The 144,179-nt window shown below is 41.2% G+C and overlaps 3 protein-coding genes across 3 annotated transcripts in view; 1 reads left to right on the top strand and 2 right to left on the bottom strand.

Annotated features, from left to right (window-relative positions):
• The window catches only part of LOC139453840 (uncharacterized), a 3,470-nt gene extending 3,173 nt beyond the window's left edge, over nucleotides 1–297 (top strand). The window contains exon 4 of the mRNA XM_071235292.1: nucleotides 142–297. Within this exon, the coding sequence (XP_071091393.1) occupies nucleotides 142–297 (156 nt within the window). The remainder of the gene's footprint in view (nucleotides 1–141) is intronic.
• A 7,709-nt stretch (nucleotides 298–8,006) lies between these two features.
• Nucleotides 8,007–8,645, bottom strand: LOC139453167 (uncharacterized). Its single transcript, XM_071234802.1, has one exon. It carries the CDS (start codon nucleotides 8,643–8,645, stop codon nucleotides 8,007–8,009), a length of 639 nt encoding a protein of 212 aa, XP_071090903.1.
• A 16,550-nt stretch (nucleotides 8,646–25,195) lies between these two features.
• LOC139453839 (thyrotropin-releasing hormone receptor-like) lies at nucleotides 25,196–110,293 on the bottom strand. The gene is made up of 4 exons (XM_071235291.1): nucleotides 109,430–110,293; nucleotides 61,712–61,934; nucleotides 31,886–31,983; nucleotides 25,196–28,530 (listed from the first exon to the last, which is right to left on the bottom strand). The coding sequence occupies exons 1-4, from the start codon at nucleotides 110,291–110,293 to the stop codon at nucleotides 28,510–28,512; spliced, it is 1,206 nt and encodes a 401-aa protein (XP_071091392.1). The 3' UTR covers nucleotides 25,196–28,509.
• Between the last annotated feature and the right edge of the window lie 33,886 nt (nucleotides 110,294–144,179).

The following is a 144,179-nucleotide window of genomic DNA, read 5'->3' as shown; positions in this document are numbered from 1 at the left end:
TTTCCAGACTCTGTTATCTACAGACCGTCGTCATATAGCTGGAATATTGCTGAGTGCGGCGTTAAACAAACTTCACTCACCCTTAATCGGTATTAATATCCCAGTATCTCTACCAGAACTACTGTTTATTTTCCTATCCAGCACCTACACAAGACCAACACGTGGACAATCCAAGTCAGGATTCAGCACGTGGACAAGATCCTGACGGCACAGGATAAAGAGTACTACCTTACTTGTGTATACGACGCTTACAGAAACGTTAGCCGATACAAGGGTAGCAGGGACCTGAGACCCTGAAATATTTCAAATTGAGTGGGGTTCTTGTAGCACTTATAATAAACTTCAGGAACACTTGAGTTCTCATCGTTGTTTTAACACTGTACACGGTTCGAAATCCCAGTGTTGCCCTCCTTATGATTCTTTGTCAGTTGCAAGCTAGAGCGGGCGGGTGTTTCATTGTAGTTTGCATCATTTGCATCATTTGCATCGCTTCCATCTTTCAAAAGGGGCGGTCGGGTAGCCTGGTGGTTAAAGCATTAGCTCGCCATGTCGAAGACCCGGGTTCGATTCCCGACATCGGTACAATGTGTGCGCCGTGATATTGCTGGAATATTGCTATAAGCGGCGTAAAACCAGTCTCACTCCAACTCAATCTTTCAAGCTGACATGTGTGATACACCTCTCATTCTGCCAAAAAGCCACATCGCACCCGTGAAGATCAGTTCAGCAACCCATGCTTGTCGTAAGATGCGACTAACGGGCTCGGTTGGTCGGGCTTCCTGACTTATTTGATGCATGTCATCGTATCCCAGTTGCGTAGATGTAGATCACTGGATTGTCTGGTTCAGATTTAAATATTTGCAAACCTCCATCGTATAGCTGGAATATTGCGGCGATAAACAACAAACAAATCAAAGCTGCATTCAACCAAACTCGCTCGTCCCAACAGTCAAGCGTCTCCGTGGTCTTGACAAGGTTTACCAATATTTGCCATATTTCAATATTCCTCTTAAACCTATAGTCATACACACTGGGCCATTGTGTCGCATCTTTCCGAGGCAAGTGAGTTAACTGACTATTAAAGCTAAAACTGGACTGTTAGTCAGTTAACGCCCTTGTCCCGGGAAGATGTTCAGTAACTCTTGCTAATGACCACATCTATACCAATATTGGCGTCCTGGATCTGGGTTGCACTATATGCACAATATAATTTGTTTGTTTTACACCGCACTCAGCAATATCCCAGCTATATGACGGCGGTCTGTAAATAATCAAGTCGGGACCAGACAATCCAGTGATTGATGTCATGAACATCGATACACGCAATTGGGATCGATGTCATGCATCAACCAAGTCAGTGAGCCTGACCACCCGATCCCGTTAGTCGCCTTTTACGGCAAGCATAGGGTTGCTGAAGACCTATTCTTCTCCGGATCTTCATGGGTCACTTTTAAATGAATGTGTATTGATTTTGATATTACTCTGCAAGGTGATACACAACCCGATACACAACGCTCCGCAAGCATCACACGGAACCCGATACACAACGCTCCGCAAGCATCACACGGAACCCGATACACAACGCACAGCAAACATCACACGGAACCCGATACACAACGCACCGCAAGATACAGCAATGCCATATACAATTTACTGTATGAAACAATCAGCAGCCGCTTCGCTGGGGAGCATGGGGACTTGCGGAGTCTCAGCTCTGTGCAGGATCACTTTAGCCACTGATGGTTGTGCACACTGCAAGCCAATATTTAATAATGCTCAGCAATGAATTTGCTTGAAAAGCTGGTTGATTGTTTCATTAGTTATGAAAGGAATCCATCACACCAAATTTAAAAACAAGCCTTTATTTCTTCAGATACATATTTATAACTTTCATTATAACTAGAGAAGACAGTTTTCGAAACGCACACTGTCGACATTTGACCCACACGATAAAACAATGTGATAGTTCGGAAGTCAAGCGATTGTTTCCATTTACACAGCGAAAGATTTTTACGGTCAAAAATGCATTTTCAATTGAAAATAATAATGATAATAATTGCGTATTATTGATCATTAATGCATAATGAATAGTAATGACAATAATTAATGACAACTATATATATAATATAATAATTATTATTATTATTATTATTATCATTATCTATAGCAGAAACAATCTACTACCGACGGCGTCGATCGTTGTTCACAATATCAATCACTGGATCACTTAGTTGAAGCATGTCATCGGTCCCAATTGCGTGGATCGATGCTCATATCAATCACTGTATTGTCTGGTCCAGACTTGATTATTTACAGGCAGCCGCCATATACGTAGCTGGAATATTGCTGAGTGCGGCGTTGAACAAGCAAACAAAATTGAACCACATCCCCCCAAAGGGCCGGGTCTTCGTTGTTGACGTCTACAAAGTCGTTCTGATATTCTACTCAGGGCTGCATGAAGCTTTGAAGTGAAAATCGTTGTTACGTAGAACTATTAGCCGATTGTGTTTCCTTGTCGTAAATTATCGTATATAAGAAATATTAACCAATTTGTATTATGGGACAAAATACATATTTTGTATTCCTAATGTATGATATTTACGATACGGAAACACACGAGGGTTATACTCTTTGTCATGTAATGTTATTCTTAATACTATGGATGTTAAAGACGTAATTTCAGTAGCTTAATAAACCGCTAATGAATATTACAAAGTGCAAAATGACACGGTGGCACATTGGGCAAACCCTATCTAGTTGAACAAGCACCATATGTAACCCCTGACAAAACGCTTCGCAAGCATCACACGTAACCCGATACACAACGCACGGTAAGCATCACACGTAACCCGGGACACAACGCTCCGCAAGCATCACGAAACCCAATATACAACGCTCCGCAAACATCGCACGTAACCCGATACACAACGCACGGTAGGCATCACACGTAACCCGGGACACAACGCTCCGCAAGCATCACACGTAACCCGGGACACAACGCACCGCAAGCATCACACGTAACCCGATACACAACGCACCGCAAGCATCACACTAACCCCGATACACAACGCACGGTAAGCATCACACATAACCCGGGACATAACGCACGATACAACGCACCGCAAGCATCACACGTAACCCATGACAAAACGCTCCGCAAGCATCACATGTAATCCGATACACAACGCACCGCAAGCATCACACGAAACCCGATACACAACGCTCCGCAAGCATCACACGTAACCCAGGACACAACGCACCGCAAGCATCACATGTAATCCGATACACAACGCACCGCAAGCATCACACGAAACCCGATACACAACGCTCCGCAAGCATCACACGTAACCCGATACACAACGCACAGTAAGCATCACACGTAACCCGGGACACAACGCACCGCAAGCATCATACGTAACCCGATACACAACGCACGGTAAGCATCACACGAAACCCGATACACAACGCACGGTAAGCATCACACATAACCCGGTACATAACGCACGACACAACGCACCGCAAGCATCACACGTAACCCATGACAAAACGCTCCGCAAGCACCATTCTAACCCCGATACACAACGCACGGTAAGCATCACACGTAACCCGATACACAACGCTCCGCAAGCATCACACGTAACCCAGGACACAACGCACTGCAAGCATCACATGTAATCCGATACACAACGCACCGCAAGCATCACACGAAACCCGATACACAACGCTCCGCAAGCATCACACGTAACCCGATACACAACGCACGGTAAGCATCACACGTAACCCGGGACACAACGCACCGCAAGCATCACACGTAACCCGTTACCAAACGTACCACAAGCATCACACGTAACCCGGGACACAACGCACCGCAAGCATCACACGTAACCCGTTACCAAACGTACCACAAGCATCACACGTAACCCGGAACACAACGCTCAGCTAGCATCACACGTAACCCGATACACAACGCTCCGCAAGCATCACACGTAACCCAGGACACAACGCACCGCAAGCATCACATGTAACCCGATACACAACGCACCGCAAGCATCACACGAAACCCGATACACAACGCCCCGCAAGCATCACACGTAACCCGATACACAACGCACGGTAAGCATCACACGTAACCCGGGACACAACGCACCGCAAGCATCACACGTAACCCGATACCCAACGTACAACAAGCATCACACGAAACCCGACACAAAACGCACGGTAAGAATCACACGAAACCCGACACACAACGCACGGTAAGCATCACACGAAACCCGGTACACAACGCTCCGCAAGCATCACACGTAACCCGATACCCAACGTACCACAAGCATCACACGAAACTCGACACACAACGCACGGTAAGCATCACACGAAACCCGGAACACAACGTTCAGCAAGCATCACACGTAACCCGATACACAACGCACGGTAAGCATCACATGTAACCCGGGACACAACGCTCCGCAAGCATCACACGAAACCCGATACACAACGCACGGTAAACATCACTAGTAATCCCACACACAACGCTCCGCAAGCATCACACGTAACCCAGGACACAAAGCTCCGCAAGCATCACCTGTAACCCGACACACAACGCTCCGCAAGCATCACATGTAACCCGATACACAACGCACCGCAAGCATCACACGAAACCCGGGACACAACGCTCCGCAAGCGTCACACGTAACCCGGGACACAACGCACCGTAGGCATCATACGTAATCCGACACACAACGCACCGCAAGCATCACTTGTAACCCGATACAAAACACACGGCAAGCATCACACGTAACCCGATACACACCATACCGCAAGCATCACATGTAACCCGACACACAACGCACCGCAAGCATCACACGTAGCCCGACACACAACATACCGCAATCATCACACGTAGCCCGACACACAACATACCGCAAGCATCACACGTAGCCCGACACACAACATACCGCAAGCATCACACGTAGCCCGACACACAACGCACCGCAAGCATCACACGTAGCCCGACACACAACATACCGCAAGCATCACACGTAGCCCGACACACAACATACCGCAAGCATCACACGTAGCCCGACACACAACGCACCGCAAGCATTACACGTAGCCCGACACACAACATACCGCAAGCATCACATGTAACACGACACACAACATACCGCAAGCATCACACGTAACCCGATACACAACATACCGCAAGCATCACACGTAACCTGATAAACAACGCACGGCAAGCATCACACGTGACGCGATACACAACGCACCGCAAGCATCACACGTAACCTGATACACAACGCACGGCAAGCATCACATGTAACCTGATACACAACGCACCGCAAGCATCACACGTAACCCGTCACACAACGCTGAGCGAATTACGGCGCCTTAGACGAATGGGCCACCCGTGTCCCGATAGCTACAAACACAGACAGAAAGTGAGTGAGTGAATTGGGTGTAACGCCGCTTTTAACAGTATTCCAGTTATACAACGGCGTGTCAGCTTAATGTAGGGGGAAAGCCCGAAGTGATGCAGGTCTCAGACGTTTATCACTTCGGTGAAACCCACGAGCACGGGTATGGTGCTGCCAAACCTAGAAACATAATCGGGGCGAACCAGGATTCAAACCCAGGATCATAGGTTTCTGGCGTGCCCAAGGGACGCAACTTTGCTCAGAGAATTGCGGCGCCTTAGACGAATGGGCCACCCGTGTCCCGATAGATAGCACTTTTAAACATTTTAACCTCCAATAGTTTTGTCCGGCCATTGTTGTGTTTGCGCGCACTTAACGGCGACTTTGTTTTAAGTTGGATATGGTCCATATCATACACATATTGCGTAAAGCGGCGTTAAACCATACTCATTCACTCCCCCCCCCCCCCCCCCCCCTACACACACACACACACACACACACACACACACACACACACATATTAAGATGACACGCCGTAATATAACTAGAATACTGTTAAAGGCGGCGTTAAACCCAACTCACTCACTCTTATGCGACAGGTAGGCACGGGTGGCACAGCGATATAAGGCGTAGCAAGCTTTGAGTAATGGCAGTGGCCCCGCGCCAGTTTACATGGTATCTTACAAGTATTATGGACCGTGATCACCTTTACTTTGATTCACACTAGTGAACGCAGCTCACCGTGTACCGTCCGCTTGGCTCCAAACGAGTAGTTGTACGATGCAATGCAAAATAACTTAAAATTGCGCTGTTCCTCCTACCGTTGTGCCCCCCTCCGTGTCAACTTGTACACATAACAACATGATAGTTTCTTAAACAACTTTTTCCAGGGATGGAAACAGCAGATCTTGTTGGCAACAGGATATTCATTGCCGTGTACCGCATTGACAGTTAATAGGCTATATCGGATTTTGAGTTATTTTGATATTCATCGTTCTCATTTGGAGCCTGAGCGACTGTAAGTCCAAGAATCTTGAAACCCCATTTCACCTCACCTCATGACACACAGAGCTTCAGATGTGCCTGTCTTGCGCTTTGTAATACACGTGGGACTTGTTTAATTTCAGTTTACAGGTATATGTTCACAATCCGTAATTCATGTCTTGACCTTAGAGCAGAGTAGGTTAACTTAACAGACTTATAAGAACAAAAAACGGCACTGAAAGTGTCGCTATATGCAGAGAACCAGGAGCGTTGACATTCCTGAGTGACAAATTAAAGCACTATGAGCCGGCATAGCCACTTCAGAGGCAGATGCTGGGAACACTGACCTGTCTATGGCTGCTCCAAGATGCTGAGACCCGTGAAGATTCCGGGGTAGAACAGGTCTTTGCTTGTCGTAAAATGCGACTAACGGGATCGGGTGGTCAGGCTCGCTGACTTGGTTGATGCATGTCATCGATCCCAATTGCGTGGACCGATGCTCATGATATCAATCACTGGATTGTCTGGTCCAGACTCGATTATTTACAGACCGCCGTCATATAGCTGGAATATTGCCGAGTGCGGCGTTAAACAACAAACCAACCAACCAAATCCAAGATGCTGCATTGTGTGGATCGATGCTCGTGATATTAATCACTGGATTGTCAGGTCCAGACTCGATTATTTACAGACCGCCGTCAAATAGCTGGAATATTGCTGAGTGCGGCGTTAAACAGCCAACCAAGATGCAGCATGTCTCGCGGCGATCTTGAACATTGTGTTCAAATGGGTGAGTGGTATGTTAAAGCAACACAGACGAGACATTATACGGCAAGCACTATACCTCATGTGTGAAGCACCCCTACCTACAAAAGACCGGCTCTGTGGTCTGGTGGTAGAGCGTCCGCCCGGAGAGCAACATGGGAGAGGGAGTGAGTTTGTTGTTTAACGCCACACCCAGCAGTATTCCACCTATGCGTCGGCGGTCTGTAAATAATCGAGTCGGGACAAGACAATCCAGTGTTTGACATCATGAGCATCGATCAACCAAGTCAGCGAGCCTGACCACCCGATCCTGCTTGTCGCCTCTTACGACAGGCATAGTCGTATATCGCCTTTTACGGCAAGCATGGGTTGCTGAAGACCTATTCGACTCCGATCTTCACGGGTCTCAACATGGGAGAAGTTAATGCTGTCGGCGAACGAATATTGGAATATTGCTGAATGCGGCGTCAAACAACAAACAAACAAACCAACCAACCAACTATCAACATGGATTGCCTGTTTGTTGTTAAACGCTGCACTCAGCAATATCCCGTCTACATGATGGCGGTATGTAAATAATCGAGTCTGGACCACACAGTCCTGTGATAGACATCATGAACATAGATATACCTAATTGGGATACGATAACATGCATCAACCAAGTCAGCGAGCATGACCACCCGATCCCGTTGGTCGCCTCTTACCATAAGTATGGGTTATTACCGACTGCGCCGTTACAAGACCCAGTATTCACTCACTCTCGATTAAAAAAAAGTAATTGAACGATCAGTGCCAACAATCTTCAAAGCGTTCAGTATAAAGCATTTATTTCACGCTTGTGAGTTATAATGACGTAACTGGGCCATCAGACTCGGGAATTGTCTCTTCCGGCCCATCGTTCTTGGGACTCTCCTGCATGACTGGGTTCTTGTTAGGAAGGGTGCGACGCACAGGTTTGACTGGTTTTGCTTTCGGGACATGCTGCCGGAAGCTGTGCGCTGCGCTTGTATATGACATCAGTTTAGGTTCTGCGGTATCACGTGACTTTCGAATATCACTCAGACCTGGCAGGCTGTCACAGGTCTGATCGTAATCAACATGGGAGAAGTTAATGCTGTCTGCGAATGAGACAGTTTTAAGTCGACGAGACATATCCAAGGACGCCTCTCCGAACGGCGATTGGACGGATGCTGAGCCTCCAGATGAGGCCGACCATTGGTACACATCGCCGCTGCTCGGGGTCGTATCCGCCTCGTCTATCCCCGAATCCGGAGTCGTGCGAACAATAGGAGCTCTCGGCACGTAGATCCCGCGTCGGAATTCGTCAAATTCTGCCTGGTTTCTGATCATGCGAAATCCAACATGGCGCTGGGAACGCTGCCGGTGGTTTCTTTGAAGGAGTTCCCGGATAATGAGAAAGATGACGATGAAGAGGATGATGAGGAGGACGAGGATGGCGCCGATCAGAAGCAGATACTGCATGATGTCCGCACGATCTTGACAGCGTCACACGGTACATGGACTTTTCTGAAAACAACAGACTCGGGTTAGTCAAAGTAACGACACTATTTTGTTATAATCCTTGTACAAATCATACCTGTACATACTGGTTTCACAAAAGTAGTAAACCTCAAAGACCTGAATCACTTCAGCGTTGAAGCAAAACTCACGAACACTTTTGTCAATAGTCCATCTTCCCGAGGCAAGCGTGTCCACAAGCCTATATCAAAGCCTGGTTTCTTCTTCGTTTGTTGTTTAACGCCACACTCAGCAATATTCCAGCTATATGATGGCGGTCTGTAAGTAATCGAGTCTGGACCAGACAAACCAGTGATTAACATCATGAGCATCGATCCATGCCATTGGTATACGATGACATGCACCAACCAAGTCATAGAGCCTGACCAACCGATCCCATTAGTAGCGTAGTCGTTTTTTACGGCAAGCATGGGTTGCCCGGATCTTCACGGATGGCCTAGTTTCTACCCTTGCCACATCAAGGCCACTTTTCTTGGCTCGACCCTGGCGCCACCACGCGTAGATCACGAGTTGTGCCCCTTGAAATGAAAACGCGATATCCAATCTGATTGCTGTTCTTATCTCGTATGGATTCACAGCGATGGCGACAACGACGAACTTGTCGGTCAGATAAGAAAAACATTCGCGACTTCATCCCTGACAAACAAGCACAGGCACTCGCTGAGATGAAAAAGACATATTCGTGTCAACAAAGACAGGTAGCGGTAAATCAATATCGTATACGAATATGAACCAGTCGTGGATGTTGATTTTGTGAAACGTTCGACATGTGGACGATCGACATGTGCGATAGTCCAATCATATTTAGCACAGGAAAGTGGACTTGATGTGGCAAGGGTGGAAACAAGACTTTGATAAAAAGCCTAGTGGGCGCTCTTTCCTCGGGAAGATGATAGTTATCGTATAACAACTAGTTCATCGTAACATTATGTGTGTATATATATAAATGTGTGAAAAACAATTCTAGGTGTATGTGTGTGCGCTTGCGTGCGTGCGTGCGTGGGTGCGTGGGTGGGTGCGTGCGTGCGTGCGTGCGTGCTGTTTAACCCTTTGGTGTAACCATCGAGCACGAGGATGGTGCCGGCAAACCAAGAAACAAGCCCGAAGTGATGAAACGAAGTGGGTGAGTGAGTTGGGTTTAAAGCCGCTTTCAATGGCGTGTCAGCTTTATGTGGGAAGAAAGAAGATTTCAGATTTTTATCACTTTGGTAAAACCCACGAGCACGGGGATGTTGCTGACAACCCAAGATACATAATCAGGGCGAACCGAGATTCGAACCCACGATCATAGGTTTCTAGTTTCTTGCACTCTAAGGGACGCAACTCTGCACAGCAAAGCGCGGCAACGGAAACGACTGGGCCCAGTCCTCCCCTGAGGATTGTATGCTTATAAGCATGGCGGCGTTTATCAGGACGAGTGAGTGGGTATGATTTTACGCCGCTTTTAGCAATATTCCAGCAATATCACGGCGGGGGACACCAGAAATGGGCTTCACACATTGTACCCATATCGGGAATCGAACCCGGGTCTTCGGCGTGACGAGCGAACGCATTAACCACTAGGCTACCCGACCGCCCATTATCAGGACCAAGTCAGGTGATGCGAGTTGGAGGCCGCACTGATAAATACATTTTATCAATGTTGTACTTATCTTTGATGGCATGGATATTCCTATTATTCTAGGCGAGAACTGAATACTTGGATATATTGTAAAAGTATTCTTCCATAAGTTGATATATTCAGTTTCGTACAATATCGACCCGGAAAAATCCGGAATAGGTCTTCAGCAACCCATCCTTGCCGTAAAAGGTGACCCGTGAAGATCCGGAGTAGAATAGGTCTTCAGCAACCCCTGCTTGCCGTAAAAGGCGACTATGCTTGTCGTAAGAGACGACTAACGGGATCGGGCGGTCAGACTCGCTGACTTGGTTGAAGTATGTCATCGATCCCAATTGCGTGGATCGTTTCTCATGATATCAATCACTGGATTGTCTGGTCCAGACTCGATTACTTACAGACCGCCGTCATATAGCCGGAATATTGCTGAGTGCGGCGTAAAACAAAAAAACCAACCAACCAGCCGTAAAATGCAACTATGCTTGTCATAAGAGGTGACTGACGGGATAGGGTGATCAAGACTTGGTTGATGCATGTCATCGTATTCCAACTGCATACATAGATCGATCCTCATATCAATCACTGGATTGTCTGGTCCAGATTCGATTATTTATATACCGTCGCTATATAGCTGTAATATTGCTGAGTGAGGCGTTAAACAACAAACAAACAAACAAACAAATCGTATAGTATCTACGGATACATGTACAAAATTCGTCATGTATGAAGCAAACGGTCCAGCGTGAGGATGTTGTATTTAAATCATCACCTTGATATACGATGTAACTGACCTAAGGAGAAACCATTTGAATATTCAGTGGGGGCGTGGCCTGGTGTTTGAAACTGAGATGAAAATCAAATGATTGCTCCCTTATCTGGGGTTGGCAGGGTGTATTCAATTGCAATCCATTTATATTTTGCGTTCTTACATTGAACGCACTAATTCCAACTCACTGAAATGGAAGAAATGACTTCTTCAAGAACCAAAAAGTTAACAACAAAATGAAATCAATGACAGGCTCACCCAAGTCCGCGGCCAACAAGACATGCTCAGTGAGCGCACGTGCTACTCTTGTTGTGTATCGTGCATGTCGATCAAGATACAACGGCTAGAAGCACACTTCCACGGGAACTTGCTGCAATCTCGTGGACTTTGTTTCTCACAGCGATCTCCAGCGCCATGACCGTCGTGACTTCACTTTGACACCGACCACGACAGTGGTAGGACTCACCATCACTTTTGTTTGTTGTTTAATGCCGCACCCAGCAATATCCCAGCTATATGACGACGGACTGTAAATAACTGAGTCTGGATCAGAAAATCCAGTGATTGACATCATGAGCATCGATCCACGCAAATATGACTTCCTTTGGCCTGAGTCCGCTCTTAATCGATACTGCTACTGCTACCTTTGCTGCAGCTACTGCTGCTGCTACTACACACAACTACTTCCACCCATAATGTTTTTGAACGGTCCAGCCTCGATTATTTGAAGACCGCCGTCATTTTTCTGTACTATTCCGGCGTTAAACAACAAACAAACATGTGAACGGCGTAGTAGACTATAGATTTTACTGACGCTTCTTATACCTTTTCTTTACAACATTGGACTTCACATTGGCATTCGATCAATTCGGCATATAATACATAACACCCGGAAACGATGGGTATCTGAAGTAACAGTACTCTGTGTACAGACAGAACCACCGTTCACACAACAGCATGGCCGTGTTTGACAAAATCTTGTGTTCAAGGAAATAAATTAGGTATTCTAATTAAGGTTTATCCTGTTTGACACCAACTGCAGGGATTAACAGTTTCTGGCTTTATACTCGCGCATGTGTAATGCCAAAAGCGCTCACAGTAGCTGGTGCTGACAAACCTGGAAACATAATAGGGACGACCCGGGATTCGAACCACGATCATAAGTTTCTGGCGTTCCCAAGGGGCGTAACTCTGCACAGATACTAGACATGTTGGGCATCAATCAAGGCAATTGGGATTCGCTGACATGCATCAACCAAGTCAACGAGTCTGGCCACCCGATCCCGTTAGTCGCCTTTTACGACAAGCATATTTGCCTTTTACGGCAAGAATGGGTTGCTGAAGACCCATGTTGTTGTGAAGACCCATGTTGTGAAGACCCATGTTGTTGTGATGACCCATGTTGTTGTGAAGACCCATGTTGTTGTGAAGACCCATGTTGTGAAGACCGATGCTGTTGTGAAGACCCATGTTGTTGTGAAGACTCATGTTGTTGTGAAGACCCATGTTGTTGTGAAGACCCATGTTGTTGTGAAGACCCATGTTGTGAAGACCGATGCTGTTGTGAAGACCCATGTTGTTGTGAAGACCGATGCTGTTGTGAAGACCCATGTTGTTGTGAAGACTCATGTTGTTGTGAAGACCCATGTTGTGAAAACCCATGTTGTTGTGAAGACCGATGCTGTTGTGAAGACCGATGCTTTTGTGAAGACCCATGTTGTTGTGAAGACCCATGTTGTTGTGAAGACCGATGCTGTTGTGAAGACCCATGTTGTTGTGAAGACCCATGTTGTTGTGAAGTCCGATGCTGTTGTGAAGACCCATGTTGTTGTGAAGACCCATGTTGTTGTGAAGACCGATGTTGTTGTGAAGACCCATGTTGTTGTGAAGACCAATGTTGTTGTGAAGACCGATGCTGTTGTGAAGACCCATGTTGTTGTGAAGACCCATGTTGTTGTGAAGACCCACGTTGTTGTAAACAACAAACAACCATGGTGTGATGTCGAGAATATGTTAGGATATCTTTGTCACATCTCTGTTTTAGATATAATGTACTAGATTGTCTGTGTTTCGCCTTTGTTATAAACGTTGTATTATTTGTTTTAGAAAACAATGTACTGCAACACTTTTGCACATACTATTAATGTATTTTAATTTCCCCGCGCTGCGACTGTCTGTGTTTATGGGAGCCCTATTCTGACCGAATTTCCCCAAGGGCTAGAATAGTGTTCTCTTAAATTTCTTCGTTGACATATTGCCAATTTTATATTGGCAAGTATGTAAAATGTTTTTAATATGTACTACCGATGTCCTCTCAGTGAAACTGAAAAAAATATATGAATAGAATTCGCTATAAAGGCTCAACGGTATCTGGACGCTCAACGTTTCCTTGGTGCACAAGCCGTGTCGCGTTTACTTTCAGCAGTTATCTCCCTTGTACCATCATCCCTCGGCGTGTTTTCGCAAGTCGGTAACCTGTTATTTGTACCGGAGTTAAAAAAAGACTCGGCGTAGGTTATACTCCATATTGAAACACACACATATACATATCGTCCTTGTAAAATACAATGGAGCGTTGCCATTGTGACACACCTCGACTGCGCTCCCTCGAGTCTAATCTGCGGTATTAATTTGTAGACAGGTGCCTTGTCTAAGGGAGAGCCTCACACGCTTGGGCAACTTTGTCAGGTTTTTATAATCTTTTTATTGGTACAACACTTCAAAGGGAAGCGATTAACTTATTTTATCGGACTGGCATAACGGAGGATGTATGTCCTGTTCCGATGGAAGAGTTTGTGCATATTACAGTAATTTAGCACTTTGGACCATCAACGAAGCCGCTGCTCCATAAACCAAAGACAATGTCTGTACTATGTTTGTTACTTTGTTGTTTACGCCGCACTGAGCAATATTCCAGCTGTATGGCGGCTGTCTGTAAATAATCGAGTCTGGGTCAGAGAATGCAGTGACTGACACCATGCATGAGCATCGATCAACGCAGTTGGGATACCATGACATGCATCAACTAAGTCAGCGAGCCTGACCACCCGATCCCTTTAGTGGACAAGCATGGGTTTATGAACATCACTGCTAGCACGATCTTCACGGAGCTCTATGTACTGTTAACGTAAGACCAACATTGCTTCTGATACATATTATCAACTTTATACCTGATACATTAAAAACGTCATTTGCAAATTGTCATTAATAAGGCAATGTGGCCATTTTTTAAGATCTTATATTTCGATTTGTAATGAATTAAAAGTAATTTCATACATACGAGGGTAATTGTTGTTTTGTAATTAAATATTTGTGTGTCAGTGAGGGTTCACTCCCAAAACTTCTACATGCCAAAACGTCTACATGCCGAAACATCTACAGAGAGTTGTCATGGCTGATTGAGTTTACCTATTGTTATAATGGCATAGTCCTCCTGTAATTAAGAAGACTCATCAGCTTCTTTAAGATGTTGTTTTAGAAAGATTAAATAGTTACAAATGTACCTAATGAAAACAACTTATTTGGAGATAAAGAAGATTATAATAAAAAGACCCGTCACTTACAATAAAATTAGTTCCTTGATGCTGTTGGTCATCTTCTCAAACTTGGTTAAGAGACTTGAAATATAGTAATTTTAGTGCTGTATGTGACAGAGTGAGGCCAGTTAAATTAGTGTGTGTACTATTTATTTATTTATACCAGTGCTTACATTAAATTAGTAAGTAGTCTAGTGCGAAAAGTGTGTGTACTATTTATTTATACCAGTGCTATATGAGTAAATTGTCTTCATTGTCTTCAAATTGTTTTGTTTTGTTGTATGTTGTACACTTAATTAATTGGGCTGTTCCAATCAATGCCCAACAGGTAATAGCCAGGAGATTAGTGGTGCAGTGGACCATAAACTTTATTGTTTTAAGCTGTAGAAGTTTTGGCATGTAGAAGTTTTGGGAGGACACCTCAGTGAGCTGTGTTTAACGCCGATATGATAATATTTCAGTGATATTACAGCGTGTCGGCTTGATGTGGGAGGGATGTAGAGAGATGCAGAAGCTGGTGCTGATACACCAAGCACAAGGTATCATCATTAAGGAGAATCTAGGACTAGACCCACGAAAAGCTGATTTTTACATATTAAGAAATATACAAACATAACAACGACAAAACCTTAGTTTTTTATTCTCCAAGATGTGGAAGGATGTACGTTGCTTCTCGTGACGTATACCTGGAAGCAATGTGTTATGTTGTTTTTTCTTGAAGAAAATATTTGTTTTTTTGAGGCCATGATTAATTGTGGTTTGTGAAGGCTGAAATTACCTGCGGAAGTCGGTCAAATAAAGCCGACAAGATTACTACTACTACTACGACTACTACTACTACTACTACTACTACTACTACTACTACTACTACTACTACAGGAAAGTCAATTCTTTACCTGAAAAAGGTAATGATTGAGGTTTTTAATGATAAACATATTGAAGATGTATCACGCAGGTGCGACTCCTGCAGTGTTCTCACAGTTCATCGCAGAGTTCACACTTGTTTATATTATATGTTTGAGCATGATTATCAAACCTATGCAGTGTTGATGTTTCATGAATACTTTTCATGGTTTTAGTAGTTTGAGCGCCCCGACCAAAGTATGTACGTGTGGAAAGCGTAAATGTTTATTGGGGCAAAGTAAACAAACACAAGACCAGATACCTGCAGGTATGTACCAAACACAAACACATGATGAGGGTGATGTGTATGCCATCGGTAAGTATGTGAATATAATTTTATGCCTTTAACAATACTCCAGTAATATCACGGCGAAGTACACCATGTGCATCACGTATTGTACCCCTTTGGGAAAGCGAACCCGGCTCTTCGGCGTGACAAGCTAACACGTTAACCCTTATGGCCAAGTAGGTTGTAATGGAGGCAACAGTTGATGAGTGAGTGAGTTGGGTTTAACGCCGCTTTTAACAGTATTCCAGTTATATCACGGCGTGTCAGCTTAATGTGGGAGGAAAGCCCGAAGTGATGCAGGTCTCAGACGTTTACCACTGCGGTGAAACCCACGAGCACGGTGCTGACAAGCCTAGGAACATAATAGGGTTGAACCGGGATTCGAACCCACAATCATATGTTTCTAGTTTGCCCACGGGACGCAACTCTGTACAGCTAATTGTGGCGCCTTAGACGACTGGGCCACCCGTGCCCCCTGTCAACCACCTGTTGATGCATGACATTGTATCCCAATTGCGTGGCTCGATGCTGATGTTATCAATCATTGGAATGTCTGGTCCAGACTCGATTATTTACAGACCTCCGTCATGTAGCTGGAATATTGCATTGCTGAGTGCGGCGTTAAACAACTAACAAACATAATCCTGTCATATATGGAGATATCTCAGCGTTTACCATAAACCTTTTGTCTTAGTTCCAATAACACTGCACGATGACGTAGTTTTCCCCTTATGCACTGCTAATGCCTCTCACATTGCAAAGAACACATGGAAATCCTCAAGAAAGAAACCCAGTGATCACCAACAGAATATGTAGAGAATGAAATGTTTCGCCGTCGCGTGATGGTGTTTCGCCTTCAGGCGGCAAAGATGATTATCTGTGCCCCAAAAAACTAACATATTCTAAATATTATATGAAACCTTACAACAGTGCCCTGGTTTCGTTTTGTATGTGTTAAAAACGAGAAAGCATTGCAAGGTCATTCGTCAGTCATTTTGTGACATCTTCCCGAGGCAAGGGAGTTAATTGACTTTAAAAGTCCGGTTTTAAAGTCAGTTGACTCCCTTGCCTCGGGGAGATGTTGTACGAGAATTAAGATACGTAGCAGTTGAGGTGTTGGAGCAGATTGTATCGGAAGCTCGTTGTTGATAGTTCTACACAGCAGCGTATGACATGAGGGAGTTCTGCACATGAGTGAGTGAGTATAGTTTTACGCCGCTTTTAGCAATATTCTATCAATATCACGGCGGGGGACACCAGAAATGGGCTTCACACATTGTACCCATGTCGGGAATCGAGCCCCGGTCTTCGGCGTGACCACTAGGCTACCCGACCGCCCCCTCTGCACAGCAACATGGATTGAACAGTTTTGCACTACATCATGGACTGAACAGTTTTACAAAACAACAGGGACTGAACAGTTTTGCACTACAGCACTTCAGCATGGACTGAACAATATTACACAACAGCATGGACTGAACAGTTTTGCACTACAGCATGGACTGAACAGTTTTACACAACAGCATGGACTGAACAGTTTTGCACTACAGCATGGACTGAACAGTTTTACACAGCAACATGGATTGAACAGTTTTACACAACAGCATGGACTGAACAGTTTTGCACTACAGCATGGACTGAACAGTTTTGCACTACAGCATGGACTGAACAGTTTTACACAGCAACATGGATTGAACAGTTTTACACAACAGCATGGACTGAACAGTTTTGCACTACAGCATGGACTGAACAGTTTTACACAGCAACATGGACTGAACAGTTTTGCACTACAGCATGGACTGAACAGTTTTGCACTACAGCATGGCCTGAACAGTTTTACACAGCAACATGGACTGAACAGTTTTACACGACAGCATGGACTGAACAGTTTTACACAACAGCATGGACTGAACAGTTTTACACAACAGTATGGACTGAACAGTTTTACACAACAGCATGGGCTGAACAGTTCCAAATATCAGCAAGGACTGAACAGCTCTACACAACAGTATGGACTGAACAGTTCTTCACAACAGCATGGACTGAACAGTTCCAATTATCAGCATGGACTGAACAGCTCTACACAACAGCATGGACTGAACAGTTCTTCACAACAGCATTGACTGAACAATTTTACACATTAGCATGGACTGAACAGTTCTGTACTGAGATGCTAAAAACAATCGCTCACTTTATTCCTCTGTCAAACGTTTTGGAAACAATTGTTATGTCATCCTCTAAAATCGAGCTCAGTTGGACGAGAACTATCTTGACTAACCAATTTAAATGTTAGACATTTCTTGGTACTCGTGGCAATCTATGTTTGTATCGGTCAATTTCATGGGACTTCCCTCATAAGAACACCGGTCGCTTTTCAGAATCTCCAGCGAACGTACCTTCACACTTAGAATAATACATTGCCCATGGGGATGAAGTGACGAAGTGAGGTGTTGTTAACTCCATACTAAATCCTGACCTAATATAATTTGATTTGACTGGATGACCTTGACCCTCGCTCAGATCAATTCACTGATACCGGCACTGCTTTCTTTGATTTTCCACAATCACATATATGGTGAGGTGAAATGGGGTTGAACGTCGCGTCCAAGAGTTTTGCACTTACATAGCGACGTGCGTGCACGTTTGTGTGTGGCTGCTTGTACTAGCCTGAACTAATGCCGGGTTAAAGTGCCCACTAACATACCATGCCGCAGATTAAAATGGATATCCCACTCAGAGACAGTATTCTCCGAGCCGACCTGTCCGTCTTTTGTGCCCTTAATGCTGAGCGCCAGGCAGGGTAACATCAAATATTTTTTTCAATTTGAAGTTTACACGATATGCGGCTTGTCACATGACCGCGAAACTTACATTCGATAGGCGTTCATACGTTTTTCAAGAGACTGTATTCTTGAATTGACGTCAACACTGACAGACTATTTCCACATTCCTGGGGATACCCCCGGGAATTCCCTTGCACGAATACATACAAAACGTTTTTTTTCTGATCATTTAGACCCTTTAATCTTGAACTGAGCGTTTCAGCATACATTGAAAAACGTCAGAGTGTTTGAATGCATGATCGTTCACGAATATCCTCGCTACGACCAATCCTAGTGAACAAAACGGTGAAATCCTTTATCGTAGTATTGACTCGATCCGTGTCTAGACTGACAGTGACAGTCTACAGCAATCTATTGAATATATTGACATATTTTTATAATCACCTTTCAATGGTCGGCCAACTGATCAATGATGACTAACACACGTAACCGCCACAGGTTCATTAACAACTTCGGCAATCTCTCCCGTCACGTGTAATGTGTCGGCCATTTTGATGTCTTGAACTTGATGCAAATGTATGACGACGAGCTGTCATTGTGACTTCCCGCGGTAGTCCTTAACAGACCTCTCTCACCCAATGATGATATTATTTGGATACATTTCATGCAAACAAACTACAACAGATGTTCCTGTAAAGCAAGTTGAGCAAACCCCGACCTTAATACAGTGTGGCCCTCACTCTACGAAGGTTCATACTCCAATGAGCTCACACAAAGTGAAAGCCAATTCTTAAGTACCATCTTTTGACGTCTTTTGGTATGACGCTACCAGAGATCGAACCACCAACCTTCCGCTCTCCAGGCAGAAGCTCTACCAAGCAGACCTTTGAGGCTATCAGAAAATACATTGACAATCATATGATTATCCTAAGCAAAATGAACAAATCAAACAGAATGTTTTGAATGAATAAGGATATACAAAATATGCTGTGCATTTCAACGACTTCTTTATTGCATACAAATTTGAACGTTGAACGCATAATACCCAGCAGGCATCATTTTGGTTCGGCGTGGTGTTCATACATTTGAATACATATTCACTCCTGAAATAACTCGAATATCACACTCGTTCACGATACCACTCGTTTAGAAAGCATCCATTTAGATATTTAAGCGGAGTAGAATAGGTCTTCATCAACCCATGCTTGCCGTAAAAGGCGACTATGCTTGTCGTAAAAGGCGACTAACGGGATCGGGTGGTCAGGCTCGCTGACTTGGTTGATGCATGTTATTGATCCCAATTGCCTGGATCGATGCTCATGATATTAATCACTGGATTGTCTGGTCCAGACTCGATTATTTACAGACCGCCGTCATATAGCTGGAATATTGCTGAGTGCGGCGTTAAACAACAAACCAAACCAACTAACGAAAGATATTTAAGCTCACTCGTTTCGTGTAAATAAATGAGTATGGTTTAACGGCACTTTCAGAATTACTCCAGCATTGTTACTGCAGGACCCAATCTAGGAAATCGAAGCTTAATCTTCCACTTTCACCACCAGGTGTCCGCATCGCCATTCACATAAATATTAACAGAGAAGACGTGTTGTACTATTGTAGCTGAATCATTTATACAATTTAATCAGTGGTTGCTATAATTGTATTCATCAAATTATATATATTTGAATCGGGAGCATGGAGATAACCTTTCGTCTGAGGTACCGCAATTATCTTTACAGAGTTGCGTCCCTTAGGGGTGGCCGAATCCTATGAATGTGTGATTAACCCTAATTCTGATTCTTTATATGTCATCACCTACCCGTTCTAGTGGGTTTCACCAAAGTGGCATGGTAAACGCCATAGACCCCTCTCACTTTTAGCTGACAATGACCTTTCACAGCAGCATTAAACCGTACTCTGAATACTCGCTCAATCTGCTGTTCCATTTTGAAATCTTGAGGAATGAACATTTATTTCCCAGCACGTCTTCAGAACACTTCACCGTTAGTTTGCTAGGCCTATAAATTTGCTGATTACCAGCAGCCGGAAGGGGCCCTATTTAGCATGCATTGCCCATATTGCCGATGATATAGATGCTGTTGGCGACCATTGTCGACTGATTGGATGAACGAGTGACTGCGTTCTGTATAGATACCTCATCAGGTGCCTGTTTAAACATCGTATCATGATGTTGTTTCCAGACGTTAATTATTTCCTGAGAAGACAGCGACGCCGACCCCGGAAACAGATAAAAAAGGCGCAAAACCACCTCCATAATCCTAAAACATTCTTATGTGTCTTTTCTTTGTTCATGTTGATGTTTGAAAAAACATCGTAGTGAAATAAAGTTAATTGGAGATGTAATGAGAAGCTGTTTTACTATATTTTGAAATAATATATGTTCTGACGTTTCAATTATAACGTAAAGAAAAGCAACTTAACCTTTTTCCATAACCATAAACAAATGTACTATTCCGACTGTGTCAACGCATGTGTTTGTGAATCACTCTAAATGAGCGATCGTACAATGTTTTCGCGAAAAGGTGAGCTTATTCTGCCCCAACGCTGGCATTTGTCACAAATACATGCAAAGGCAAGTGAAGTGTTCACCTGAACAAACCCGGAAATTGCATCGGCATCATTTTGTCACTGATGCATGGAACTTGCAAAAATCATCCACATGTCTACCAAAAAAACTTTTGAAAAACTTACCTATGCTTGGAAAGCTACAATCCAGATCAAAGAACTTTTGACAAATCGCCGCATGACACTCCAAAGTTGGTAATGTGGAGCTGCAGGAACGTTGGCTATTGGAAAGTTGTAGTATGCATTCTTATGGATAGTCACTCTGAATCTTTATCAATCTCATTAAAATCAGATCTTAGTTCTCGCTTCCGTTAAACAATGATCTTAGGACATCCACTTAGGGGTCACGTCAGAACGACCTTTCATCCGACCAGTAAGAGCGTCGCTTACCAGATTATGAAAGTGACAGTCGGAATGTGTTTTCTATCTATTCTTTTGTTCAGGTTTGAAATGTTTAAAGGAGAATTTGTCAAAAAATGTTTCGAAGCGTAGTCGCCAATTTGAAATTAGTGCAGTAAAGGACGAGAATGCTTCCTTCTGATTGGCTACTGTCATTCCATTGGTCGGTCAAACTTCGCGAAAGGCCGGTCTGACGTGACCCGTAATGGGGTGTGCTCAGATCTTTGGTCAGCGGTATAGCGAGAACTAAGATCTGATTTAAATGAGATTGAATCTTCATGCACAGATCTAAATATAAAACAGACCTCATAGTTTCACTGGTCTCTTTTACCTCTAGTTCAGATGGTTAAAGTTTTTGACTATCATTTATACGATAAGATTGTTGCACTTATATTGCAACGTGCATGTACGTGTGTGTGTTTGTGTGGCTGCTTGTACTAGTCCGGACTGAGGCCGATTTATACTGCTAGCTCACTGAGATACCATGCCGCAGTTTAACATGAATATCCCACTCAGTCACAGTAAACTGACTCCGAGCCGAACAGTCCTTGTTTTATCCCCTTAATGCCTAGCGCCAGACAGGGTAATAACAAGTACCATCTTTTAACGTCTTTTGGTATGACGCGGCCGGGGAACACCGGACCTTCCGCTCTCCGGGCGGACGCTCTACCACTAAGACCACGGAAAAGGTCGCACGTCTATGTCCCTTTGCTTGTGTTAGTATCATATCAAGAACACTTTATGATAATCAAATCACAGCCTGGGCTGTATGTATAATTAAAACAAAATATCAAACAAGAATATCATATGCTTTATTTGTGTGCAACGAAATCCGGTTTTTGTTATATTACACGATATGGGACGAAAACTCACAAGTGGATGTTCAACTAACATATGATCATGGCTGAGAAAATAACGCCTTTTATTAGATCGACAGCCATGACTACTTTGAGCCACAATAGATAGTAAACTTATAACAGCCTCTTCAAAGTATTAAATATATTTCTAATATTTTTCGGGGGGCACGGGTAGCCACATGAAGCTGACACGCCGTGATATAACTGGAATACTGTTAAACTTGTAAACAACTCACTCACTCACCCATTCTAATAGTTTTCATTTAAAATGACATGAGAAATATGGCTGCTTTATTCATATCCATGTTTTAAGTTTGATAGTACTAACTCAAAGTCTTAAACGAAGTGAGTGAGTGTGTTGGGTTAACGCCGCTTTGAACAGTATTCCAGTTATATCACGGCGTCTCAGCTTAATGAGGGAGCAAAGCCCGAGGTAATGCAGGTATCAGACGTTTATCACTTTGGTGAAACCCAAGAGCAAGGGTATGGTGCTGACAAACCTAGAAACATAATCGGGACGACCCGGGATTCGAACCCACGATCATAAGTTTCTGGCGTCCTCAAGGGGCGTAACTCTGCACAGATACTTGCGGCGCCTTAGACGACTGGGCCACCCGTGCCCCCTCTTTCTTGAAGAAACAGAAGTCGACTTATAGTCTGGGCACAAATTATATTCTATTGAAACATTTAAACACGATGCTCTGCTGTTTATATTGTGTGAGCTGTATACCTTTGGCTTTATCAAACAAACTTGAGGTTAAAACAGTTGTCAGATTATATACTCGTATTACATGATCCCCACATAACATGTTTTCGAGCCTCACCTTTTTTCGAGCAACAAACAATACGTAACCATTCGCTTAATGACGTAATCAAGGTAGGGGCTTCAAAGCTCACCGATGACATCAAAGTCTTTGCCTATAGTCGCTGAAGTTATGTAACGAATTCAGCTACACGAGGTAAGATATTCAAAAAGTAATGAAAACATACCCCAAACTTACTTTTGTACTAATGCACATTTCAATCAAACTTGATCTGATGATTATAATTTTGGATCTGAACAATCGTATGCGCCGATGGTGTATCAGCTGCTGTTTGTAAACTTCCTGTCTGTAATGTCATGTGACTTGATTGCGTCATGTGACTGATCATGTTGTGCATCTATTTTTAACTTGGCGGGCTCTAATATTGTTGAACATTGTGTATGTGAAGTTTTATTGTTTAGAATAAAGAATAATGATACAATAAACTTACTGTTAGTTAGACCACTGACCTATATAACAAGTCCGTGGTTAGACGGTCACCGATTAGACAACACAACTTTATTTTATGTCATTATCGTCATATACGTCGGACCCAACTCATGTAATCCTACCGACTTATTTAATATAGACATATCAAAATATAGACTGTGATTGCGTTGATTCGCCGCTGATTGCGTACAGCCAATTGTCAGTGACACTTGACACGGAGTGAGATTTCACAGTTCACTATACACGTCACTAATTAGCAGTAGATGGGCTTGTCGGGGATCAGATATCAGTTCGCTATATCCGTTAGTTCTCTGTACGTAAATTTTATATGATAATATAGAGGAGATAAATCGTGGATTTTGTAACAGTTCGTTGTATCCGTTTGTATGCATGTGAATAAGATTCAACTAAATGGATCGGTGACTTGGTGGATTGTGTTTCATTGTACCCCGTCGGCCATTCGTCACCACTTGCCCCTTTCCGTAACCTGCTTGTCCCGGAATAACACGAGTTGGTCACGAATGCCCCGACGGCATGGGACGTTGTCCAAATCAACCACTGGTAAAGTTGTCAGGGACAAAATCGATTATTTACAGGCCGCCCTGATATTGCTGGAATATTGTAGACTGCAGTAAAAAAGAACAAATCGCTGTGTTTTAGATTTATTTAAGAGAAGACAGACACCTATGAAAATATCTGAATTTACGTTTTCTTTGAGTTTCGACAAGTGTTTATATCGCATAATAATATATGTCAATTGTTTACAAAAAGAAATCATATGATTGTTATTGGGACAAAACTGCAACTTCATACCAAATTTAATTATGCATATATCTTGTTCACAAACAGACGCATGAAAAGGATTTTTCTGTACTGAAAATTAGCATGGGTTGCAAGGAAAGATACGAGGGGCTTCAAAATGCAGCTAAAACAATTGGGTTTTCCTGGGTTTTACAAGTGACAAGTCTTCTAATAAATGTAATCACTCACGCGGTGGTATCAAACTTCACCACTGAGTGTGTGTATGTCTAACAAGTTGTTCCATGTCGAAAATGTTCACAGGCCCCGCATTTGTCCAAGTCCGCCATCTTTGTCCCTCGGCGTGCCCCCTCCTCAGTATGCGCGGAGGCGCTAGAAAGTGCTCTCAGCGTGCGTTTCGTTCATTAGGAAATATTCGGAGGAGCTCGCTACATTCGTCACCACTCGCCCCTTTCCGTAGCTTGTCCCGGAATAACACGAGTTGGTCACGAATGGAGCTCACTAGCGCTGGCTGGTGCCACGGCACCAAACGGCTCACTGAATGCACCTCGGGTGACGGTAACAAGATGTCGTCTGATTGACCTGTCTCGCTTGACGAGGCATTCTCACGATTAATTTCACAAGAGGTGGTCATTTGACTATCCAATTGTAAACAGAAATGAATGTTTTCAAAGGTAAGACTTTATTTTAGTGTATTGCGATTGTTATTAGACACGTAATGAGAAATACTTTTTAGGGGCTCGAAAACACAGTACGCGAGCATATGACATACATTTTAATCAATCAATAACCCAGTGTACAATGAATACGATGACAAATCAAAATTGAATTGATTCACATATGTATAGCTATTATTCATGAATAATGCAATAAAACAATACAAGTAAACACACAAATATTATTGACGTAGAGATAAGCATACTTATTAATATTGATAATATTCTGTTATCTTGATGTGTTAAGTATTGCAAACACAGATTTGTACCGAGGGCTAATTGCCACAAGTTGTCGTTGAGTTTATACATCATTGATAACCCATATATAAAAGTGAGTGAGTTGGGTTTTACGCCGCTTTGAACAGTATTCCAGTTGTTAACGGTGTGTCAGCTTGACGTGGGAAGAAAGCCCGAAGTGATGCAGGTCCCACACGGGTATGGTGCTGACAAACCTAGAAACATAATCGGGGCGAACCAAGATTATCATATGTTTCTGGCGTACCCAAGGGACGCAACTCTGCTTAGCTAATTGAGTTGCCTTGGGCGCCAGCTCACCCGTGCCACCATATATGAAAACCTCCCAAAACGTTTTGCTTAAGAATAGCTTCAAAAAGAAAGCCTGAATCGGATTGATTACTACGGTCCTGAATAACAAACTGTCATGATTTTTTGTTTCTCATGAATCGATTAAATGAATGTTAAATGTTGAAATGTATTAAGAATGAAATCATAATGGTAAAAATTGAAATACCGCCTTTTCCCATGAAGCAAAACAGAAGTAGAATACACCAAGGTGGGCGTTGGTTGTTGCCTTTAACTTGATACTGTTGTATGTTCTTGAGGCATTGACATTTACGCCAACACGTGGGTTTTATAATATTAAAGTTTTGATAAATTGCTAAATCACTTAAACCGCTGTATCAATTTTTTTAAAGAGACGTAAGGTCAATGAACTTTCTGTTCAGTTTTAACCGCGTGCGCTAGAACATGAAACCTTGTTTTAGTGAACATGAAATATCAAAACAGATTATGACAAAAAACATAAAAATTAAGCCTTTACATATAAACTATTTCTGTGTTAATATTACTTTAAAAACACATGCTACTGATGACACTTCCTAAAATAACCACCCAAAATGTCATCGATAACCATCGTATTCTGTCTGGGCATCTTGCTAGTTGACATGACGAAGCTGACAAAAAAACAATTATAAAATAAGGTTGGCAAACAACGTACATTTTTTGTAAATCGAACCTTCAACCGCTGTGCCTCTCTCTTCAGTATAACGACATCTGCCATTCCGTCACTGTGTTATATATACGCCAATCTTTATGATGACTCTAGCATATTACTCACCGACAAGAGAAACGCGAATACTATACATGTTGGTTAATATATGAATACTTACTCGTATTCAAGCAATCTCATTAAAATCAGACCTCAGTTTTCGCTACCGCTAAACAAAGATCTAAGGACATCCCATTACGGGTCACGTCAGAACGACCTTTCATCCGACCAATCAGAGCATCGCTTACCAGATTATGAAAGTGACAGTCGGAATGTGATTTCTGATCATGCAGCCTCGAAAACTTTAACTCCGAACGATAGTTAGGGGTTTAACGACTGTATCCATACAATCTAGACCATCTATTAGCCATTCCAGAATGTTCTTTTGTTCAGGTTTCAAATTTGTAATCGAGAATTTGTCAAAATATGTTTCGAAGCGTAGTCGCCAATTTGAAATTAGTGCCGTAAAGAACGAGAAAGCTGCCTTCTGATTGGTCATTCCGTTGGTCGGTCCAAGTTCGCTCAAGGTCGGTTTGACGTGACCCGTAATTGGATGTCCTCAGATCTTTGTTTAGCGGTAGCGAGAACTAAGATCTGATTTTAATGAGATTGGTATTCAAGAGATATTAGATTGGTTTGATCCATAAACGAACATATGTTGGGTGAAGCGACACTCATGGACGCATCACGTGACGACATAGATCCATCTCTTGAGGTGCACCGTTTGTCTCGTGCAGGATTAGCGTGTACAGTTTGGCAATCACGTGTAGCATATCGTGATAAGAATAAGACACTGTGGTAACACTTGACTGTTTGTTAGTTTTGTCATTATTTGGTACACATTGGAAACATCTCCTCTTAACGTACATACTTCTCTATATGTTTATATGGTTCGCGTTTCTTTTGGCAGTGTATAATTTCACCATGTAAAAGAAACACGTCGTCTTGTGGGCAGTAACTGAGGTATTTTCAGATTAATGTGTGAGATATTTGAAAAAATAACTTTAAAATGAAAACAATGACAAGTGTACCAGAATTAATCACTTGAAAAAATGAATATTGAGCAATGACCAATGCTTGCCGAAAATGGAGTCTTCAAACATGATGCTTGAATATCACATAATTAGATTATTATGAAACCAACCTTGCTACACCTTCTCACAGGCTGTGTCTGGAATGTTTTATTGTCTTCAGCTTTGTAATAGATATACTTTATTAGGGGCATAATCAATACAGTGCTACATACCCATTGCGGTGCAATATAGCGTTGAACACAATGCCCCAATGGATGTTCAGTACTATTATGTTCTTCACGTGCCTTTAGTCGGGACAAGGACAAGATATAAAGTTACAGATCCCAGTCTTCTATCTTCAAGACACATACCTATATCAGTTAATACAGTTAACCATACCAAAAAAGATACCGTATCTTGCGCAAGCCGGGGCGGTCGGGTAGCCCAGTGGTTAAAGCGTACGCTCGTCACGCCGAAGACCCGGGTTCGATTCCCGACATGAGTACAATGTGTAAAGCCCATTTCTGGTGTCCCCCGCCGTGATATTGCTGGAATATAGCTAAAAGCGGCGTAAAACCATATTCACTCACTCACTCACTCTTGCGCAAGCCTCTATTTAGCCTGGCTACAGGTTGGTCTGTCTTGGCTCAAATAGTTTTATGGTCAAATGCGCCGCATACAGCTTGGCACCCTTGTGTCGGTGTCAGTTTGGACATATTCCGTTGGTCGTGAGTTCGAATCCAAGGTTTTGCTCCGACTATGATCCTTCCACTATTTGAAGTATATCCGTTGTGGCTTCCCAGAAGGAAGACGTCAGAGATCTGCATCCCGTTTGGCGTTCATCTGATATTAAGATGAGACATTACCCAAAACAGTTCTTTTTTTCCGCAGTGTTCATGTTACGCCGTACATGCTGCAGTCGAGATCGTCCCTGTAGAAGGTTCATTCGTCATGTTTGAACTTTTCTCTTTGGCGGTGTGCTGCGTAAAGGTCGAAGGTCAAAAAGTTCAAACATCAACGCTTCATTTGCCTTCAGTTTCACAGAGACGTCGAGCCAACCTGAAACATGAAACGAACCTGAAACATGAAACACAATATACAGTAAGACCCCGTCAATACGGACAGTCAAAAATGAAGCCGTCCGGATTGACAAAGTTCCGGAAAAGAACCTAAGCCTGTTTGTTGACTGTAATGTGATTTGTATATTGTAGACATTCCGAAAAGTAAATCGCCCGGAATACGAGGTTTCCGGGTTAACGGGGTTTTGTTTGTATGCTGTTTAACGCATCGCTCGGCAATATTTCAGCCTCCAAATTTAGACATAGAAATATGCACTTCGATCAAGGGAGGAAAACGGTGCAATTGTTTATTGTTTATTCCATGGCAGCTTACTTTGTTTTGCACATCAGTGACGGCATGTTTGCAAGCACATAACATACAAAATCAATAAAGTTCACTTTGATCAAATTATTTGCAGAGAGCAAATGACATGTGCTGAAATTAACCTGTCATGAAAAATCCACTTATCTTTCAGAATGATAGTATACTGGCGATAGGAATTGTTTGGGAGATGAAAAATAATCTTCAATCTTTTTCTTATTAAGGGCCCTGCCGCGCTCGGATGATTCGGTGATAAAAGCCTCAGGCTGAATTCTAGTACAGGAAATCTGAACAAATTGATGTATACTAAACAAAAATAGTTTTGGGATCACGAATATCTTTTGTATATTTTTTGTAGTGAAGACTGAACAAACAATTTAATAAATATATCATTAAACATGATCATGATCCCTTAAGGTTTTGTTCAGTATATTAGAGCACAAATATATATTCCTCCGAACGGAATATAGCTAAACGAGGACAATGCATGATAGGAAGTTAATGGGTTGTTATCTATAATAATGTCACTTTAAGATAATGTTTAGAAAAGGGTAATAGACTTTAATTCACAAATTTAAAAAATGGAATTTAAAAGAGGGGAGGGGACATGTGGTAAAGTCTATATCGCCAACCCCATCTGACCAGCGCGAACGGCATAAAACAACATACCATGCGACTCTGTACACTTGTCTACTGAAGACTATGACAACACATACACTCTTCAAAAAAAAGAAACGCATAGTTAAAAAATAAGGATATTTATTAAGCGGATGTATAAGTATCTACACAGAATATGCGTGAACACAATGAAAATTAAATTAGACAGTGATCGACAAAGGCATTGTCGTCATTGTCAGCATTAATTCAGTTCAGTCATTGCACATGTATAACCCCAATGGGGCGTCATGGTCAGTACCTGGTCATACCACCTCTTGGAGCCGTCACTGCTCGATACCTCCTTGGCACAGATTGCACAAGTCTTCGGAATTTTTCGTGGGGAATTCTTCGCCATTCCTCCTGTAAGGCGTTGGCGAGTTGTGCCAGTGTGTGTGGAAGCTGGTGACGTTGACGGACGCGTCGATCAAGTTCGTCCCACAAATGTTCAATCGGACATTGATGTTCTCATTAACAAGGAAATTAACTGTTGCACGTGTGGGGCTGAGCGTTGTCATGTTGGAACAGCTCCCTCTGGCGGTCCAAAGTTGTGAGGAGGTGAGGATGCAGAATTTGGTCTATGTATCGGTTTGCTGTAAGCTTGCCTTGGACAACCACTAACTGTGATCTACCCGTGTAGGATATGGCTCCTCACACCATGACACTCCCTCCACCAAATCGGTCCACCTGTCGAACGCAGTTCGGCGCAAAACGCTCATGTCGACGACGGTATACACGCTGTCTTCCATCCCGTCGTTTAAGAAGAAAACGTGACTCATCGCTGAACCAAACGCGTCGCCAGTTACTGAGATCCCATGTCTGTACTCTGTTGCACCACCGGACACGTCGTTGACGGTGTAGACGTCGCAAGACAGGTCCAACTTTTGGTCGTCTCGCTCTAATTCCCACTTCCCTCAGACGATTTCTGATGGTTTGGTCGGAAACTCTTCGCATACCAGGCACTTGTCCTGCAGTGTGCGTTGCTGTAGCAAATAAATTCTGAAGGTGATGCAACCGGATGTACCGGTCCTGAGCAGGGGTGGTCACTCTCGGTCTTCCACTTCTGGGATGATCTTGAGTCGAATTAGAGCGGGTATATCGATCCCATAGTCGAGATATGGTGTTTTGGTGAACGTTGAAGTGTCTTGCAACGGCAGACTGGGACTCCCCTGCTTCCAAACGTCCAATGGCGATATTTCGGTCAGCTGCAGTTAATCTTGACATTTTTCGATCTCCGTTCTCGTAGGAAAATTCGCAATGTACTGATGAATTTTGTACGGTCTTTTATAGTCAGGGTTTCTACTCTTGTATCCAACATTTTGCACGTGCATTGTGCTGAAAACGTTTTCTGAAAGCAATTTCCGTGCATCCTTTGCATTTCTGCTGATAAACGTATACAAAAAAACATTTTGAGATGCGTTTGTGCGCAATGCACAACAAACATGACATGATTAACGGGAATCAAACATAAGAATTGTCTTTATGACGATTGCTTGGAAAAAAATCTAATTGGAATTCTCAAAACAATATGCGTTTCTTTTTTTGAAGAGTGTATTTACAAGTTCAACAACCATAAATGAAAGGAATGTTCTTGAAGACTGTATAAAGCAATCGGATGTAGACACGTACACTTTTACACCCGTTCGACTATTTTCATTTGAGTGAATATACTATATTTCATCAACAACCACACCTGTTGGAACACGGGTGGAACGAGCATTCATTGAAACAGCCATCTGCATAATGCTACCCCTGCGTCACAGGGCCATATGACACTGTTGAACCAATCAACTCAACTCGATAGGGTGCACGGGAATCACGCACGCACGCACGAATAAGGTGTTAGCGTTGGGCGCCTCAACGTGCGTCCCACCCTTGACGAACAGGTGTGGTTGTTGATGAAATATAGTGATAGCTAAAAAGACAGATTTTTTATTCGTGCACCGATTGTCTTTAAATGTAATATCCAGTTATGTATGACTGTTTAATAATGTCATACCAACTTTGACTGGAGTAGGTCCAATAGTTTTTCAGATATTGTAGTAAACGTCGGTACCTTAAATTACCTTTTTCTCTATACATGTACGTGCGATATTGTTTTCATGCTGTACATGGGAACACAGTATAAATAGCATGCCACCTAAGGAAATGAATGTGCTTTCATTACTAATATAACATCAGCATGCAAAATAAACTATAGGCAACACTCATCAGTAATGCAGACTTAAAATACACCGTCAGTAATGCCTGGGACTACCATATTTGGGAATTGTGGGAGGGGCTACGCTGAGGATAATGACCATGTGTCACCTGTCAGACTTGGGGGGAGGCGGGGCTAAGTGTATCTTTGTTCCCCACATCCCTTCCCATTTGTCCTTACGTCGTGGGAGGGGCGCCCTATTACTGTTTGTCGACGGGCCATTGACTCGGTCGCCATTTCGCTGTACATGTAGGTTGGGGTCTGAGACTTCTTGTCACCTACGAAAAAACAAACAAATAACATTCGCTTAATTGCTAGATTAGTTTGGGAGTATAATCAAAGCTTGTTTCCTACTCGTGAGAACTGGGAACTGTTTCTTCGAGTGCGAAATCGGCTGTCCCGGAAGCGCTCGTTAAATACCCAACACCACCATCACCTGATTTACTGCAATGTCACGAAAAAGAAAGACCCGTGAACTTAGAGTGAGTAAGTTGGGTTTAACGCCGCTTTGAACAATATTCCAGTTTCACCACGGCGTGTCAGCTTGGTGTGGGAGGAAAGCCCAAAGTGAAGCAGGTCTCATATGTTAACCACGTTGGTGAAACCCACGAGCACAGGTGTGGTGCTGACAAACCTAGAAACATAATCGGAGCGAACCGGGATTCGAACCCACAAACATAGGTTTCTGGCGATCTCAAGGGACGCAACTCTGTACACCGAATTGCGGTGCCTTTGACGACTGGGCAACAAACAGGTTAGTACACGTTAGTATCACTAGGGAACTATATTGGTTAGTGTTTCCATCACCCCAAAAAGTCGATAATTATAAATAAAAGCGACTCAATTTAATCCATAATCATAAGACATCTCTGCCAAAAGCCAGTTATACGATTCCGACTATATTATGAGCATGTGTCTATGAATCACCATCAAATAGTGATGATACCAGGTGTTCGCGAAAAGGTTAGCGTAACCTGCCCCAGCGGTGGCACCAGTCACAAACACATGCAAAGGCAGGTAAATTTTTCGTTATTATCAAGAAGTCATGAATCAATTCAAGAAATTTGAAAAGACATGCAGAAAACTCGGTTTAATGCCGAGTTCATGATTATTGCACTTACACTGCAGGTGTGTGTGTGGCTGATTGTACTGCTTGTACTGATACCGATTTATAGTGCTTGCCCACTGAGATATTAACGCAATTTAACCTAATACCCTACTCAGACACAGTATACTGACTCCGAGTCGACCAGTCCCTGTTTTAGCCCCTTGATGCCGGGCGCTAGACAGGGTAACAACAAATACCATCTTTTAACGTCTTTTGGTATGACGCGGCCGGGGATCGAACCACGGACTTTTTCGCTGACCGAGCGGACGCTCTACCACTAGACCACTGACATGCGCCAAATGCACGTTCTGTGTGTGAAAATGCCCTTATTGGTCGGAAAAAGGCGTGACCCTTTGATAAATACCTGTATGCAAATCTGGTATAAAACGGGTGCGAAAATGTTCTTTGTCATTGGCACATTCAGTTGCCGAAAGTGGTTATGCCTCGATTAACATTGGACATCGATGAGAACAGGTTCCAACTCTTCAAAGCAGGTGGCAGGGTGCGTATTTGTCGGAGGCCAGAGGAACGGACAGCACGTTGTTGCGTGCAGGAAATTGAACCATACGGTGTCGGCAGTGTGATGGTCTGGGGTGGGATTTGTGGAGACATGAAGACTTATCTGGATGTTATTGATGGCAATCTTACAGCTGCGTGCTACATTAATGAAGTGTTAACGCCAGTTGTGTTGCCATTTCAACGTCACCCGTAAAGGTTATTCCAGCAAGATAACGCCACGCCTCATACAGCCCGCATTTACCAGAGCATTTTTAAACGCCAACAACGTGAACCGTCTACCTTGGCCGGCAAGATCTCCTGACATGTCTCTAATAGAACATCTGTGGGACCACCTGGGATAACAGATTAGGCAACGCCAGCCACACCCAGAGACAAGAGTGGCGTTAGCACAGGCATTGCAGGCAGAATGGCTTCCGATGCCTGTGCACGCCATTAGACGTCTGATTTCCTCTGGTCAGCGCCGTGTCAGAGCCTGCATCGAAGCTGGAGGAGGACACACCCGATATTGACTGGATAGTTGCTTTTACTAACATTTTGAAAGTGTTAACCACGTAAAACATGTCAAAAAATTAATTTCTTCCGCTAGATTTGTCAGTGTTTATGCAAACGTTTTAAAATTACCCTGTTTTACAATATACAACAATCACCATTAAAAAATATAACTTTTTTATTTTTTTGCTTTAAAAATATACGAGGTTGCCTTTCTCATGTCCTGGAGTTTATGTGACGGTATAGTTATTGGTAAGAATGTAGTTCCAAATCAATCAAAAAACATTCTGCATGACAACATATTGGCATATCAATTTGACAACCATCTTAAATTTCTTGGGGGGCATGCATAGTCTTACATATTGCGCTCATATTGCAAGTGAAATACGTGACGTTTTTTACCTCGAATATATAGCAAAGTGAATGTAAAGGTGTAATTATAATCTGAGAGGAACATAATCCCGGAGAAGAAATATCGTTTGTTTATTATTACATTTATATGGGGGACACGGACCCAGTCGTGCAGAATTGCGTCCCTTGGGCACGCCAGAAACCTATGATTCTGGGTTCGAATCCCGGTTCGTGCCGATTATGTTTCTAGGTTTGTCAGCACCATACCCGTGCTCGTGGGTTTCACCAAAGTGGTAAACGTCTGAGACCTGCATCACTTCGGGCTTTCCTTCCACATTAAGCTGATATAACTGGAATACTGTTCAAAGCGGCGTTAAACCCAATTCACTTACTGCCGCAATGTGACGGTGGTCTGTAATTAATCGAGACTGGACAAAGGAATCCAGTGATTGACATCATGAGCATCGATCTACGCATTTGGGAGAAGAGTGAGGAAATAAGTCTTACAAAATACAAATGATAGCTTCATGTTTTCTGAAAATCTTACAACCCTTCAATGCTACAAGTAATTTGATAGTTTCATCAGTTTGGGAACAGGTCTAAAAACACCCTGTTAACATTCCAGTGTGACAAGACTATTCAGAGGACCAAATGTCAGCTTCCAGTGATTACTATAAATCGGCAACGTCAGAGAGTAACCAGTCTCGATTATCCCACGAAATATAACTCCATGGGACAAGAAATTAGTGAGTGAGTGAGTGAGTATGGTTTTATTCCGCTTCTAGCAATATTCTAGCAATATCACAGCGGGGACAATGTACCCATGTGGGGAATCGAACCCGGATCTTCGGAGTGACGAGCCAACGCTTTATCCACTACCCAACTGCCCCTGAACAGGTAATAAAACCAGACTCCTTTCATGTCACGTACAAGGTACAAATAGTTAAATGGTTTCGCACTTCTTATGTCACATACAAGAGGACATTCCTATCTAAATTGTGAGTGATATTTTTGTTATTTATAAAAAAACCCATCAACACCAGTTATTCAACGAAACAGATTCCATTGGGCGAAAAAGGCAAAATACCTGTAAAAATTATATAAATGGGTCACTGAAAATCAGTGATGACATCATGTGTTCGCGAAAAGGGTCAGCATGTTCTGCCCTACCTGTACACCCGCCACTAAGTCACGTACACGGGACTGAACACACTAAAATTGTATAAATTCCAATCAATCAATCGTAGGTCAACTGGTCTTACGTTTACTAATATCGCACATAAGAGACCATTCATATTTAAATGAGGGCTACGCTCGGGTCATTTTAACAGTTCCAGCAAATGTGATTGAATACAGTAATTATTTTGCCTTCAACACAATTACTGAGATATATATCAGTCTAACAGTTACCGAGTACCCTAATTACGCGGAGAAAATGTCTCCGTTCCAAAGGGCACTAATTACGTCAAGATCCAGACTGGAGATGTTATTCTCTGGCGTGGAGGTTTTATATTAACGGAACATAGTGTCCACCTTTAAACCTTCCACGTATTAATGTATCAAATAATGGGAACATCAACCATAACTGAATCGGCAAATCAAGTTTGAACTTGAAATAATATGGTTCTGGGGGAAAGTGGAAGAGGGCCGATGTATATACACGACAACTGAAAGGTCATACAATGTTGGTTCAGACAATTACATTTCCCAACAATAACAAGGGGAAGACTATGGAAGTCAGTGGTTACTTACGCAGCAAGGGGAAGACTATGGAAGTCAGTGGTTACTTACGCAGCAAGGGGAAGACTATGGAGGTCACTGGTTACTTACGCAGCAAGGGGAAGACTACGGAGGTCACTGGTTACTTATATAAATGGGTCACTGAAAATCAGTGATGACATCATGTGTTCGCGAAAAGGGTCAGCATGTTCTGCCCTACCTGTACACCCGCCACTAAGTCACGTACACGGGACTGAACACACTAAAATTGTATATATTCCAATCAATCAATGGTAGGTCAACTCGTCTTACGTTTACTAATATCGCACATAAGAGACCATTCATACTTAAATAAGGGCTACGCTCGGGTCATTTTAACAGTTTCAGCAAATGTGATTGAATACAGTAATTATTTTGCCTTCAACACAATTACTGAGATATATATCAGTCTAACAGTTACCGAGTACCCTAATTACGCGGAGAAAATGTCTCCGTTCCAAAGGGCACTAATTACGTCAAGATCCAGACGGGAGATGTTATTCTCTGGCGTGGAGGTTTCATATTTACGGAACATAGTGTCCACCTTTAAACCTTCCACGTATTAATGTATCAAATAATGGGAACATCAACCATAACTGAATCGGCAAATCAAGTTTGAACTTGAAAGAATATGGTTCTGGGGGAAAGTGGAAGAGGGCCGATGTATATACACGACAACTGAAAGGTCATACAATGTTGGTTCAGACAATTACATTTCCCAACAATAGCAAGGGGAAGACTATGAAGGTCAGTGGTTACTTTCGCAGCAAGGGGAAGACTATGGAGGTCAGTGGTTACTTACGTAGCCAGATGAAGACTACGGAGCTCAGTACTTACGTAGCAAGGGGAAGACTATGGAGGTCAGTGATTACTTACGCAGCCAGAGGAAGACTATAGAGGTCAGTGGTTACTTAAGTATACAGGGGAAGACTATGGAGGTCAGTGGTTACTTACGCAGGCAGGGGAATTTTACAGAGGTCAGTGGTTACTTACGCAGCCAGGGGAATTTTACAGAGGTCAGTGGTTACTTACGCAGCAAGGGGAAGACTACGGAGGCCAGTGGTTACTTACGCAACAAGGGTAAGACTATGGAGGTCAGTGGTTACTTACGCAGCAAGAGGAAGACTGTGGAAGTCAGTGGTTACCTACGTAGCCAGGTGAAGACTATGGAGGTCAGTTGTTACTTACGCAGCAAGTGGAAGACTATGGAGGTCAGTGGTTACTTACGCAGCAAGGGGAAGACTATGGAGGTCAGTGGTTACTTACGCAGCAAGGGGAAGACTACGAAGTTCAGTGGTTACTTACGCAGCAAGGGGAAGACTATGGAGGTCAGTGGTTACTTACGCAGCAAGGGGAAGACTACGAAGTTCAGTGGTTACTTACGCAGCAAGGGGAAGACTATGGAGGTCAGTGGTTACTTACGCAGCAAGGGGAAGACTATGGAGGTCAGTACTTACTTGCGTAGCAAGGGGAAAAGTTTAAACTTGTAAGAACATGGTTCTGGGGGAATGTGGAAGAGTGCCGATGTATATACACGACAACTGAAAGGTCATACAATGTTGGTTCAGACAATTACATTTCCCAACAATAACAAGGGGAAGACTATGGAGGTCAGTGGTTACTTATGCAGCAAGGGGAAGACTGTGGAAGCCAGTGATTACTTACGCAGCAAGAGGAAGACTATGGAGGTCAGTACTTACTTACGCAGCAAGGGGAAGACTATGGAAGTCAGTGGTTACTTACGCAGCAAGGGGAAGACTACGGAGGTCAGTACTTACTTACGTAGCAAGGGGAAAAGTTTAAACTTGTAAGAACATGGTTCTGGAGAAATGTGGATGAGTGCCGATGTATATACACGACAACTGAAAGGTCATACAATGTTCGTTCAGACAATTACATTTCCCAACAATAACAAGGGGAAGACTATGGAAGTCAATGGTTACTTACGCAGCAAGGGGAAGACTACGGAGGTCACTGGTTACTGACGTAGCAAGGGGAAGACTATGGATGTCACTGGTTACTTACGTAGCCAGGCGAAGACTACGAAGGTCAGTGATTACTTACGCAGCAAGGGGAAGACTATGGAGGTCACTGGTTACTTACGTAGCAAGGTAAAGATTATGGATGTAAGCTTTGCAATCCTCTTATAATAGCTCTTAAAGGTTTTAACGGCGTTCGGTGATGGTGGGCAGTGGAATCGTGAAGTATATGTAGAGCTTATTTGACAACGATGCTTCTTGATGCAGGGGTATAGGGCTTGGGTTATTAGGCCGATACTAACATGAGACATATGCAGGTCACCCCGACTTCTCTTCAGAAAAGAGAAGTCATTTTGAAGGATGCTTCTCTTAGAAACCATTAAACTACCTTACGATTTAACCAACTGGGTTTGCGTGTACCTTTTTGGGTACACATTGAATGTCTGAATATGGAGTTCTTAATATCTAAGTTTCAACCATGTGTACGTAATCGCTGGCCCCTAATGACCTCACTGCTCTGAACGTATCACTACATGAGGATGAATGAGTGAGTGGGTGAATATGGTCTAGTTACATCACGGCACCCTATTGGTCAGAGAATCCACTGGTTAACAATCTGAGCAACGTATCGCACGTAAACAAACGATCAGATCACAGTTTGTAGGGGCACGGATGGCCCTGTCTTCTCAGGCGCTGTTGTGTTGATCGCGGATGCAAAAAATATTCCCAAGTTGCTCGTTTTAGAATTGTAAAAATGGACACCAGTAGCCAACAAATCTTCGAATCATGTGGCCCGGGTTCCAGTCGTCTAAGGCGCCGCTATTCCCTGTGCACAGTTGCGACCCTTGGGGACACCAGAAACATATGATTGTGGGTTCGAATCCCGGTCCGCCCCGAATAGTTTCTAGGTTTGTCAGCATCGCTCTATGCAATTATGATACAATGATATGCATCAAACGAGTCAGCAAGCCTGACCATCCGATCCTGTTAGTCGCCACTTACGACAAGCATGGGTGACCCGGATATTCACTGATTGTATGTCACAAAGTTGATATTCACAAAGTTGTACAATGTATTGATGTTGACTCATATACAGGTAATAGAAATGACCGTATCATATATATATATATAAATGCGCACTGAAATAATACTCACACCCACATTTAAACTGAGGCTATATACCGACAGTAGTGATCTCTGTTACAACATAGGGAGTTGTTTGGTTCATAGCCGTTCTGAACTGTGAAGATCCGGGGTAGAATAGGTCTTCATCAACCCATGCCAGCCGTAAAAGGCGACTATGCTTGCCGCAAGAGGCGACTAACGGGATCGGGTGGTCAGGCTCGCTCACTTGGTTGATGCATGTCATGGTATCCCAATTGCATGGATCGATGCTCATGATGTCAATCGCTGGATTGTCTGGTAAAAACTGGATTATTTACAGACCTCCGTCATATAGCAGAAATATTGCTGAGTGCGGCGTTAAAAAACAAACAAACAAACAAATTATAGCTGTTCTAAATGAAAGCGTGTTCTATATACTCCCTCCCTCCCTTCCTCACTCACTCACTCACTCACTCACTCACTTTGCCCTCTGACAGTACAAACCAGACGTGTTTTGTGTTATACCAGTATTCAACGGCAGCACGACATAGAGGAAAAAACTGGACATTCAGTTGTAAAAACCTTAGATTTGAATAAACAGAATTCGGAATTGGGAATTAATCTGGTCTTTATAAAGGTCATGGGAAGTAACAAAATGTTATAGCGTTTGATTTGGTTTTATGAGATTGATTTTAAGCTTCACAAACGGGGGTTTGGGGGTTATTAGGTGTTAGTGTCTGTTACTAGATGCATGTATATGGATTGTTCTTGGATCAGAGGACTGACATGCTGGTATAGCTTGTGCTCGTAATAAAAATAATCGTTTAACGCTGTAATAATAATTCAGTTATTTCGCGGTCCCCGTCGGGATGCTGTGTGAGAATAGGACCCCGACAGCTCATAGTCTGTAATCGACCAGTTGTTACTCTGGGTCGGGTTTGGTGTGGTTGGATTGGTTTGGATTTTGTTGTGTTGTGTTGTGTTGTTTGGGGGTGGGGTGAAAGAGAGAGGTGGGGATGGGATAGGTTAAAAGAGAGAGGGGGTGGGGGTCAACAACTAGCCTAGCCATAATCGTCCTATGGATTGAATGCGACAATAAACAACATTCACTCACTCAGTCGGGGGCACGGGTGGCCCAGTCGTCTAAGGCAGAGTTGCGTCCCTTAGGCACGCCAGAAACCTATGATTGTGGGTTCGAATCCCGGTTCGCCCCGATGTTTCTAGGTTTGTCAGCACCATACCCGTGACCCGTGCTCGTTGGTTTCACCGAAGTGGTAAACGTCCGAGACCTGCATGTCTTCGGGCTTTCCTCCCACATTAAGCTGACACGCCGTGATATAATGGAATAATGTTAAAAGCGGCGTTAAACCCAACTCACTCACACTCACTCAGTAATACTTAAGCGTTTCGGCTAAATGTGGATTGAGTGCACCACATGTAACGCAGAACATAGACCTTTACTACTTTGGTGAAATCAATATGATGATGACAGACCAAGGATCCTGATACGACAAAGGGAGCGCAACTCTATAAAGCGAATTAAAGCGCCGGAGAACGCTACGTCAGCTTTAAGAAAAAACATGACCAATCTATTCCGCCATGATATCGCTGCAACATGGGTTGCGTAAAGATCAACTCAACGCTTTTATGTTGGGTCTTGAGTGGCTATTTTACAAGTTTAACCGCAGGTCCTGTGTAATATCTGAAGCTCGGCTGAATGCTTCTAGTTCACAGTGCCCTTTTTTTTATATCAACTTCATTTATTGTAGTTCAGAAACGTTTTGATTACAGGCTGTTGCAGCAATCATTCTTTACATCCTTGTAATGACTATTATCCAACATGGTAATACTCCCGTGCGTGACACCCAGACCACAGAACGATGCTGTTGAGGGTTTTGCAGAAACCAACCCTCCATCAGCGAAGACCATGAAGATGGGAATCAAGACCCATCAAAACAAACGCAAGTCCTTTGATTCAGAGTACAAAAGGGGGCACGGGTGGCCCAGTCGTCTAAGGCGCTGCAATTCACTGTGCAGAGTTGCGTCCCTTGGGCACGCCAGAAACCTATGATTGTGGGTTCGAATCCCGGTTCGCCCCGATTATGTTTCTAGTTATGTCAGCACCATACCCGTGTTCGTGGGTTTCCCCGAAGTGGTAAACGTCTGAGGCCTGCATCACATCGGGCTTTCCTCCCACATTAAGCTGACACGCCGCGATACAACGCGAATACTGTTGTAAAAGCGGCGTTAAACCCAACTCACTCACTCACTCAGAGTACAATAAATGTGGCATGTGACTATGCTTTCGACTCTATGCCAAAGAAACGCGAATTTGCTTGATGTAAATTTTGTTTGTATGTTTTACTTTGATTTTAGCAAAAAACTTCTAAATGGTTGGGACGATAAAGGAAAATAAAATAATCTACCACAATAGTCAGTTTACACAGCCGTAATCGATCAGTGATTGATTTCCGGGTTTCTCAGTCCTCTGGATTATAGCTGGATTATATGATTTACCGTGGCCCTTTAACCATGCAGGTGACTGAACACAGACACGTATGTGGGTCGCGGCTGTTGCGTGTGAGTGAGTGAGTGAGTGAGTGAGTGAGTGAGTGGGTGAATGAGTGAGTGAGTGAGCGAGCGAGCGAGCGGGGCTCATCTTGTCGTAGGCACTGTGACAACAGACTCGTAATGGACCGTTTGCTTTAACATTGAACGGAATTGGACAATTAGTTATTGATGCACTATGGATGCGAGTTTCCTCGGGGAAATTCTTCTCTGAAGCCTCTTGTAAGCATTCGTCGATTCATTTGACAGATGTGGCAGAGTGTTTTTGACATTCCATTGAATGAATGGGTCGCCTTTAGGCCGCTGAGAGCGTTATACCAACCCAGTCACGACACTGAGAATTGGATTCAAGTGCTAAGTGGGCTCATCGTCCCATATATCCATCTCTCTATTCTCAAGGGGCACGGGTGGCCCTGTCTTCTAAGGCGCCGCGATGCGCTGTGTAGAGTTGCGTCCCTTGGCACGCCAGAAACCTATGATTGTGGGTTCGAATCCCGGTGGGCCCCGATTATGTTTCTAGGCTTGTCAGCACCATGCCCATGCGCGTGGGTTTCACCGAAGTGGTAAACGTCTGAGACCTGCATCACTTTGGGCTTCCCTCACACATTAACTGACACGTCGCGATATAACTGGAATACTCTTAAAAGCGTGTTAATCCCAAACCATTCACTCACTCTCTATTGTCAGGCTGTCTCGGGCTGTCAGGCTCGCTGACTTGGTGGATGCATGTCATCGTTTTCCAATTGCGTGGATCGATGCTCATGATATCAATCACTGGATTATCAGATCTATTTACAAATCCCCGCCATATAGCTGGAATATTGCTGAATGAGGTTTAACAATTAACAAAAAAAACTATAAAACCATTCCCTCTCAATAACAAAGAGAGTTAACACACGTTAGTTCGTGAAATTATATCTAAACTCAGTAGTTCGATTATTTGCAAGTGTACATTAATTGATGTGTGTTCAAGATTAAGTAGGCATGAAATAATTTACAACCAACTATCTTTTCCTCAGAAATAATGGAGGGTTTAAATAATAGAGTGACGTCAGATATGTGTTTAAAAACGAGTTGAATCTTCCATTTATTTGAAATATTTGCAGTCATGCTTCTTGGTCACCTCTTTGATCTTCTGAGTGAGTAAGTTGACACATCATACAACAATATTCAGTTTGTGTCACGACAGAAACCTTAAATAAGATACACGGTGATGTATAGCACAAGAGCTTTCAACGTATCGGATACACGGTGATGTATAGCACATGAGCCATCAACGCATCGGATACACGGTGATGTATAGCACAAGAGCCATCAACGTATCGGATACACGGTGATGTATATCATAAAGGCCATCAACGCATTGGATACACGGTGATGTATAGCACATGAGCCATCAACGCATCGGATACACGGTGATGTATAGCACATGAGCCATCAACGCATCTGATACACGATGATGTATAGCACAAGAGCCATCAACGCATCGGATACACGGTGATGTATAGCATAAGAGCCATCAACGCATCGGATACACGGTGATGTATAGCACATGAGCCATCAACGCATCGGATACACGATGATGTATAGCACATGAGCCATCAACGCATCGGATACACGGGGATGTATAGCACATGAGCCATCAACGCATCGGATACACGGTGATGTATAGCACATGAGCCATCAACGCATCGGATACACGGTGATGTATAGCATAAGAGCCATCAACGCATTGGATACACGGTGATGTAAAACACATGAGCCATCAACGCATCGGGTACACGGTGATGTATAGCACAAGAGTTATCAACGCATCGGATACACGGTGATGTATAGCACATGAGCCATCAACGCATCGGATACACGGTGATGTATAGCATAAGAGCCATCAACGTATCGGATACACAATGATGTAAAACACATGAGCCATCAACGCATCGGATACACGGTGATGTATAGCACAAGAGCCATCAACGCATCGGGTACACGGTGATGTATAGCACTAGAGCCATCAACGCATCGGATACACGTTGATGTATAGCATAAGAGCCATCAACGCATCGGGTACACGGTGATGTATAGCACAAGAGCCATCAACGCATCGGGTACACGGTGATGTATAGCACAAGAGCCATCAACGTATCGGGTACACGGTGATGTATAGCACAAGAGCCATCAACGCATCGGGTACACGGTGATGTATAGCACAAGAGCCATCAACGCATCGGGTACACGGTGATGTATAGCACAAGAGCCATCAACGTATCGGATACACGGTGATGTAAAACACATGAGCCATCAACGCATCGGATACACGGGGATGTATAGCACAAGAACTATCAACGCATCGGGTACACGGTGATGTATAGCACAAGAGCCATCAACGCATCGGATACACGGGGATGTATAGCACAAGAACTATCAACGCATCGGGTACACGGTGATGTATAGCACAAGAGCCATCAACGCATCGGGTACACGGTGATGTATAGCACAAGAGCCATCAACGTATCGGATACACGGTGATGTATAGCACAAGAACTATCAACGCATCGGGTACACGGTGATGTATAGCACAAGAGCCATCGACTCATCGGGTACACGGTGATGTATAGCACAAGAGCCATCAACGTATCGGATACTCGGTGACGTTTAGCACATGAGTCATCAACGTATCGGTACAAGGCGTGAATCAACCAGATCAGCCATTGTGGCCAACAGATTCAATTTGTACGATACGTTTTGGTGCCCATTCTGCCCCAATACCCACACGGGCATTTGAAACGGGAAAAAAATGGTAAAAATGTTCTAAAAAACAACCTTTAAAGGACGCCACGATAAAACGGACGTGGATTTATGAAAAGGGTAAAAGGTGACCGTGTTATGCCTCAGACTTTTACGTCATCACTTGTCGTCCCAGCGACGGGATAGAAAATCATTACGGATCTCCCTCTCCGTACAGACAGATTAGATGAACAGCTCTGATCTTTGCGGCCTATAATCTAATCTCTCTGGCGTCTCAGACATGAAGCCCTACCTCTGACGGAAAGACATATGACAAACTTGGTCCTTTTGTCCAAACTCGATACCGCGTTGTCTTATTCACCAGGCAATTTAGTTGTAAATACGTTGTAAATCCAGTATCCTTGCGGCATTGTGGTTAAAGACACACAGAGGTTTATTTACGGACGACTAACTAGGTACAAGCGTAGATCATACGGCTCGACCTTCGGACAGGAATGTAATAAGCGCTGAGGTAATCTAGAAAACTGCGGTAATTTTTGTGTGAGATCGAATAAATCAGGTTGCGAATCACGTTATATTTAGAGTTACAAGTGGTTAGGTCGCGTGCCATCCGAAGTCACAACATACATTGTATCCCGAGTTCACGTTGACAGTCAAATCTCGCGTGATAAAAGGATATGCGGATAAGAGGACTTATTGGTTACAGAATCGTCGTGACATCTAAGTGAATGGAAAAGAGTAATACCATGTGTTTCTGAACAACAGGCGCTGTACGCTGTTTTACAAAACAATGGTTTTAGTTAAATACATGGATTGCAATGATGGCGAGGTCTGCTCCGTAGAGGCGAAGTCGCCGCACTTATTGCAGGGTTGGCCCTAACAACGGAAGTGTTGATATGGGCTACTGATTACGGGGTTTTAATAGCTCCGATAAACGTCGGTCCTGTATAGATGCACTGATCACGGGTCTGTATGTACCTGAGGAACGGTAATTTTGAAATAGTTGTTCTGATCGCGGGTCTTAATGTCCCCAAAAAGCTGTGGTCTTTCAACACAGGCAATAATCGCGGGTCTGTATGTCCCCGACAAACGGTGGCCCGGAAACATACGCACTGATGGCGGGTGGCCCGGAAACATACGCACTGATGGTGGGTCTGTATGTGCCCGACAAAGGGTGGCCCGGAAACATACGCACTGATGGCGCGTCTGTATGTCCCCGACAAAGGGTGGCCCGGGAACATACGCACTGATGGCGGGTCTGTATGTGCCCGACAAAGGGTGGTCCGGAAACATACGCACTGATGGCGGGTCTGTTTGTCCCCGACAAACGGTGGTCTTGAAACATACGCACTGATGGCGGGTCTGTACGTCCCCGACAGACAGGGGACGCGGAATAGAATCACTGATCGCGTGTCTTACGACCTTAAATGAATCAGTTCCCCCAAAATCTCTTTAACCTATGTCATACAACGAAACGTGTGATGCATTAATATATGTTTGATTTCCTTTTGATGTTAGATCCGACAGTGATTACCTGTACGAAACTGAGATTTAAGAATTATTTCCCAGAGAACCCCTGGCATACGATATACACTGTACGTCGTTGGATAAGTCCGCTTCTCTGTCATTACAGTCTAACCAGGGACGCCCTTAACGGGGAAGATTACAGGGCGTGGGACTCAATCAACATACATCTTTCCAAGTTGACATTGATGTAGTAGCGTCGTATTTCGTTGCATTTGACATCATATAAGTATGGAAATATACACGGTATGCTACTTGTGACACAAACAGTTATCATTGAATTATGTATACTCTTAATTAGATTCAGAACCAGATATAGAGGATAAGTTATGACCTTGACCGCCTAAGGTCAAGTTGTATAGAGACAAACCCCACAATGTGTCTGGTACAGGATGAACTATCAACACGATAAACCTGAAAACCTAATGTACTTTTTTTTAAAGTGCCCCCAAATACCCTCGCCGCAGGAAGTATTTATCGTATATCCAAACACGCGACTCCTTTGCACTCAAAAATATTCCAGCTACATGACGGCGGTCTGTAAAACAATGAATCTGGACCAGTGAATCCATGGATTGACATCATGAGCATGAAAATCAAAATTAATATAAACTGACGACAAAAAGAATCTTTACCACACAAAAATAAAAATACAAGTTCTCACTAAGTCAAGGCAAAACACATAGTCCAAACACAACAATGCTCTATGCAGAAAATGATACATGCCCACGGCACGTTTGTTTCTGTAGAAAATGCGAAAAAGTGGACACGTACCGCTTGGGCAGCCAAAGCCACAATAAGGGTATATAAATGATACAGACACTCACACCGATAAAAAAAAAGACACCACAGAAATGCCACGATTGACGCCTGAACAACGCGAGCGGGCCCTGGGTATGATACAGATAGGAGCCACCCATGCCCACATTGCTAGAACTTGTGGTTGTTTCAGTGTTGCTGTAACTAACCTGAAGCAACGTTACAGACAGAACGGGCAGACATCAGACAGACCACGATCAGGGTAACTACGCCCAATGAAGACCGGTGCTTGCCAACTTTGCATCTGCATAATCGATTCCTGACAGTGACGTCATCACTGTCGAATAACCTCAGGGAATATGGTTAGTCGACATACCGTGGCCCAGCGACCCAGGACTCAACGAATTAGGGCTGACAGACCTTACAAAGGACAGTTATTGACAGCGCAACGTCGTCGTCAGAGATTGAAATAGGGTCGGACTGTTAGGCTTTGGCAGCCACGTGACTGTCAGAGGGTCGTCTTTACTGGTAAAAGACGGTTCTGTCTGTTCAGAGCTGATGGAAGACAGGGTGTTTACCAGCGTTCGCTCATCACGCTGAAGACCCTGGTTCGATTCCCGACATGGGTACAATGTGTGAATTTCTGGTGTCCCCCGCCATGATATTGCTGGAATATTGCTAAAAGCGGCGTAAAACTATACTCACTCACTCACAGGGTGTTTACCGCCGAAAGGGAGAACACACGGCGGCATGTTGCGTTCAGGAGGTCGTGCCGTATGGTGGAGTGGATGTTATTGTGTGGAGGAATTTGTGGCCAGGAGATACTACTGGTCATCGGTAACGGATATTTGACAGCTCAACGTTACATGGATAAAATTCTTCGTCCGATTGTCCTACCATTTCTATTTGGCCTGCATACTCCCAAGATATGCCCACCATTGAACATCTCTTGGATGTCATGGATCGTCGTGTTCGACATCGACCACAAAAACTGATCCAGGCCCTCCAAGAAGAATGGCGACGTATCTCACGTGACGTCATCAGACGAATGACTTTTTCTGGCGCCGGAGAATTTGTGCGTGCCATGTAGCAGGGGGTGGTCATACACGTCTATTAATGTAACGTGTCATTGAACTTTAACGATTTTTGATGTGTGTTCCCTCTGTCCATTACGTTGGAAGGGTGTTCTTCAAGTAGGGCAACTGGCATGCCAATATCGGATGCTGTATGACTATATTTTCAAATGTTGATTTCTTTGACATTTTGATCTTTTCAATTATAAATTTCGCTTCATGCATCAATCTTTTGTGTTTTTAAAACTAGAGTGATTTAAAATCATGGTAAAGTTCTTTTTGCCATCAGTTTATATAAAATATAATTTATTCAATTTTTTGTGTGCTCTTTAATAAGTGAGTTAATTGAGTTTAACACCGCTTTTAACGCTATTCCACCTATATCAAAGCGTGTCAGTTTAACGTGGAAGGAAAATCCGAAACGAGTATGAGGCTGATAAACCTAGAAACATAATCGGGGCAAACCGGGATTCGAACCCTTAATCATAGGTTTCTGGCGTGCCCAAAGGATATACCTCTGTACAGTGAATTACGGCGCCTCAGACCACCCGTTGCCCCGCTCTGTTTTTTTTATTAATCTACATTGTCACGTTTGCGTAAAACACCACTGATCAGTTGGGATTAACACAAGGCACTGTGAGTAATGCTTTCTCAGGTTCCAAAAGTGGATATACTACTCAACTTTTGAAAGGGATACTGAGATGTTTCTTACTGTTATAAAACCCAAAACAGCAACTTAATGCAATGGTATATAAATTACTTATTGTGTGTAATGATGCTGAAAATGAGTCAGTTCCCAGAGTGTATTGAATGATTTTTGCATGAAAGCTTCGATCAGTCGATCAGTCACATTCAGTCCCCGCCTGGTCACACAGAATATCCCTATCACAAGTTGAGTAGAATAGTAGCGTTGCATTGCACTCTACATGCCCGTCCATCTCATCATGAAGGTGGTGATCCTTGCTGAAGCATAGACTAAACTGCTTTGATACTAGTATAAGAATACATTACAGTAGACTACGTTTATAACGAACACGCTTATAACGAACTGATCATTATAGCGAACTTATTTTTAGTCCCGGCCATTTGAAGTATATATGCTGTATATATGCTTATAACGAACTACGGTTATTACGAGCTAAAATTAGTGGTCCTTTTGAGTTCGTTATAACCATAGTTTACTGTATTTTCATATACATTCACGACTGCAGTGCGGAATAGAACGTAATTTGAAATGAAGTTGAGCTACCTTTGCGTGACAGTCTGGTTCACCGATCACCCCAAGAAACGGGAACTATTTGTTTACATCGATCGAATAACCCCCTTTAAGCACCAATTACAATCTGTTTCATCGTAATCCGTCGGAACAGAACTATAACATGATGTAATTAGACTGCTAATTTAGTTAAAACTGACGATGACACCCATCTGGCTTTCACTGCAATGAATAACCAATACAAGCCTCTTTGTACTAACAAGTACAAGCATAATGAAACAAGCTTGCAACCGTAATATGCAAAAAGAGGGCGCATTGTGTCAGTCTGGTACGCAAGGGACAAGCATTTGGCACTGACTGGTAAAGTGGTTCTTCATCAGCTTGAAAAGAGCATTTTGTGCAGGTTTTTCACTGTGCTCGCCAGTGCGCACCTGTGTTCGCCCCAATGAACCAGTTTATTCCATTTGGTTGTACCATACATTCTGAACCTGTCGAGATCTGACAATCCCTGCAGAATAGATGACACGATAATATCAGAATTTGAAAAGATGCATATTGATATATGTGTGATATAGCAAAGTAGGACAGGGTTAACGTCAACTGGCATTTTACTAGTTTGCTTCAAGACCTTTAAAACACCGTTTTTGCTATCCGGTAGTGGAAATTGTAAAGTGGGACATGCATTACAGTTTTCGCGAACACCTGGTGTCATTACCTTTTTAACATTATTTCCATGGATTCATTCATATGATTTTCACCACTAGTTTTCCTTTTATGCCCAAGGGCATCTGTTTCGGCAGATAATCGAGACTGACTATTCTCTGGCGTTGACGTTTTATCTGAGTTTGTATATATTAATGAATGATTAAAACACCTAAACAAGAACTTATTTTACACAAGGCACAACATCTACATGTTTTGGGTTATAGACAGAGGAAGATAGCGTCTCTGTATAGAGAGACTTTGCTTGTGTCATTTGGCAGGCGTTGCAAGTTTATTCAAGTTCCCCAAACGCAACCTTGTCTGTATGATATCTGGCATCTCGATATGTATATCACTCCTACAGTTGAGGATAAATGCAAATGCAACGTCTTTTTTTAACACCTGGCTCTAAGTAAAACACCTGCACCTTGGTATAGTGAGTGGGTGATTTTATGCTTTACGTCATATCGTGCACCTTGGTAAAAGATAGCCGAGCATATATTTGCTATTGTATAGAAAGAAAATGTGAAAATATTAAGATCAGAATGAATTATTGTTTGTTTCAGATAAACATATGTAACCTTGCTAAATAAGATACAAGTAATATAATACTGGATAGTAGAGAGTGTGTGTGCGTGCGTGTGCATGTGCGTGTACGTGTGCGTGTGCGTGTTAAAAGGGGGAGGGAGCTCTAAGAATGGAACCTAGCTTCCGTTAAAAATTGTAACCAACATGTATAGGCTTGGACAGGTTCTGACAATATTATTTTAAGGACCCAATTCCTCAAAACGGCCTCAGCGGTAAGGTTGTCGTAAGTTCATGTTACCGTATGGGAGTTACGACAGTCGTAGCGCTAAAATCAATTGTGGAACTAGGCCCTTGGTCCCATTCTACAAAGCGTTCGTAATGTCAAGCCAGGCCACAAACAAAAGACAAAGACCAATGACGCCATTGATTTGAAAGTGTTGCCTCTCTTTCAAAAACCAATGGGACTGCACAAAGTACGAACATGGCTTTACTCTATGTCGTTGAAAGAAATCAAACGACTTAAGCAAGTTTTGCTGATGGATGGGTTTACAAACAACAAGAGCCCACAGTATCGACTTGAGAGTATAGTTCTTGACAATTGATTTGAAATGTTTTCCCAAACCAGAAACCGACTCCACTAAAACAGAAAAATGACAAATGTTTCTGAATTTGTTCTGTTTGAATAAGAGAATTAATGCTCTAATCCCAAGTAACATTCTCGCCTAAAATCCCAAATGTTTCCCTAAATGTCCCACAATAGTTCAAATTTCAGGACAGTTTCCTTTCCTTAATCACCCCATCATCCACCTTATCTCCATATCACGAGGGATGGTGGGGTAGCCTACTGTTGAAGCGTTCGGTCGTCACGCCGAAGACCCGGGTTCGATTTCTGACATGGGTACAATGTGTGAAGCCCATTTCTGGTGTCCCCCACCGTGATACTGCAGGAATAGTGCTAAAAAGGCGGCGTTAAACCATACTCACTCACTCACTCCATGTACACTCCTCTACTCTAAGATTCATGAAACTGCAACTTGCCTGTTGGTAAGAATATCACAGGTGACTTCTCCATTGTTGAAAAAAAACCAAACTTCGATGGTCATTTAGATATGGCCAAACATATCTTGATTGACACGCTGCCAATTGGGATCACAACTTACTATGGATGCTGTTGAAGCATTTGCCTAAAAGGATCACAAAAAAGAGAAACCTGTTGGATGCCGTTCAGAGTGGGTTAAGTCAGAGCGTGTTATCAGAATACACAGACTGAAAAAGAGGAAACCGAATTAGCCCAATCTGTCTTACCCAGCTGTCATCCGAACTTTGGCTTCCCTACATGAAAAGTTTGTAGTTGTTCTCACTGACAAGGCCTCAAATAACAAACCATTATTTGTAAGTATCAGCATTTTAATTGTTTGATCAAAGAATTGTATAAAGTAACATATCGCAGAATGTCAATATAAGGGTATCATGTTAGGTGAGAAAGAAATCTGCGAAATCCCCACATCAAAACCTTAAGATACACTTCTTTTGTACTGGACTACAAAGTTCTATAACAATCCGTACAAACAAGTATATTGTTGATTCCAACAAATGTACCACTAAATGTAAAACAAAACCCTCGTTTAGCGTAACCTTAATCCTTCATACAATTAAGGGGCGGTCGGGTAGCCTAGTGGTTAAAGCGTTCGCTCGTCACGCCGAAGACCCGGGTTCGATTCCCTTCGATTTTAAGATGGCCTAATATTGTTCATGATGCTCAAGAGATCAGTGAAACCGCATCAAGATTCAGAGTGACCAAACACGCTTCCCATAAGATCGTAGCACAAGAAGGATTACTTCAACATTCAAATTGTCAAGTTTTCCTTAATGTCAAGAAAAATTCGGGCCTTCGGGGTGACGAGCGAACGCTTTAACCTCTTGGCTACCCCACCGCCCGAAAATGTTTTATGGCAGACATGTGGAGGTCGTTTCCAATTTTCACCAAAATAATTTACGATGCAATTCCCGATTTTGAGGAGTACCATATGTTCCATGACATGTTCATTAGCGGCAGGTGTTGGTGATGAGTGCCGCCGGTGGAGCTGGATACGCTCATCCTTTACGAACACCTTGTAACATCACGATTCGATAATGATTCTAGCTGCTTGGTCAACATTCAAGGCCTCAGTAATTCTTACAAGAAGTTATACGGCAGAAATGTGGAGGACATTTCCACTTTTGACGTGTCAGTGACCAAAATAGTGTCCGATGCTGTTTTGACTTGCATGTTTCTGTGTTTGTTCAGGTGGACACTTGACTTGCCTTTGCATGTGTTTGTCACGGGTGCCACCGGTGGGGAAGGATACGCTCAACCTTTCGCGAACGCCTGGTATCACTAATTGATAGGGAGTCATAGATACAAGCCCATTATATAGTATGATATAGTCGGTCGGAATCGTAAAATGGACGGAATGTACTGATTATTAAAATGGTTTTTGTCGCTTTTATTAGAAAAAAACCCAATTGCTTTGTTCAACGGTTCCATGTACTTGAAAAAGTTCCATCGAGGTGCTCAAACATAAATCCTCAAGGAAATTAACATATATTTGACTATTCTTGTAAATTAACATATCTATCCATCGAGTGACTTGACAAAGCTGATATTTCCATGAAAGGCGATCGAAGATATTCATTTCAACAGTTCAGAAAGTTTGGATCTATCATGTATTTTCTTACTGGTGACAACCTGGAAACCAGTGTGTTATTGAGGCTAAGTAGTTGCATTGTAAGGTGTTATTTTACACAGCGAAACAATGTTTTATTTCACAGGATGATGGCTATATTGTCAGATGAATACCTATTACCTATTACATTTTGTAACCAAAAACGACGATGTGTTAAAATATACGCTGTCAATGAAATTTTCCGACAGACGATATTTTACATTAATTTCTTCATCAAATAACGACATCGTAGGTGTTTGTTGTGAAGGGGTTTCGCGTGTCTGGAACATCCAAACATGTACACGATATGCATAGATTTGACGCTCACCTTTTCGCGAACACCTATATTATCACTACTTAATATTGATTCATAAACACAAGTTGATGACATAGTCGGAATCGTACAATCGACACATCTTTTAGCATATACAGTAAACTACAGATATAGCGAACTCAAAGGGACCACAAATTCTAGTTCGTTATAACCGTAATTCGTTATAAGCATATATACAAATGACAGGGACCTAAAAACCAGTTCGTTATATCCGCAAGTTCGTAATAAGCGTGTTCGTTATAACCGTAGTTTACTGTATTTCTTATGAATATGTAGAGGGTTTTGTCGCTTTTATTCGCTTCACGGAGATTTGGCAGCCTTTCACTTAGCAACAAATACATATTTACTCAAATATTGTACACTTATTAAAAGAGATTCCATACATATTTGAGTAAGGCAGGTGTGGTTTAATAAGGGGCACCGCTGCTCCATTAGTCGTGTCAGTGTCCGCTAATAGTTGGGTTTCTTACATTTGCACGTATCATGTTCATGGTTCTGTCTGCACTACAACTATTCCCGCGTATTTTTCCAAAGTGTTAAAAAGCCTTCAACCAATGTTACTTTTGGCTCTCTTCCCTCATTAATCTGGCACGCCGTAATAGAACTGACTGTCAAATGTCTGCCTCGAACAAACGTGAATCGCTGAATAGATACATGTATAAACTCCCTCTGGTTCGCTAGCGAATTGGTCAATAGATGGTGTTAATAATCCGCTGAATGTGTCACTCTCCTTATGGGCACATGTTAAATGGTCAGCTCAGGTTGACTTCCACTGATGAATGGGATCGTTAGATATAATTGGACTGATAAGTAGTCATGGGTTGTACGAAACTCGTCTATATTGGTGCATAAATCGTGAATAGGTGCTTATTAAATGTTAATGCTCACCTCGCTACTCAACCAGTGGGTCATGTTTTCAGTGGGGAGTTAAAGCTGATTATTCATGATACTATAAAACGTCAATGCCGGAGAATAATCAGTCACGATTATCAGCCGCGACAGATTCCAATGAATTACTCAACTTCCTCTGAAATGTGGAACGCAATTCAATAAAATTCTCCAGACATGTTGATCTGACTTCGAGACAACGTAACTTCGACATATCACAGGTTAAATAATACTGAATAAAAAATGAATACGCAGAGACCAAGCTTTTACTTCCAGACAACCGTAAGTATTGACTGTATAATAAGTATTATGTATTAGACTATTACATTTAATTTAGATCACCGGGAAATAAAACCATTATTTAGAAGCACTTTACTGGTTTCACTAAAGAAAGGATGCGACATCCCATGTTGCAGGCCATAGGTGAGGTGAGGTGAAATTGGGTTTAACGTCACGTCCAAGATTATTGCACTTATATAGCGACGTGTGTGTGTGTGTGTGTGTGTGCTTGTACTAGTCCGGACTGATGCCGATTAGTTAAACATGAATACCCCACTCAGACACAGTATACTGACTCCGAGCCGACCAGTGCTTGTTTTAGCCCCTTAATTCCGAGCACCAGACAGGGTAACAACAAGTACCATATTTTAACGTCTTTTTGTATGACGCGGCCGGGAATCGAACCCCGGACCTTCCGCTCTCCGTGCTCTCCGTGCGGACGTTCTACCACAAGACCACGGAGGCGGTCTTGGAGGCCATAGTGTTTTTAAGAAAGAACGTCAATACAGTTGAGAAAAAAACCCCGGAAAAGAAAGACCAAAAGAGTGAACTGCAACAATCAGAAACTCAATCACGCTTTGTAGCGCCATGTCTACATCACAATGCTTATCTGTAGAAAAGTATGGCACTGTAGTGGTTATACTTCACAACGAAACGTCGCCAGGGTTATGTTCGCAAGGGAGGACCGTTGGAATAGTGTATAGCGTTATGTATCATGGATGAAATTATGCTTTGAGTTACTGTGTATGAAAACCACTACACTGGGAAATCAAACCATTTATCCTTGAATTCGTGTTTGAGTTTCATGTTTCAAATTAGAGGCTTCCAACTCCAAAGCGAAACCTGTATTTTTCAAAATGAAATTCATGTTCGGGTTAGAAGGAAGCTTAACGATATCAAATACATACTATGTCAAGAAAGTAGGGGATATTGTGAATAATGAAGACATATCGCCTAAGCTATATTGTCCTGGCAAATGGAAATGAGTTGATCATATCTGTTAGGGAGTAGGCGATCAGATCTAATGGGCTCTAATAGGATGGCGGTGTACTATGTCGTTTAAGAGGTCGGAGATGAAATTCGAAATTTGCATTTTAACTAACGTCACTTATATCGGGTAAAACCATCTGTGTTGGCCAGACATGCACGAATCCTTGGAGGCATGCTTCTGATAAGTCGACCAATGTCAGCTTGACTCGATGAGAGCTACAACGAGTTCATAAAGAGTGGAGGGTGGATTTTGAGGTGGACCTACACGTCTGCCAATGACGTCCCAGACGTGTTCAATAGGGGAAAGTCAGGACTGAGTGCTGGCCATGGCATGACATGGAAACTTATCTGCTGAAGGAATTGGGTCACAATTCTAGCAAGACGAGCACGTGCATTATCATCTTGAAATACAAAACACACATTAGATAATTGATATCAACAGTCCTAGTGCGATGGGGTGCCTCGTGGTTGAAGCGTTGGCTTGGCGGCGGTTACCGACCCAGGTTCGATTCTTCACAGATATGGAAGCCCGTGCTTCGTTGTACTAGTAGTCAGTTGGTACCATTTCACTTTTATATTACGTGTACTTTTATCCCGTTCAATACAATTTCTCCAGAATATGTCATTTTCGCCTGTGATTTTCCTTTATAACTTCATCAACAGTAATTTAATCAAAAATCACCCACTCACTCCTGTTTATTTGAAATTTCAGTAAATTTCTGTAAATGAGTCAAACGTTATGAAGCTTCCATCTTCCACATGCTCTTCTATCTTCCATATACCCTTCCATCTTCCATATACCCTTCCATCTTCCATATACCCTTCCATCTTTCATATACCCTTCCATCTTTCATATGCCCTTCAATCTTTCATATACCCTTCCATCTTTCATATACCCTTCCATCTTTCATATACCCTTCATCCTTTCATATACCCTTCCATCTTCCATATACCCTTCCATCTTCCATGTACCCTTCCATCTTTCATATACCCTTCTGCCTTTCATATACCCTTCCATCTTCCATATAACCTTCCAGCTTTCATATACCCTTCCATCTTCCATATAACCTTCCAGCTTTCATATACCCTTTCATCTTCCATATACCCTTCCATCTTCCATATATCCTTCCATCTTTCATATACCCTTCTGCCTTTCATATACCCTTCCATCTTCCATATACCCTTCCATCTTTCATATACCCTTCCATCTTTCATATGCCCTTCCATCTTTCATATACCCTTCCATCTTTCATATACCCTTCCGCCTTTCATATGCCCTTCAATCTTTCATATACCCTTCCATCTTTCATATACCCTTCCGCCTTTCATATACCCTTCCATCTTCCATATACCCTTCCATCTTCCATATACCCTTCCATCTTTCATATACCCTTCTGCCTTTCATATACCCTTCCATCTTCCATATATCCTTCCATCTTTCATATACCCTTCCATCTTTCATATACCCTTCCATCTTTCATATACCCTTCCATCTTCCATATACCCTTCCATCTTTCATATACCCTTCTGCCTTTCATATACCCTTCCATCTTCCATATATCCTTCCATCTTTCATATACCCTTCCATCTTTCATATACCCTTCCATCTTTCATATACCCTTCCGCCTTTCATATACCCTTCCATCTTCCATATATCCTTCCATCTTTCATATACCCTTCTGCCTTTCATATACCCTTCCATATTCCATATACCCTTCCAGCTTTCATATACCCTTCCATCTTCCATATCGTCTTTCATCTTCCATATGCCCTTCCATATTCCGTATGTCCTTCCATCTTCCATGTGCTCTTTCGTCTTTCATATGTCCTTACATCTTCCATATTCCCTTCCATCTTCCATGTACCCTTTAATTCAAATATCACAACGGGACACTGTTTAATCACACAAGTCTAAGCTCAAAGAACTCATTTCCCAAGGGGAAACCGAAGCGATGTTTCATTGTCATTAAATGCAATTTGCAAATCCTTCCATATCTCCAAAGATAGTAACACTTAAAGTTAGCAATTGTAACTTCATAACTGAACACTCGACATCCTGATTTGCTGGTAAATGTCAGAGGTTCAGAGAAGCCTACGCCGTCCTGATCAGATCATATTGATCATGTACAAAGGATTACATACTTCACTGTTACATTCGACAAATATTCATGCAAACGTATACAAGTGCATTTGTGGTCCATAATTTGGAAAGTTGGATGGAAAGGTTGCCATATCATGCATCTTTCTGACAGCACACATGTATATTGTATTGATCAGAGTAGGGAATGAAGGGCTATTTTTCGCCTGGATTTATGTGCAGGGTTACATTTTGCAGTGGAAGGTCAACAAAGAGACATGATATTTCATGCCAGTCCGCGGTTTGCATGTTTTTTTGCCGCTTATGGATACGGGGGCATGGGATGTCGAATTGTTTAAAGTAATTATTGTGCCTCCCTGCTTGTCGTGTGAGAGGGGCGGTGGGGTAGGCTAGTGGTTAAATCATTCGCTCGTCGCGCCGAAGGCCCGGGTTCGTACAATGTCTGAAGACCATTTCTGGTGTTCCCCGCCGTGATATTGCTGGAATATTGCTAAAGGCGGCGTGAAACCATACTCACTCATTTATAGTGTCAGGATCCGCTGGACGCGAGTTTGAGTCCCAAAATTGCCCAAATTGGTCTGCAAGCACCAAACTGGTACTCGTAGCGATTTCACGAACATTGTAACAACTTGCACCATACTCTGTCCCAATACTAGCTGACAGGCCGTGATGTAACTGAGATTAAACCATCATGATGACGTCACTTTATTGTTCTTGCAGTTGATTCCTAGCCCTGAATTCAATGGCCATTCGTGTATTTTGAACAAGTAACACTAACGGAACTATAGGTCAGGATGCAACATTATGGAGGGCCTGTTGATTCAACTCCCGGAATTAACAGATTCTCATGACTTCTCATTTACGGAGCGTTAATATGAAACGTTAGAGATTAACAAGTCTCGATTTTCCGCCGGAACAGATTACACTGGGCGTGAAGGGCAAAGTATCTGAGAAAATTATTTGAATAGACCACAGAAAAACCAGTGATGACATGAGTTGTTCGCGAAAAGCATGTTCTGCCCTACCGGTAAAACAATTTGCACAAAACATAAGTTTATTGCCTAACGCCATGCGGCGGCGGCCTGTATACAAACCAGACGATCTCAAGACTTTATATCGATGCCACAATATCGATGCCACAAGTGACACAAGTAACACAGGTGTAGTTGCAGAGCCTTCATTATGGCGAAAAAGTGTCTTTCTATCCCCATCTTAACTCTCGGTTTCTGTTATCAGAAGAATCAATATCATTCAGAAATTTACGAGGGCCCTGAACAAATTACCTAGTTGATAGATGCGAACAGAAGTGCTGTTGTTGAGGTTTAAACGGGATGGCGGATATTAGGCAGCTGATGCCACTAAAGGTTAAGGCGGGCAATCAGGAAACCGTCTTCATCAAAAGCAAATTGACATTTAATTGAATTTTGTCGCCATAATCAAACATCTATTGTGTTGATTGGTCTACACAGTTGCCATCCAACGGGTCATGTTCCATGCTGTACTGAAGATGCATCATCTCGGCAGAGCATCTTAGGGTCATGGATTCAATATTAGAACAACATCAATTGAAACAATTGTCCGACTGAGGAAACGTTACTTGTTCAACCAGGCCGACGGTTGGACTTTGGTTATTGTTTTCATAACCACGAGGTGGTCTCAGGGGAAATCCTTTAAGTATATTTAGTATTGGCTCAATTTGGGCAGATCGAATAAGATTAACCCTGAATGGTATATAATTAACCTCTGAGTTCGCTCTCTTTAGGACTAGACGTGATGGCGATTGTTTGTACATAAATATCTTCTGGAAAAAAGCATTAAGGTTAGATAATGTGAAATATATTTCTGTAAAGGCACATAGTTTTTCAAACTTTGATAACAAAAAAGCTTTCTCTGATAAATACTCTTTGACAAATACAAAATTATTTTGAATAGGCCAGTATACAGTCTAAGACCCATGCAGTCCAACAAACCTTATCTTGTCCAAGGAAATAATTTATATCATTGAATTTTCTGTCCCTTTTGCCATTAATATGATTGACAAGATTCAGGAAAAAAATGGTAAGTATGCGGACCTCGCTTTCGAAATGTCATGCTTGCATCGCAAAAACCAAGTTGTCCGACTCCCCATTGATCTCGGTGCCTTAGGTTTGGTACCTCCCAATCTGCAGACTGACATTGGGAGAGTACCCGGGTTTGCTACCAGGAATACAGCCCTTCTGACAATCTGGGTAATGCAGAAGGCTAAAGCGTAGGGAGTCTTCACTGTCTGGGCTGCGTGTGGAGAGGGCAAGGGCCCTGAGTTGATGATGATCTAACTGACCGTGCCAGGATCACCCCAACACTCTTTGATGCATTTAAAAAAAAATTAATTTGTACATAATAATAATAATAAAGGGAGAGTACCCGGGTTTGCTACCAGGAATACAGCCCTTCTGACAATCTGGGTAATGCAGAAGGCTGCAGTTTTGGGGAGTCTTCACATTCTCCAAAATGTTGTGGGTGGGTTTGATTAGACGACGCTTCCTGGGAGAAGTCTCATTCGCTGTCTGGGCTGCGTGTAGAGGGAGCAAGGGCCCTGAGCTGATGATGAGCCTAACCAGCCTGACTGGGCCAGGATCACCCAAACCCTCTTTACTGCATTTTTTATTTCAATCTGTATATTATAATAATAATAATAATAATAATAATAATAATAATAATAATAATATCTACATTTCTTTTACAAACTTTAAGCGTTTGTTCAAACTTTGAACAAGCCATGGAGTCATCACTGACTTTCAGTGATCATTCATATAATTGACCCCGATAAACATGATAAACGTGCATTTACTTGTCTATTGGGAGTGTAAATTAATTTATTAAAATAGCACTCTTAACGTATTTGACAATGAGGCGAGTGCAGCTCTGTATTTCAAACGAAGGGAAGATACGGGAATGTTTACAGTCCGTTAATCCATACCATCTAATCCAGTCCACTTAATTCGTAAAACCCGGACGAATAAAGCTGGCAACATACGTTCAAAAGGGCATTACACAGGACTCATGATTCGTTAAACCAGACACTTGTTAATCCCTCAGGTCATTGGACACGATGCAGGCCGGATCAGCGTGGTTTCACTGTCCAATACAACCAATTAAAATGTACCCATTATTAAGACAAGTCTTGTACTTGAGCACTCACACTTGAATACCCTTGCTCAGATCAGAGACCATCCACATTTAGAGTTAAAGACAAAGGGTATTGCCTGCAGAATCGTGATCTAAAGCGGTGCCATGTGTGATGGTGCTAGTGGGGATTTGTGCAGGTGCGTACGTCAGGGTGCATGCATAGGGATGGGCGTATATGAATAAAAAATATCAAGCCTCCTGAATATCACCAATAAATAATATGACTTATTGATGCAAATATACAGACAATTTTACAATGTGCTTTATGCGCAGCTGTCACAGAATCAACTATTCCACCTATCCAATGAGGAGCGGGCAATCAGATGAAGCAAACATAACCTGTTTACAGAAATAAGTATATGGATAATAAGCATATTGAATTAGAAAAATAGTTCAATGTTCTGAAGCACGTGCGATGTCTTCACTATGGTATATGTGACTATACACTTAATACAGAATATATTTAAGTTATTTATTTGTATTAATGATAACTGTTATAAGTATTACCGAGCAATAAATACAAAGAGGCATACACAGATGTACACAGAGGACATATTTCAAGTGATATAGTTTTATGTTTCAAATAAACGTTTTCATTTCTTTGAAACCATTCCACACGAAGACATTCAATGTATGTCTGAAATATTATCAATCTCAGGTATTCGCCATCTCCAGCATCAGTATAATATAAGACAATGAGACAGATCACTGCTATAATATAACGACTTCATATACTCAAGTGTTATAAACCCAAGGATTATATTGTATTTCGACGCACAGTTCAGCGGACACTTGGCCGCCACGACGTTGTGCAGAGTTGCACCCTCCCTTGAATTTCAAGTCGTATTGAGGAATTGAATATGTAGTTTCTAGAGTAGAAGGGTCCGGAATACAGAGGTCCTTCTATACAATCGAGAAATTATTCCTCCCACACATGGGTGTGATCTAACAAAGTCTTCTAAAAGTCACATGTAAAACAAAAGACAATAAGATATGAAACAAGTCATGACCAAATGGCGGCTGCCGTACATGTTGCGTGGGGGCAACAATTCTATACCCACGTATTATACTCAATACATCTATGAGGTAAAGATTCTAAAGTAAGAAAACGATTAACTTACCACAGCACAAGTGGTTCTTGAAGGCACGACGGAACTTGACCGACATGGCATTGTAGAGGATTGGATTAATGGCACTATTGATGTACACCATGGTTCGACAAAACAGGAGGAACCACAGATCCACGTACTTCTTTCTGGCAAACGAGTTATAGACCACCATTACCCTGTATGGCATCCACAGCGTGGCGAAGACGAAAACAACAACAATCAGCATCCGCACCACCTAGAAAGGAAAGGAAAATGGTTATTTATAATTCAATACGTTTTTCTCTCATAAATCTCCCTATGGTATTAACAAACGTTCCTTTATGCTCATGATACAGTCGGAAACGTACAATCGACTCTTTTGGGCCGGGAGTTCTTATGACTATGGCCAGGATTATATCGCTTTTATTCATTAATAACCCCTTATTCTTAACCGTGGTTGCCTCAGGGCATTGATGGTAATTTGATAAAAATCATTTTTCTGGTTTGGGGATTAACCAAATGGATAATGCTTCCCCGGGTTCGATACTTAACATCCGTGAAACCATATTGATGGTTCTAAGGTCGTCGTCGTATTAAAAAGGGAATGACCGAAAATAATCGAACGACTCTCCAAAAGGACTTTGCCAATAAAAAATTCAGATCCACCAGACGCAAGCTTCGATCCACCGACGCCGCAATAAAATGTACTGATGACAAATTCAATTGTGAATAATCTTCAAGTACGCACACAGGGACCTCACTGACTGCACTTCGCATGTATACGAGGTTACCATTATCATTCTGGAGAATCAGTAAACAGAAAAGGTGTTTTGTATATGCGCTTAATGGACGCCGCACTATGACATGGGTAACTGGCTGGACTAAAGTCTGACAGGAGCATGTGATTAAGGACGTTCTCAGGCTCCCAAGATGGAACATATCTTGTCAACTGGAGTAACAAACATGTTTATTGTAGATGACATTGGTAGGATATTACAAACGGAATCGTCAGCGCATACAAACTGATTGTCTGAGTCAAAATAAAAATAAGCACATATTTTTGTCCCCAAGCAGTAAAATCTTTCAAATTACACACTGACCCCGAATTTTACCCTGAATACTACTTATTGTGTCCATTCTCTATATCAAAACAACATTAATGTTTATTTGCATTGATTCATTTTTGTATTTTGTGTGTGTCAATTATGGAATATTTCCTCCTCCCTTACTCTAAGGCAATGTTTTTGCACAACTTAAATTGGTAGAAATTGTACCAAAACGAATATTTTCTATCACTATTCTTCTTCTTTACAGAGAATGTATTCTGATATATTTCCCACTGAAGTAAATATCCCGATCCCTTAATTAGATGTCACTCCTATAATTAAGTCTAACCTTGATGATGCAAGTATGTTTTAAAGAAAATGTATTCTGATATATTTCCCACTGAAGTAAATATCCCGCTCCCTTAATTAGATGTCACTCCTGTAACAGTCTGGGTAAAATGGTAAAAGGTAAATGGTACTGGAATCAATCTGTGATGCCTAGAGGTGAGGTGAGGTGAGGTGAGGTGAGGTGAGGTGAGGTGAAATTGGGTTTAACGTCGCGTCCAAGATTATTGCACTTATATAGCGACGTGCATGCACGTGTATGTGTATGTGTGGCTGCTTGTACTAGTCCGGACTGATGCCGATTTATAGCGCTAGCTCACTGAGATACCATGTTGCAGTTTAACATGAATACCCCACTCAGACACAGTATACTGACTCCGAGCCGACCAGTCCTTCTTTTAGCCCCTTAATGCCGAGCGCCAGACAGGGTAACAACAAGTACAATCTTTTAACGTCTTTTTGTATGACGCGGCCCGGGATCGAACCCCGGACCTTCCGCTCTCCGGGCTGACGCTCTACCACAAGACTACGGAGTCGGTCTGATGCCTAGAAGATTCTTCCTTGCAGTGAACTAGTCATGTGTCATGCTATTCTGACTGACTCTAGAAGGAATTTAAATACACAATGCATGGTTGTCAAAATGATATATACAGAGAGCTATATAATATATCCTTTTGACAACCATGCATTGTGTGTTTAAATGATTAAGTTGAAAGTCATTCAGATTTAACCGATAAGATTAAAAACAAATCATACCTTTCTTTCCCGTAAAAACATATTGTTCATCCCATAAGAAACTGCCCTTTATGTGACAATGACCTTTATGGACACAAATACAATAATTACTGAGTATCAAAATTAAAATATTGGAGATACGGATTTAAATTAATAGATATAAGGGAATGGAGACGGTAATTATGTTGGTTGAAATCCTTGTAATTTTGATGATGTTACAATACCACATACATCTTACAGTATTTCTACACACAAAAAATGCTTGTGGTATTGCTTTGTAGTTGTTAAATAACTAATACACAAAGATCTGTATTCCAAGTTTCTTTATCATTATGTTGTTTTAATTATTTCATTAAAAGACAGGAAGGACATGTAGCCATGGTAACCCAATTGAAAACAGGAAAACCTAATAAAAATACCAACTATTGTGATATTAAACTGTATGTTAACTTTGAACTGTACATTGAATTATCTCTACAAACCAATGAATATATTGGCTCTAATCATTAATTTGTTTTGTCAAGTTTCACACTTTTAAATTGACATATTTTGTTTTTGACACGTCTAAATGGGGTCGTTGAAAGGAACCAGTGACCATTGTTCGAATCTGAGATTCGTCCGACTTATGATCCTTGGTTTGTCAGCACTATAACAGGCTTTCCTCAAGCATTAAGTTGACACGCCGTGATGTAACCGAGATACTTTGTAAAGTGGCGTCAAACTAACTCACTTGCTTTTGTCTAAGTCATGGGATATATCCTGTATTTTCAAAGAGTCCCGTTTTGCTGATGAAAGAAAATCACCGACCCTCTAGAAATCAGCCACAAGGAAAAACAGGTTCGCTTTGTTGAATGGGACCAAGAGCCTAGTTCCACAATTGATCTTAGCGCTACGACTCTCGCAACTCCCATACGTTAACATGAACTTACGACAGTCTTACCGCTAAGATCGTTTTGTGGAATGGGATCCTTAAAATACTATTGTAAGAACCTATCCATGTCTACATATGTTGGTTACAAAAATTCTACAGAAGATACGTTCCATCCAGAGAGATCCCTCCCTCTTTTAACACACACACGAACACACACACACACACACACACACACACACACACACACACACACACACACACACACACACACACACACACACACACACACACACACACACACACACACACACACACAAACGAACACACACACACACACACACACACACACACACACACACACACACACACACACAAACGAACACACACACACACACACACGAACACACAAGTGCATGCACACACACGACACACGAACACACACACACACGTGCATGCACATGGCTATATAAGTAAAATGATTCCTATTTCCCCTTATCTTATCTCAGCACCACACACTTGGCATTAGCTTACCACACGAAACGTGACCATTGGAAAAATATGTTTAAGAGTGTTTACAGTTGAAAATAGCCTTCATATAATTTATAACATAATGATGTTTCACAAATATAAGCACATTGTAACCAACAGCTACAACCATTGCCAAACTCTTCTTTAAGTAAAAGCGAAAAAACCCTTTCCAAAATCATAAAAAGTCGATTGTATGATTCTAACTTTATCATAAGCATGTGTTTATAAATCACTATCAAATAGTGATGTCACCAGGTTTTCGCGAAAATGTGAACGTATCCTGCCCCACCAGTTCCACCCATCAGAAACACATGCTAAGTCAATCCGCTAATGAACACTGGAACGTGTGGTACAAGTCAACATCAGAATGGCATGGATATAATTATGGTCCAATTTGTAAATGTCCTCCACACGTCTACCATAAAACATTCTGAAAGCTCTGTTGAAGCCTTCAATCATGTAGCTCCGATCAAACAACTTTTTATGGAAGTGTTGTATGATGCTCTTTGAAAATCTCTTCGAAAGAGCATGTTTGATTGTACATCAAAAGTTGTGAAATGTAGATACCAAAGACCGGAGATGTTGGAATATTGTCCCACACAAAGGGAAAGTTGACTTTTGGAAAGTTGAACGTCATGTGCTATGATAAATGTATGTTTTTTTTAATTGAAGGATCAGGTAAATCCAAGGTCAATAATACTTCCTAGTATGACTCAAAACCGACCCACCTCTACTCTTCCTTAATTTTAACAATATAGGTCATTATAGCATCGTGATCATGAGGAAATAGCATCCCAATCAGTGTTTTGAGGAAATGTAGGACCCGAATCTTATGAATGAGGAAAGTTAATATCCCAGTATGGTGATTGAGGAAAAGAAAAGTTGGACCGCATCAGATGAATGAGGAAGTGATTATAAGACTGGAAACGTGGTGACATATACAATAGAAAATATAATTGAGGTTTTAATCCTATGTTTTGTATCTAGCAACTCACAACTTCTACCTATCACATACATACTAGTATATGCCTATGTATCATGTAGGAATGTTGGCTCAGAGGAAGCGTGTGCTTACCTCACGGTCAATAGCCGGGGGCGGTTGGGTAGCCTAGTGGTTAAGGCATTTGCTCATTAAGCTGAAGGTCCCTCATGGGATCAACGTGCGAAGCCCATACCTGACTTCTCGGTTGTGACATTGCTAGAATATTCCTAAAAGCGTTGTAAAACCCGACACACTCACTCATTAGCAACAGGCATTTTACATCAATTTACATTGTGTAAATACTATTTTTCTTTCTGCTTTTGATACAGATAAGTAGAGGGCTTCCTTGGAACAATTCAACTTTTATATTACAATGAACCGAAAAAGAAAAGCGAATTTCACAAATGACTAATCTAAATATGCCTTAAGTGGCTGACGGCAACATATGGCGTCAAGGTGACGAAAACGAGAGATTTTGTCAAAGTGTTCGGCGCCAGTGCAGTCACAACAGGTCCACCGAACGCTCCATGGGCCACTTCATTGCTTGCATTTCGGCAGCGACATTGCAACCCTGTCGGTCAGTATGTTGCTAAAACAGCTATTCAAATACTACCGGGAGAACAGCGTTTAAAGGTTGACCAGTGTGCATAGATGGTTGCCTTGAAAGTCAGTGGAACTACATCTTACTGCCTGGACACACAACACCAATGGTTTGCCACATGGTGGGTGTCCTGGTGTGACCATACCAACACAAGATCGTCAACAATATTTGCAAAACAGGTTCAAAACTGTAGCCGAGACACACCACAAGCAGACATAACCACATAAACAGTCATCACTGATGATACAGCCAGGTTACCTCCCCAGTGTCTGCTTCAACCCACTCACTAACCGTGTTATTGATGATGAGGAAGAAACCTAAACTGTTTGTATGTATGTGAAGAAAACCTTGAGCCAATATTCATTTTTGAAAGTTCAGAATAATCAATTATCCTTAAAAAGAATCCCGTGCTTGTTGACTTTTATAATGTTTCGACAGGCATTTTGCCAGTTATCTTGCTTAATTAAGAATCAAATTATGTTTTAAATGATACCAGTTCATTTAGAATACCATATTCTAATTAGATGAAAGCAAAATATTAGTGATTTGCTCCAAAAGTGGTATCATATTCCGTACTGTTAGCAAGGAAGCGATATTTTCATGTTTTGGCGGCCATCTTGTCGGCCATCTTGAATATTTCAAAATGCCCAAAGATGACAGAGTGTCATCAGTCAGTTTCATAATCTAGAGTACATCATTAAACAAATCCAGCAATAAAAAAAACTTTATTCCCCTTATTCTGGGTTGGGTGAAAATATTCATTTCCCCTCCGGACTGTCTGTGGCATCCATTACAGACGCTCTGCCCGCGTTGATGTTCCTACAGTTTACTATCGGCAAAACAGCGAGACTACAGTTGTCATGGAACTTGACAACTGGCAACTGGCATCAGAAGCAGTGACGAGCGACCCCTTTTCTCATATGAGATCAGAAGCTGCATTTCAGCAAGTCTGAGGTGGAATACAGGTCCCCCCCCCCCCCCCCCCCCCCCCCGAGTATGTTTTTACGTTCGTCAGCACTATATCCGTGTTCATGGCTTAAGCCAAGTGGTAAACGTCTGACACCCGGATCACTTTGAGATTTCCTCCCACATTAAGCTGAAATGTCGTTTTATGACTCACACACTCACTCAACAGAAGATGACAGAATATGAGTATGGCTCAGACGAGGGGCGCGATATGTTCACGCTTGTATTGTAGAGAGCATTTTCACAGGATTGACCGATCATCCTGATATGGGGTGTATTATAGGGAGCATTTTCACAGGGTTGACAAATCATCCTGATATGGAGTTTATTGTAGGGAGCTATTTCACAGAGTTAACCAATCATCCTGATATGGGGTGTATTGTAGAGAGCTATTTCACAGGGTGGACCAATCATCCTGATATGGGGTGTATTGAGGAGAGCTATTTCACAGAGTTAACCAATCATCCTGATATGGGGTGTATTGTAGAGAGCTATTTCACAGGGTTGACCAATCATCCTGATATGGGGTGTATTGAGGAGAGCTATTTCACAGAGTTAACCAATCATCCTGATATGGGGTGTATTGTAGAGAGCTATTTCACAGGGTTGACCAATCATCCTGATATGGGGTGTATTGAGGAGAGCTATTTCACAGAGTTAACCAATCATCCTGATATGGGGTGTCTTGTAGAGAGCTTTTTTCACAAGGTGGACCAATCATCCTGATATGGGGTGTATTGTAGAGAGGTATTTTACAGGGTGGACCAGTCATCATGATATAGGGTGCAATTGTTATGAACCAGCGAGTTGGAACCATGATCTTCACGAACATTAGCATCAGGCCCAAACAGGTTATAGCGTCAGTTCAGCGATACATTAAACCCAATCGCTGTGCCATTTCTTATAGTCTTATAGTCCATACAATCGGAATCGTACAAAGGACATGTATTGGCATTACGTTGAAACTACTTTGTCGCGGCCGCGTCATACCAGAAGACGTTTTAAAGATGATTCCGCTTACCATGCCTGGTGCTCGGTATTCAGGGGAAAAACAAAGACTAGTCGTCTCAGTAAACTGTGTGTGAGTGTGGTATCTATGTTGTGGCATGGTTTCTCTGTGGGCTAGCACTATAAAACCGGAATTAGGTTCGGACTGGTACACTCAGCCACACACGCACGCACGCACGCACGCACGCACGCACGCACGCACGCACGCACGCACACACACACGTGCAATAATATGGAACGCGACGTTTAACACATTTCTCCTCACCCGACCCAGACTCGAACTGGACTCCCTGAATTTTACAACCAGGACTCGTCCATGACCAACACTCAGTCCAGGTTCAAACACAATTAAACATTCAAGGATGAACTCTAAACTCAAGTGCGCCCCCTAGCCAGAACAATCGCGGATCCCTCTGCAGTCTTCAATGGATACGTCCCTACGTTCACTCTATGTACAGGAAATGTGTTGCAGTTGTTAATGCAAGTGGCGGCCATTAGTGCACTCATTACTCAACGTGCACGTCCTGGTGCTTATTCTGAAACCTGAATGATCTCTGTCAATAATTATAAAGGCTGTATCAAGAACTTACTAAGTTAAAGCGGTAATGCTTTAGACGAAGACACGCGTACATTCTCCCGTCGGTTATAACAAAGGCTTGTTGTCAGTGTTTAAATAGAGAATTGTTCATTCAGTCATTGTTATAGTTCACCAAACTTGTTACATGTCGTCTTCTCATCTTGAATGTTTAGCTTGTTTTACAAATACCATCTTTTAACTTACGTACGGAAATACGGCTTTCAAATGTCAAGTTAAACATGTTTCAGTTGCCAAAACCTCAACCATACGCCGAACATTCATGTATTAGTAACGGAAATGTGTGTCTAGTGCTTTGCAGAGTTGGTGAATTTTATATGTACATATCTTAAACAGATACCTATTTCCATCTGACAACATTTGAGATACAATCGAGCATGCTCTTTCAACCAAGATTTGAAAGAGCGTCATAAAACCCTTGCTCAGAAGTTGTTTGATGAAGGCTACAGCATTCAACATGTACAAGGCCTTAGTAGAGGTTTCAAAATATTTTATGGTAGTCATGTTCCCGTGTCGGTGTCTTTGCAGGTGAACAATTGACTTGCCATTGCATGTGTTTGTGACGGGTGCCACCGGTGGGCACGATACGCTCACCTTTACGCGAACACCTGGTATCATCACTATTTGACAGTGATGCATTAACACATGTTCATGACATAGTCGGAATCGTAAATCTACTCTGCTTTTATCAGAGATTTCTACCGAATATAGAAATGTTTTTTTTCGCTTTTTAACCTGTTTATAGTGTAGCTGTAACTAACTCAAATGAACCATCTGTACCTTCGTCTGCCAAAAAAATACAGCTTAAAACAATAAAATGGTCGAGTGCCTGTTCTACTTATTCAATCTCATTTTTTAAAGTATTTTTATTATCTAAAAATCTTAACCATGTTTTGCTTTTAGTAGATAATGGATATACATAAACACTGTTCCAACTTCTAAATGCCTCTCAGAACATAAACCTGTTGGATCACAAGTAACTGTTCATAAATATATGTATCCGCCGCTTCCCTTGTCTTGGGATGTTCGTGTAGAAGTAGCGAAATACCCTTTCCGTGTGGCATGAGTGATAAACAGCACTGTAGCGTTACCGATTGACGAAGTATTAAACGTTTGTTGTTATTTGTGCAATTTTCTACCACCTCACATCACAAAATGAGATGACTGATGATAAAGATGATAAAGACTGAATTTACAATTTTCGGAAACAATAGGTTCCTCCTCCTCCTCTTCCTCCTCCTCATCATCATCCATTTCTGGTGTCCCACGACTATATTGTCAGAAGCGGCGTAAAACGAGATTCACTCACTCTCTCATCATCATGTTCAGTGAGGACAAACATGACAAATGAACTAAAAAGTTTTGTTAAGGTTGAGGTTTCAATCTCCATGTTGACGTGAAAACATGATACATGTTAGCCCTTAGGCTTCAGAGAATGTTAGCCATTAGGCATCCGAGAATGTTAGCCATTAGGCATCCGAGAATATTAGCCATCAGGCATCCGAGAATGTTAGGCATTAGGCATCCGAGAATGTTAGCCATTAGGCATCCGAGAATGTTAGCCATTAGGCATCCGAGAATGTTAGCCATTAGGCATCCGAGAATGTTAGCCATTAGGCATCCGAGAATATTAGCAATTAGGCATCCGAGAATGTTAGTCAATAGGCATCCGAGAATGTTAGCCATTAGGCATCAGAGAATGTTAGCCATTAGGCTTCAGAGAATGTTAGCCATTAGGCATCCGAGAATGTTAGCCTATGGGCGGCGGAGCATGTTAACCTCTGGGGGAAGAGAATGTTAGCCCCGAGGGTAGAGAATGTTAATCACTGCGGGAGCAGAGAACGTTAGCCACTGGGCGGAGGAGAATGTTAGGCACTGGGCGGTAGAGCATGTTAACCATGGTGAATTGGTGAATTTTATATGTACATATCTTAAACAGATACCTATTTCCATCTGACAACATTTGAGATACAATCGAGCATGCTCTTTCAACCAAGATTTGAAAGAGCGTCATAAAACCCTTGCTCAGAAGTTGTTTGATGAAGGCTACAGCATTCAACATGTACAAGGCCTTAGTAGAGGTTTCAAAATATTTTATGGTAGTCATGTTCCCGTGTCGGTGTCTTTGCAGGTGAACAATTGACTTGCCATTGCATGTGTTTGTGACGGGTGCCACCGGTGGGCACGATACGCTCACCTTTACGCGAACACCTGGTATCATCACTATTTGACAGTGATGCATTAACACATGTTCATGACATAGTCGGAATCGTAAATCTACTCTGCTTTTATCAGAGATTTCTACCGAATATAGAAATGTTTTTTTCGCTTTTTAACCTGTTTATAGTGTAGCTGTAACTAACTCAAATGAACCATCTGTACCTTCGTCTGCCAAAAAAATACAGCTTAAAACAATAAAATGGTCGAGTGCCTGTTCTACTTATTCAATCTCATTTTTTAAAGTATTTTTATTATCTAAACATCTTAACCATGTTTTGCTTTTAGTAGATAATGGATATACATAAACACTGTTCCAACTTCTAAATGCCTCTCAGAACATAAACCTGTTGGATCACAAGTAACTGTTCATAAATATATGTATCCGCCGCTTCCCTTGCCTTGGGATGTTCGTGTAGAAGTAGCGAAATACCCTTTCCGTGTGGCATGAGTGATAAACAGCACTGTAGCGTTACCGATTGACGAAGTATTAAACGTTTGTTGTTATTTGTGCAATTTTCTACCACCTCACATCACAAAATGAGATGACTGATGATAAAGATGATAAAGACTGAATTTACAATTTTCGGAAACAATAGGTTCCTCCTCCTCCTCTTCCTCCTCCTCATCATCATCCATTTCTGGTGTCCCACGACTATATTATCAGAAGCGGCGTAAAACGAGATTCACTCACTCTCTCATCATCATGTTCAGTGAGGACAAACATGACAAATGAACTAAAAAGTTTTGTTAAGGTTGAGGTTTCAATCTCCATGTTGACGTGAAAACATGATACATGTTAGCCATTAGGCTTCAGAGAATGTTAGCCATTAGGCATCCGAGAATGTTAGCCATATAGGCATCCGAGAATATTAGCCATCAGGCATCCGAGAATGTTAGCCATTAGGCATCCGAGAATGTTAGCCATTAGGCATCCGAGAATGTTAGCCATTAGGCATCCGAGAATGTTAGCCATTAGGCATCCGAGAATATTAGCCATTAGGCATCCGAGAATGTTAGCCATTAGGCATCCGAGAATGTTAGCCATTAGGCATCCGAGAATATTAGCAATTAGGCATCCGAGAATGTCAGTCAATAGGCATCCGAGAATGTTAGCCATTAGGCATCAGAGAATGTTAGCCATTAGGCTTCAGAGAATGTTAGCCATTAGGCATCCGAGAATGTTAGCCTATGGGCGGCGGAGCATGTTAACCTCTGGGGGAAGAGAATGTTAGCCCCGAGGGTAGAGAATGTTAATCACTGAGGGAGCAGAGAACGTTAGCCACTGGGCGGAGGAGAATGTTAGGCACTGGGCGGTAGAGCATGTTAACCACTAGACGGCAGAACATGTTAGCCACTGGGCGGTAGAGCATGTTAACCACTGGACGGCAGACCATGTTAGCCACTGGGCGGCAGAGAATTTTAACCAATGGGCGGCAGAGAATTTTAGCCAATGGGCGGCAGAGAATTTTAGCCACTGGGCGGCAGAGAATTTTAGCCAATGGGCGGCAGAGAATTTTAGCCACCGGGCGGCAGAGAATTTTAGCCACTGGGCGGCAGAGAATTTTAGCCACTGGGCGGTAGACGGATAGCATCATGTAAACATGATGTAATGTAAAGCTTCCTTGGTGAAATTTCGACCATTAATTGCGAGTTTCAATTTCAGATCGGACTGACTTCCTGGGTTATGTTACGTCTGGAATTCTTTGGCGTGGAGATCCACTGGGGTGCTGGATGTATTAGAATCGTGCCAGAGTGATCTACGTCGATGCAAGTTATCCCTCTTCGGTACCCCGGAGCCTGGCGTACAGTCATCCATGAATACACATACTACCGAGTGCAGATTTCCCTACCAAGTACCTCAAACCTCCGATGGTTTATACCTATTTGTAACAAGTAGACATTACTGCACACCCTATCCTCGAACAAGCCTGGCGCCTGTAGGCTGCGGTAGATGGCAACCAATGAAGTATTGTGTTGTTGATAAATGTTTTCTGTTCGTCCGGACGAATTAGAAAATAAGAATACTAAATGGAGCACTGAACTTCAGTGGTTTATGATTGTGGACCTCTGATCATGATCACAAGAAGGATTTTCTTAATATTTTTTCAAATGACATAGAAATTATATGTTGTAATTTTAAGTTGGTATTGGTCTCTGTGAGTGTCTGGCTCCTTTCTTTGTATTTCAATAGTTTCTTGAAGTTTCCTTTTTTCCCAGTGATTGATGTCGGTATGGAGAAGTTTGGTTTGTTGCCAAAGATACTCATACTATTGTTATTTTTTTACATTAATGCAATCTTATTTGTTGCGCAGAGTTGCGTCCCTTGGGCACGCCAGACACCTATGGTTGTGGGTTCGAATCACGGTTCGCCCTGGTTGTGTATATAGGTTTGTCAGCACCATACCCGTGCTCGTGGGTTTCACCAAAGATCAGCATATAATATTTATATATATGATTTGTCTGCCTGTTTGTTGTTAAAGCCGCACTCAGCAATATTCAAGCTATATGACGGCGGTCTGTAAATAATCCAGGGATTGACATTATGAGCTTCGATCCATGCAATTGGGATACGATGACACACATCAACCAAGTCAGCGAGCATGACCACCCGATCCCGTTAGTCGCCTCTTACGAAAAGCATAGTCGCCTTTTAGGGCAAGCATGGGTTGCTGACGACCTATTTTTACCCGGATGTTCACGGGTATGTATATATATGAACTCAACTCGGGTCATCAAATGAGTTGACCCTGAAACGTCGATACAAAGAGCACATTGGTTGTTTTCCAAAAACAAGTGTCGCGTATGCATAATCTGTCATGTTTCGTTTCGTGTATACGCGCCGGAGGTGGAGAGTTGTCCGGGGATACAACACTGTCTAATCTTCCTTAGGGATTTCTAAAAGAGCCTATTCTTATTTAAGCTGAGTTATCATGAAATTTCACGTTGAAAGCGACCCAAGTGAGATGAGACGCTGCATTTCCAGTCAGAAACCTTTGTATACCGGTTCGCCCCGAGTATGTTTCTAGGTTTGTTAGTCTTTTTTTTACGCTGAGTTATAAAGTGTGTCACGTTGGCAATGGAGGATAAGGTATTATACATTACAAAGAAATGCTACAGTCATATACTATTTGAAGAGGAACCATACGTGTGCTGAAGTATAACAAACTGAGATCCATGCTGTTAAGTGTTAAAAGAAAACGTAGCTTGGATATATGACACTCAAACTGAGGTGAGGTGAGATGAAATTTGGTTTAACGTCGCGTCCAAGATTATTGCACTTATATAGCGACGTGCATGTACGTGTATGTGTTTGTGTGGCTGCTTGTACTAGTCCGGACTGATGCCGATTTATAGTGCTAGCTCACTGAGATACCATGCCGCAGTTTAACATGGATACCCCACTCAGACACAGTATACTGACTCCGAGCCGACCAGTCCTTGTTTTAGCCCCTTAATGCCGAGCGCCAGACAGAGTAACAACAAGTACCATCTTTTAACGTCTTTTGGTATGACGCGGCCGGGTATCGAACCCTGGACCTTCCGCTCTCCGGGCGGACGCGGACAACCACGGAGGCGGTCCACTAAAACTGAACTCACAAGTCATATAAACCAACAAGCGTTATCTATATTGTCCCTGCAGACGCAGCACTGCCACCATCGCATGTGAAATATTTGCTAGAACACAGATTAAAGCCTTGCGTGCTGCTTTCATGAATGAATGGACGATGAGGGTTTTTAACCTATCGTGACCATAGTAATGAAGAACAGCATCTTACTGATGAGTTCGTAAGAAAAAGGTTTTTGTCCGCGATAATTAATATAGATAGAAACGACAGATCCTGTATAAAGGAAAGCTGATTAACATTGCAAGTGAGGGATCAATGTGAAATTTATTTATGGATGTCGTTGTGTATAAATTGAAAGCTGATACTATTATCACTGCAAGTGAAGGATTAATGTGTTATTAATTCATGGACGTCATTGTGTATTAAAGGAAAGATGATACTATTTACATTGCATGTGAGGGATCAATGTGTAATTAATTCATGGATGTCATTGTGTTTAAAAGGAAGACTGATACTATTTGCATTGCAAGTGAGGGATTGATATTCAGTGAATTCAATACTTGATCATTCTGCCATCCCGTACGTTTATTTTGCGGGTGCAAAAACATCGATATACTGGATGAAAATTTAATTTTTATAAACAACCGGTATATCATTTACTTCAGGAAAGAATGTAATAATAAAAACATAATTTTACATCACACATCAGCCGTAAAGATTCGTATTTTGCGAGGACTTTCGCAGGTGATCATGCACGATGAAAACGCGAATTCTACAAACAAGTGAGTGAGTGAGCATGTTTGTACGCCTCTTTTAGCAATATTAAAGGAATATGACGGCGGTCACATTCAAGATGATTTCACGTTACTGTCATGGTAGATTCGTCACTACGATCTAATATCGGCACCCCGTTTTTGTCGAACTGCAGATAACTCGATTAAGGTTCAGTGATCATGATCCTCGGGACTTCGACTAACCGAAGTCTGACTGATTACTATCAAGAACATGATAAATCTGGATATTACTATTGGTAAACATGTTCATTATTCATGATGGTGGTGATTTTAATCCTAATGCTTACCCCTTTCGCGAACACCTGGTGTCACTGATTTTCAGTGATCGATTCATACAATTTTCACCTCTATTTTGCCTTTTACGCCCAAAGTTTTCGGCAGATAATCGAGACTGGTTACCTCTGGCGTTGACGTTATATATTTTTGCATTTCATTTCTTTCAAGAATGGTCGGTCGGATAAAATGAACGAGAAAAGAAAATTGTTTTTGTAATGACAAGTCAAATGGCTACGACACTTCCTATATTCCTATACTACACTTCAAAGTTCTTTTCATTAATAAAAAAAGGGCAAAACGAACAAAAGTGTGTTGTCGAAGGAATAATTTTATGTTTCCTTCCTGAACTTTTGAATTTCGCAAACCAATTAAATAAAATAAAAAAACCCACAAATAATGATGATTGAATATTCTTTGAAGTTCAATAACACATTGGCATAATGATCAACATCACAGGAGTATGGTTAATATTAGACATGTGAAACTACTGTAGGAAAAAGAGGACGAGATTATGGAGTTTCCAATTTCTGCCTGTGGTAACAAATACTTAAACATTTATCAACCTGTTTCATTATTATTCTCTGTGATCATACTGAAACAATAACTCTTAATTCCCTCCACAGATATACAGAAATATAAAAATAGCGACTTTTGAAGTCAGTACTACTTATACAGAGCTACTTTCCAATACTGTTTTAAATAACAACATAGTTTTATGTCCATCCATGTCTCGTGGTAAAGAAATGTTTTTGTATTACATTTTCTCTGGAAATTGTGATACTTTCGTTTGTTAGAAGACTTGGTCATTGATGAGTTCTAGGATGAGTCTTCTCTATATGCCCCCGAGAGTTGGTCGAAGTCGGTAAACAACAAACCCTTTGAGGATTGTAGACGTCTGCATCTTAGGAATCTCTTTTACGCAAATCGCATTTCCCCCTTGATGAGTCTTTAAATAGAAACAGTACGATTTACAAAAAAACAAGATGACAAAACACTTCATGGAATCTGGATCAGACTCGGCAAAAGGAATTCTATCAGTCGACGGAGTGTTTTGTACTTTCTGTCTATATCGCGAATCGTAAACGTAAATTGTTGTTTGATGCATTACGTAACGTTTCTTTGGGTTCCTGGTATCATCACTATTTGAAAGTGTTTCCTAAACACATGATCATGATACAGTCGGAATCGTACAATCGACTCTGTTTTGGGCAGAGATGTCTTAAGAATATGGAAGAGGTTTTGTCGCTTTTATTTCAGGTGAACACTTGACTTGCCCTTGCTTGTGTTTGTGACGGGTGTCAATGGTAGGTCAGGATATGCAAACCCTTTCCACAACACATGGTATCATCATTATTTGATTGTGATTCATAGACACCTGCTCATAATCCAACGGAATCGTACAATTGATTAACTCTTTATCAGCAGAGACATCTTAGGAATATGGGAAGGGTGAGACATGTACCAAAGGTACTCATAGCACGATTCTGTATCAGTTTCAAAGCCATTGATAGGCTGGAAAGATAATCCTTTTTTCTATTTCAATGTTGTCTGCATTATTTGTGTTAAGAAAACAACGCATATATAACCAGTGTAAATAACTTCCGACTTATACGCGTTGACATAATTCATTTGACTGGTGTGTTATGAGATGCAGGTAGTTTATATCATGATGTTCTAGGTGTGTCAATGACATCGTGATGTACTTTACACGTATTTGAGTCATATGGTAATTCATTTTATAATCTGAAATTTCTCAGTGAAATAAACCTCATTCATTTGAGATGAACTCTCGACAGGTGATATACCTAGCCAGTGGTAAAAGTGCAGGCGTTACCACATCATGGCTTGAAGGACCTCTTATCAGTTGCTGGTTCAAAACACCTATCAATTACTGGTTTAATACATCGTCCAATTTTTGGTTAAAAAAAAATTGGTCAGTTGTTGGTTAAAGACATTTGTCAATTGTTGGTTGAAGACATTTGTCAGTTGTTGGTTAAAGACATTCGTCAGTTGTTGGTTAAAGACATTTGTCAGTTGTTGGTTAAAGACACGTGTCAGTTGTTGGTTAAAGACACGTGTCAGTTGCTGGTTAAAGACTTTCGTCAGTTGTTGGTTTAGACATTCGTCAGTTGTTGGTTAAAGACATTCGTTAGTTGTTGGTTGAAGACATTCGTCAGTTGTTGCATAAAGACATTCGTCAGTTGTTGGTTAAAGTTTTGTCAGTTGTTGGTTAAAGACATTCGTCAGTTGTTTGTTAAAGACATTCTTCAAATGTTGGTTAAAGACACTTAAATTAGCTGTTGGTTTTAGACATTCGTTAGTTGTTGGTTTTAGACATTCGTCAGTTGTTGGTTAAAGACATTCGTCAATTGTTGGTTAAAGACAATCGTCCGTTGTTGGTTAAAGACATTTGACAGTTGTAGGTTAAAGACATTCGTCAGTTGTTGGTTGAAGACATTCGTCAGTTGTTGCTTAAAGACATTCGTCAGTTGTTGGTTAAAGTTTTGTCAGTTGTTGGTTAAAGACATTCGTCAGTTGTTTGTTAAAGACATTCTTCAAATGTTGGTTAAAGACACTTAAATTAGCTGTTGCTGGTTAAAGACATTAGTCAGTTGTTGGTTGAATACTATCCGGCAGTTGTTGGTAAAAGACACATGACAGTTGATAATTGGCAGCTGTCTGACCTGTGTCTCTAATCCCAACATTTTCTGTCAATTGTAATGTCTGTTTAGTTCCATCTCTATTGATCACAGACGCTGAATGTTTACATATATACTCATAGTGACGCAAAATATGTTTAATGGGATATATCAGTTTCCTTGTGTGACAGAAACACAACTCCTACTGTGACAAAACACGCCAAAGAAACACGTTTAAGTCAGAGAGCTGGTAATAGGAAGAATGACGGATGTGACACATAACAGACAGATGACAGATACTTATGCGGAGTGTACGGCAGAAGACGTGTGCCGTGTGGTGTGGTGGTGTGGTGGTGTGGTGTGATGGTGTGGTGGTGTGGCGTGTGGTGTGGTGGTGTGGCGTGTGGTGTGGTGGTGTGGTGTGGTGGTGTGGTGTGGTGTGGAGTGTGGTGTGGTGTGGTGGTGTGGTGGTGTGGTGGTGGTGAAGACATGTATCAACCAAGTCAGCGAGCCTGACCACCCGATCCCGTTAGCCGCCTCTTACGACAAGCATTGTCACCTTTCACGGCAAGCATGTGTTGCTGAAGACCTATTCTACCCCGGATCTTCACGGGTCGAAGAAGGCGTGAGTGAGGAAGATTGGAGATGTCACGGGATGACGTACGTTCACACGTTGCACGTAAAGAGGTCTCCGTCTTATGAGGAAAGTTAATCTAATCTACTACGGCACACAGCGAGAAAAACAGCGTAGGCATCAACCAACATAAAACGCCCTCTGTGAGCTCAGAGTAGCGATTACATGATATGAGCTCAAAGCATTAACTTAGCGTGTTTACTATACAGAACTTGACCACATCCGCAATAGACGCAATACGCGACAGCATGTTCTCTCACGTTTTTATGTTCCATGGCAGAAGTATTACCAAGGGTACGCAGAGGCGTGACGTTCTTGAAGGAGGCGCTTGCGAAAACAAGACGGCTTATTATTCATTTATTCATAACGATCCGATAGAAGTCCGTGTTCTTGAAGCTTTATGTGACGTCTTTCGGAAGAGAGAAAAGCTTAGGTACACGAAGGTAAAGCTTATTATCTGAGCAAAATTGAAAAGTGAAATGAGCGCTGAATAATCCCAATCCTCTCATATCTGTAAGGAGTGAGTGAGTGAGTGAGTTTATGCTTCACGTCACATAGACAATATTTCAGCCATGTCGTGATTATATTTGTCAGGAGCAATCGGGTACTGGATACTGTAGGACATGATATATGTCACTAAGTTCTATGATTGGTGCCCTCTGTTCGTTTTAGTGTCATTTCATCAAACGAGGATCAAGTGCTGGCCATTGGCTGTTCTTGTGTGAAATGTGCCCTTGTGTAATGTGCTAACGCTCAGACGCTCAGGACAACAGGCTACGACCAACATGCCCATTTGATCTGCCAGCGAATTCAATAGCAGAACCATCAGGATTATCCACTGCCTTGTACACGTACTGGTTAAAGATACTCTTGAGACCTGACTTGTGGTGTGGTGTGAGTGCTCTAAAGTTGTCTGGTTTGGATTGTATTGCTATTTATTGATTACCTCTGAAAGTAATGTGTTTGACTGAAGAGACATACAATTTCTCATTATAGACAGTTTTGATGTTTATAATGATGGCACATAAAATACTTTTTTCAATAAATGTAGTTATGAAATTAGTTCCTTTGAAGAAACAGTTTAACAAGTTTAATACACTGACAACAATATGTGCTTACAGTGATCTGGAAATTTTTTTCTGGAATTTTCGAACACATGTTGATCACAAAAGCTAGCTGGCACCAGACTGATTTCTATTCCCAAGGTCTACACACGTTCTACAATTCTGGAAAAACATAATACATACTCCAGAACTCTTTAAACAGTGGCTAAATTTATTACACAACGGACGAACGGTCGTGCTGACTGAAAAGTTCCCGCAACTTTTCTCTTTCTTTATCTGAGCAAAATTAGCTGACTTTGAATGAGTGGAAGCTTTGGTTGCGTAATGGCCGACGTCCACTCTTGTCGTAACCCAGACATCTCGCCGCTCAGAAACAATTCGCAATGGAATCTATGAATATCCAATTTTAAATATTGTAGGTTTTATCAACTTCATATAAAATAATTCGTCTTTAAATTGATCTCCAGATGGATAACATGCCCTATGAATAAATATAAAAACCATTTGAGATTCATAGACATTGACGCCATACCCAAAGCTGACCTTTCCGATGAAATTGCCTTGACTATACGACTATATTCACAGTGAAGCTGTAAATCCCTAATGTGCCTTTTAAACCATTTTCTTTCTCCGAGTTTGCAGACTACACCACCCTTGCCTGCCAGGTCATTTGCAGCCCATTCAATTTCTTCATGGAAACTGCAGTAGTCATTTGCTGGCTGAAGATTTACTGAAGTTAAGGAACAATCACTGGCGACGCGTGTCGTGGTCTTGTCAACAGAGGATCCTCCAGAATAGTTGTATGGAACTATTTCTTTTACACGGACACCTTCAGAATATGGTGTGGCTAACGGGACAGCGGCGTTGTTTGACGCCTGTGGAGTAATACATTCCAAGCCATTTCACAACTGAACTAATACACAAATGATTCATATGTAAAGATTTTGGAAATTGTCCTGGAGTTGGCGCTCTTGAATGTTCTACCGACATGGCATTTTGAATTGAATTGTCATGCACCAAGTTTTCGTTCATATAATATTAATATTTACTGACTGAAAAAGTAGTTATATATTTTTATATATACAAACCCATGATATCTTCACGTGATACTGTTTCTCATAAATGATTAAATATTGCTTTCGTCTGGCATTTGGCTTGAAATCTCATCATATATTGAATATTGGGTTTAACGCCGCTTTTAACAGTATTCCAGTTATATCGCGACGTGTCAGCTAAATGTGGGAAGAAAGCCCGAAGTGATGCAGGTCTCAGACGTTCACCACTTCGGTGAAACCCATGATCACGGGTATGGTGCTGACAAACCTAGAAACATAATCGGGATTCGAATCCACAATCATAGGTTTCTGTCGTGCCCAAGGTACGCAACTCTGCACAGCGAATCGCGGCGCCTTAGACGACTGGGCCACGCGTGTCCCCCTCATCATATTTATTTATAACAATAATGATGATATAATTTTATAATTTACTCCCTTGCCTCGGGAAGATGGTGTCTGTGAATCACTATCAAAGGGTGATGATAACAGGTGTAAGTTATGTATGGAACAACCACCTCCCACCACCCAAGACAGCCACCCTCGCTAAAAGAGCAAAGAACATCTGTCCAACACTGTAATAATCCAAACAAGAGTAAGACCGACCCCCCCCCCCCCCCCCCCGCCCCCCGAGGCATGTTTCCACAGCAGACAACTGATATCGAGCTACACTTGTCAACACATCATCAGCTGAACACTACCATGGTCATCTACGCCGCATTACCATTCACGATATGGTTTCCATACATAGACCAAATCAACCAGAAACACACTGAAGGCAGACATCTAAATCTACAGCCAAGCCCTCCCACGACGCACAACGTACAAGATCAAATGCAGCTATGAAGACATACACCGGAGAAGCATCAAGACCCGTCAGCATCCGAATGACAGAACACCACTGACTTCAAATGCGCCATCTCAGATGACATTCACCAACATCCCAGTGGATCAGATCCATCATCCTTGCCTCCAACCTAAAACCAACATCAGAAAGCCAACAGAAGCCACCCACATCAAAAGATTCAGCTGACCTTCAACAGAGACCAAGGTTTCTTGATCCTGTCTGCGACATCACCAAATCAGCCAGATGCAACACTATAACTACACACCATTAATCAAACCACCTTCGCTTTTTAAAACTTCGTCCCCAAGAGTTATCCTTACAATTATTTGTCACCCTTGTTTGTTGCTTTTGTTATTGTTTGTTTATTGTTTAACCTCACAGCAAGCAATATTCCAACTCTATGACCGCGACCTGTAACAAATGGAGTCTGGACCAGACAATCCAGTGATCGATATTGTGAGAGTAACGATCCACATCGTCGGGGTACGATCACACATCAAGTCACCGAGTCTGACCACCCGATCCATTTGGTCGTCTCCTAAGATCAGCATAGTTCTTACCCTGGATCCTCATGGGGTTCTGATGCAGGTAGTCGGCTCGCGTACTGAATGAGTCATTGGGCTAGGTCTAACGCCGTTTTTAACAGAATTCCAGTTATATCACGACATGTGAGCTTAATGTGAGTGGAAAGTTCTAAGTGATACAGATAATTATTTGAATTATAGGCGTTTATATGGCCAACGACATACTGAATTAATGAATTGTTCAAGAATCTCAGAGATGTTTTATGGCCACTACATATCGAACAGTATTCCAGCAGCTGCAGCCTTTGATGTTTATATTTCACAGGTTTAGAGGTAAAAAGAAAAAAAAAGAAAAAAAAAGAAAAAAAAGTTTAGAGGTACAACTGAGCATATTCTTTCTACGAAAAGAGCAAAATATCGCCGAAAAGTATATGAATGGCTCAATAATAATCAAGTGTTCGTGAGAAAGGAAAGCATGCCCCGATCTACCAGTACAACCCTCCAATCACACAATTTGCACAACAATTAAGTGTTTGTTGCCCGACCCCGCACAACGGTACTCCTGTCATGATACGACAGCCTGTAAACAAACCAGACAATCAAAGGTATATGTAAGGGATCATTCTGACCCTTTTGGTTTTGAATGGAATAGATGTGTTCTTTAAAATCATTGATAATCCCTGAGACACAAATATATTTATGTACCATTCACACACAGAAGTTTCGATCAGCTGAAGCACCAGTTATTCTATACAGTGAGTGTGAGTGAGTTTGATTTTACGCCGCTTTTAACAATATTACAGCAATATCACGGCGGGGGACACCAGAAATGGGCTTCACACATTGTACCCATGTCGGGAATCGAACCCGGGTCTTGGGCGTGACGAGCGAACGCTTTAACCACTAGGCCACCCGACCGCCCCTGTTATTCTATACAATTAACTTCCGTTTATTGTTTCAAGGCCATATGACCCGTATTGTACACATGTATATCATAACATTAATTACCCATAGGGTTCGAAAAAACCTGAGTATATAAAAATTGCATGCGCACAAGTGCAAATATCACTTCAGTGTAGTGTTAACGTCATCGGGACGAAATTGTTGACGTCATTCAAATATAATTGTGACCGAATGGTAGAATGACGTCATACTAACATCGACGTAATGGCTGAAGATTGTTGACCATATTCGACAATTGTGGTTTTCTAAGACGGCGTTCGTGATCAGTGCATTTTTCTACATGGAAGCTTAAAACGGTAAAGATATAATAGATACTGACTGTACGAAACACGCTCTCGCTCGGGAAATACAAAATACGGACACTCTTTTCGTAAAATCAGTATGACACACATACGAAAATAATCTCTACATAATTACATTATTCTATACATTATCTGACCAATACTAAATAACTGTAATATAAGCGAACATATGGCATATTTGTGCGACCTACGGGTGTTTGTCCCTTATAGTTCTTTGCATGCTTTGCTGGATCGTTACAATATGAGATATAATAATTGCAGATCCATACAGCTGTATATTGATGTAAGGTGGAAAGGTTGATATGTGGCGCTTTTATATATCCGTTACGGTTTATTGATGATTGTTGCACTTAATCAATTAACAATAATCGGGGTTATATAAAATGATAAACAGATATTATTACTTTCCGTATCCGAAATATATTATCTTCGGAATACAAATGGCATAATGTGAGCTTGTACACCTGGCGAATATAATATATATTTTTGTAACCAAAATAATTTAACTGCCCAATTTATTATATTGTGCCAAATGACTTGCAACTATTTTTGTCTTCTGAAATACTGGGACACATTGGAAAACCTGTATTGATTGGAAACAGAAACAATTATGTTGTTAACGTCCTCATGTGGAAATTCTTTTCGTCAGTATGACAAAGGAGTCAGTTACCTTGAAACAGATGGCCTTGTCCAATATCCTCAAATGATTGTTGTCTATCATTGAGCCATATGCATACGTACATTTTTTATAATATACATATTTGGCAAAAACATAATACAATATTTTTTATTATCAAACAATGAACCAATCATTTATTTTCAATCCCGAACATTTACCATAAACACATAGTCATTAGTGAGCGTTGGAACATGACATGGTCGATGAGATCTGTATGGGTAGGCTAGTGGTTGAAGCGTTCGCTTGTCACGTCGAAGACCCGGGTTCGATTTCCGACATGGGTACAATGAGTGAAGCCCATTTCTGGTGTCCCAGGCCGTGATTTTGCTAGAATATTGCTAAAAGCGGCGTAAAACCATACTTACTCACTCACTCTGGTGTCCTCCGCCGTGATATTGCTGGAATATTGCGAAAAGCGGCGTAAAACCAGACTCACTCACTCACTCTGGTTCTTGGTTGATAGTGCCCGTCGGCATCATCATCTGTAGTAAAGTACTAAGCTCCACTCATCCTCTGTTCCCCGTGATCCGGGAGTATATCTGGTAAGCAGGTCAAACATTTTCTGAGGAATTGTATGCTTACAATTCCAAAACGTTTCCTAAAAGACTTACAAGAAATTAGGGGCGGTCGGGTAGCCTAGTGGTTAAAGCGTTCGCTCGTCACGCCGAAGACCCGGGTTCGATTACCGACAAGGGTACAATGTGTGAAGCCCATTTCTGGTGTACCCCGCCGTGATATTGCTAAAAGCGGCGTTAAACCATACTTACTCACTCACAAGAAATTAATTTCATTTCATTTCCACATGAAACAACACAATGGTTTAACTGTGCGTTTATTGACATGGACAATATTTCTGTCTCTGATGACGTGAGGAATGCTGTAAATGACAATTTAATGATAAAAGTGAATACTATTTCAACGACGTTCCTGCACTCCGTGAAAAAAAGGAAAAATCAATCTTTAAGTGTTTTAATGGTGTTTCATCGGGAGTATGACACGTGTAAAAAGAGGTTGGTTGGTTGGTTTGTTGTTTCACGCCGCATTCAACAATATTCCAGCTATACGACGGCGGTCAGGAAAACAATCGAGTCTGGACCAGACAATCCAGTGACTGATATCATGAGCATCGATTCAATTGGGATATATGACGGTGCATCAACCAAGTCAGCGAGCCTGACCACCCGATCCCGTTAGTCGCCTTTTATCACAAGCATGGGTAGCTGAAGACCTATTCTACCCCGGATCCTCACGGGTCGTGTTAAAAAGGATTTATATATACATGTGAACACTATTTTAATTACCTCACTCAGAAGACAAATTTTCATAAGAAGACTTAATTTTTTACCAGTTATTCAAAGATATTTTAAAAAGTCCTGTCTTATGCGTTTACTATATTGGGGAAGCGATGATTGCGGATGTGGTGCTGACAAATTAAGGTTAATAATCAGGGCGAATCCTCGATCGCTGGACACTCAAACAAAAACATCTCTGCACAGCGAATCTGACGATTAAGTGAGAGAGTGAGTAATTGAGTTGGGTTTAACGCCGCTTTTAACAGTACTCCAGTTATATCACGGCGTGTCAGCTTAATGAGGGAGGAAAGCCCGAAGTGATGCAGGTCTCAGACGTTTACCACTTCGGTAAAACCCACGAGCACGGGTATGGTGCTGACAATCCTAGAAACATTATCGTTTATAATACGCACAGACTTTTCTTTTGTATCATTCAGTCTGTCAGCATAAACCACGAAATTTACGATCTTTCAAATCTATATTCTAATAAGAGCTCCAATTTCTAATTTTAAGAGCGCCCTGGGCGCGTATAATGACGAATAGGTAAATGATATCACCTCTCCCCAGAGTGACGATATCTGTTTAACGTCCTTCAGAAGCGATAAAAGGTTTATTTCACTGATACTAGTAGATATCAGATTATATAATATATTCAGATCTCACACAAATATGTACGAATTGAATCACAATATCAGTGACGCACCTGGAACGTCACGATATAAACTACTTGGAGTTCATAACACATCAGTTAGATGTTTGGGATTTCATATGTCAGGAATTTGCTGACAGTTCCTATGACATCAGTAAATGACCTTGACCTAACGTCCTTGACCTAATGGCCTTCAGCTAACATCATGATATCATTAAATGACATTGCAGTAAGGCACATCAGTAACCAGCTCGCGGTTATTAACATGATATCAATAACCCGAATGTCTCAAGTTAAACATTCATTTACACGAAGAAGTATTACCAAGGTAGAAGTATTACCAAGGGTATGGTGCTGACAAAACTAGCAACATAATCGGGGCGAAACGGGATTCGAACCCGTAAAATTATGATGGTATTACGCCCATTATTATTCTCACGGGACAATTGACCTGTCCGTCCATACTCACGGTGGTCAACCGTAACCTAGGCATGAGAACTTGCAAACGGTAATTACCCGTGCGATAGATGTATTATGGGATAGCAGCTGACGACCATTCACGTAGCCTTGGTGTGATGCAGGTGACGTTCCAGTGCAATTAACCACGCTTACAATACTCATAAATAATAAAATTGTGTTTGTGCCAAGTCGTAAATCTGTTGCCAATGTTGGCCGTCACTAGTTGTTTGACAGTGACAGTCAGTCTGAAACAATTATACGTGAAACGGTATGAACGTCAAAAGAGGTGCCAAATTTACACTTCCCTCGTTGTCAAGAAAACTGCATCCGGTCATTCCGCACCTAATCAGCATATCGCAGCCATGTAGATTGTACTGAGGAATCGTACACTTTGTCAGTCAAATAAACGCACGTGTGCCTGCAGTGACAGTTCAAGGTTGACTTTCATGATCATTCGTTTTAAACATTAGATTGTCTGCTGAAACATTTGAGACAACACGAGTGACGTTTCTGTCCTGAACATTATCACTCATTCGTGACCAACTCGTGTTATTCCGGGACAAGCCGAAGAGCGTCTTCTTGCAGGTTACGGAAAGGAGCGAGTGGTGACGAATGCATTTTCACTATATTTGAATGATCAGTATGTGGCCTTCAGTTATTTTTGTGTGTGATAAGGTTGCCAAGACCAGAGAACGTTGTCATAAGGGATCGGGGCTGTCATGACTTCTTAATAACCTGTGTAGATAAAGGGTGGTCATCCTTGACACTGTACTTTGTTAGATATACAGAGTCTAACGTTAAATCATATTGATTTCTGGCTGCTGCGTTATGATATTCATGTCTTTTTCGAGTATGTCCGGGGCCCACTTGCACAAAGCGATCTTTGCGCTAAGATGATCGTAACTCCCATACTTTAACATAGGGTTACGGTAGTCTTAGCGCTAAGATCGCTTTGTGCAGGTGGGCCCAGATAAAGATGCGCCATTCTATTAATGAGCACGAGGGACGTTCACGTTTTTCGCGTTTATTCCTTGATTTACTGAGAATAAAGTCATTAGCTTGACGTCTTGAAGTCATGTTGAAACAATCAGATCATGCGGTTTCTTCACAGCTTTACCAATGGGGTTCTGTGAGGTACTCGGTTGTGAATCTGTGTTTGTTGTTTAACGCCGCACTCAGCGGTCTGTAAATAATTGAGTTTGGACCAGACAATCTAGTAATTAACATCATGAGCATAAATAACAAACGTTATCAAAACGTTATTTAGCTGGCACAGTCACCGCAACACTGCAAACTCAAGGTCTAAAACACAACTATGATACCCGTATCAAATACATCACCATCGATTCACAATTCCTTGTTTTTGTCATATTTAGCCACCATTAAACATGAGTGTATACTTTCTTTTGCCCGGCAGTTTATTATCAGATAAAAAAACAGGTTGGAATTTAGCGCCCTACAGTTGTGGAAGGTTTACAATATCACATGTTCACCGAATTTCCATACAATGTTTTTTTTCACCTACAGAAATTATATTGATATGTAAGTTAATATGTAAAACGCTACTTTACACACGTCTTCTATGTGAAACGGATTGAATATCTTAATATTCAGTGTTTTGCGTGATTTAGAAGAAACATCGCCTTGGTTGCAAGATCCATTACATCCAAGATCCTGTTACAATTTATGAGGCGATGTCTGTTAGATTATTTGTTACAGTAGATGCACTGATGGCGGGGAGAAGGTACTGGATTCCGTCTAGTGAGACACGATCACTTCTAGACGACTATACACTTCCATTAACACGCGCATCGTGTCATGCGCGCCCAACTGTTGCTAAAACTGATACAAATATTAATATTTTCAGCTAATAAATCTTCTACGTTGTCAGATTTAGAATGAAGATGTTTTTTTTCCACTTGAAACGGGATAGTGTTATTCACAAACGTTCCAGTTATTCCCCAAGGTGGTTTCATGTGTTTCTGCGATACGGAGGGTATCACAGTCTGTATCACAGTCTCCGAACCATATAGTATTGTCCCTTCCACCAGCCCTTACTGAAATGTTATAACCCTAAATGAAGTAAGTCTAGATTTACCGAAAAATCTCCCATCACACGGGGGTCTCCTTTTTTCGGTTTAAACGTTGCTAAAGTTTATGGATAACAACCTCTTTATTATACTGTAGTAGCGACGTTTTGGGATAGATCCTTATAGTGTTGTACCCGTGAAGACCCGGGGTAGAAAAGGTCTTCAGCAACCCATGGATCCCGTAAAAGGCGACTATGCTTGTCGTAAGAGGCAACTAACGGGATCGGGTGGTCAGGCTCGCTGACTTGGTTGATGCATGTCATCGATTCCAATTGCGTGGATCGATGCTCATAATGTCAATCCCTGGATTGTCTGGTCCAGACTCTATTATTTACAGACCGCCGTCATATAGCTGGAATATTGCTGAGTGCGGTGTTAAACAACAAACCAACCAACCTTATAGCGTTTTCAGCAAGGATAGTGAGTGAGTATCGTTTTACGCCTCGTTTACCATAGTCCAGCAATAAAACGACGGGGAACGCGGGTCATTTGTACAGTCGGGGCAATCTTTGAAATGGTGTAGTCTTTTCACCCATTTTATCCGTACAGTATAGCTAACATTCACGGTGAAATCATCCGGTTTAACGGATCAAGGGTTCGTTGTGATATCATTTCACCACACCTCACCTCACCTCAATTGGTTCTGGGTTTAGCAGGGTCGAGATTGTCATATTGAATAGCTCTTCGACGGTGTATATACATGTATATGACGGTGTCACCCATATGTCAGACATTCCACACCCGGTGAATTCGTCTGCTTCTTCCCTATATATCTGTGGCATTTTTGAAGCTGTAGTATGAATGAAGACAGTTCAACCTTACACAATCGTCCTCGCCTCCTCAAACGCAACACTGTCAGAACTTTTACAGAAGCCATCCGCACAAAAAAATTTGATTCCGACCACATCAACGGAGACCAGGGTCACTTCATCCCAGACAGACAGATATATTTTTAAAGTCTCACCTCCTCATATTCTTTTAAGATCCAAAACATAAAACAACAGTGCATACATATTAAAACAGCTAAAACTGTACACAATAAAATACAAGTATAACGATCCACCCCATTCGGAGTTACGAGAAAATGAAAATCTAAGACTTGAAGAGCACACTAAAATCCATTTCATAAAATGTCCGATCTTGTGGTAATATTCACACGGCCGGTATATGTATATGAAATGATATGATGTGACATGACATGATGTGATATGATATGATAAGTGTTGTGGTGTAATATGATACATGAGGGGATATGATGCAATATGTTATGTGTATTTTTAGAAATTGTGTAAATACTGTTTTTTAGTGTACATATTATATGGCTTGTGGTCTTCCAGTGTTGAATAAATATTGATTGATTGATATGATATAAATTGGCATGGAATGACATGGCATTATATGGTATGATATGATAAGATATGATGGGACAAGCTATGACATTGCTAATGTGTTGTGTGATATGACATGTTGAAATGTGATATAATATAAGTGTGATATATGGTACGATGGTATGTATGGTATGTTATGATATGATAATGGTATATGAAATAATACTATATAGTATGATCTTATAATAATGATACAATATGATATGATGTTATTGAATATGTGTGATATAAGAAGTTGTGATATGGTAAAATAGAAATTATGAAATTATGGTATTGTACTGTATGTGTGAAATTATGTGACTGTGTTGAGATGCGATGTGGAATGACGTGAGGTGATTTGGTGAGATATGTACATCATTTGTATAAAATTGTACATTCTTCAAATTGTACTATAGGCCTGTGGCCTCTTCAGTACGTGAAATAAAGATTGGACACGGCCGGTCTTTGCAGATAATAAAAATACATGAGCGTACCACATCCCATCAACTGGAATCAGAGTGACACTGTAACTACACAATACAAACAATCTCCTTGTACTTCGTCCTTAGGTTTCTGCCGTATTATACGGTAAAAATGCATTTCCAAAAACTTGGAAATTGGAGGTCAAAAATGGACTATCTCTCGGGAAATACAAGAATTCTGATACTCGTTTCGTAAAATAAGTTTGACACACATGTCAGTACAAATCTATGTAATTGCTGAAAGGTCCCGTGGGATCTGCTTGGCAATCCGAATTGCATGGATCAATACTCATGATATCAGTCACTGGATTGTCTGTTCCAGACTCGATTTGTAATAGATCGCCGTCAAACAGATGGAATATTGCTGAGAGCGGCGTTAAACAACAAACAAATAAACAAACAAAACTTAGGACTTTCAATCCACACCAAGCTGACTCGCAGTGATATAGCTGGAATACTGTTAAAAGGAGCGTTAAATCAATCGCTCATATTCACCCAAAGCCAGTAAAAACGATATCAGGCGTTTGGGTCCAATATACATGGGCCGGGTGACGAAGATTACAAATGTACATGTATATAAACATATATTCCCAAAATAACATTCGTTTTTTCTTCCAAAATACTTGTCCCAAAACACAGGGTTTCCGGAACTACGAGGTATCAATACGTACGCACGCACGCACGCACGCACGCACGCACGCACGCACGCACGCACGCACGCACGCACGCACGCACGCACGCACGCACGCACGCACGCACGTGTAATCTGAATGTTTTTGAACTATGGTACTTCTAACAATTCAAAGGCATCAATGTTAATAGTCTTGTCAATATTTACACCCACACATCCAGTAGGCATGTGTGCTAAATAGTGGGGTAGGGCTTACCGACTACTTTAAGCGTGTGGACATTATATCGCATCATTCGTGACCAACTCGTGTTAATCCGGGACAAGCCGAATAGCGACTCGTGCCCCTCTCATGGCCATTTTTGCGACCGGGTTCCGTCTACTTAGCGCAGACGGGCATCCCTAAAACAATTGTCAACTCGTTGCGTAATGGTTCACATTTATTTCCCCATATATTATATATATTTCAGATGCAATTAAAAGCACATCGAGACATGCGTAATTATTCAGTATGATTGAACACATTTAACTGTGTCTTGGGTATATTTTTAGATGCAAGACATATGTAAAATCAAAAAATATTTCTGAGGGATTCTTTGACGAAGAACTTGAAATCATACGCGCATTCTGACTGGTTTGTCGTATTTTCGCACATAACATTCATCGATAGGGGGACGAGTCTTCTTGCAGGCTACGGAAAAGGGCGAGTGGTGACGAATGTATATCGCATGTCTTGACATTCTCTTCACGTTGTGTGAACACAACTTCTTCGAGGGTTATTTCGGCTGTGGCCCTTTAGCACTTATTGTCATATTTCATGTATAATTCATTTTAACATGATGTCAACACGGTTAATACTTTGAATTCAACTATCGGGGCTCAGTATTGTTTGTCTCCAGGCCACTCCAACAATGACCTTCAAACGGTGTACCCCACCCTCGATTACCCAGTGTATCATATGTCCCTTCTATCAGGGCCGCAACAAGGCGAAGTGAAAACAAAACCAATGTCACAAGGGTGCGAAGAAGTCGGGTTTGGGGGCATGCCCCCTAGAAAATTAAATAAAATAGATGCTCTTAAATACTATTTTCAGCGTTTTGGGACCGTTTATGTTAGATTATATTTGTGACAAATAGTAGTAATTTATTTATTATAATCTGTTGTTAGTAGTGTATATACAGTAAACTACGGTTATAACGAATTCAAAGGGACTACTAATTTTAGTTCGTTATAACCGTAATTCGGTATAAGCATATATACAGCATAACTACAGCAAATAGTCGGGACTAAAAAGTTAGTTCGTTATATCTGTCAGTTCGTTATAAGCGTGTTCGTTATAACCGTAGTTTACTCTACGTGTTTCACGAACATAATTACGACTTTCATTCAAGAAACATCTTTGATGACAAATTAAATTTAAACATTAAAACGAATCCTTAACAATTCTTTTGGGTTTTTACATGTTCATTCGTAGTATGTGATGGTTATTTATATTTTCATATCTTAACGCGAGCCGCCCTATGATTATAATGAAAATAACTGTGAAAGCGCGGTTTGCTTACGTCACACACCATCTTACATTAAAATCTTACAGTGCGTAAATATTCTGATTTTCAAGTCAGATAATATATTTCATGTTCAACCATGTAGAATTTGAATTAATAATGTATTGCAAAGATGGTAAATTGAGGTTTACTTATAAACAAAATTGTGCTTTTAGGGGTAAAAACATGTGTTTATTTCTTAGATGTAAGCAACTGCTTTTTTGCTTCAATGGTTTCGCCCCTGTTTATTATGATGACTATAGGACCGCTCCCCACCGTGTCTTCGTTTCGGAAGTGACGTCACCATCTCTACCAGTCTTATAAAAGCATAGTGAAAACTGAACGTTATAAATACAAGCGACAAAACCTTTCCATATTCATAAGAACCATCTGCTAAAAGCAGTGTCGATTCCGACTTCATCGAGAACATGTGTTTATGAATCACTATCAAATAGTGATGATAGCAGGTGTTTGCGAAAAGGTGAGCGTATCCTGCCCCACCGGTGGCACCCGTCACAAACACATGCAAAGCAAGTCAATTGTTCACCTGACAAAACACGGGAACATATGGTACAAGTCAAGTTAGAGAATTGGATCAGACATAATTTTTTGTCACGGATGCGTCGTATTTGGAAAAATCCTCCGCAAAACCTACATTAACAGGTGACAGGTGTCTCATAGTTTAAACATGTTCGGATGTTTCAATACTAAGAAATAATATACCTTCGTTAGATATTCAATACGCAGTTAGTACAGCGTGACAGTGTGAATTTCAAATGAGATATAATAGAAAAGAGCCATGCAGAGACGTCCACATAGAAGTTATATATCTCCAAGCTGGTTTTCACAGATCTACTTAATCCTTTACAAAGAACTGACATTGTGTTGTGGGGGAGTTTCTGCTCCCTTATGAATGTGCTAACTATAATGATTTACCCTTTTCGGTGGAATTCCTGTCAGGTGAGATCACTGAAAGAGGGGTCAAGGACGTTATCAATAATCTGAGTACGGGCAAGTCTGCTGAAGAAGATGAGTACGGGCAAAACTGCTGGAGAAGATGAGTGCGGGCAAGTCTGCTGGAGAAGATGAGTACGGGCAAGTCTGCTGGAGAAGATGAGTACGGGCAAGTCTGCTGGAGAAGATGAGTACGGGCAAGTCTGCTGGAGAAGATGAGTACGGGCAAGTCTGCTGGAGAAGATGAGTACGGGCAAGACTGCTGGAGAAGATGAGTACGGGCAAGTCTGCTGGAGAAGATGAGTACGGGCAAGTCTGCTGGACACGATGAGTACGAGCAAGTCTGCTGGAGAATATGGGATATCCCCGGAACTCTTCAACTACCATCGGAACCCTCTGCACCATACTTGAAGTTATTGCTTAATAAGATTTTAGACACGGGTGTGTATCCAGAATCTTGGAATATCATTATGATATTATGATCATTATGATTATTTCATTGCATAAATCTGGGTCAACATGTAAACCATGTAATTATAGAGGTATTTCACTACTTAATGTTATGGGGAAAATCTTCACGTCAGTCACTGAAAATCGTTGGAGAATATGGATGGAAGTAAATGATTTACTGTCCTAGCCTCAAGCAGGGTTCCGACGGAACTACTCTACTGTTGATAATTTGTTTGTTTTACAAGCTCTTTGTTCTGAATTTTTGTGCAAGACCAGAGGTCGCTTTTATTGTGTATTCGTTGACTTTTTAAATGCCTTTGACCTTGTTAATAGGAAAAAATGGATGTATTTACTTATTACTAAGGGATGATCAGTTAGCGCATGTATTAAGGTAAATAATGAACGAACGGAGTGCTTTACAACAGCCAATGATGTTCGACAAGGCTGTATTTTAAGTCCGTTGTTATTTATATTTTTCAGTTAATAAACTAGCTATAGAACTGTAAGAAATGTTATATTTGGGATAACACTTTCTCAGTAAAGTACAGATTCTCGTACTTTTTGAGTGTTGAGTCCCCTCTGGGATTCGAACCTACACTGCCAGAGAGAGACACCTAATCGCCAGCACACAAAGTCAGCGATCTAAAACACTCAGCCACCGAGGCTTCCACTATAATGAAAGTGTGTGTGTTTGTGTGGCTGCTTGTACTAGTCCGGACTGATGCCAATTTATAGTGCTAGCTCACTTAGATATCATACCGCAGTTTAACATGAATACCCCACTCAGAGACAGTATACTGACTCCGAGACGACCAGTCCTTGTTTTAACCCCTTAATGCCGAGCGCCAGACAGGGTAACAACAAGAACCATCTTTAAACGTCTTTTAGGTATGACGCGACCGGGGATCGAACCCCGGATCTTCCGCTCCCCGGGCGGACGGTCTACCACTAGACCACGGAGGCGGTCTCTGTGTGTTCAACCAACTGTATCAAATAATGTATGGAAACCCGCACAGGTCTCACGTATTAGTTGGTAGCCGTGCAAAATAAACGCTATAGATATATGATCGATAACCTTATTTTGATGCTTCACGTATAATTAAATCATGATTATATGTAAATTCCCTCTCGGTCATCAACTTGGAATATATTAATCCACGAGCCAGTACACCAGATGTTGTTGCATTTGATAGGAATGACCTGAATGCTGAACATGCTGGCATATTGGACTGAATATCACAGCTTCAATATTAAAATTTACTATTTTAATTCAGGTCATGAATTAACGGTTTAGTCATTCAGGAACACATTCTTATGAAGCATGGGGTATGGTTCAATGGAGTAGATTGTATATCGGTATATATTGAAAGGCTATTGTCTCTTTCACCTATTATTGTCCAAAAAAAATGTTCAGTGGCTGAAAAGCCGTCGATCAATTCCAATGGTTTGTGGGTAGATGTTATTGAACGGTTTCAGGGGAAAAAGGCGGTTATTGCACGACTTTGTCGTGCAGAATTCGATTACTCTTTCGCGAACACCTTGTATCATGGCTATTTGATAGAGATTCATTAACACATTTTCATGACTCACTCTGCTTTTAGCGGAGCTTTCCTATGAATGGTTTTGTTGCCTTTATTTCAGGTGAACACTTGCCTTTGCATGTGTTTGTGATGGGTGTCAACAGAGGGACAGAATACGCTCGGCTGGTGTCATGGCTATTTGATTAACAAACACATTTTTACATGGTCAGAATCGAACAATCCTAAAACCATGAAATAGCTGACATCTCCCGAAGCAAGGGAGTTAACTGACTATAAAAGTCCAGTTTCCACTCTTGCCGAACTGGGCTGGAATTTCCAGGCTTGATCATAGCGCCACCAGTCGCTATTACGAGTTATGTCCCTTCTATATTTCTCTTATTGGCCAATCAGATTCCATATTCTCATATCACTTGCATTTGCTTCAAACAAAACGACGGCGCCAAATCAAGACGATCTGCTCGATAGTCAAAATCTGTATTGTAATAAAACGTACCTTACCCCGCGAAGTACATCAAATCATGTGAGCACCTTGACAAAAAACATGAAATAATTTGCAAAATATCTGTCGACGCCAAGTTGGCGGTACACATGCTTTTCAAATCCTGCAGTCAACCGAAATGTGCACGTTGAAAGCCATGTTGTTTACGAACCGGATGTCTAGTTCGTCACGCGATTTTGATTGGACTATGCATAGACTCGTTAGTCCAGCCAAAATGTAACTCCATAATTGCAGCCGAGTTCGGCAAGGGTGGAAACTGGACTTTTACAGTCAGTTAACTCCCTTGTCTCAGGAAGATGATAGCCGAGGGCAGGTGGGGCCTAGGTAACAATTGTGTTGATGTGTTTGTTCGTTGTTCAACACCACATTCAGCCATATGACGGCGGTCTGTAAATAATCGAATCTGAACCAGAAAATCCAGTGATTGACATCATGAGCATCGATCTACACAATTAGAATACCATGAAATGCATCAAAAAAGTCAGCGAGCCTGGCCACCAAATCCAGTTAATCACCTCTTACGACATCGTAGGTGACCAATTGTAACACGGATCTTCACCTGTTCGTATAGGTGTGTGTTCTCGTCGCTATATGGCTGAAATAATGCTGAAATAACTCACCCACTGGTATAGATGTGTATACAAGTAGCACACGTAGACCACAGTCTCCCACTGATTGTTAGTTATGGTGAGTTAGTTGATTATGAGTTAGTTTCAACGTCCTTTTGACAGCGTGTCAGCTTGATGTGGGAAGAAAGCATGAGACGATGCACGTCTCAGACGTTTACTACATTGGTGAAACCCACGAGAACGGGAATGGTGCTGAAAAACCTAGAAACGTATTCAGGGCGATCCAGGAGTCGAACCTTATTGGGTTCTTATACGCCAAGCTCCTTCCCAGCGCGTGACACCTTCGTTACACTCTCGGTAACATCGCTGCCACCAGTGTGGGCGCGGCCATTACAAGAATCTTGAAATTTGCCCTCCAACCCCATATGTAGTAACGTTTATACTTTTGTTTATGTCTTTGGGAATGCCCTCATATTTCAATTTGAAAAGGTTTCGACCATGTTTTCCAGATGAATTTACTTTGTTGTTTTGATAATCAGATTGGTTCGAGATTGCAGACTAACAGAAAATCAACTAACTTCTCCCTTACTTTCTTACTATATCAATAACACGATAGTTTTAATGAAACAGAAATTCAAATTGACAAACGAAGAAAGTAATTTAGCACGGCGTCACGACAGTCGTCACTTGATTGTAAACATAACGGTCATTCGTTTTGCGAGTTCAACTCCAAGCATGGTTGTGGCCACCTATTCACGCTTATAAAGGGACGTAACTCCGCACGGCCAACTGCAGCATTTTAGACGACTGAGGGAACCGTGCATATGGTTGAACATGGCTGAATATACAATGTAGCTAAAGTAGTACCTACTGGGTAACTGCCTTCCGCTAATTGCCCTTGCCTATATACCGATAGCAAAGGATCAATAAAAAATCATAATGTCAATAGTTGACTCTAGTGCCACTCAATACCTTCCATTGATGTAATTAAATGAAAATATAGATATAACCCCTTGTCAGTACAATAACATATATTTTAATCAACAAATATTGATTAAGTTCCAATTAGTATTGCTAGGTGCGGCGTCGAACAATAAACAATCAAACAGACAAATAAACTAATCTAAATTTAAACCGCGTGGAATATAACATAGAGTAAGTGAGTATAGTTTTACGCCGCTTTTAGCAATATCACAGCAATATTACGGCAGGTGACACAAGAAATGGGTTCCTCACCACGTACCCATGTGAGGAAACGAACCCAAGCCTCAGGTGTGAGGAGCGAACGCTTTAACTACTAAGCTATCCCACCGCCTCTTTAACAAAGACATTTACATTGCTTGAATGCAACTTGATATTGTAAAGCTCTTGTAAAAACTAAGGTATGATTGTTTTACATATCCTGATATAATATGACCCCCCTTAAGTGCTTTTGTTGATAACGTCGTTTTTAGCAATAGTCCTTCAATATGACGGCGGTGGATAAATAATCAAATCAGGACAAGGCAATGCAGTGATCCGCGTGGGCGGGGAACGATGACGCGAAATCGACCACAGCAACCAATCACCGAGCCTGACGACCCAATTCTTTAAGTCTCAAGACAAGCACAGGTTGGCCAATTCTAACCCGGAATCCACACGAAGTAACACAATTTTAGGTTCACCAGTTATATTGGTGTTTACGTATTACACTGTTTCCACCTACTCTTTTTCCCCGTTTGCCATTCAATTGGTCTTGTTTTGATGGTTATCAGAGTACCGTGAGGACTCACTTCGAAATCTTCGAGCCTTCGAAATCCTCCTTAACTTGTCATTTCTACACGATATTGTAATAGGTTCGAATGTTCAGAGAGTATGAGGGGCGGTCGGGTAGCCTAGTGGTTAAAGCGTTCGCTTGTCACGCTGAAGACCTGGGTTCGATTCCCGACGTGGGTACAATGTGTCAAGCCCATTTCTGGTGTCCCCCGCCGTGATGTTGCTGGAATATCGCTAAAAGCGGCGTAAAACCATACTCACTCACTCACTCACTCAGAGAGTATGGTACTAGATGCATCTTGTTAATACAAGAAGAAACTGTACCCTTATGCTTTTTGTTTGTTTGTTTGTTTATTGTTTAACGCCGCACTCAGCAATATTCCAGATATATGACGGCGGTCTGTAATTATCGAGTCTGAACCAGACAATCCGGTGAGTGATATCATGAACATTGATCCACGCAATTGGGATCGATGACAAGCATCAACCCTAATGCTATAATGTGTTAACTGCTTTTCTTCGTAATTTTCACAAACGTTAATTTAAGGTAGGGTAACATTGGCGAAGAGGTAAAAGTGTTTGTTTGTCGCGCCAGGATTCCGGGTTTGATTCTATAGTTTCATGTAATATGCCCAAGTTTTGTCTCTCCCACTTGATAATATTCGTATGTCTTAGACTGCTTTGTGTAGATACGTTCGAGTTAGTTTGTCCTTCGCTATTGCATCTCTTGGCTTTTGAAGATCTACGATTGATAGTGGATCTAACAGTAATGTTTTGAGTGTTTGTGGTGTGTGAAAAGGGGCATATTTATAATATAGCTATTATAATATCTTTTTAATTTGTCTTACTAACTTCTAATTGGTGAACTCACCTCGTTTAACCCCTCCTAAGCAGTGGTTATGGCATGTAGTTGTTTGGAGAGAAAACCCCTGATATTGATTTTGAGTCATGCAATGACCATTCTCTTAGTCCTATATACACCGGTTTTAATAACGGAATTAATTGTCCAATCCTAATCGTGTATACTTTCAAGCCATTGGTTTATTAATCCCACCATAACCAATAATAATAAATCCTTTAAGTTGTTTGCCTAACAAAGAGGAAGGTTATCACACCTCTTACTCACCTCCCTTTCATGGATGACCTTGAACTCTAAGGTTGCCCATATCAAATACAAACTTCGGGCAGGATACAAATGTAGAAATTCGGGAATTCTGAGCCGAATGCTTGCAAAAAAGTTGAAGCCGCAAATATTTATGCTGTATCCGTTGATTGGACAAAACAAGAAATTCAGGGTATTGACGCTCTCACACGAAGAATGATGCCAGACAATAGATCCCGCATCCTCGCTCCTCCCTCAATCACTTATATTTACCCGTTATAATGGGGCGTGGTTTGATTAACGTGAAGGCTGTTCATAATAAATGTATTGTGCGGTTATCACACATTTATTTGTCTTATGGCCCTCTTTGTGAACATGTCAAGATTATTGATGAAAAGAAGTCATTCCACAGTTTTCTTAAACGAGGCTAGGATGTGGGACATAATCTCAATGCCAATGTTGATATTGGTTATGGTTCTGTATTGCTGGACGGTACAGAAAGGAATATTAACCAAGCGAAGTGCCACAGCAAATTGGCCCAGATTTAATTTTTCAAGGAGAGGCTATCTGAACGACCACTGCATTCGCTTGGTTGAAGTCGGTTTAAACACTACTAGTAGGCTTTCTGTTTGTTGCTCAGGAACAGTCACTTCCCGGTCGAAACTTTTAATGTGTGATTTTGTATCAAAATGTAAATATGAAATGTAGATTATACAATGAAAATTGATGTCTGGGCTGCGTGTAGAGGGGCAAGGGCCCTGAGCTGACGATGAGCCTACCCTAACCAGCCTGACTGTGCCAGGGTCATCCAAACCCTCGTTGTTGCATTTATGTATTTCAATCTGTATACGATAAAAGCGACATTTCCATAATCATAAGAAATCTCTCCCGAAAGAGACCCCATTGTACGCTTCCGACTATATCTGTTCATGAATCACTATAAAGTAGTGATACCACAAGGTGATCAGAGTGAGTGAGTGTGAGTGAGTTGGGTTTAACGCCGCTTTTAACAGCATCCAGTCATTTCATAGCGTGTCAGCTTAATGCGGGAGGAAAGCCCGAAGTGATGCAGGTCTCAGACGTTTACCACTTCGGTGAAACCCACGAGCACGGGAATGGTGCCGACAAACCTAGAAACATAATCGGGGCGAACCGGGATTCGAACCCACAATCATAGGTTTCTGGCGTGCCCAGGGGACGCAACTCTGCACAGCGAATCGCGGCGCACTTGATTTTACGCCGCTTTTAGCAATATTCCAGCAATATCACAGCGAGGGTCACCAGAAATGGGCTTCACACATTGTACCCATGTCGGGAATCGAACCCGGGTCTTAGGCGTGACGAGCGAACGCTTTAACAACTAGGCTACCCCACCGCCCCGTGTGTTTGTGTGGCTGCTTGTACTAGTCCGGACTGATGCCGATTTTATAGTGCTTGCACACTGAGATACCATGCCGCAGTTTAACATGAATACCCATTCAGACAGAGTATACCGACTCCGAACCGACCAGTCCTTGTTTTAGCCAGAGATGGTAACATCAAGTACTGTCTTTTTAAGGTCTTCTGGAATGACGAAGCCGGGGATCGAACTCCCGACCTTCCGCACTCCGGGCAGACGCTCTGTCCACTGCACCACGGAGGCGGGCCTTATTTACAGACATAAATGGAGCAAGTATAAGTTGCACCAACGGCTGTCACGTGAGAGCTATTCATTAGTGTGTGAATAAAGTACTGATATCCATTGATTGAGGAGGTCATCACAATGACTAACCACTGTCCACGCAATTCTGTCAGAGGACTCCTCGTTGCCCAAGAGCCACTGTCACAGCAGTGCTGAAACAGGTATTGTGATACATGACGATGTCTGCACCATTTCCACATGAGGTTTCAAGTAGCTCACCCAAGGGTTTAAATCAATGGAACTTGGGCGAATGTTAGGATATACTTGAATGCCTTCCTTTGTTTCCTGGAGGTGTAATTGCTCGATAAGAAGTAAGTATGACGAAGGGGAACAGCGTAGCCAGCTCGCATGCATGTCTGTTATATATAGACTGATGGATTGTACGAACAATCAAAACAGCATGGTACAGAACAATCGTTGATTGCATCTGCGACCAAAGCATCACTTTGGCTGAAAACTGATGATAATGCTTTGTTTAACGTTTTGTCTGCAATGTAAAACCCAATTCCGTCTCATGCCACACTGTACTTGATTCAAAGTGTGACTAATGTTGGAACTATGTATAACTGCAAGTAACTAAGACCCGTGAAGATCCGAGTTAGACTAGGTCTTCAGCAACCCAAGCTTGCCTTAAAAGGTGACAACGCTTGGAGACTAACGAGATCGGGTGGTCAGGCTCGCTGACTTGGTTGATGCATGTCATCGTAGCCCAATGGCGTGGACCGATGCTCATGATGTCTGATTGTCTGGTCCAGACTCGATTATTTACAGACCGCCGTCAAATAGCTGGAATATTGCTCAGTCCAGCGTTAAACAACAAACAAAGAAAACAAACAACAAGTAACTAAGTTAACATAGAGGGCATTTCTAATTTCTTGCCAAATACCGTGCTAAGCCCATCGAGAGAATTAGACAGGAGTGTACTTTTAAGCACGGTTCAGTCACATGCTTCAACCAAGTCAGCGAGCCTGACCACCCGATCCCGTTAGTTAAATTTTACGACAAGCATTGTCGCCTTTTAAGGCAAGCATGGGTTGCTGAAGATCTATTCTACCCCGGATCTTCACTGGTCTATTGTCTCAAGTAACTTCGTAAATTAAAATATATTATCAATTTTTATCATTTTAGAATGACATTATTGACATGAATGACCATATCATTACCATGTACCTTTGCTGCTAAGTATTGTAAAAATCTACCAAAAAGCAGAGTCATTTAACGATTCCGACAGTATCATGAGCTTGTGTTCATAAATCACAATCAAATAGTGAGATGATTTCAGGTGTTCGCAAAAATGTGAGCGTATCATGCCCCATTGGTGCCACCCGCCACAAACATATTGAAGTCTCCTGTTTAGCTGAACAAACACGTGAAAATATGGTAAAGTCAAAATAGGGAATTACATCGACATCGCTTCTGAAAGCTTTATTGAGAACTTGAAAGGTGTATTCTTAATCAAAAAACTTTTGAGCAAGAGTCGGATTACGTTCTTTCATTGAGTAAATATGAATATTAAGGCAATATAACGGCAGGGGACACCCGAAAGGGGCTTCACACATTGTACCCATGTGGGAAATGGAGCCGCGGTCTTCGGCATGACGAGCGAACGCTTTACCCACTAGGCTATCCCACCACCCCGACGCTCTTTGAAATCTTCGGAGAAGGAGTATCTCGATTGTACCCAAACCGTTGTGAAATGTAGACACCAAAGCCTGAGCTGCAGGAATATTGCAAGGATGAGTTCATTATTGGAAAGTTTAATAAAAGTAACAAAACCCTTTTCATATTCATAAGAAATATCTGCTGAAAGCAACGTCGATTGTACGTCTCCGATTACATAATGAGCAAATGATCACGAATCACTATGAAACACTCATCCCTATTGTCATAGTTTTGTGTAGAAGTTTTGGCACTCTGCACTTATGCATAGATCCAAATATCAGTTGCGACTGTCTTATTGGTCTCTTGTATTTTTAGTTCAGGTGGGAAGCCAGTGGGAAGAATTGGCTGTAACGACATCAGACATCAAATCATCGATTTACCTGAACCTTCAGTTAAACTTCTTGGCCAAATCCCCTTGTTATTGCCAATCCGAGCAGAAATTCCGAATCCCATGCATAAAGAAACAGATGACCCAGAAAGGGAGCACGATTGTTGCCCGTGGGGATGTCTACTTCTTGGATCAATGTCCTACCCCCTAATTTAACATAGCTGTTTTCAATGATTTTGTTTGTTTGTTTAACGCCGAGCTCAGCAATATTCCACCTCTATGACTGCGGTCTGTAAATAATAGTCGGGTGTATTCTACAGTATGACAATAGAGTCAGGTGTACTCCGATGGCCATATTTGTAAGTACTGATCTTGTAATATGTTTGACACAATGCATCTACTTGAATGGACAGAGTTAAAACGACATGAATGCCATATATGCGCAAATTCAGTCTTAATAAACATAGCTATATTTGGCAATTACAATATATTCGCATTACCTTCAGCACGATAACCATCTTCAAACAATTTAAACAACATACACGAAACTTTTTGATTTTCCTCACACGATGTGGGCCTACATACGTGCGTATACTTGGATATAAAGGGGTTGTGCCCAGTTCTCCGTATATCATACTGATGGACAGCTCTTTTACAAAAAAGGAAGACGAGCGGATCCAAGAGACTAATGGTGTATCTCAGACCACGGTGTCAGGTTTTCACCTCATTTTTCGCCATGATATTGGAGTACATTCCTGTCTCATTATCGAATCGCAAATCTATCATTCATTTTACGTCCGCTTACAACGGAACGTATCCCCCTGGTGATTTGGCCACGAAGGAATAATTGTCCTCAAGTACAGATCACTACTTGTAGAGAGATAATTGATGCCATAAACTGTACCCTGTTAACTGTGGTTCCTAACATATGTAAGCTCTTTATATAAAAAAGCAGCTGTATGGCATCAGTCAGGTGAGAGAGTAGATGTGGGAGAGCGAAACCGAATCTTACGGCGTGGTGAGTTAACGCTGAAACCACAACTACACTCTTCTACCCAGAGTTCCATGCGGCCGACAGCCAGCCAGCATAGTACCTCTACCACAGGCCAGCGCCATGTGACATATTGCATATGCTTTTCATCCTTTTCATGTTTGACAAGTCTACACATTTTGATAAACAAATATCAAAGAATAGTAACGGTTCATTAAGAAAGTATCCTGAAACGTAAAATTCTACTTGTTTTTGCGTAGTTATCCTTTGTTTACATTGAAGCCCAACGGAGAGCTAGCGATACGGTCACTTTGCTGTGTAAAAATATATTGTCATGCAACTCACTGTCGCAGTTGTAGTGGCATATCTATATAACCATGAAACGCAATATGTAAAGCGCCCCCAAATACTTGCATCAGTCCGTTCTATACTGATTTCTGAAAAAGTGCGTTTGTTTACAAACAAGAGAAAAGTCCGGTCACGTGATATGCAAAATTAGCCTGTGGCAGTGGTGTTATGCTAAGTCACCACTGCGCCGGGGTGTGGCACAACTCACCGACAAGAACTACTTTTTTTTCACTGAAATTACATCGTTTTATATTTTAATACTCAATTGAAACCTCAAAGCGTTTACAAGTTTATGGTAGGTATCAAATCAAATATAACACACCTCGGTTTCTGTAACAAGGATGCTGTAACTGGCGACTTATACAAGAAGATCAAAAATAAAAAAGCGACAAAAAACACTCCCATATTCCTTACTCTGCTAAAGGGAGAGTCCATTGTACGATTTCAAATATCTAGCCATGTGTTTTTGAACCACTATCAAATATCGATAATACCATTGAAAAAATATGTTTTAATCAATCTTACACAAGGCGACAAGGTTTCATAGAACTGACTTCGATAATCAATTGCAACAGATCGTGGATTACAAAAAATCATACAGCTCTAATTGATTTTTGGCCCCGTTAAACTTATGAGCTTAACACAAACTGGCATGTCTGATATATATGGATATTTATGTATAATTGTATAGATAAGTGTATGTATCTAAAAGCCTACTCGAAATATGTTATTAAATCAACAAACTGAGATTAATTTATGAACACATTATGTTATAGTCGGAATCGTACAACTGACTCAACTTATAGCAGAGATTTCGTTTGATGATGAAAGTATTTTGTCGCTTTTTTTTAAGCAGTACACCTTTTTCGACCCGTGAATATACGGGATCGGTGTTCAGCAACCCATGCTTGCCGTAAGAGGCGACGAACGGAATCGGGTGGTGAGGCTCGCTGACTTGGTTGATGCATGTCATCGTATCCCACTTGCGTGGATCGCAATCACCAATCACTGGATTTTCCGTCATACAGCTGGAATAAAGCTGAGTGCGGCGTTCAACAACAAACAAACAAGCAAACAGTACACTTTTCTTTGCTCTAAGGTTTGAGTCCATTGTTGTAAAGAGTCTTCTTGGTTGATCAGAAAAATCTGGATTCCAGTGTTGGATGTAAAACTTGAGTGAATTGAACAACTTCACATCATAATGGATGACCAAAGTAATCAACAGTTACTATATATAGCATAATCACACTTAATCCTTCGTATTACAAAACACAATCAATATATCAAGCCTGTGAAAAAGAGAAAAAAACCCAACAACTTCGACACAATGAATTAAAAAGCTATGATTGGGACCATTATACCACGTCGTGTAATACAATGTATCGACTCACCCATGTTCGAATTGTGAGTGTCACGAACTATAAACAGAAACATTTGCCGTGAAGTACCATCGTCTTAAACTTCAAAGAGAGACAATCACGTTTGAAGTAATAAGGGCTCTCTGTATATATACTTTAACCACATAATAATTAAAACGTGTACAGAGATAACTAAAAAAACGACCGTTTCTGTAGCACTTTGTCGGCAATAACGATCATTCTGCCTGGGCATAGGCAGCCCCAACACGTCTTCAGTCCGAAGTAGACAGCCAGAAAGGGGAGCAATTGGCGTTCAAGATAAGGTTGAATAACACCCAGCTCGGTCCCTTCAAATCAAAGGCAGATTGCGCCACTGATTAATGTTTGGGATCTCTGTGAATACTTCCGTCTTTTCTAAACTCTTGAACATGGTTGCCATGGAGCTTGCAGGAACAAGTACCAGCTTAGCGAACCGCCTTGTCACCATGCCTACGCATGCTTTGTCGGTATCTGGCTCTCACGACCACCTGATTATAAATATGGGCATACAATACAATATGTTTGCATTATCGTCCTATGCGGAAGCTGGCGTCAGTAATTAAATCCATGAAAACCAACCAAGTCAACTTGACCACTCTGCAACAAACATCTCTCGCTTGTTGCAATCCCCGACCTGCATACATTTGGTCATATTGAAATCCTAATCACCTGAGTAATGTTTGAGAAGAAGTCCATTTTCAGTGATTGGTTTACATGATTAGTTAATGGTCTACCTGATTCAAAACGTGGATTAGCTAGGCTTGTGTCTTTAGTTTGTAATCCAGTAGGTTTATCACCGGATTGTCAGACTTGTCAGTCTTGATAAAGCAATTAATCATTGGTTTTTATATTAGGATCCCTAGTTAGACCGATATCGTTGGTTTGACATGATGAGAATAATAATAACTCTTACGAAAGCCTCAATGCATGGTTGAGATAACACACGTCGGAGCAACAATTCTGCTTTCAGAAAAGATTTGTTATGATTTTGGTCACTTGTATTTACATGTGGTGAACACGTCGCTCGGGTTAAAAAAACCCATTGCCCTAGTGTTAATTTGTTATTTCATTTATCCCGGGGATTTTCAAATTGTTTCATTTTAGCAAAACCGCGAGCCTGGCCGTCCTTGGCCGCATAGTAGGTTGCTGAGACAGGATATAAGCGTGGTCAAACCGTAGGCACCATTGTAGCAGCTATAGTGTCATGGTGGGATTCGAACTATGCACCTTCTGATCTGAGGTAAGTCGTCTTGTCCAGATGACTAAAGACCAGTTGACATTGTCATGACTCCATCACCATGTCCTGTTTCAGCAACTCGGACCCCTATCATAGAATGAATGACTTATTTTGATCTTTCTCATAATTTAGTCTCTTTGGTTTTGTTACTGATCACATACATTCTTTATGTACGTGTTTTAAGACCGCGTTTTATTCGAGCACCAGGCAGGGTAACAACAAGTACCATCTTTTTAACGGCATTTGGTATGACGCGGTGCAGAAAGAACCACTGAGTTTCCGCTCTCAGTTCACAGACCACGGAGGCGGTATCATTGCGTTGACCACAATCATGTTAGACGAAAAGACACATGCAATTTGCACCATTGATTATACAGAGTCAGTTTTCAATCTCCCGGGGAAAGACCATTTAAAATTTGAAATGAAAGTAAATGCTATTCTGTCGTATGAAGTTACCTGTAGTTGTAATCACCCACTCTGGAAGGCAAATTCAATTTCCTATTTGCATGTATAACAACTTTAAACTGTTGAATTGAAAGTAGCTCTCGATGAATTTACATGCAATTTTAGCTATCGTATGATTTTTTTTTACAACTTTGAACTGTTGAATTGAAAGTAGCTCTCGATGAATTTAGCTTTCGTATGATTTTTTCCTATGGGAATAGAATAAATGTATATTTAAAACATTTTGATTGACATCATTAAAAAAATGTGGTAGTTGAATAAAAATGAACTAAAGCGACTGAATATGATTGCATAATATTGTACATATATTTAAATTGAAGTAAACCCATAAACGTTACACACTGATAATCAGTTAGAAAACCATGAATTTTAGATACCACGGAGATGGATTCCTATGCTAATTTCTTAACATAATTAACTCAGAAAGTTATCTGTGTTCTTGTTCCATGGTTGTATCCATTGCGATCAGACATGATCTACACACTGCAACCGAGTCCCATTTGATTGATACTGGACATTAGATAATCAATTTATTTTCAGGTTAATTCTGTCAACGGTTATATAGTCTAAAATCTTGAAGTGCTTATGATATTGGCTGGCATTTTTTTATGGTCATAAGAAAATAGAAGTGTACTGAGCTTGACTTACAACTGAACTAGCAGAAACATGTCGGACAACTGATCCATCTACAAGATGTCTCATCTGGCATACTGAAATAAGCCGACAGTACTCACTAGCTAGCTCGACAGTCCGGACATACGAATATGTTCTGGAAATAAATACCTTCCAGATACCGAGGTGAAAACGATGTACGACTTCTTTTGGAGATCCATGGTCGATCTTTTACAAAACGCTTAGAACTCTTAGACAGGCCACTAAGCAATCCATGCGAGAAGGGCCCTATAATTTACTGTTATCATCAGGCATAGAACCATATACCTATATCGCCCACAGATATATGCTTTGCAAAGGTAGAAGATTTCATGATGCAATTGTACAAAAAACGATGTACCTCTCGGCTTACCTGTATCCTGGAATTAGTGTGTCGTTTAGAGCTCCAGTCAGACCCATTGCGAGCATTCCTTTCCAGGTTTTTAGGTAAAGTACTTATGAATAATATCCTCCCAATCAGACAGTAGAGCACAGCGGCAATGATGAAAGGAATGACATAAAAAATGATAAGGTCTGTCATGTAATAGACAAGGTACGAGGCTCGTCGCAAGCGGAAGTCACATTTTTCAATTGTAAGTCCATTCAACTGTTTGATGGACTGCACATCTGTGAGCCCCAGCCAAGGACAACAGTACGTCAGGGTCATTAGCCAAAGGCAGCCTATGATCCGTTTAGCTCGGGACACCGTACAAATAGTTTGAGCCCTCATGGGGTGGCATATCGCAATATAACGCTCGATAGTGAACGCAGTGATGGACAACGACGAGGCATTTACTCCAACATACTGAAAAAATATCAAAATTGAACACAGAGCCCTTCCAAAGGGCCATTCGTTTACTTGAAAGAAAGGTTCCGGAATGGAAGGTAAAGTTGCCGAAAGCAGGACAATGCAATCGGCCACTGCGAGGCTCAGAAGGTAGCAATTTGTCGTGGTATGCATGCTCCGTGTACGCGCGATCACAATCACTACCAACGTATTGCCAACAAAGCCAACGATGAACACGATGGCACTTAATGTTGCTGCTATAATCCTAAAATCAGCGGAATAGTACATAGGAAGAGCAAGGGTCTTGCTTGAGTTGGCATCCAGAGACTCATTTTGGTCCATATCCGAGTAGTGGACCGAATAGTCGGTCGGGGTCTGGTTAATGGGAAAACTGTGATTAAAGGTCGCCTGGTAGGACCCTTGGACCCGTGCCTCCATCTCCATCACCATGTGCTGGGTAGCTCGTATACGTTACTGCTAGTCATCCTCTGGCGAGAACAGCGATGAGCTTCCCTGTAACTATCGAAGTGTCTGGAGTTGAATGAAGCTCTGATCTGCTGAACGCTCGCCCCCACACACCGGAGCGACTAGTGGCTGCGAAGCAAGCTGCGTCGCAATGAGAGCTCCAGCGAGACAGCGTTCCTTGAGAGGCCGATCGCATTGGACGAATCACAAAACATTGGAGGAAGTTATTTACTGGACGCCTGAAAATGCGAGGTATCAAACGTATTAATTTCATGATAACAAAATCTGGATGCGATCCAGTGTTACAAACGGGTTTACCAATTACTATATTAAAACAACTGCTTTTCTGAAGAGCTGGCTCTGGTAGTAATTGTAAAAATTAGTTACTTCTGATTGAATAGACAATAGAGACTAATTTCTTTAGTATGTTTTTTCATCATGGTGGGAGCTAATTGTATTGATATGTCTTTGTGATAATCAATTATGAATGTTAATTCTGTTGCACTTTACCTAACCACCTGTCTAAATCAGTTTCGAGCATCATCGACCGATGGAAGGGTTTATCGTTTTAGGAAATGCTTGATTTAACTATCGGTTTCTATTTTGTCGATAAAACGGTAAATACGAGACGGTTACGCATTGTCCCCTGTAATTACCTGGATGTCTATAAGCGTTGTACGACATCGTCTTAATGACAGGGTTAGTGGGTATATCGCGTGAGCTATTGTTATAATCCTTGTCGATGGTCTTGGGAAATATCAAGACTAATGCCTAGACGCACGGTGAAACCCCAATATATATATATTATATGTTTGCCGCTTTGAACAATATCATATCACCGCGTGTCAGTATATAATGTTAGCGGGAGGGAAGGGGAGGGTGTCTTCTACGGTGATTCAGAGTAGATTCCCAGAACATCTATGATGGTGGGTTCGAATCCCTGATTCGCCCGATGCTGGTGTGTTTAATGAGGTGCTGAACGTTTAAGATCAATACTTTTCTCCTCTCACATCAAGCTGACACACCATGATATAACTGAAATACTGTTCAAAGCGGCGTTAAACCGAACTCTCTCACCAATGTGGTGGAACGCCCGAAGTAGTGGTCTTAGAAGTTTACCATTTGCGGGAAGCCGACGAATATGGGTATGGTACTGACAACACAAGAATCATGATGAGTGCGAATCTGGAATACTCTGGCAAGCCTGTGAGAGTCAACTCTGCACTGGGAATTGATTTAACGTACGCAGTGTTATGGCGGTATGGTGTGGTTAAATGGCTATCATCACTCACAGGGACCGCCTCCGTGGTCCAGCGGTAGAGCGTCCATCCGGAGAGCGGAAGGTCCGGGGTTCGATCCCCGATCGTGTCATACCAGAAGACATAAAAAAGATGGTACTTGATGTTACCTTGCCTGGCGCTCTGGATTAAGGGGCTTCAACAAGGACTGGTCGCCTCGGAGTCAGTATTCTGTGTCCGAGTGGGGTATTCATGTTAAACTGCGACATGGTATTTCAGTGGACTTGCACTACAAGATCAGCATCAGTCCGGACTAGTACAAACAGCCACACGCACGTGCGTGCACGTCGCTGTATTTGTGCAATAATCTCGGACGCGACGTTAAACCCCTTTTTACCTCACCTCATGACTCCGAGGAGGAGAAACAACCCTTGCATTGATATTTGAGCTTATTTAACGTATACAGAAATAGTATAACAGCTATGAAAATGTTAGCTGCCTCTTGTGTTACTGATGTCGGCTACTGATATTTTAACTTACCTCGGGACATGGATAGTTACGATCCATCATTTCCGCGCTCACCAGAAATCTAATATTCATGAGACCATGCACTATTATGCATCCGAAGTTTCGTCAAATGTGTTGGTTATTACCAGAGTTACCATGATGACGTTTCTTTAATGGTCGGAGACCGACGTCTCACATCTCCAACGTCAAATAAAACAATGTCGCCGCTTTTAGCAATATTCCAGCAATAACACGACGGGGATACCAGAAATGGGCTTCACACATTGTACCCATGTCGGGAATCGAACCCGGGCCTTAAGCGTGACGAGCGAACGCTTTAAGCTCAAGGCCAACCGACCGCTCCTGAACGAATATTCAGTGTGACGTCTCTCGCGTGTGTTACGATCATATGGTTGAGGAAGCAGTTATACAAATAATGATCCCGACAGATATATTTTATAAAAGAGGCTTGCTTGTGAAATATTACATCAATGAACTGTTCAAGTGATAAAAAGTTAAAGCTCTTTAATCACGTTAATCCCTAAACGGTGCGTTCCACATCATTAATGTTTGGATGTCTATATGTTTGTTTGTTTGTTTCTTGTTTAACGCCGCGCTGGTTACTGTACCAGACAATCAAGTGATCGATATGAGCAACGATCCACGCAATCGAGGTACGATTCTACGCAGTCGTCCAAGTCAAAGTGATTAAAAATCCGATTAATTAAATCTTCTCTTTCGACAAGCATTGGTTTGGAGTCCTATTCTAACCTGGAATCTCCACGGGGCGGAACGTCCCCCCACAAATGTAAAGTCCAGATTAAAGAGGTACCACTGTATCGAAAAGCGTTATCTTGATAGTCAAGCTATCTGGCTACACATATGTGAAATATAATATGTGATGACATGTACGTTCGTGTTCATACCAATGTGGCTGTTATTTTACCTGAAACACTGACAGCTGTCATTGTTTATTATCATATTCGTGACTGAAGTGAATCGGCAAATATTTACTTAATGGTTATGATATTATTCTGTCTATAAGAAACTATGCACCACACACAGCCAACTGTATATATAAAATACAAGACACAATGGCTGATTGGTGCCCACTTCACAGCATACAATGTATATGTACAGCTGTCGATAGCAGTCTAGCACAGCTCGACAGAGGCTGAAGGTAGTATGTGTACTAACCAGCTGTTGATGTGTACTGTGGGAATATTGCTCACTGGCCATGGTATTGCGGTAGTCAAGATAACTCTCACGCACATATGTACCGGGATTTATTTACAGGTGATACCACAGAGGCCATTTGCAGACCATGTCCAGAGCTGTATGACGAAGATATCTGTCATTTTATCGTCTTCTACGTGTACTGACATTTTCATTTTGCCAGTTATTTCTACAGCTGTATGAAGACTTCTGTTGTTTTATCTTCTTTTGCTCAATAGTAATGTTAGTAGCTTCTCGTTTGATATAAATAATAATATCCATATCCGATAGAATTTTCCGGATAAAGCAGAGTCGATTATACAATTCCGACTGTATCATGAGCATGTGTTTATGAAATGAAACGTGTAACGTTTCTTTAACACCTGGTGTCATGACAATTTGATAGTGATTCATAAACACATGCTCATGATGTTGTCGAAATCGTACAAACTACGCTTTTGGCAGATATTTCTTATGAATACGGAAAGGGTTTTGTCGCCTTTAATTTTGGACTTATCAGATGAGTGAGTGAGTGCATGAGTTGGGTTTAATGCTGTTTAACACACCACGTCAACCTTACTTCCCCTAGACGGGTGGTAGAATGGGGCCAATTCTACCAATCAGCTGGATACGCTATGCCCTGATCATGGAAAACATTTTTGAAATATTTTTTTGAATTATTCCGAACAAACCCTTCAAAAGCATGCAATAAAAATAATCAACAATTCTATTACAACTTTGTCTAGAGTCCTATCCCAAAAGGCGTTGGGTAATGGACCAATCTGGCATTTTTTGTATCTTCGTGTTCTAATTGTCTTCATGTAACCATCAAGGGCCGACCTTTATTCTGTTTGGCAGAAAGAGCTGTCTGTGCTTTTTTCGACGTGAGCAGGGTTGTTGAATCCCCTTTCTTTCACCAAGTCTACTCCACAAGTCACATGACTGGTTTTCGTTTTAAAAAATAAGAGAAGACCTGTAGAAACAGATGCTGTTTCATTTGATGATGAATGTTCTGTACATAATCAACAATTTCTGGTTGTGTTGAGACTTGATGGCAAGCCCCTCAAGATCAACCATTTCATTTTTTCAAATGATGTGGATGGAATTTGTTGCGATGTAAAAATGTCACTCTTCTCCGTCGTGGTTTCCTGTTTGTGGAATGCGCTAGTAGACAACAGTGTATAAATCTGCTCAAAGCACATCATTTTGTCTCAAAGCATTGTCCTGGACCGTGCTAAATATCTGTCTGACATGTCTGAGGAGGAAGTTGTGGCAGGGCTTAAATTCCAAGGTGTTACTTTACTTTAACGTTTCACAGGAAAAGATCATGACAACATAATTCAAACAAATTCTTACCTTTTGACGTCGGCTTTATCTGCAATCCCTAAATCCATCAAAATCTGGGTGGATATTAATGCAACAAATCCATGCAACAGCTTCAAAATGTCAGCAAATTGGACACGAAGCCTGAAACAACTATTCAGTTTGCTCCCGTTGTAAAAATAAACATGACAGCAACGCAAACTACAACGGTGAATTGATGTCCTCTTCAAATTTATGTCCGATGTTTGAGAAAGATTGAAAGATGAATTCAATCAAATACAAATGACATGTCCTTTTCTGAAGATAAGAAATTTTGAGCAGATCAATCACCAACTACACCTTCCACAAGATCGTACTCTATGCAGTATCCTCTTTGACACACACTGTAGATAATGAATGTCAGACAGCAATATCCTTGGTCACGGCCAGACAAACAAAATTCCATTTCTCAAGATATGCCAAGGTCTGAGACACAGTCTGATGCAGCTGGAACTCTGCCTAAGTCACAGCCAGTCCTTCGGCAGACTTAGGCCTCACCAGCATGTAAGAGAAATATTGAACGTTCAACCAAACAGAAACAAGTTATCAAGAATAAGGGGACACAACCTTTCATATAGCCACAAGAAATATCTGCTAAAAGCAGAGTCGATAGTATGATTCCGACCTGGTTTTGCAATCTCGATACAAAATCACAGTGTCCCCAACCCCCTCTCAACCCCCGTATATAATAATCAGTCCCAAATGCCCCGCTTCGATCTGTTGCTGTCCGTTTTCACTTTATGGTTTCACATTAAGCTAACACGCCGTGATTTAACTGGAATAATGTTAAAAACTGGTTAAACCCAACTCACTCACTCACTCCCCTATTCAGCAGACTAAACGTCAGGCGCTATATGACCAACTCCTTCAGCCTGTATCATTATGAGTGATTAAAATTGACATGCTCCAAACATATATGAGAAATTTTGTTTCCAATAACGATTTACATAATGGTGGATCGAACACATATTTTCATTCTGGTACATGTACTTACTTTTCTATCGATTTGTCGATTACGGGCTCTACTGATTGAATTTGAATAGTCAGTTCACGACCGTGGAAGTGACCTGTACTTACCATTTTAAAACATGTTGCCCCATCTTATGTTTCTACGAGGGCTGGCCTAAGCCTGACCAACTTTCAACTATGGCCCATAAGAAAGTGAACTAGTCAGCGCAGTACATTGTTTGAGTAGTTAATTGCAAGTGTAAATGGTCTGCAGAGGCCGTTTGTACATCAGTGACAGCCAGTTGAACGTGAGGGATCCATATAGACACATACATGTAAAAGATCGAGTACCGAGCAGTCAAGTTTTTTACTGTAGTGAAAAGTACTCACAAAGAAATTCTTGACTGCATGTCACAAGTGTATGGGGATAAATGCCCTAGCTATTCCACTGCTGGGAGCACAAACCTTGATGATGACCCGAGGTCTGGACGTCCCTCATCTCCCATCAATGAAATTCAATCTAGAAGTTTCAATCTAAACTGTCAGATAGACGTATTACCATTGGTTAACTTGAGGAAGACACGGGTCTAAGCCATGGATCCATTGAAACAATTATTTCTGAACATTTACAGATGCGTGGCTGAATGGAACATAACAACAGAATTGAGGGTTGGAAATCCAGTGAGTGAGTGAGTGAGTGAATATGGTTTTACGCCGCTTTTAGCAATATAACAGCAATATCACGGCGGGGGACACCAGAAATGGGCTTCACACATTGTACCCATGTCGGGAGTCGAACCCGGGTCTTCGGCGTGACTTGCGAGCGCTTTTAACCACTAGGCTACCTGACCGCCCTTGGATATCTAGACTTCACCATGTCAAACATGATCATACATTATTTACAGACAAACATCAGATATTGGCTGTAAACTTGGTGAAAGTTTGTCTTAGTCTAAATGTGGAGGCTGATGAGCCGCCTCAAACACAAAGTCACATAAAACTCTCTTTGCAACATGTTATTGAATTACGATCAATGTTAATCTTGAAACTATAGCTCCTTATCAGCTTTTGTCTTCTACGTGGCAGTTGGACCAGCCAGAGGTAGACCTGACATTAACTAAATTAAAGACGTCTGAAACAATCAACTTATATATCAACAAGAATATAATTAGTTAAGAAGTACATACGACACTTGCAAATCTCTATTTTGAGACCTCTCCTTGAATCTAAAACGAGCTCTCAGGGATACCAGACGCCAGCTCCAAATCAACCGCTGTAAACAATATTGATAACAAGATTATCTATTAACAGTCCATAATATTTTCAGATCCTCTTTCGTGCCTTCAGACTTTGAAAAATATGTCCTGTAAACATCTGCCTTCATTTGAAATTAGTGCATTATATAATGATGCTGCTTCTGGCCAATACGACATCGTCTTTTGGGGATTACCCAGCCATTTGGAGTAATTGGTAACACAGTGGCTGATTATGCAGCAAAAACAGAACAATAAGAAATCTGATATACCGCTGCTAATTCCATATAGCGATCATTAGCCTTCTATTAGATGTTACATCATAGATCTAATGCCAAAGAAGTGGGATATCCAAGTAGGTCTTAATATATTACATGAACTATAACCAACTACTTTTATGAGTCCGGATTTGAAGAGGTCAGTATGCGAAAAGTCGCCTTTCTCGTAAGACGCGTGAGTATTTACTGAACAGGTGAGGATCCGTCGATGTGTATTCCTTGTGAAGAATCACAGTCAAGCCACCACAAGGAATAACTAGTTCAGTCTAACATCAGTCAAGGACCTTCTGAAATAATTTAATCCTCATTTAATATTCTGCTTTTTAAAAGAAATATTAATTCATAAATTTTGATTTGTGTATAAAACTTTATATTTCGATGATTGGTAGTGTTTAATTAGTAACTTAGATTGTTATGGGCTATGCGCTATAAGGGGGTTGAAGAGGCGTAGAATAATTGCCCCCCTATGTAAGACCACATAGATATGTAAGGCAACAACGTTCAAATATATTCCTACCTGGAAATTGGGAAGTTCTTATGTCTGATGCCATTCCGTATTTTGTCTAGATTTGTTTGATCAGGGTTTCAACTTCCATTCCTTAGGAATTCAATGAAAGCTTTCAATAGTTTTTATGGTAGACATGGGTTTTTAGGTGAACACTTGATTTGTCTTCGCATGTGTTTGTGACGAGAAACAATCAACAAAAGCAGGCCAATATTAATATATGTCACACAATAACTCAGATACGCCAAGGTCAAAACATCCTTATATTTTCTGAAGATCTGAATTATTAATATAAAACGTCACCACCAAAGAATAATCGGTGATGATAAATGCGTCAGCGGTAAATACTTTATTCCTTCAACGTCGGGTAAATGGATGTTCTCATATCGTTAACTGTCAAGTTACCAATTCTCTTCCACCGATTTATCCACTTGAACTAGCAACAAAAGAGACCGATGAAAGCACCTCTTTTCTAATATATATTTTTGTTAAAAACAACCAAAGACTGTAACAGGAGGGCTGACTTTAGCGTTCCAATCGACAACTTTAATTTCCTCCAGCTTTGTATTGTCTACATATCACTTTTGAGGTACAATCGAGCATGCTTTTCTACGAAGATTGACAACTGACTTGCCTTTGCATGTGTTTGGGACGGGTGCCATCGGTTGGGCAGGATACACTCACCTTTTCGCGAACATTTGTTACCATCACTACTTGGCAAGGATTCATGAACATGTGTTCATGTTTTTAGTCGGAATCTTACAATGGACTCTGCTTTTTTATTATTCTATTTCGTTTTGTAAGCGTTTCATTTAATCGAATGCACTACCGTAACGAATTAATGCTTCAATATATTCATACAACATATTGGTCGTGGAAAGAAATGTTTGTTCAATGCACACCTAGTATTATTACTATTTGATACTGATTCATCAACAAATGCTTAATATAATATGGTCGGAATCGTACCAAGGACTCTGCTTTTTGTCTAGATTTCCTGTGATTATGGAACTGTCGGTTTTATATAAGTATTATCAGAAGCGTTTGACTATTTGATCCAGTGCTTGTGAGGAGCACTGAAAATAAACCATGAGGCTGCATTTGAAATAAATTATATTTGTCAAGGACACGTACGGTAGTTTCCCCTTCAAAGTCCTGTGATCTTTATGTTTATCTTTTACTGAATATCACACGCAGTCATGTATGTACACATATTCATTTCGTTCCTATGAAATTGTTATTGCCAATATCTCCTTTTGAAAAAAACCCTTTCCATACAAACATACAACAAAGTTTTATCATAATGATTAGATATATACTGATTTATGAGGTTTTGTTTTTGAAGTATTTCTTGTCATTCGTTTGATCCTTGAGGCTCCGAGTTTCCTTTGGTCAGTTATCGACAGATTGTATTGCCGTCATATAACAACTTATTTTTTACAATGGGTCTCTACAGGATTTAACTTGTTTCTCTATTTTGTGAATCATGCACTAGTGTATGTGGCGGCCTATTATAATAATATAATATTTACACCGAGGTGAAAACTATTTCCACCGCGGTGTAAATATTATCACCGCGGTGGAAATAGTTTTCTGTATTTTCATTTTAGTTTTTGACATTTTCGTTTCGTTTTTCAGCGATTCAATACCTTCTTTACACATGATTTATCACATATTTGTAAGACAAATCGTGTTAATTTGCAAAAGGTTACGATAAATGTAAGTGAAATATCAAAATATGGAAAAACAGACTCCACGTCCCTTATGGGCCACCGTAGTTCAATTAAACAATATCTTGGTTAGCAACTGAAGCTGAAAATATAATGGTCTCATGAATATAAATGATGTTCAATCAATGATCTAGGTAAATCATTTTGTTATGTGACTGTGGTGGATCATGACGTTACAACATGACTTAAGGTGTATCATCACGTTCAAACATTGCTTAATATCATGATGTTTTGCTATATTTATTTGAGGTGGATACGAACGTTGAACCATTGTGTTTTGGAGGATAACGACGTTTCCCCATTGCTTAGGTGGATAATGTTTCGGCCTAAACAATATATGAATTCAATTTTATTCAAGGTGAATCATAAGGTTGTATATGAAATAGTGCTATCGGTGGATACTACGCACCAGTTACCGCACTGCATTAATTCTAGGAGAGAATCATGTCGTGTGATTGTTCTACTGCAACAGTGGGGCGGTCGGGTGGCTTAGTGGTTAAAGCGTTCGCTCGTTACGCCGAAGACCCGGGTTCGATTCCCAACATGGGTACAATGTGTGAATCCCATTTCTGGTGTCCCCCGTCGTGATATTGCAGGAATATATACTAAAAGCGGTGTAAAACTAAACTCACTCACTCAACATAAGGTGGATTACCATTTTTCTAAGGGAGGCTGTACAATTGGCTTTCGTGTTAATGAAGTTGTTCCATCATTCTAAGTGATCATGGGGTATAACCATTGGGCGAGGTGATCATGGGGTGTATCCATAGGGCGAGGTGATCATGGGGTGTAACCATTGGGCGAGGTGATCATGGGGTGTAATCATTGGGCGAGGTGATCATGGGGTGTATCCATTGGGCGAGGTGATGATGGGGTGTAACCATTGGGCGAGGTGATCATGGGGTGTATCCATTGGGCGGGGTGATCATGGGGTGTAACCATTTGGCGAGGTGATAATTGGGGTGTATCCATAGGGCGAGGTGATCCTGGGATGTAACCATAGGGCGAGGTGATCATGGGGTGTAACCATTGGGCGATGTGATAATTGGGTGTATCCATTGGGCGAGGTTATCATGGGGTGTATCCATAGGGCGTGATGATCATGGGATGTAACCACTGGGCGAGGTGATCATGGGGTATAACCATAGGGCGTGATGATCATGGGGTGTAACCATTGGGCGAGGTGATGATGGGGTGTAACCATTGGGCGAGGTGATCATGGGGTGTAACCATTGGGCGAGGTGATGATGGTGTGTAACCATAGGGCGAGGTGATCATGGGGTGTAACCATAGGGCGAGGTGATCATGGGGTGTATCCATTGGGCGAGGTTACTGCCTGCTTGGCTTATGAGTTTAGACGAGACTGACTGGGCAATAAGAGGTTTAATACACCACCGTATAAAGTGACTAAGTTGTGACGCGTGGCCCCGTACAGAGCGCACTGATCACAAATCACTTGAAGTTAAGCAACGTTGATCGCGGAGAATCCAGCTCTCGGACTCCTGAGACGTTCTCGGGCTTCGGTCCTGCCACACACAGTAGAACATGTTACACATGTGTTGTCACCTTAGGCAAGTGACTTTGTTCGGATGTTTCTGTTCGCCCAGCACTGATTGGGTACTGTAAGATGGTAGTGTGAGTGTTAACCTTCTCGTGTCTCACAGGCAGCTTGGATTGTATACTCTCCATGGAGAGGAGAATGAATATGGAGAGCGCACTGATCCATTAACAGGGATGATAATAGATACCAGCGTCACGGAGCAGCACTGTTTGGATATTAAGTGTTTTACAAATCAGTTATGATTATGATTATTATTAAGTTAGCACTGTGGCTTGACGCATGACGCACATATGTCTCATCGGATGTCAATCAAGACTATAGCCCAAACAATATTCTAGCTATATCGTGACGCAGAATCATAAAGTTGCGCCATTGCTCGTTGGCTTCACAAAAGAGGAAAACGTCAGAGACATGCAACACTTCGAGCTACACTCCCATGTGAAGCTGACACGCCGTGAACTGGAATGTTAGTTGAAAGCGGCCTTAAACCCAACTCGCTCACTCACCGATCACTTGAAGGAAACAATCAAAAGGATATAGCCATTTGAAGTGTAACTTTATTTAAAGACTAAGAAAGATGATTTTTTGTTGTTGTCACATAGGGAATACTATAAGCGATCTCGACCTTTGGAAACGAGCTAAATATGCCAAAAATTCCGAGAATGCGAGATTGCGAGAACGCGAGATCTGGCTGAAATATAGCGTTCTCGCGATCTCGCATTCTCGTGTTTTTGATACATAGCACTTTTTGTCAAAAGTCGACAACGCAAGAATGTGACATTTGGACATGATGAAAAATCTCGCAATCTTGTAATCTCGGCTTGTCAAATTAGGCCACTAAAACACGAAATCGCGAGAACGCGAGAATGCGACATTTCATTTTCTCGCGATCTCGCGTTGTTGTGTTCTCGATTTTAAGACGCGCACGTGTAATATCATACGGTCAAGGCGCATGCGCACGTTAGTAGTCCGGTGGTCATGCTTCTTTCATGCTCTTCATTCTCCAAGTAGCATTTAGGAAACTTATGACGTGAGCTTGAAAATGCTATCATGTAATTTTCATAATATTACACAAAATCCCATGTAGCTTAGAGTTACTACCCTTGGTACAGTTTCCAATGTACTTTAAATTAAAACCCTCAACATGCTCAATATAATTTAAGAAAAGAAATTGTGTACATGAATGTCCAGTGATAGTGAAAACATTCAACTGTGAAGAAACTGGATACAAAATACCACTGTCAGTGAGAGAGTAAATATTGCTTAAAGGCACATCACCAGTATTAATATAGTGCAGCTGCACTGTCAGTTACAGAAATAATTACAGGCCAGTGGTTTTCTCCATGAGGCAATATTATACACGGCTATCATATTCATCAAAACAAAAGTCTCAAAGACCAATGTGTAGCATTTGGCTAAAATGAGATTGTCCGATGTTTTTACACGACACTCATAGTCGCTACTTTAGGCCATACAAAATTAATTAATAGATTTTCATCCTCTCCCACCTGACTACAAAACATCCCGACTTTCATTTTTCTATTGTCTTAAATTTCCTAGAAATAGAAATATCGCTAAAATGTGTGTTCCACGCATGATGCATGTGAATCGCACCCTTCGACAGCAATTGTACATAGATGCCTCAAACAGTTCGATAAGAAAACAATAAAACGTTAAAAATAAAATGACATCCGTCACCCATCTATTTTAAAATTCAATCAAACTCTGACTATTAATTGATTGCGGCCTTATCCACATGAAAGTATGGTTATACTGGAATAGTACCCCGAATATCAAGCCTGAGGGACCCGCGTGGCTCTGAATAAGCGAGTGACTATGGCTTAACATCGCTTTGAACAGTATTTATATTTCAGTTATACCCTGCCTTGTCAGCTTGAAATAGGACGAAACCCATCATCGTAGGTTTCTGACACGCCCAAGGTACGCAACTCTACACAGCGAATTGCGACGCCTCAGACGACTGAGCCACTAGATGACATTGGGCAAATGTCGCAATCTGGAGTTCTCGCGGTTTTGAAAATAGTTGCTCATAACTGTATAGGCAATTGACTAAAAGCATGAGAACGGGAGGACACGAGTTCGCGACAGTAGTCAAGTGTCGCAATCTCGCGTTCTCGCGTTTTTAAAAATAGTTGCACACAACTGTATAGGCAATTGACACAAAAGCACGAGAATCCGAGATCCCGACATTGGTCAAGTGTCGCGATCTCGCGTTTTCAAACATAGTTAATTATAACTGTATAGGCAATTTGGACGAAAGCACGAAAATAGAGAACGCGAGATCGCGACATTGGGCAAGTGTCGCGAGCTCGCATTCTCGTGTTTTTGAAAATGGTTGCACATAACTGTATAGGCAATTTACACAAAAGCACGAAAATGCGAGATCCCGACATTGGTCAAGTGTCGCAATCTCGCGTTCTCGTGCTTTTGTGTCAATTTCCAATTTCAATGGTTACATGTGAGGGCTTGAGTGGAACAGCGCTAGCCGATCAGAATTCGCGTAGGAATTGTGATATTATAATAAACATTTTCAATTAATCATGAAAAATGACGAATACTGTAAAAACTGGGCAAACATGTGTATTGTTACTTGCACATCGGATATGAAATAGTAACTAGTAATAATAACACGTCCCATTTTAATTCTGGAAACCCAAAAGTCCAGAAACTCTACGCTCTTTGCCCAGTCTCGGTTAAAGGTATTTACAAAATTAAACATGCCGTTTTCATGGGAACATACCAAGGAAGAAAAAATGAAAAAAAAATTGTTTAAACACTCAATATTTAGACTATGTCGCCCATGGGCCTGCCCATGGGCGAAGTTTGGCCCATGGGCCTGCCCATGGGCGAAGTCTGGCCCATGGGTAGGCCCATGGGTAGGCCCATGGGCGAGAAAATGTTCCTTTACTTAAAACTCATGTTTTTGTTTCGCCATTACATTTAATGTATTCATTCAAGTACCATGACACAAAATTTAACTCATTTTAACTTAATTCAACGATTTTATAGCGATATTGAAATATTTCGCCCATGGGCGAGAAAAAGGTTTGGCCCATGGGCGAGAATATGTTCCTTTACTTAAAACTCATGATTTTGTTTCGCAAATACATTAAATGTATTTATTGAAGTATCATGACACAAAATTTAACTCATTTTAACTTAATTCAACGATTTTATAGCGATATTGAAATATTTCGCCCATGGGCGAGAAAAAGGTTTGGCCCATGGCAGGCCCATTGGCGAGAACATGTTCCTTTACTCAAAACTCATGTTTTTGTTTCGCAAATGCATTAAATGTATTTATTCAAGTATCATGACACAAAATTTAACTAATTTTTACTTAATTCAACTATTTTACGGCGTTATTAAAATATTTCGCCCATGTTTTCGTCAGTCCCTTTCAAGCATCAACTAACTGTTTGCAAAGTATATTGTATCATGTGAAATATACTTTATATTATATCATTACATTACTATTTAAAAAGGGTATTTGGTTGGATGTTTCCTTTAGTTCTACAAATTTCACCGGTTTTACTTATTGTAGCGATCTTTAATGAACCCGGCCTTACCTCTCAAAACGTTTTGACAGTTTATCATACGAATTCATGTGCGTGTACTCCAATTCATTGGAGTTATTTTAAACAACATTAAATTTTAGTTAGTTTCTATTTCATTTCCCATTTTATGTCCCGTTGATACATCACACTGGGCAATTACGTGACACTAGGTATGCAATATACAGGTACGCGTGCGCGTATTTTAATGAAAAAAACTATTCGTCTTTTATTGCATAACGTTTGGCTGAATATCTTACATTCTAACGAAATCTCGAAATAATTATTTAATTACATGCGATTTCGAACTGACCAGTGGGAATTATGTTTCAATGCGATTGAGGAAAACGTAAGTGAATATTGTGACACTAAAGCAACTTTTAACTGCATTGTCACTTTTGGTATGAAAATGGTAACAGTTCAGAAAAAACAACAGCCTTCTTATGATAATTCTCATTAGTACGTTGTATCTAATTACAGTGTCGGCCTTATTTACAGGTGATTCTACAATACCTGCTCTCGGTCAATTACGATCTACCACACCACGCGTGAATAAACAGTTATGCAGGTGTTGCTGTGGGCAAATACCTAGCCTGAAAATGTTTATTTTTTTTAGGATACATGTTTTACAAATGTTCGTTGATATGTTGATATATTAAGCACAAAGACAAAAAAATGTTTATGAAAGATGAATTAGTGCTTTGATATATTCATCGAGATGTGTATCATCGTTTAATGGGGTCATTCAATAAACGTATGTTTGGAGGAGATATCAAAGGAGCCGCCCAATATACACAGTGTCGTCCGGTGAACTACCACCCCACCCTGTCCATTAGAGTTATGTAATCGGTACACAAATATATTTGATGCGGTGTCAGTGCGGAAGGAGTTTGAATTACGTCCGCCACTTGCCACAGAAATCCTCAAAGTATAGAAACAATAAACAAGGTCAATCCGTACTAATTACCTAGTGACGCACGTAACAACGACTGTCAATAGGGAAAATGGTGAAAACAAATTGAAATAGATTTTAATAAAACATTATTGTACTAAATAACTCGCAAAAGCGGTGCCTAAAATTGTTTGACCGTGTTATGTGTGTTGTAAACTGACGAATAGCAAGTAATTGTCATGCTGTACGCATGGTTCCATATACAAATTCAGTTATACAACCGGTATGCAACTGAGAACTGAGATACCAAGTACAAGCTGCATTCACACACGGAAGCAATATACTTGTGTGTATGCCCTCTCCTCTAAAAAATGTATCACTAAAGTATTTGTATTGTAATAAATATAGTAATGATAAAACTTGGTAATTCGGTAGGTCTCCGACAGATATGATTTTCAGTTTTTTTTACACCTTTGATTGATACGGATTACGTACCTGTAGTCTAGTCACTGTCTCTAATGTATCTGCTTGTAAGAAATTTCAAATGTCTTGTTATAGCACTGTTCCTAAAATACGACGTTTCTGCCGGTCGTAAGTTCATTGTTTGACTGAGCACACTCGTGTCGGGGTTGCGATATTTTCTTCTCTTTGTTGGCAGCCTGCCACCGGTCTGAATTTTGAGAAAGGACTCAGCATGGGACTGTTAATTACTTCTTAATGATGTCTACAAGCTTACAAACTTGTAGATGTTGGGTGCGGTTAGGACCAAACTTTTTCAGCTCAGAGTGTTAGTGGTCCTGGAACCCATAGTGTCAAACAGGTTCTGCACAAAACGTCCATCAGATTCTACTGTTCAGCAACATTGTCACTGAATTTCAGGACTCTGGCATGATATAATAATCAAGGATTTCGAAGGTGAACGAGGGGAAAGGCAGACGCACGTGGATTTACCCTCAGGTTATTATTGTCTGGAGTTCACATTTTGGGGCATTTCATATACTAATTGAAAAGAGTTCACCTGCACATGTCCACTTTAGTGATACAGACTGTAACCAAAAATGCAATGAGCCGTAGCTCTTAATCCCTTATAACAACGGTAACAACAACCAGGGTGAGGACACAGTAAGGTTAAACCGTATCCAACAGACAATCTGAGGTGGCTATCTCCCATCAAGTCAGCTCTGTTTTTAAGCGCATAGTTATGTTTTTACATATTGAAATAAAAGGAATTTAAAAAATTATATTTAACAAACCTACACATTACCAAATACAAAACTTTATAACCCTTTCTAGACTTCGTTCCAATTAACCTGGATCATTCAACTCGCTCGCGAAGGTTGTATGCGACTTTAAAGTGAATACGTCTACAGTGTACAAGTAACTTTTAACTGTATCATATATACTCATGATAAGCAATTATTTTCGTTCCTAATTCGAATGAGCACATTCTGAGGCTAAATGTGCAAAAGGACAGATAAAATATTTCTTTGTACAATGCAAACGATACAAACGTAGCGGCTGATAATAGAGACAATGATTTAATAATCTGCAATATATCAAGTGTTCTCGTTCAATCTATTGTACATTGAAGTGATTGTAAAGTTTCAAGGAGTACTAAAATGTTGTGGTATTATGAATGTATTTAGAATATGAATAGCGAAAAACAGTCACCATATCGGATGTACATGTATAACTTGTCTTCCAACACCACGCTTGTGCCGAGGCCCATGGTCATAAAACTAATCGGTCCCATAAAAGGAGCAAACAGTTTCGCAGATACTTCTTGCTATGGTTCACTCCCAATTGTCAGACGACCTAATCATCAGTCAGACCAGTCAAGTGTGACCAGCGTACCTGCCTGGTTTTGGCTCCTAATTACTGAACTGCCCAATTCTGTCATACTGTGGGCAGAGTAAGCGGCCTCGTTGAGTGATACAGACTAACCAGATTATGATTGTGTTTGTAAGTTGCGTTTAATCTGTGTCGGGTTGCAGTTGTTTTATTAGTCAAGACTAGGGGTAGTTTTTTCAATGAAACCTTTTAGCCGTTGAGTTTGTTTTGCATTCATTTCATTAAATACATTGTTAGGTAGAATAATAACACGTTATATGGATTAAACATCTTCCTAAACTGAGTATAATCTCACATGTACTTTAAGTTCCGTACTATATTACTTTGCGGAGACAATGAGTATAAATTTTTAGTTGGCATTGTATGCTGTCTGATGACTTTACACAAATCCCTGCATTCAATAGACCCGTGAAGATCTTCAACAAACCATTCTTGGCGTAAAAGGGCGACAGCGCTTGTCGTAAGAAGCGACTACCGGGATCGGGTGGTCAGGCTCGCTAAATTGGTTGATGCATGTCATCGTATCCAAATTGCGTGGATCGATGCACATGATGTCAATCACTGGATTGTCTGGTCCAGACTCGATTATTTACAGACCGCCGTCATACAGCTGAAATATTGCTAAGTGTGGCGTTATACAACTAACAAACAAACAAAACACAAAAAGAGAAAGTGTATGAGTACTAAAACTTGCAATAGATATGCGTACCCTACGTACACACATGAGTCCCATTCGACAGTCTACAACACACGAATAACTGTCAAACAAGTTTGGGTACCCCTTCTGTTCAGGCAAGTTATTTAGTTCGATAATTTTGTATTAAAATCCTTTTCAATTTGTTTTCATCCTTTTTCCCTATTCCATGCATGTTTATGTTGCTACATCTTATTGCTCATGTTTCCAAGTATTGTAAAACACTTTAATGTTTCTCCTTCTTAATCTAACGTTATAACATTTCCGGTCATTGCCATCATCTAATACACAAGAGATGATACCAAGACATATTTTATTCGGTTTTATGGTCTATGCGGTCTTACAATTGATTTTATTAGTCTTTAAATCTTATGTCTAGTAAATATTTTCACAAACAGGGCTGTTAACTGATATAAGGAATGTGACATCCATTTGAGGACTGAATACGACGTACGTTAGTCTGGTAACGACATTTCTACAATAATTTTTTGAATAAACCGTTAATACGCCAGTTGTGACAGGGATGATGGTATGGTAGATGTAGCAGACATATTGACAGCCGTTGTTAAGCGAGTCACTAGGTTATTAGTACGACATTGGCCTTGTTGATTGGTACTATACTTTCTGTGGCCACTGGCGGACGTAATTCAAACTCCTTCCACACTGACATCGCACAAAATATATTTGTGTACCGATTACATAACTCTTACTGAGAGGGTGGGGTGGTAGTTCACGCGAAACGGACGACACTGTGTATATTGAGCGGCTCCTTTGATATCGCCTCACAACATACTTTTAATGAATGACCAATAAAACGATGATACACATCAGGATCGCGGAGAAATACAAGCTTCGTTCGCGTTGAATATATATACCAAGGCACAAATTCATCTTTCATAAACTTTTTGTGTCTTGGTGCTTAATATATCCACATATCAACGAAAATATGTAATACATGTATCCACAAAAATATACATGTACAGGCTAGGTATTTGCCCACAGCAACACCTGCATAACTGTTTATTCACGCGTGGTGTGGCAGATTGTAATTGACCGACAACAAGTATTGTAGAATCACCTGTAAATAAGGCCGACGCTGTAATTAGACACAACGTACTAATGAGAATATGAAAATTATCATAAGAAGGCTGTTACGTTTTTCTTAACTATTACCATTTTCATACCAATAGTGACAATGCAGTTAAAAGTTGCTTTAGTGTCACAATATTCACTCACGTTTTCCTCAATCGCATTGAAACATAATTCCTACTGGTCAGTTCGACACTGCTTGTAATTAAATAATTATTTCGAGATTTCGTTAGAATGTAAGATATTCAGCCAAACGTTATGCAATGAAAGACGAATAGTTTCTTTCCATTAAAATACGCGCACGCGTACCTGTCACGTAATTGCACAGTGTGATGTATCAACGGGTCATAAAATGGGAAATGAAATAGAAACTAACTAAACTTTGTTGTACACGCACATGAATTCGTATGATAAACTGCCAAAACGTTTTGAGAGATAAGGCCGGGTTCATTAAAGATGTTGGGTGCGTTTAGGACCAAACTTTTTCAGCTCAGAGTGTTAGTGGTCCTGGAACCCATAGTGTCAAACAGGTTCTGCACAATACGTCCATCAGATTCTACTGTTCAGCAACATTGTCACTGTATTTCAGAACTCTGGCATGATATAATAATCAAGGATTTCGAAGGCAAAACCTTTTCTCGCCCATGGGCGAAATATTTCAATAAATCTGTAAAATAGCTGAATTGAGTAAAATTGAGTTACGTTATGTGCCATGAAAATAGTAAGAACACCTGCATGTATTTGCGAAACAAAAACATAAGTTTTAAGTAAAGGAAAATATGCTCGCCCATGGGCCAAACCCTTTTCTCGCCCATGGGCGAAATATTTCAATATCGCTATAAAATCGTTGAATTAAGTTAAAATGAGTTAAATTTTGTGTCATGATACTTAAATAAATACATTTAATGTATTTGCGAAACAAAAACATGAGTTTTAAGTAAAGGAACATATTCTCGCCCATGGGCCTACCCATGGGCCAGACTTCTTTCATGGGCAGGCCCATGGGCGACATAGTCTAAATATTGAGTTTTTGAACATTTTGTTTTCATTTTTTCATTAAATTTTGTGTCATGGTACTTGAATGAATACATTAAATGTATTTGCGAAACAAAAACATGAGTTTTAAGTAAAGGAACATTTTCTCGCCCATGGGCCAAACCTTTTTCTCGCCCATGGGCGAAATATTTCAATATCGCTATAAAATTGTTGAATTAAGTAAAAATGAGTTAAATTTTGTGTCATGATACTTCAATAAATACATTTAATGTATTTGCGAAACAAAAATATGAGTTTTAAGTAAAGGAACATATTCTCGCCCATGGGCCTACCCATGGGCCAGACTTCTTTCATGGGCAGGCCCATGGGCGACATAGTCTAAATATTGAGTTTTTGAACATTTTTTTTTCATTTTTTCATTAAATTTTGTGTCATGGTACTTGAATGAATACATTAAATGTATTTGCGAAACAAAAACATGAGTTTTAAGTAAAGGAATATTTTCTCGCCCATGGGCGAAATATTTCAATATCGCTATAAAATCGTTGAATTAAGTTAAAATGAGTTAAATTTTGTGTCATGTACTTGAATGTATACATTAAATGTATTTGCGAAACAAAAACATGAGTTTTAAGTAAAGGAACATATTCTCGCCCATGGGCCTGCCCATGGGCCTACCCATGGGCCAGACTTTGCCCATGGGCAGGCCCATGGGCGACATAGTCTAAATATTGAGTTTTTAAACAATTTTTTTTTCATTTTTTCTTCCTTGGTATGTTCCCATGAAAACGGCATGTTTAATTTTGTAAATACCTTTAACCGAGACTGGGCAAAGAGCGTAGAGTTTCTGGACTTTTGGGTTTCCAGAATTAAAATGGGACGTGTTTAATAATAATGCTTGACTACCCAAAAGAAGTTTGAAAAACCCGAATTGTTCATATGAATACAGTTAACCAACAATATGAACAGCATCGGTCTACTCATTATTAAGTTGTTTTTGTCACAACAATCGGCGGAATAATAAAAATAACAATAACAACAACAATAATAATAAATAATTGAACTATTAAATGCAGAAAACGTTTGTCCACATTGAGGGAATTGCTCACTGCACTGCGACATGATTTCAATCAAGTAATAACTCTACCTGGATCCATCTAGATAATGTAGTTTATATTGGTAATAAAGTAATTGAATGAATCACCACTCAAAACAATATATACATGTATATAACACCCTCGGTCGGTACAACATAAAATAATATTTTTTTGCCTTATAAGATACCACATGTACGAATATACCACAAATGACCCTATAATATTCATTCTATCATGAATGTCGAAATTAATCGATTCGGATTGGTCAAATCACAATAACCACATGAGACTGAAACAGACGACTTGACAGAAAGCTAATACATATATAATCCAGAAGATGCGGTTACTACAATAGTCAAAGTATGCGTGGCATAAGAGCAAACAAGTTGAAGTGTGTACTTTAACTTTTAGGGACAAGAGAGATCTAGAGGTCTTCATAAGTTGAGCCCCGTCTCTTCATATCACAATATCTCAAGTTGACAACGAGCATACAGAGACTGGAACCAGTTTAGAGATTTGTTTCTTTCTGTAAGCTGATTCCCGACTGTCTGTGCGCGTCGTGAACATGCGCCAAGCTGCGAGTCTGTACGTACATGCCTCCATTTTCCACGCTCATCTCGTTTATGTGACGTCACACATGGCTGAGTTCAGCTTGACTCCGTCTCTATTTCGACGTCTCTTTGAAATATACGGGAAGTAGTTTAGATGTAATGTCAATGCAAGTTGCACACTTGGTAGCAAAATTTTCTGATAAGATTGAAAAGTATAGAATATTTCATCACTGTACAGTCGTTACCCGCAATTTGAGCATCACTAATATCCCGAGACCCTCAATAACGCGATATTAAATGATGAACGGATTTTAAATGAAAACTGTGGATGAACTCAGTATGCTGTTTTAACCATCATACCAGAACCTCAAATACTATTATATGTGACAATAAGCAAGAGATTTCATGCCATTTGTGTGTGTAGAGGAAGCGGTGTTTATAATCTAAAAGCATAAGGTATCAATGTTATTTCAGAGGTTGTGAAAATGTTGACATTATCACTCAGTGAGTGCATGTGTATGGTATTACGTCGCTAATAGAAATACTTCTGCAATGTGAGTGAGTATAGTTTCACGCCGTTTTTAGTAAAATTTCAGCAATATCACAGCGGGGGACACCAGAAATGGGCTTCACACATTGTACCAACATGGGGGAATCGAACCCGGGTCTTCGGCATGACGGGCGAATCTGCACTATGACAGAGGAAGACACAAAACCAGGCCCCATACACGTACAGTACATGTATATGAAAACAAGAAACCTTCAATGCGATGCATCAATACGGCGGCAATCTTTATGTTCGTCAAATTTAATTTACAACATAAAATATTTCCAAAATGTTTAATCAAGACAGGCATGTTTAAAATAATGTGAAATTCAATTATATTTGTTTCAGTTCATTCCGTTTTACATCTTACACCAAGTTATTGACTACTATGGGATAACCTTACATACTGAATTTGATAAACAATGTCTTTCCACAGTAAATGAGTGTAGTGGCCTATTCCAGCCGCTTGTGAAGACCGGTACTAGCCACCGCAGACACGAAAACGTCGTTTTTCCCTGTACATGGTAATGGAAAAAATCGACTGTTTTTTACGCTTTCTAACCATCGTTTTACCGTCTATCGTTATTTGACATCGGAATTTACTGTGAGAGAATGATTTCATCAAGCTCCTCCCTTTGCTTGATTGACATTGTCAATCGAGCTTCAGCGTGCTCTGGAATTTCTATCTGTCGAGCTTTCATTGGCCAACTCTCACGTGTTAGATGACGGGTCTGAGTTTGGCGCTGTGCACATGGCTCCTAGTGGAAGCAAAGAACTCTACCAGTAGAGTGCTACGCAGATTGTTTTCAACTACCTCAAATTTGCCATTCTACACTCACGTGACTTCGCGGATTGTTTCCAGTGCGTAATCGATCCACGACAACGCAACTGTCGCATCCTGTCAAAATTATAGGAAAAGAGAATGTTGAAGAAACAGCCACACGCACTTCCCGTTTCGTGGTCAAATATAACCAACGAATACGTAAATTTTTTTTCTCTAAACTGCAACCCAATAACTTGCTGGCTGTCACGACATATCTTTGTAGGTGGTGACCGTTGGTACATATTGCCAGATAATTCTTCTCTGATATTCCTTGCAATTATATATAGAGGCAGGGAGGCTAATTGTATGATAAATAGTCATATGGCAGTGTAACAGAATACTACATATTATCCCGCACAGTTCTGTTTCAACGTAAATTTTCAAGTCAGGAAGAAGTAGTTAAAAGCGTAAGGTCAAATTCAATTATTGAATATTTCCCTTACATATAAGATACTGGGGTACCACATTTGCATTAACTTTAGCTAAAATCATTAGAAAACGTTCAGACCTAGAAAAGGTCAAACAATAAGAAATACATAGACTTTGAAATACATTTTTGGAATTTCATACACTCAAGTCAAGATCCAAATGAATGATTATTGTATTGTATCAGCCACACTTCTAAACACAACACGTGTGACTGAGCTGAAACCGAAACATAGCGTAGTGAGAGCGCAGAACCCATCCAGCGACCCACCTCCCTCACACGTAACACCAATAATCAAGGCCTCGATCGACCTGACACTTATGAAACGACATGCGGATCCTGGGTAGAATAGGACCCAGGATCCTCCAGGACAGGCCCGTGAAGATCCAGGGTAAAATAGGTCTTCAGCAACCCATACTTGCCGTGAAAGGCGACTATGTTTATCGTAAGAGGCGATTACGGGATCGGGTGGTCAGGCTCGCTGACTTGGTTGATACATGTCATCGATCAAAATTTCGTAGATTGATGCCCATGATATCAATCACTGGGTTGTCTGGTCCAGACTCAATTATTTACGGACCGCCGTCATATAGCTGGAATATTGCTGAGTGTGGCGTTTAACAACAAACCAACCAACCAAACCAACATGCGCGCGATGGTATCAGAGTGAGCCTCCCGCAATCTCTGTCTGTGTTCTAAATGTAACACTTAACACGGCCTTATTCCTGGGGCACTTTCACCACATATATACAAGAAGCACTATGCGCCATGTCAGCACATACTGGTAGTAGTGGTGGTGTTGGTGCCCCGGAGCACCTTGCCTAAGGGCTCAGTCACACATTCAGGATTTTTACTGTCTTCCTCAAAAGGACCATTCCCGATTAAAAATTGTCAAAAGTCTGATCAAGGTACTTCTATACACCCTGTCAGTGAACCGTGTCTGAACTCTTCCTAGTCACGGGAACGCCACGGGGAGTTTTCCTCCTAAATATATTTTTGTCGCTCCCGGGCCACACAGGGCTGACTGACAGTAATGTACACTACACTGGGGATTAACGTCTTATAAGTTAAGGAAATTACGTGTTTCAATGAAAACAAAACTTTTATAAAGTACTTTGATAACGAAATTTAATGACTACGTCTTCTCCTTCTTACTTCCATCATTCATGTTCTTCCAACTTCCAAATGCCAATCAAAGACTTAAGTGATTCTAGACATTACTCAACATGGTAATTTGCCTTTGGTAAACAGTTTATGAAGCATGCTCCTAAAACGATCGTTCCTACCCTCATATGCCTCGAAATGCAATATGAAAAACTCTGAAAACTCCCTTAATAGCCACAGGTGCCAGTCCAGTGCATGTCTAATGTGTATAAAGTTTAATGAAAAAATATTGAATGGTGTATAGGGTAAATACCTGAAAAAGTGATGGGCGTACATTGTCCGTTTCTATATCTATGTGAGTATCGCATGGAGAACTGCCCAGTAGAGAGAATCCCGCTTGGGTCAGCCTGGGCCAGTGTAGTCGGTATCCTCCCATTAGTTTCACGTCCCATTTGTCACACACCTTAAAACAACATAGGTCATGGCGGAAGGCACTGACTGGTCTACCCTATGTTACCTTAGTATTAGAATGGAGTGATCCAAGAAAAGTAATCTTGTACTTTATGTATATAAAACTGTAGAAAAGTAAACTTGTACTTTATTTATGTGTAGTATAATGAATGTCTCTGAAGAGTCTTTGTGTACTCCAAACCTGCATTGAAGCCTGCAGCAAAGTCGGTGAAGAACATGTTCCCTTCAAACAAACACAGGCATATTTTGATAAATGAAACATCTTCGTGTGCATAAATGGAATCCCAAATGTCTTTTTCGTTTCCAGAAACCGTTCAAGATAACAATACTCTCTGTCAATGCATTCAACATGTAAATACATTTCATAGATGATATACTGACATGATCCCACCTGGCAAGCAAGAGTTGTAAGGGCTTACGGTTTCGGCATAACTTCACCTATTCATCTGAGGCAACAACTATTTTTTTGCAAACAACTGTGTCATTACTGATTTTATGTAATCCATTAATATATTTTTACGGCTATTGTCAACGTTTTCGCCAAAAGGAATTTGTTTCGTTGGAAAATTGAAATTGGTTATTCTCTAGCTTTGATGTGTGACAGTTCTATGGTTGGTTACGACATGAGTATTGGTTGATAACAACATCTAGTGTCACATGATACCAAATAATATGTGAATGCCTAAAGTAAATAATATTTTATGCAGAAAACAATAGCTAGAATTAGTTACCCGAACAGACTAAATATTTATATTTCCCTTTAAAATAACACATGTTGTAACACAGAAAAATGTTAAACAAGCACACGTTTGTGTTTACCGTTAAACTTGCCCATGTAGCCGCCGTATACATGTACAATATATAAATGTAGTGTACAGCCATGTGTGGAATTGAACAAAATTGAAATACAGAATGTGTTCATGAGGCGAGACATTTCAAAACAATATACAATATAAGTTGTTGAAGACATTGTTTGGTTGACTATAAACTACAGTTTTTACACGTGCATATACCTAAGCTACATCACAAATTCTATATATATTTCCTATTAATTTGTTATCTTTAAATACTCACATCTAAAATTCAACCAACATCCCAGAAATACAATTGTGGTAGTTAAAATTATAAATCAACCCAATAGAATACAAATGGATCCCAGAACAATGCTTGATTTCAGGACCAGAACTTAGGCTGGACTTCAAATCATTCTTAAATTGGTGTCCGTTTCAAATATATTATCTAGGATCTGGGGACAGATAGAGTAACACGTAGTCAATGAAAACATTTCTTTAAAATATATTTTTTTTAATTCAAAAGAACCTTTCCCATTCTACTGTTTTGGAATCAACTAAACTAGACTTTGTTAGTATGGTCTAGACTTGCCTAGGATTTTAGTAAAACTGAATACCTAAAAATTATAAATTCCACAGTCATGGCGCAGGACCAGGGGACAGACTACGGTGCGAGTATCGCATGGACAACTGACAGAATCCCGCTAGGGTCAGCCTGGGCCGGTGTAATCGGATATGTTGCTAGGTTTTGAGGTTGGACTGTTGGCATAATAAGCTTGGGCACAGTGGTGCAATAAAGGGGTTAGTTTTCTTTCGGGATTGTTAATGTAGAGATTAAACTATTACCATCGCACAATTCGTTTGTTTTAAAAAGAAAATGTGTTGTTGTGATTTCTTATTCATAATAATGCTACGCTACACAATGGCGACACAAAATCGTACCACCACCACATACATGGATATTACTTGCTTGTACTCGAGGTACATTGATAACGTGAAAGTTATGTCATTCGTAACTCGTGGTAGTGACTATGAAAAGGCAAGCATACGCCAATAATTTGTCATTCAATTGTCAACATTTTTCATGTTCCAAAATACAGAGACTCAGCGCTGCCGATCGGATCATCGCCATAGGACGTATCTAATAAGGGGAATCGCAGTCGTCTGTTGCAGGCCACTTCAACGTCCCCCACAGCACCAATTGCCGCCTTTTAGACCGATACACGCAGTTCAATTCCACTGCAGACCGTCCCAGGACCGGCCGACCAAGAGTTACCACCCCTGCAAAGGATCACTACATTCGAATGTCCCACCTACGTCATTGCAATGTCACAGCTATAGACACTGCAGGACGCCTCCCTGGTTTGAGGAAGATATCAGACTGTCAGGAACCATCTTCGCGAGGCTGGAATCCGACCGCGAAGACCAGATATCATCCCTGTTTTGCAACAGATCCAACGACAGCGACGCTTGCGTTGGTGTCATACCTTACAGCCTTGGAATTTGAGAAACTGGGGACGAGTGTGGTTCAGCGATGAATCACGATTTCTTCATATTCTACACCACGAGATCTGACTTGGTTGTGGTTCAGGGAACTTTTGACAGCAATTCGCTACATGAATGATATTCTTCAACCTCACCTTCTTCCAATCATTGACCGCCAGAGGGAGCTGTTTCGAGGCGACAGCGCTCCGCCGCACACAACTCGTGTCACGGTAGACTACCTCTTATGCCAACACCAACGTCTTGCCCTGGCCGTCGAGATCTCCAGATCTAAACCCAATCAAACACCTCTGGGATGAACTCGATCGACGTGTACGTCAACGTCAGAACGCGCCGCAGACACTCCACAACTGGCCAACGCGTTACAAGCAGAATGGCGCGGAGCTTGGGAGTCAGTTTATTAGAGAGCCACAGTTTGATATGTGGCTGTCTGCCGTCCGTATTTATACATATTCTAGCACCTACAGATAATCTCACTGACTGATTAAACTGACGATAAAATTGTTATTCCGAACTTTAGTGGCGTTCTCGTGCTATTGTGTGAATTGCCTTAAAAGTTTACATTTTTTCTGCCAATTACCTACAGTCATCTACAGCTTAGTCGTCTGAGGCGTCGCAATTCGCTGAGTAGAGTTGCGTTCCTTGGGTGTGCCAGAAACCTGTGATGGTGGTCCCATTTCGAGCTGACAAGCCAGATTATAAGTATATACAATATCTGTTCAAAGCGGTGTCAAGCCAAAGTCACTCGCTTAATCAGAGCCATGCTGGTCCCTCAGGCTGGATATTGGGGGTACTATTCCAGTATAACCATCCTATCATGTGGATAAGGCCGCAAAAAAATTATAATCAGAGTTTGATTGAATTTTAAAATAGATGGGTGACGGATGTCATTTTATTTTTAACGTTTTATTATTTCCTTATCGAACTATTTAAGGCATCTATGTACAATTGCTGTCGAAGGGTGCGATTCACATGCATCATGCATGGAACACACATATTAGCGATATTTCTATTTCTAGGAAGTTTAAGGCAATAGAAAAATGAAAGTCGGGATGTTTTGTAGTCAGGTGGGAGAGGATGAAAATCTATTAATTAATTTTGTATGGCCTAAAGTAGCAACTATGAGTGTCGTGTAAAAACATCGGACAATCTCATTTTAGCCGAATGCTACACATTGGTCTTTGAGAATTTTGTTTTGATGAATATGCTAGCCGTGTATAATATTGCCTCATGGAGAAAACCACTGGCCTGTAATTATTTCTGTAACTGACAGTGCAGCTGCACTATATTAATACTGGTGATGTGCCTTTAAGCAATATTTACTCTCTCACTGACTGTGGTATTTTGTATCCAGTTTCTTCACAGTTGAATGTTTTCACTATCACTGGACATTCATGTACACAATTTCTTTTCTTAAATTATATTGAGCATGTTGAGGGTTTTAATTTAAAGTACATAGGAAACTGTACCAAAGGGAGTAGACTCTACTCTAAGCTACATGGGATTTTGTGTAATATCATGTAAATTACATGATGCATTTTCAAGCTCAAGTCATAAGTTTCCTGCTGGTGGTCACCTTAAGTGAATGAGTCAATATTTAAGGTCACCATTTCTCAGCCATGAAGCGACGAAAACATTATATTTTCATGAAAGAGCTGTTAATATGGTCAGTGCTGTTATTAACACAGTTTCAATACATATAAACATGCATAGAGAAAAGAAAGAAAACAATTCTGGAGAAATATACAAATCATTAAGAAAAACAAGCAATTGGTATTTTAAGATTACATGCACGCTTACAAAGATGTAAATAAAACGTTTTCAATAAGTGTAAGAAAACTGCTTAAAGGATAGTCGATTGTACGATTCCGACTATATCATAAGCTTTGTTGACGAATCACTATCAAATAGGGATGACACAAAATGTGCTCGAAAAGGTGAGCGTATTCTGACCCACAGGTGGCACCCGTCACAAAACACAAAAGTAAGCCAATTCTTCACCTGAAAGAACCCCCCCAAAAAACAGCCAAGCAACAGAATAAGCCAAATAAATAGTCATAATTCTACTTTAGAGTTTTTATTCTAAATATGGAAATAGACAACTCTAATACAGTTAGACATCCGAGATGTGGTTATGTATGGCAACAGTTGTCAGATTGGATGATACTCTGACTAACTATAATGTGTTCCACTATAATTAGACTGGCAGCGTCAGATATACTACTGCGGCTTCCATTTCAGCGTTAAGTTTTAAAAATAGGAGTGTTTTTCAGGCAAAACTGACATATCGACCATAATGTGAATAATGTTGCAGAATCAGTGTGAAAAAAGGACGCTGTGATTAATATAACGAAACAGTAATATCTATTGTGTGTAGAATACAAAAAGCCAGCAAATTAAACATAACTGATAACTATACACAGTTTGCGATTTTTACAAGTTTTATTTAATTATTATTTTTATAATCCAGCAATCTTGAAACAAGAAATGATTAAAACTATACATATGAGTTTTGGTATGTTAATAAATTAACTGTTTTGTTAAGGTGAAATGTAGCTGCAGACGTAACGTGAGGTCTTCAGTCACCTGACGTACGAGCTCGAGGGTAGTATCAGAAAATTGTAAGTGAATAATTTTTAAGTTAAATATTGTCGTGATCTTTAATTATTTGTGAATATTGTCTTCTTCCCCTCTCTTCTCCAGGTCAGTTCCCCCTGTGACGCAGAAAGTCTAATCCAAAAAGCAATCCACAGCTGGAAACAATTCTTTGCACCTCTGACCATCCACGTTTTGTATTCAAATTTGTCACTAGGGGCCATATCCGGAGAATAGGATGGATTGAACAAAACGTGTATCCACATTCCTGTACAACAGCCATTGCAATATGACTGGCATGAACTGGAGTATTGCCCTGATGGTTTGGTATGGTTTGTTGTTTAACGCTGCACTCAGCAATATTCCAGCTATATTCCACTGGATCACCGGCCAACCTTTAACTGGGACTCCAGATATAACAGCATGCAAACGTTCACCAATATTCTTTTGTGATTTGATGACGAAATCATTTATCAGCAAAGCGCTCGACTAAAGCATGCCAAGTTGGGAACGATGAGCCGACAAGCACAGATCAATAATAATATATGCCACACAATAACGTAGATACGGCAGGTTAAAGAACACAAAATATGAAAAAAGGTCAAGTAATAATCTCGATTATCAGCCGGAACAGCGTTAGAATTTATTTCTTTTAACCACCTCGAGCTCTTTTGTTCTTACGTTCTTCTTCCAGTAACAAGTAAAATGTGTGATGTCCGATTAGCACCGGCCTGGTTGTCAAATATTTGTTTGTAGTTTTAGACATCACTCAGCAATATTCGAGCTATATGACGGCGATCTGTAAATAATCGAATCTGTAACAGACTATCCAGTGATTGATATCAAGAGCATCGATCTACGCGATTGAGACACGATAACACGAATGAAGTCGGAGAGCCTGACCACCCGATGCCGTTTGTCGCCTCTCACGACAAGCATAGGTTGCTGAAGACCAATTCTAACTCGGATCCTCAGGCGTTGGTTGTCAAATGATTAATTGATCCCTGAATTACCACAATGACATCAAACTTGTTTGGTCTCATCGAGTAGTTTCATTTAGAATGTTTCTTTACGTCAGTCAGGAATATTCAAGCTATGTCAAGGCAGGCTATACATATTCGAAGATGGAGCTGGTAATCACGTGACTGAAAGAATAAACACTGATCACAGCAATCAGGGTGCGATGGTGCGCAATCAAACAGTTTGCTGAGCCGCCCGTTACAGCAAACATATTGGCATATTGGGGGCCTATTCTAATCCAGAACAGGGGAGTTACACTTTATTAGTTCCATTTAAAGGGAAATGTGTTTATTGGCAAAACGGTGAAAAATACATACAAGCATCATTTGAACTTTCGAAAATAAGGAGACCAGTGAGACCGCCTAATTTGTTTCAATTTTAGATCTATGCATAAATATTCAGAGTGACAAAACGTTCTCCACAAGAATGCATGACAAGAGAGAAGTCTTCAACTTTCCCTCTAATATTTCATCAGCTCCAGTCCACAATCACTTTTGAGGTACAATCGATCATGTTCTTTCTACGAAGATTTCAAACGGCATCACTCGACTCAAGAGTTGGATGATCAAGACTAGAACATTCAAGTTAGAATAGAAGATATTAATTTGTCGCAATATGACAAAAATAATGTCCGATCTCTATTTTGACTTGTGCCATATGTTCCCGTGTGTGTTTTAGGTGAACAATTGATTTGCCTTAAGTTTGCATGTGTTTGTGATCGGTGCCACCGGTGAAGCAGGATACACTCACCTTTTCGCGAACAGTTGGTATCAGTACTTGATAATGGGTCATAAAAACAGACATGTCAAAGTGGGAATCGTACAATGGACGCCTTTTGAAGAGATGGTTACGGAAAAAGATATATGTCGCTTTATTTAGCACTGTACACTGATTGATCTACTGGTCATATTTGCCTAGCAGGTAACTCTTAAAGCCAATGCTACGGTTAAAGCAGCTATTGACAAGCCAACAACTCCACTTTCTATCCTACAGTGAAGTGTTTCCTGTAATCAACTTTACCGTGGTCTCATGATAAATATAAATATTGATGATGAAGAATCTCCAAAATGTATAAGTTCTGACGGTACGTTCAATGTCAAACATATTCGCTTGATTGTGTGGACTTTGCACTCGCAAATTTTACTTATTTACAGACCTTTTATCTTAGTGTGCATTTAATATTAAAATAGTTATTGCTTGTTTCTTATAAATAATGTATGAATACTTGTGTGATTGTCAATATAATTCATATATTTGGCTAGAAATGTTTTCTTTTCTCGGTTAATTATTTATATATGCTGAATCTGTGTTGTTTTCAGCACCATTTCCTGATTTGTTCTCGTTACATGGCTGAAAAATTGCGACCGTAAATATTAAATCCCTCATTTAAGATGACCACTGGCAGATTAGGTCGATCGTAATACAATCGGAATGCAATGACGGGCACAGAAAATGAATCTAACAAGGCGCAGATATGATTATCATCATGTCAGCAATATCCCCGCAACACAGGAACTGTGTCGCGGACCTCTTTCCCTTCATGTCAGCAATATTCCCGCACCAGAGGAACTGTGTCGCGGACCTCTTTCCCTTCATGTCAGCAATATGCCCGCACCAGAGGAACTGTGTCGAGGACCTCTTTCCCTTCTATCAGCAATATTCCCGCACCAGAGGAACTGTGTCGCGGACCTCTTTCCCTTCATGTCAGCAATATTCCCGCACCAGAGGAACTGTGTCGAGGACCTCTTTCCCTTCATGTCAGCAATATTCCCGCACCACAGGAACTGTGTCGCGGACCTCTTTCCCTTCATGTCAGCAACTTTCCCGCACCAGAGGAACTGTGTCGCGGACCACTGTCCCTTCATGTCAGCAATATGCCCGCACCAGAGGAACTGTGTCGAGGACCTCTTTCCCTTCTATCAGCAATATTCCCGCACCAGAGGAACTGTGTCGCGGACCTCTTTCCCTTCATGTCAGCAATATTCCCGCACCAGAGGAACTGTGTCGCGGACCTCGTTCCCTTCATGTCAGCAACTTTCCCGCACCAGAGGAACTGTGTCGCTGACCTATTTCCCTTCATGTCAGCAACTTTCCCGCACCAGAGGAACTGTGTCGCGGACCACTGTCCCTTCATGTCAGCAATATGCCCGCACCAGAGGAACTGTGTCGAGGACCTCTTTCCCTTCTATCAGCAATATTCCCGCACCAGAGGAACTGTGTCGCGGACCTCTTTCCCTTCATGTCAGCAATATTCCCGCACCAGAGGAACTGTGTCGCGGACCTCGTTCCCTTCATGTCAGCAACTTTCCCGCACCAGAGGAACTGTGTCGCGGACCACTGTCCCTTCATGTCAGCAATATCCCCGCACCACAGGAACTGTGTCGCGGACCTCTTTCCCTTTATGTCAGCAATATTCCTGCACCACAGGAACTGTGTCGCGGACCTCTTTCCCTTCATGTCAGCAACTTTCCCGCACCAGAGGAACTGTGTCGCGGACCACTGTCCCTTCATGTCAGCAATATCCCCGCACCACAGGAACTGTGTCGCGGACCTCTTTCCCTTTATGTCAGCAATATTCCCGCACCAGAGGAACTGTGTCGCGGACCTCTTTCCCTTCATGTCAGCAATATTCCCGCACCAGAGGAACTGTGTCGCGAACCTCTTTCCCTTCATGTCAGCAATATTCCCGCACCAGAGGAACTGTGTCGAGGACCTCTTTCCCTTCATGTCAGCAATATTCCAGCACCAGCCACTGGTGTTTACAGTTTTTGTGGAACAATCGAGCATGCTGTTTCTACCAAGATTTCAAAGAGCGTCATACGACTCTTTTTCAAAAGTTGTGTGATCAAGGTTATACAATTCATGGCCTCGGTAGAGCTTTCAAACAATTTTACGGTAAACACATGGATGACTTTTTTCAAATGTGACGCATCAGTGACAAAATTATGTCCGATTGCAATTCCCTATTTCGACTTGTACCATATGTTCCCGTGCTTTTTAGGTGAAAAATGACTTGAATTTGCATGTGCCAGCGGTGGGGCAGGATAAACTAACCTTTTCGCTAATACATGATATCATCATGCTTTGATAGTGTTTCATAAACACAAGCTCATGATACAGTCGGAATCATCAAATCATTTTGTCGCGTGTATTAAATAGTTCACCCTTAAAACTCATTTACTGTCGGGTACGGTAAGTGGGAATTTAGACAGTTTATTTCAAAATTTATTTGAAATACTTTTTTGTTT

Source organism: Haliotis cracherodii, unplaced genomic scaffold (genome assembly GCF_022045235.1).
Source record: "Haliotis cracherodii isolate W230 unplaced genomic scaffold, xgHalCrac1.p SCAF_10, whole genome shotgun sequence".
NCBI classification, from domain to species: domain Eukaryota; kingdom Metazoa; phylum Mollusca; class Gastropoda; order Lepetellida; family Haliotidae; genus Haliotis; species Haliotis cracherodii.
This window is presented reverse-complemented; position numbering and strand designations above follow the sequence as displayed.

What these genes read in the sequence shown, in the direction of transcription:
- LOC139453167 (XM_071234802.1), bottom strand. Translation starts at nt 8,645, where the DNA reads ATGCAGTATCTGCTTCTGATCGGCGCCATCCTCGTCCTCCTCATCATC.
- LOC139453839 (XM_071235291.1), bottom strand. Translation starts at nt 110,293, where the DNA reads ATGGTGATGGAGATGGAGGCACGGGTCCAAGGGTCCTACCAGGCGACC. An exon ending in CAAGAACCACTTGTGCTGTG is followed by an intron (nt 31,984 to 61,711) that starts GTAAGTTAATCG and finishes GTTTTTTCGTAG; the next exon opens with GTGACAAGAAGTCTCAGACC. An exon ending in TAGGGCGCCCCTCCCACGAC is followed by an intron (nt 28,531 to 31,885) that starts GTAAGGACAAAT and finishes TTCATGTTTCAG; the next exon opens with GTTGGCTCGACGTCTCTGTG.